This window comes from Salmo trutta, chromosome 12 (assembly GCF_901001165.1).
Source record: "Salmo trutta chromosome 12, fSalTru1.1, whole genome shotgun sequence".
Lineage (NCBI taxonomy): Eukaryota > Metazoa > Chordata > Actinopteri > Salmoniformes > Salmonidae > Salmo > Salmo trutta.
Genome location: NC_042968.1, coordinates 83557508 through 83700300, shown reverse-complemented (window position 1 = coordinate 83700300; position 142793 = coordinate 83557508). Strand labels below are relative to the sequence as shown.

General features: G+C 43.3%; 9 protein-coding genes, 1 non-coding gene and 1 pseudogene across 25 annotated transcripts in view; 5 read left to right on the top strand and 6 right to left on the bottom strand.

The window, feature by feature from the left end:
- si:dkey-22f5.9 (liver-expressed antimicrobial peptide 2) overlaps positions 1–244 on the top strand; it is a 1353-nt gene extending 1109 nt beyond the window's left edge. The window contains exon 3 of the mRNA XM_029770087.1: positions 1–244. This exon is cut by the window's left edge and continues 564 nt beyond it. The gene's annotated coding sequence lies outside the window, so the exon portion shown is untranslated.
- Positions 245–22064: 21820 nt separating this feature from the next.
- LOC115204475 (phosphatidylinositol-binding clathrin assembly protein-like) lies at positions 22065–43562 on the bottom strand. Of its 5 annotated transcripts, none has more exons than XM_029770081.1 (19): positions 42746–43562; positions 41043–41185; positions 40237–40312; positions 39927–40029; positions 39524–39617; positions 39305–39416; positions 37907–38013; positions 36902–36943; positions 34973–35058; positions 34337–34430; positions 33968–34083; positions 33637–33737; positions 29219–29356; positions 29073–29103; positions 28748–28886; positions 28236–28259; positions 28041–28097; positions 26045–26164; positions 22065–25179 (listed from the first exon to the last, which is right to left on the bottom strand). In XM_029770081.1, the coding sequence occupies exons 1-19, from the start codon at positions 42873–42875 to the stop codon at positions 25147–25149; spliced, it is 1746 nt and encodes a 581-aa protein (XP_029625941.1). In that variant the 5' UTR covers positions 42876–43562; the 3' UTR covers positions 22065–25146. The 5 variants fall into 5 exon arrangements, with proteins under 5 accessions (XP_029625941.1, XP_029625944.1, XP_029625942.1 ...); XM_029770084.1 differs by having other exon boundaries at positions 22065–25161; positions 42746–42875; XM_029770082.1 differs by having other exon boundaries at positions 29222–29356; positions 42746–42875.
- A 235-nt stretch (positions 43563–43797) lies between these two features.
- LOC115202641 (ras-related protein Rab-38-like) lies at positions 43798–50956 on the bottom strand (annotated as a pseudogene).
- A 5775-nt stretch (positions 50957–56731) lies between these two features.
- LOC115204474 (ras-related protein Rab-39B-like) lies at positions 56732–68933 on the top strand. Its single transcript, XM_029770080.1, has 3 exons — positions 56732–57067; positions 57838–58064; positions 66950–68933. The coding sequence occupies exons 2-3, from the start codon at positions 57850–57852 to the stop codon at positions 67374–67376; spliced, it is 642 nt and encodes a 213-aa protein (XP_029625940.1). The 5' UTR covers positions 56732–57067; positions 57838–57849; the 3' UTR covers positions 67377–68933.
- A 4843-nt stretch (positions 68934–73776) lies between these two features.
- LOC115204473 (cationic amino acid transporter 3) lies at positions 73777–87897 on the bottom strand. 5 transcript variants are annotated; one of them, XM_029770075.1, is made up of 12 exons: positions 87519–87897; positions 79703–80171; positions 79382–79543; positions 78953–79142; positions 78647–78765; positions 78067–78289; positions 77821–77960; positions 77126–77228; positions 76733–76950; positions 76446–76612; positions 76215–76323; positions 75922–76070 (listed from the first exon to the last, which is right to left on the bottom strand). In XM_029770075.1, the coding sequence occupies exons 2-12, from the start codon at positions 80067–80069 to the stop codon at positions 75922–75924; spliced, it is 1947 nt and encodes a 648-aa protein (XP_029625935.1). In that variant the 5' UTR covers positions 80070–80171; positions 87519–87897. The 5 variants fall into 5 exon arrangements, with proteins under 5 accessions (XP_029625938.1, XP_029625939.1, XP_029625935.1 ...); XM_029770076.1 differs by lacking the exon at positions 87519–87897 and adding an exon at positions 86538–86741; XM_029770077.1 differs by lacking the exon at positions 87519–87897 and adding an exon at positions 85818–85892.
- Positions 87898–90533: 2636 nt separating this feature from the next.
- Positions 90534–94124, bottom strand: LOC115204472 (sorting nexin-12). Of its 5 annotated transcripts, none has more exons than XM_029770071.1 (6): positions 93547–93911; positions 93123–93218; positions 92741–92865; positions 92381–92471; positions 92147–92153; positions 90534–91948 (listed from the first exon to the last, which is right to left on the bottom strand). In XM_029770071.1, exons 1-5 carry the CDS (start codon positions 93709–93711, stop codon positions 92148–92150), a joined length of 483 nt encoding a protein of 160 aa, XP_029625931.1. In that variant the 5' UTR covers positions 93712–93911; the 3' UTR covers positions 90534–91948; position 92147. The 5 variants fall into 5 exon arrangements, with proteins under 5 accessions (XP_029625931.1, XP_029625930.1, XP_029625933.1 ...); XM_029770070.1 differs by having other exon boundaries at positions 90534–91907; XM_029770073.1 differs by lacking the exon at positions 93123–93218 and having other exon boundaries at positions 90534–91907; positions 93547–93915.
- Positions 94125–102263: 8139 nt separating this feature from the next.
- LOC115204470 (cytokine receptor common subunit gamma) lies at positions 102264–108045 on the bottom strand. The gene is made up of 8 exons (XM_029770068.1): positions 107891–108045; positions 106857–106950; positions 104862–105028; positions 104563–104699; positions 104252–104423; positions 104054–104153; positions 103828–103897; positions 102264–103703 (listed from the first exon to the last, which is right to left on the bottom strand). The coding sequence occupies exons 1-8, from the start codon at positions 107988–107990 to the stop codon at positions 103482–103484; spliced, it is 1062 nt and encodes a 353-aa protein (XP_029625928.1). The 5' UTR covers positions 107991–108045; the 3' UTR covers positions 102264–103481.
- A 2541-nt stretch (positions 108046–110586) lies between these two features.
- Positions 110587–116516, top strand: LOC115204468 (uncharacterized). Of its 2 annotated transcripts, none has more exons than XM_029770063.1 (2): positions 110587–113559; positions 116046–116516. In XM_029770063.1, exon 1 carries the CDS (start codon positions 110805–110807, stop codon positions 112989–112991), a length of 2187 nt encoding a protein of 728 aa, XP_029625923.1. In that variant the 5' UTR covers positions 110587–110804; the 3' UTR covers positions 112992–113559; positions 116046–116516. The 2 variants fall into 2 exon arrangements, with proteins under 2 accessions (XP_029625923.1, XP_029625924.1); XM_029770064.1 differs by lacking the exon at positions 116046–116516 and adding an exon at positions 113715–113783.
- A 298-nt stretch (positions 116517–116814) lies between these two features.
- On the top strand, positions 116815–131593 carry hif1al2 (hypoxia inducible factor 1 subunit alpha, like 2). 3 transcript variants are annotated; one of them, XM_029770066.1, is made up of 13 exons: positions 116815–117587; positions 122709–122959; positions 123057–123196; positions 126587–126671; positions 126756–126853; positions 127315–127490; positions 127602–127708; positions 127808–127955; positions 128172–128332; positions 128429–128508; positions 128617–128876; positions 129345–129575; positions 129681–131593. In XM_029770066.1, exons 1-13 carry the CDS (start codon positions 117487–117489, stop codon positions 129913–129915), a joined length of 2073 nt encoding a protein of 690 aa, XP_029625926.1. In that variant the 5' UTR covers positions 116815–117486; the 3' UTR covers positions 129916–131593. The 3 variants fall into 3 exon arrangements, with proteins under 3 accessions (XP_029625926.1, XP_029625925.1, XP_029625927.1); XM_029770065.1 differs by having other exon boundaries at positions 129345–131593; XM_029770067.1 differs by lacking the exons at positions 116815–117587; positions 122709–122959 and adding an exon at positions 124254–124366 and having other exon boundaries at positions 123109–123196; positions 129345–131593.
- Positions 130707–130788, top strand: trnas-gcu (transfer RNA serine (anticodon GCU)). The gene has a single exon. It is a non-coding gene; the product is annotated as a tRNA-Ser (tRNA).
- Positions 131594–132308: 715 nt separating the features above from the next.
- On the bottom strand, positions 132309–135212 carry LOC115204467 (endosialin). The gene has a single exon (XM_029770062.1). It carries the CDS (start codon positions 135022–135024, stop codon positions 132940–132942), a length of 2085 nt encoding a protein of 694 aa, XP_029625922.1. The 5' UTR covers positions 135025–135212; the 3' UTR covers positions 132309–132939.
- Positions 135213–142793: the final 7581 nt, after the last annotated feature.

The following is a 142793-nucleotide window of genomic DNA, read 5'->3' as shown; positions in this document are numbered from 1 at the left end:
ACTCATGTCTAATGTCTTTGTAGTGATTTTTATAGAAATAGTATAATGAAGAGGCAAAATGTCAGATGTATTTGAAAAAAAGTAACACACCAAAGATTTGCGCACAAATGAATGCAATGGTGAAATATTTGCATAAGAGCGTACTGTAAAGGAATCAATGTACTGTGCCTGTCTACACGTACATTGTTTAACAAAAGAAGACACACTTAAAGTTGCAAAAAATAAAAGTACATTTCTGATTATTTTTATGTTCTTGTTTATTCATTGACTGCTCATATCTTACTGATGACACAGCACAGATATTTCAACGCTTTGTAGCCTTTTTGTTTATTTTTATGTATAACTTTATATTGAACTTTATTTTATTGTTTATGACAACTATTCGTTTGAAGATGCTGTAGTCAATTATACACTGGGGCTAGGCCTAATGCACACAGAAAATACGGACTAACTAGTCTGAGAAGCAGAGTAACAGACAGTGACCAGAATGCACATCCCTAAACCCTGACATTTACTTCCCTTTCATGTTCTCATCCGATGGTGCAACTATAACAAGCCGTAATAAGAATTGTTTTACTGTATCCATTACACAGACCTTAGTAATCAAACTGCTGCTTCCTATACTAGACTATGGTGATATCATCTATCAAAACAAAACACAACCAAGATCTCACTTTGCGATTTAGATGTAATTTATAACAAGCTGATTCAGACAACTACATTGGTTAAGGAAACTCACACTACTCCTTTCGACAACAGCAGCCATTACACATTCCAAAGGCACATCATGAGGTCAGAGTAACGTCTTTCAGATACAAAGGCTTGACTTTAATCATTTACCTATAGAAATCAGGGCATTAAAATGACACAGTGAATAAAAAAAAAGGCTTTTTCAAATGTTAAGATCAAACAGTTTTTGTTTTTAAACTAATAGACTAAAACATCATCATGTGAAGATATGTAAATCTGTAGGCCTATGTATATATTATAGGTACTAAGTTGTAGCAGTAGTTTTTGTTATATGTATTAGTAGTTGTATCAGTAGTTTATATTAGTTGTATTAGTAGTTGTAGCAGTAGTTTGTATTTGTTGTATTAGTAGTTTTAGCAGTGGTTTTTATTAGTTGTATTAGTAGTTGTAACAGTAGTTTGTATTAGATGTATTAGTAGTTGTAGCAGTGGTTTGTATTAGTTGTATTAGTAGTTGTAGCAGTAGTTTGTATTAGTTGTAGGCCTATTAGTAATTGTACACAACTTTTTATGCTGTTAATAATATAGGGTTTTATTTATGTATTATTATCATCATTGTTATTATTATTAGACAGTAGGTGCTATATTATTATTGTTACGCAGCATTGTTTTTTTTCTTCGTTTTTTTTCTTCATTTGGACACTTCTGAAAACGAGATGATGCATCTCAAGAGATTTCATCCTGCAAATGTTCAAATTTCAAATAAACAGAGAGAATGTCAGCGAGGTTTGAGGGCTGAAATTCACACAAAACCATCAACATCACGAGGAGCTGTAGAATCTCTGGGGCAGGGGTGTCAAACTCATTCCACTGAGGGCCTAGAGCAGGGCTGTCCAACCCTCTTCCTGGAGAGCTACCGTCCTGTGGGTTTTCAGTCCAACCCTCTTCCTGGAGAGCTACCGTCCTGTGGGTTTTCAGTCCAACCCTCTTCCTGGAGATCTGCTGTCCTGTGGGTTTTCAGTCCAACCCTCTTCCTGGAGATCTGCTGTCCTGTGGGTTTTCAGTCCAACCCTCTTCCTGGAGATCTGCTGTCCTGTGGGTTTTCAGTCCAACCCTCTTCCTGGAGATCTGCTGTCCTGTGGGTTTTCAGTCCAACCCTAATTTAACACACCTGATTCTACTAATTAGCTGCTCAACAAGACCTTAACTAGCTGAATCAGAACTGCTAAACTAGGGTTGGACTGAAAACCCACAGGACAGTAGATCTCCAGGAAGAGGGTTGGACAGCCCTGGCCTAGAGTCTGCAGGGTTTTTGTTTTTTCCTTTCAGTTAAGACCTAGACAACCATTTGTGGGGAGTTCCTTACTAACCAGTGACCTTAATTCATCAATCAAGTCCAAGGGTGGAACGAAAACCCGCAGTCACTCACTCTGCCCTCTGTGCTCTGGGGTGAAACTCACAATAACGCACAGATGGTTACGGAAACTATACTCCGTCAACTGGTGAGTGCACTGTGGGCCTATTCATGACAATAGGCTGGCTACCTTTGATGTGATGTGTATCCAATATCTAATGTACATTTATGATTAGTCTAGCCCTACTTAATACCAAAAACAATTACATTTTTTGGAAAGGCAAATATTGTTGATTCTTGTCTGATTTTTAAAGTGCACTGCTTATATGTTGGAATTTATATCCTCAATGCTAATATCAGCACCTCTCCTTCTGTCACATTTCTTGCATCAGTCAACATTTACATTGAAGTCATTTAGCAGACGCTCTTTTCCATGCGCGATATTGTGTGTAAACATGTACAGGTAACTGCCAAAATAAAGTAAGTAACGTGTCTTAATAGGGCGTTGGGGTCACCACGGGGCAGAACAGCTTCAAAGCACCTTGGCATAGATTCTACTAGTGTCCGGAACTCTACTGGAGGGATGCGGCACCATTCTTCCACAAGAAATTCCATCATTTGGTGTTTTGTTGATGGCGGTGGAAAGAGCTGCACTCCAGAATCTCCCATAATTGTTTAATTGGGTTGAGATCTGGTGACTGATATGGCCATGATATATGGTTTACATCGTTTTCATGCTCAAACCATTCAGTGACCACTCGTGCCCTGTGGATGTGGGCATGGTCATCCTATGGGGGCATAGCCATGGTAGACAAAATAATTGCCTGACCAGCATTGTTATGACCCTAGGCATGATGGGATGTTAATTGCTTAATTAAGATGGGTTTTGTCTGTTGACGTGTAACTTTTTGTATGCAGTTTTTCCACAATGGATTTTTTTTTTCTCGTTCAATATCCTGTCCAGCTGGTGGCTGCGGCGCGCCATTAACATTGGATGCCAACCGCTTTTAAACCCATCATAGAAGAAGAAAAATATTTCAGTGATGACATCACAGCTATCAATTCTTTACCAAGTGCAGCTTGCCACCTGCTGTGAACACAAATCTCAGTTTTTGGACATTATTCCGTTCTAATTAATTTATTCATCACTGTGTGTAAATACCAGAACTGTAAATACGGTATTTGTTTTATCCATATTTCACTGACATTTGTCAATACTTTAAGAATATTTGCATAATTATTAAAGCATTATGTATCTATTTTTTATGCTAGCTATCTAACATTAATAGCTACATTTTTGCCTGTCATTGTTTAACTGGCTAGTCTGATGTTGCTATCTACTTGTATTTTGGTTTCAGTCATTGGATTATTATAACAGACGAGGAGCTGTATATCTTGTTTTGTTATTGTTAAATGAATATGTGCCTTGTCTTAGTCTGCATGTCATTTTTATCATGTTTATTATTTCCACACCACATCTTGTATGGATAAATGGACAGCTAATTGGATAATCACAGCTGAGTGCAGGGCTGGTCCTGGCCTTTCTGCCACAATTTTCATCCCAGTAAGCAAAATGACGTCTAAAATACATGTTTTCCAGACGTTGAAGTTAGGTTCAATTTAGGTTCTGAATGAAAAGTGAAAAGACGTCATTGATAGATGTCTATGTTTAGACCAAATCAAGGCTGGCCCAGACCGGACAAAATCTGGACCAAAAAAAGATGTCCGGACAGGACCAAAGAAAATACAGCCTAAAGGCGTCAGCCTCAGTCCGTGCTTACAGTACTGGGGTACAGCCTACAGTACTGGGGTACAGCCTACAGTACAGCCTACAGTGTCGCCTGAAATGACATTTTAGGAATGCCCATCTACGTGATTGGACTACTGTTTCGTAAAACAAAAAAAGACGTTGGTGTTGGTCTGTGGTTACTGGGGTGTAGCCTACCATGTAGGCCTGCAATGGAATTTTATGAATGCCCATCCTTATGGTAGTCCCACCATTTGTAAAACATGCCGTTGCATTGGCAAGTCCTGATTTCTGTGACTAATCAAATTGGCTATTTAAGCTCTGAATTTCAGCTACCCAACTTTATCAGTTGGAGTTATCCTGAACCTATTTGCAATGTGTTAACACAGCGACAAATGCAGAAGTATTTTATTTTTTGCTATGATCAGCATGTAAAAAAAATGTATACAAACTTGAAACAACTGATCATAACAATTTAGCCTATGGGGTGAAACTCTTGGACAGCAGTTATGTGAGTAGCCTGATTGTCCATTCCATATTGTCCATTTTACTTTGACCTGTTTGTCCTGTTTTTAGGATATGTTGTTTGTTAACATGTCAGCGCATATTTTTATTTGATTGGTCGCCAAGTAGGTTAAGCTATTTGATCGGAGATACCTGTATAATGTAAAAAGTTCCCATCTCATTACATTGTCATACATTTTATCCCCAGCCTGTAGGCTACAGAAAAGGCCACATAGTCTTTCTACCATGTTATATCTGCTAAATGATTTATGTAAAAAAAATGGATGGCATGTTGATGGAGCGCCGCAGCAATGCGTCTCTCTAACAACCCTGGAGAGGTGCACTGGGAATGGACAAGATAAATATATTGCGTCTCTGCCTTTGACAAAATGGACACTGCTTATTACAAGACGGCATCAGCGTGCTCAACTAAAAAGCCCACAACACTGAGAGAAATTGTGATTGTTTTGGGGCAGAATTATGAGGTTTTATGTGTTGTTGGGGGTACGTCTTGGTCAGTTTAGCTCAGAAAATGCCGCCCTCGTCAATTTGCCACCACGGGCGGCTGCCTAATGAGCGGGCCGGCCATGGCTAAGTGACATGGCACAGAATTGCAAACCTTTTTTTCATCTCCAATCAACATTAAAGAACCATAAACTAAGGAACTCTCTCTAAATCTCCATAAATTCACCTACTCAATTGTTTAAACACCGCCCTCTACTTCAGCAATGTTGGCCTGCCTGTACGTCTACAGGAGGGAGCTGTTGAGCATGGATGGCTTATTGGTGAGAGTTACCTACTCCATTTGGGGGATATTTGCCATTGCTAAAGCAACTTGAGTAGTCCCAATTGTCCTGTTTGTATTATTTTTTTGCTGCGCCATTGTGGGATATTTAATGGTAAGGCGTTTGTATATTCCTCAAAGCCATTAAAGCAATGATTTTAGCCATGTATGGTTAATTAGGCACGTTTCAAAATGCAAATGGCGAAAGTCATTCACAATTGGTATTCATCAACACATCTTCTACCAGTGTGCATAGGATTGTTTGATAAATCACACTTTTTCTATGAGTACGAACAGTCTAAATTCGGTTCATAAGTAGTATTTTATATTTTCTATGCAATATTGATCAATGAGGCCCCGGGTGTTTCTTCCTTTTTCTCAGATTAACAAAGTGGAGACATTTAAATACAGCAAGTGCAAGTCTGACTGCATGAACTCCAAGTATAACTCCCAGACAACTGCTACAGTGGTGGGAGACGATGAGTAGGGTCACCTGCTGCCCGGTGGATGCCACCTCAATGTTCTTGCTCTTCCTGACCCAAATGACCGCATCAGGTACACATCCATACCCCACTGTATGCCCTCTCCTCCAGTATTGCTGCAACCTTAAACCTTCAAATGTGGCAGCCGCTCTGTTAATCCTGTCTGCTGTCATCGGCTGGCCTTCATATCGTCTACACTCGAGATGATACTCATTCAGGACGTCATGTTCTACATAAAAGCTGCATATAAAGTGGCAAGAAGTTCTCCTTTTGACCTGCTGTTGATGTTCAGTGCATTTGCTGAGCTCTGCGGGTTTTTATTAACAAGGGATGGTCAACTTTGATGGGGGTGGAGGCCACCAAAAAAGCGGAACTCATCATGAGGCCACAGTGGCTCATCGGTCTGCGTACCCCCCATCAGCTAAATGAAAGAAACAAATCCTGCAATTCTCCACATTTTACCATAGGGTGGGAAATGTTAGCAGTTTTTAATATGATAATATGATCAATGGGCTCCACCCTGGTTGGTAATTATTTACTACAAGTTTAGATAGCTGGTTGCTAGACTAAAAGTAGCTGACAAGGGCTAATTGAACAACCTAATTTCGAAATTGCATCTTATGTATTTTGTTATTATAACTCTCAACAGTAAGTTGAGACCCTGACTTAGTTCCAAAAAAATATATATTTAGTGAAATTGGTCCGCAGGCCTAAAAAAAGTTTCCCATCCCTGGTGTAGACGGTCTACATCTTTTTTCTAGACGTGTGAACCAGCAGTCCTTCAGTCCTTTCTCTGGATTTTGGGGGGAATGTGGGGACAAAACAAACCTGTGGGATTCCTGAGATCAACGTCAGCGCAACTGGCAAAACTAAGCGTTCTTTCACTCATGCAACTTTCAGAACGTGCACCCAGGGGGCCCTCTCTCCCCCCCTCCCCTCCCCCCCTCTCTCCCTCTCTATGGCCAGGGCGTTACAGTACCCCCCCCCCCTCTCTATGGCCAGGGCGTTACAGTACCCCCCCCCCCCAAAGGTGCGGACTCCGGCCGCAAAACCTGACTCTAAAGGGGAGGGTCCGGGTGGGCCTTCCTACAGCGGCGGCTCTGGTGCGGGACGTGGACCCCGCTCCACCCTCGGCTTAGCCCACTTCGGTGGCGCCCCTGGCTGCGCCGGAGGACTGGCAGGCGACCCTGGCTGCGCCCGGCTGGCGGGCGACTCTGGCGGCTCCGGACAGGCGGGCGGCTCTGGCCCAGACTTCACCAGGCTGGGGAGACATGCAGGAGGCCTGGCTCTGGGCGCAGGCACAGGACTCACCAGGCTGGGGAGACCCACAGGAGGCCTGGTCCGAGGAGGAGGCACAGGATGTACCAGGATGGGGAGACCCCCTGGAGGCCTGGTCCTGGGAGGAGGCACAGGATAGACCAGGCTGGAGAGACCCCCTGGAGGCCTGGTCCTGGGAGGAGGCACAGGATAGACCAGGCTGGAGAGACCCACTGGAGGCCTGGTCCGAGGAGGAGGCACAGGATAAACCGGGCTGTGGGGGAGCACTGGAGTTCTGGTGCGTAGGCTTGCCACCCATACTCCAGGCTGAATGCCCACTCTTGCCCAGCATGGGCGGAGCACAGGCATAGGACGAACTGAACCCTCCCAGCGCCCCGGAGACACAGTGCGCAGCGCCGGCGCAGGATAGCCTGGACCGAAACAGCGCACTGGAGACCAGACGCGCTGAGCTGGCACAATCCGTCCTGGCTCGATGCCCACACTCTCATGGCACTTGCGGGGGGCTGGTCTATAGCGCACCGGGCTCTGAGTGCGCACTGGAGACACCGTGCACTTCACAGCATAACACGGTGCCTGACCAGTACCACGCTGCTTCCGGTAAGCACGGGGAGTTGGCCCAGAATTCCATCCTGGCTCTGCCACACTCCCCGTGTGCCCCCCCCAAAAAATGTTTTGGGGCTGCCTCTCGTGCCTGTTGCGCTCCCTTGCCTCATACCAGCGCCTCTCAGCTTTCGCTGCCTCGATCTCCCACTGCGGGCGGCGATACTCCCCAGCTTGAGCCCATGGTCCCTTTCCGTCCAGTAATTCCTCCCACTGCCAAGAATCCTGAACCTTCTGCTCCTTCCTCCGCTGCTTGGTCCGTTGTTGGTGGGTGAATCTGTAACGGCCGTCGTCAGAATGAGACCAAGGTGCAGCGGAGGATGTGTTCATCTTAAATTATTTTAATGACCGAATGAACACTAGCAAAAGAAAACACGAAAATGACAGCCAAACAGTTCTGTCAGGAATAACAAAATACTAGACAGAAAACATTTACCCACAAACCCCAAAGGAAAAACAGGCTGCCTATGTATGACTCCCAATCAGCAACAACAATCTACACCTGTTCCTGATTGAGAGCCATACACGGCCGAAACAAAGAAAACCACCAACATAGAAAAAGAAACCTAGAAAGCCAACCCATGTCACACCCTGGCCAAACCAAAAATAGACAATAAAAAAACCCTCTCTATGGCCAGGGCGTTACAGGTAGTGTCACTCCTCAGGGGTAGAGCGAGGGAGTGAGTGTGTGTGTGTGTACATCAGGATTGGGGTCAATTCCATTCCAAGGATGGTTCTTGTTCAATTCCATTCCAGGGATGATTTTCTATACAATTCCAATTCAGACAGTCTAAATTCCAATTAAATTCATTTTTGTTTTTAAAGATTGTGGCAATTTTAATTCCAAGTAAATTCTTCAGACGCTGCAGCTATATTGAACACATTTAAATGGATACTAATATCCCGTTATCAGTGGTGGAAAAAGTACCCAATTGTCAAACTTGAGTAAAAGTAAAGATACTTAATAGAAAATGACTCAAGTAAAAGTGAAAGTCACCCAGTAAAATACTACTTGAGTAAAAGTTTTTGGTTTTAAATATACATAAGTATCAAAAGTAAAAGTATAAATCATTTCAAATTAGTTACTAAGCAAATCAGACGACAATGTTTTGTTGTTTGTTATCATAGCCAGGGGACACTAACACTGCCATCACATTTCTGCTTATCATTTCCGACATTTGGTAGGCCAATTGTTTGTCAACTATAGATAGATACGTGCAGCTTCTCTTCTGTCACAACTTTCTGCCCTAGAAGACTAAATAAAGTAGACAGAATAATGTCTTACATGGTAGAATGAAAGCATTAGTAATCTAGTTGACATCGGATAAGTCTGTTTAACTTCAGCTAGGCCCCCTCTCCCGTGTCAGTGTCCCAAATGTGTAATTCGCACTCCGACCTGTGAAGGGCAGCAATAAACCACAAATCGTCTAGTCTACCGGAAAGCTTCAAGAAGTTTTTATTTGTCTGGTATTTGTTCTTGTATTACGGTTAGTGACGACATTCGCCGCTCTTTGCTCTACAGTACTGGATTACAACGCTCATTACACTAGGAAAACTGTTGTAATGAACACATGAGAATGGTGGGCTGAGTTTTCTGGACTTTACTACCTTAAATAATACTTTTATAAGATTAATTGGATAAAACAATTCCTAAGAAGACCCACTTCTATGTGGAATTTTATTCCCCATCATGTCTTCTCTACTTTTGGTGGCCTTAACTTCATGTTGGTTTGCAATTATAATATTGACAAAGTTCCAGTGAAACTTTCTGCTTTTCATCGGCAGGTTTTCTGATCATGGTCCTTAATCTATAAGCATAATTTTTCTCCACGCAGATATTATATATAGAATAATCGGGACGTATTGTATAAAAGTACTTCTTTGTTTTTAGAATATTGGTTCTGAAATAATATCCTATTGGTGAGCCAACTGGTAAATGCAGAGGGTATTTTACTTAGTTATAAGGAATTCTTATCCCTTTTCAAGGTCCCTGTAACACCTAAAGATTTTGCAATTGTTTTAGATGCCCTCAGGTGTTGCTTTATTATTCAGGAACGTGTCAAGACCTGACCCTCAGAGCCTACCTTCTATTGACCCTGTTGACTCATCAGTAGGAAAGATTTGTTTCTCTTTTGGTCCATTTAACAACAGAAAGGAAAGGATTGATTGATAATGTAGCGACCCGCACAGACAGCTGTGTGTTATCTGTTAAGCTATTAGTTCGTTGTGTTGTACTTACAGTACCCAGTGATCGCGGGATCCAACATGCCAATCAACCGGCTATCTGCCAATCACGGGAATGCCTGGAATGTTCTGATGCAGGGCAGCCTGGTGGTTGGCGGAGTGGCGTGGAGGGGGGTTGGGCAGTGGGATGGAGCATTGGAAGATAAGACCGGGTTTAGCTATTTTTCTCTCTCTTACGTCGGGGCTTCACAAGAGAATGTCACGGTTGGTTTGTGGGGTATCCTTCATTTATTTGGCGTGGGCTACGGCCAAACAGTAGCCTGTGTAAAGTTGGGTTAATAAACCGTCAATTCGTAAACTCAATCCTCTGTCTGGACAATTGTTCCTTCATGATCTAGTCAGGTCATTACAATATATACTTTAGGTCTACCACCTGCCTGGGCAAAATACTTTATTTGCAACTAGTAAGAACGTTTCATTTTGTGAAAGCCCGGTTCATGTGAACGTATACAAGTTCAATATTCTTCATATAGTCATTGTGACAGTAGATGTCAATTATAGTTTTTTCTATGAATTCCAGGAGAATCCGTAATATTTTTAAAAGGAAATCTTTATTTTTCTATTGTAAGAGTGGCGACTTTTATTTCATTCAAGAAACTCATACCTGTTCCACCGATGCTGCGTTTTGGAAGTGGCAATGGGGGGATGATATTTGGCTTTAAGAGTAATGTACTGAGTCATGAAGCAGATAATACAGGGAGATTGATTATGCTATCGGTAGATGTCAAGTAACTATGTTATTTAGAGACATTGAGAGGAAAATAAGTAAAATGATGTCTAAATTTCCATTGGCCAAAGTAATATGAGGTGTAGATTTTAATACAGTATTACATGATCTAGATAGATGGCTTCCTAAGGAGAGCAATTCTGTTTGTGAGATAAGGAATATATGTCTAAGGTTAGGTGTTCCAGATATTTGTCGACATAAGAACCCAGATAAATCTTTGGTACTCTATGTAAACATAAATGTATCTACACAATCCCATACTGATTTCTGGCTGATATTTGAAGATATGGCTGACAAGGTTGATAGTCTCAATTAAACCATCGATTTTAACAGACCACAAAGGGATTCCAATAAAGATAAATGTGCATAGTTTGTCAACAAAAAAAGTTAACGGTTACTGTAAATTTGAATAAGACTTTACTAGAGAATGAAGTATTTAAGAAGTAGCAGGAATTGAGAACTTGTTCTCAACTAGCCTACCTGGTTAAATAAAGGTGAAATAAATAAAAAATGAAATGAAAAGTTCAACAAAACAAATGCACTAACACGTTTGTGTGAGTGAGGGGGGATTATTTAATTTTTTTTACTCAGTTCACGTTATTTTTGCACACATGTAGCCTTGTGCAGTTGATCGATGTCTACTATAGTGGCCACTATAATAGAGCCAAAATAGAATGTCTGTTTCATACTATTTCTACTTTAAGATGTTTTTTTCCCAAGTGCAATATTAGTGTGTGTGGTGACAAGCGTTCTATTATAAAGGCTGTCATGGCTAACTGCAATATTAGTGTATTTTCTTCCCCCGCAAGACTTGAGTGTCATTTGCAGTAAAGTCTAGGCAACAAATAACATTGGATTGCTTTATTTACATTTTTTAGCTGTGAGTTAGGTTCACAGTAACCACTTTTTATTTTACACACAGAGACTGATCATGTAGATCATATTCTTTTTTGTTTAATTAGTTAAAACCTGCATTTCCACCTAGCAGGGATTTTGCATGTTTCAGAGCAACAACAAAAAAGTGTCACCTTTTTGGGCCCTCACCAGTTTGCATCCCTGATTACTACAGGAGACTAAAACATTTTATAATCAAAGTTAACACACCTGGTGAGATGACGAACGTGGTAGAACCAGTTACATTGAACTGGACTAACCTTCTGCTCTGATTCTCTGCACCTTAGCACACATGCACTCACACATACAACACACACATACATTCATGAACATCTAATCAAGTGGCTTCCCAGACTATTTGAATTGCCCCAACCCCCTCTTTTACGCTGCTGCTCGCTGTTTATTATCTATGCATAGTCACTTAATAACTCTACATGTACATATTACCTCCATTACCCTGTGTCATAGTCAGTGTAAGTAGGTGGCAGGGAAGAGACGGACTGTTTAAAGAACAAGCATTTCTCAGCCTTGACATACAGGTCATGCTCCAACAGGCGACCAAGCACTTTGCGCACCAGGGACACATGCTCGGCGCGTGTAGCGGAGTAAATCAGAATGTCATCGATATACACCACTACACCCTGCCCGTGCAGGTCCCTGAAAATCTCATCGACAAAAGACTGGAAGACTGATGGAGCATTTTTTAACCCATACGGCATGACAAGGTACTCATAATGCCCTGAGGTGGTACTAAATGCCGTCTTCCAATCAGGAAAAGTGACAGACAAATATATGAGCAACAGAGGGCTCTGGATGAGAATGGTGCCTACTCACCTGGGGTGGCGCCAGAGCGCCCTGCCTGTTACCTCGATTCCCAGAAGAACCTACCCGGCACCGACCAGCAGTGTGTGCTCTGCGGTCACTGACGGTACGCGAGCGGGAACTCCCTCCGCACCCTCTCTCCTGGCTCCATGGTTATAGGAGAGGGGGTGCAGGAGGATGAAACCACCAGACCCTGATCTGGACGTCCACGAGCAGCCAGCCCGTTGTCCAACTGGATGGACAGATCCACCAGCTGGTCGAAGGTTAGGGTGGTGTCTCTACAGGCCAGCTCCCGACGGACGTCCTCCCGCAGACTGCAGCGATAATGATCTATCAGGGCCCCGTGATTCCATCCTGCACCGGCTGCCAGGGTCCTGAAGTCCAAGTCCTCAGATGGTAGAGGCGCTCACCCGCCGCTCTGCCCTCGGGTGGGTGGTCGAAGACTGCCCGGAAACGGCGGATGAACTCCTCATATCGGTCCAACGCCGTATCTCCTCCTTCAACCATAGCGCTGGCCCATTCCAGGGCTCTCCCGGTGAGGCACGAGACGAGGGCGAAAATCTTCTCTCGGTCTGATGGGACTGGGTGGACCGTGGCCAGAGAAAGTTCTAATTGGAGCAGGAAACCCCGGCAGTTGGCAGTACTTCCGTCGTAACCCAGAGGCATGGCTAGACGAATACCACCCGGTTCAGGTTGACAAGGGGTGTCTTGGATCGACCCCGGTTGGGCTGGTGGAGGCGCTGGCTGAATCTCCCGTCTCTCTAAGCGGTCCATCAGCTGAACAGCGCGACCCATAGCAGCGCATTGGATCGCGGAGCGCATTCTTCTGGATGCGAGCCTCCACCTCCCTGTCCGGGATCTCTTCTCCTGCTGACTTCAAAAAAATTGGTCGGTGATTCTGTCATAGTCCGTGTATGTAGGTGGCAGGGAAGTCAGGCGCAGGAGAAAACAGAGTGGTTAAAAATTGAATATTTATTTCCAAAAAACCAACGTAGAAAAATAATCCGTGTAAAACAATATCCCGTCGCACACCGATACAGAAACAACACGTACATAACAATCACCGACAGAGATATGAGGGGAATCAGAGGGTTAAATACACATATAATTACTGGGATATGAAACAGGTGTGTAAAGAGACCAGACAAAACCAATGGAAAATGAAAAACTGATCAATGGAGGCTAGAAGGCCGGTGACGTCGATCGCCGAACACCACCCGAACAAGGAGGGGCATCAACTTCAGTAGAAGTCGTGACACCCTGACTAACCTGTACCCCCGCACATTGACTCTGTACTGGTACCCCCTGTATATAGCCTCACTATTGTTATTTTACTGCTATTCTTTAATTATTTGTTACTTTTATTTTATTTTAAAAAAAATTAAAGTCTTTTAAACTGCATTGTTGGATAAGGACTTGTAAGCATTTCACTGTAAGGTCTACACCTGTTGTATTCAGCATTTCACTGTAAGGTCTACACCTGTTGTATTCAGCATTTCACTGTAAGGTCTACACCTGTTGTATTCAGCATTTCACTGTAAGGTCTACACCTGTTGTATTCAGCATTTCACTGTAAGGTCTACACCTGTTGTATTCAGCATTTCACTGTAAGGTCTACACCTGTTGTATTCAGCATTTCACTGTAAGGTCTACACCTGTTGTATTCAGCATTTCACTGTAAGGTCTACTACACCTGTTGTATTCAGCATTTCACTGTAAGGTCTACACCTGTTGTATTCAGCATTTCACTGTAAGGTCTACTACACCTGTTGTATTCAGCATTTCACTGTAAGCGTCATGATTTTACGGTGTTCCTCTTAGCACCCAGAGGGCTTTTCAATCGGCTGTAAATGTAGTCTCTCCATGCTACCGATTATTAACGCCAAATACGTGGTTTTATCATTCGGCATGTGACAAATACAATGTGATTTGATGCTACACATCACAACTGCTGCTACCAGGCTCTTATTATGGTAGATAAAATATTATTTATATTTGAACTTTGAACTTTCTTCAAACTACAAATCTACCATTCCAGTGTTTTTCTTGCTATACTTTATTTACTTTGCCACCATGGCATTTTTTGCTTTTACCTCCCTTATCTCACATCATTTGCTCACATTGTATATAGTCTTGTTTTTTTTTCTACTGTATTATTGACTGTATGTTGTTTACTCCATGTGTAACTCTGTGTTGTTGTATGTTGTCGAACTGCTTTGCTTTATCTTGGCCAGGTCGCAATTGTAAATGAGAACTTGTTCTCAACTTGCCTACCTGGTTAAATAAAGGTGAAATAAAAATAAATAAATAAAAAATAAATACTGCACAGTTTGAACACTTGCCCCCCAATTTCGCTTCCCCAAAACACATGTACATTTTGGACTTTAAATGTAGCCTTCCTGTGTTATAGCCATTTACTTTATGCTCGTATTCTTATATTTGTATTATTTCTTATTGTATTGTCGAAGGAACCTGCAAGTAAGCATTTCCTTTGACGGAGTATACCTTGTGTATCCTGTACATACAACTAATACAACTTAACTTGATTAATGGGGTGTGTCTGTGGCAGGGCTGTCCAAAAGACAATGCAGGTTATATCATTACCAACCTAGTTAGCTAAAGTCAATGTTTTATCTCATTTGAGATCACACACACACCCCATTCACAGGAAATACAAGTTATTAGGGGTTCAAGCAGCAAAGCTGGGTGAAATCCTATTGTATTTGTTGCCATTATACGTCATCTGTAACGTCACATTAAAATGATAATGGTGCAACCTTTCATGATGGCAAAGGGTCAAGGTTCACACCCTCTCATGCATTGCCATGCCAATTGGCCACATTTAGTAGCACTATAATAATTGATTTAAAAACCTCTTAGATTTAAAGTCCTCTGTTTAGGAGACCTGTGTGGCTCTGGTACCGGTTCCGACTGACATTTTCCTTATAAATCGATCTGTGGACACCGTAGATTGAAATGGCTTGCATTGACTGGTAGCCCTGCTTCTCAAGGCCACAGGAGTATATCTCTTCCGCCTGTGTGAAGTAGGATGTGAAATCTAACACCACTTGAAGCTGGGATGGCGCTCCTATCATGTCATTCGCTCTGCCGACTGTCCAACTCCTGGCTGAAGGAGTTGCTATTGACAAAGCACATGCCTGCAAACCTTACATTGTAGCACAGTAGGAGAGAGTGGTTTTGTCACTCTAGCACATTCAGAGATCGATTTATAGCCAACTTTATCAAAATCATCTAAAATAATAGATTTTTAATAAAAAACACTGTCATAGACGGACCTCATTTAATATGAGATGAAAGGAAAGTTCCTAACGAGTTCAGGAAGCGAAGCTAGAGAGCTCTGTGCTGTTCACAGCGGTCGCGGCAGACTTTGTGATCAAGAGAGACCTTTAAAAAAAATATGCACATTTTCTCTAACAATTAACATATATGTATTTTACAGTTATAAGGAAGGTGAAATCTTAGTCGTTTTTTAATTCGATTATACTATTTTTAGAAAGCATAGTCATTTCAAGCCTTATTCATACAGTTTTGTTGAATAGGAAATACATCAAAATATTTCATATTTTTTGTATATTTGTACTGTGTAGTTGAGCTTGTGTCATAAAAAATGACTACACTTGAGCAATTTATAACTCACCAGAAAGGTGAGATTTTACCTTTGTTGGAGTATGGACAATTGTGTACGGCCCTCATGATAAATAATTACTTTTGGGGATTACATAGATTACATTTTAAATTAATTTAGTTCCATTTAACTGGTTTTAATGCAAACATTGAAAGGTCAAGCCCCTCACCCTGTCACGGTTGTCGTCGGTGAAGGAGGACCAAAACGCAGCAGGTACGTGTATGCTCATCTTGATTTTTATTAACTTCCAAAAATGAACGTACAAAATAGCAAAACAAAACCGACAAAAACAGTCTGGCAAAGCTTAAGGCTCAACACAGAACAATCACCCACAAATCACAAACACACCCTACTATATGGGACTCTCAATCAAGGGCAGATAGACAACACCTGCCTTCAACTGAGAGTCCCAACCCCAATTAACCAAACATAGACATACACTTACTAGACTCCACATAGAAATACTTAAACATAAACCAAAACCCGGAATTACTAAATCAACCACCCTTTTAACAAAAACACACCACCCTGAACCACATAAAACAAATACCCTCTGTCACGCCCTGACCAAACTACAAAAACAATTAACCTTATACTGGCCAGGACGTGACACACCCCATGTGACTTAGTCATACAAATAGTTACTTTGAGATGACTACCACTATGAATACAGATCCTCCCAAAATTACTACTTTTAAAACTTGTTGAATACAGATCTCAGAAAGTAATTAAGATTAAGTAAGATCTGAGTAGTGACAACTTTTCAGAAACTACACTTGCCTGCACAATTATTAGGCAAATTGTATTCCTCAGGATTAATTTTATTGTTGAACAAACAAACATGAATGTTTAACAAAGGAAAAGTGAGTTTTGTCTTTCTCAGGGGAATATACACTGCTCAAAAAAATAAAGGGAACACTAAAATAACACATCCTAGATCTGAATGAATGAAATAATCTTATTAAATACTTTTTTCTTTACATAGTTGAATGTGCTGACAACAAAATCACACAAAAATAATCAATGGAAATCCAATTTATCACATTTAGTCACACTCAAAATTAAAGTGGAAAACCACACTACAGGCTGATCCAACTTTGATGTAATGTCCTTAAAACAAGTCAAAATGAGGCTCAGTAGTGTGTGTGGCCTCCACGTGCCTGTATGACCTCCCTACAACGCCTGGGCATGCTCCTGATGAGGTGGCGGATGGTCTCCTGAGGGATCTCCTCCCAGACCTGGACTTAAGCATCCGCCAACTCCTAGACAGTTTGTGGTGCAACGTGGCGTTGGTGGATGGAGCGAGACATGATGTCCCAGATGTGCTCAATTGGATTCAGGTCTGGGGAACGGGCGGGCCAGTCCATAGCATGGAAACGTCATCACTCAGAATAACGCCTGTCACGCAGTTAGTCTGCAGCATAGCATTAGTGCTCAGCGTCCTTAGGCTATTGGGTTTCAGTCAGAGTTATTTAATTGTATATTTAGTGAATGAGCAAGATAAGGGTGTTGCTATAAATCATGATATTGGGAAAACTGTTCATTTCTAGCGAGTGTATTTGATTTGGCTTTCGTTTCTTGGCTGACTAGCTGATTAGCTACTGGCTGGCTAGCTAGCTGATATTGAAGAGATGAGAACGTTTTTCTGACTGAAGCACATATCTTCTGACCGTGACACAGTGCCCCCCTGTGGACTGAAGCGGAACTTTACTACAACAACATATTTAACCCTGTTTGAAATGTGTAATGTTGAGGTGGTAGAACTGACGGTGTTGTGCCGAAAAGCTCCCCCCTGACAGAATTCTCCCCTTCCTTCACGTAAACGCGCACGCACTCAATTCTTCATTGCTGCGACTTGCCTGCTAGTTGAGATTTCTGATCAAGTTAGGCTGTGTTTCATTTTATTTTTTTATGTCGGTTTGATCGCGGAGGAGGCACTAGTAATGTCTGCAGTTTCCGGTTTGGCTATTTGTTTCAAGTGTATTAGCCTATCTATAAATCTCTGCCAAAATTCGTCATCTCTCCCATGTCATATTCGACTAGTAGTTGTTCTGAAATGTTCATTGCTTGCTTACATTTTACTCCCTCTTCTATGTTTAATATAACACACATACATTAATTATTCATTTCGTTTGCCAATCCTGACGTGAAGTTTGTTCTATAGAAAGTATTTGACTCTGATGTGTGCCACAGAAAGTATTTGACTCTAGCCACAAAATTAAGGAAATTAGAGGGGGGAGGATTTCGGCAAGACTATTTTCTTGCCTGCCGAAATTCTCAGCCCCTCCCCTTCCATTTTGGGACTGCAAGAAAATGGCCTGTCGAACCCCCCCCCCCTGCTAATTTCCTTAATTGCACTGTGTACCTACATGTACATTAAGTATACAAAACATTAAGAACACCTGCTCTTTCCATGACATAGACTGACCAGGTGAAAGCCATGATCCCTTGTTGATGTCACCTGTTAAATCCACTCCAATCCGTGTAGATGAAGGGGAGGAGACAGGTTTAAGATGGATTTTTAAGCCTTGAGACAATTGAGACATGTATTGTGTATGTGTGCCATTCAGAGGGTGAATGGGAAAGACAAAAAAATGAAAGTGCCTTTGAACGAGGTATGGTAGTAGGTGCCAGGAGCACCGGTTTGTGTCAAGAACTGCAACGCTACTGGGTTTTTCACGCTCAAAAGTTTCCTGTGTGTATCAAGATTGATCCACCACCCAAAGGACATCCAGCCAACTTAACACAACCGTGGGAAACATTGGAGTCAACATGGTCCAGCATCCCTGTGGAACGCTTTCAACACCTTGTAGAGTCCATGCCCTGACGAATTGAGGCTGTTCTGAGGGCAAAAAGGAAGCAACTCAATATTAGGTAGGTGTTCCTATTGTTTGGTATACTCCTCCATATTATCATGTGTATATGACAAATAAACAAAGTTGAACTTAGAAGGAAAGGAGGAGGTTAGCCAGAAAGGGAGGGGAAAAGATGGCCAGCTTTGTGGTGAGATTGTAGGTGAACACAACATTGAAAATACATAGGCACTTATGATGTGTCCTCAATTGTTATGTAATCTAAAAGTCTCATATTAGCTGGTAGAACTGATGAAATGGAACGAATTCTACCATTCTACAGGTAATTGGTTTTGGCTCATGTCTCTTTATATTCATGTATTTACAGTACCAGTCAAAAGTTTGGACACACCTTCTCATTCAAGGGGTTTTCTTTATTTTTTACTATTTTCTACATTGTATAATAATGGTGAAAACATCAAAACTATGAAATAACACATGGAATCATGTAGTAACCAAAAAAGTGTTAAACAAATCAAAATATATTTTATTGCATTTCAATTAACAGGTGTGCCATGTTAAAAGTTAATTTGAGGAATTTATTCCCTTCTTAATGCGTTTGAGCCAATTAGTCATGTTGTGACAAGGTAGGGGTGATATACAGAAGATACAGTAGCCCTATTTGGTGAAAGATCAAGTCCATATTATGGCAAGAGCAGCTCAAATAAGCAAAGCGAAATGACAGTCCATCATTACTTTAAGACATGAAGGTCAGCCAATGCGGAAAATCTCAAGAACTTTGAAAGTTTCTAGAAGTGCATGAGGACCGCCACAGGAACGGAAGACCCAGAGTTACCTCTGCTGCAGAGGATAAGTTCATTAGAGTTACCAGCCTCAGAAATTACAGCCCAAATAAATGCTTCACAGAGTTTAAGTAACAGACACATCTCAACATCAACTGTTCAAAGGAGACTACGTGAATCAGGCCTTCATGGTCAAATTTCTGTAAAGAAACAACTACTAAAGGACACCAATAATAAGAAGAGACTTGCTTGGGACAAGAAACACGAGCAATGGACATTAGACCGGTGGAAATCTGTCCTTTGGTCTGATAAGACCAAATTTGAGATTTTTGGTTCCAACCGCCGTGTTTTTGTGAGACGCAGAGTAGGTGAACGGATGATCTCCGCATGTGTGGTTCCCACCATGAAGCACGGAGGAGGTGTGATGGTGTGGGGGTGCTTTGCTGGTGACACTGTCTGTGATTTATTTAGAATTCAAGGCACACTTAACCAGCATGGCTACCACAGCATTCTGCAGCAATACGCCATTCCATTTGGTTTGCACTTAGTGGGACTATCATTTGTTTTTCAAAAGGAAAATGACCCAACACATCTCCAGGCTGCGTAAGGCCTATTTGACCAAGAAGGAGAGTGATGGAGTGCTGCATCAGATGACCTGGCCTCCGCAATCACCCGATCTCAACCCAATTGAGATGGTTTGGAATGAGTTAGACCGCAGAGTGTAGGAAAAGCAGCCAAGAAGTGCTCAGCATATGTGGGAACTCCTTCAAGACTGTTGGAAAAGCATTCCATGTGAAGCTGTTTGAGAGAATGCAGTGAGTGTGCAAAGCTGTCATCAAGGCAAAGGGTGGCTACTTTGAAGAATCTAAAATCTATTTTGATTTGTTTAACACTTTTTTGGTTACTACATGATTCCATATGTGTTATTTCATAGTTTTGATGTCTTCACTGTTATTCTACAATAAAGAAAAAAACCTTGAATGAGTAGGTGTCCAAACCTTTGACTGGTACTGTATATTATAAACTGGGTTTACAAAACATTAAAAACACCTGCTCTTTCAAATCAAATCAAATTGTATTGGTCACATACACATGGTTAGCAGATGTTATGTTTCTAGTTCCAACAGTGCAGCAGTATCTAACAGGTCATTTCTAACAATTCCACAACAAAACCTAATATCTAACAATTCCACAACAAAACCTAATATCTAACAAATTCCACAACAAAACCTAATACACACAATCGAGTAAATGAATGGGATGAGAATATATAAGTATAAAATATATGGATGAGCAGTGACAGAGCGGCTAAAATGGAATAGATAGTCTCAATCTTAATGATGAGTTTGGAGGGTACTATGGTGTTGAATGCTGAGCTGTAGTCAATGAACAGCATTCTTACATAGGTATTCCTCTTGTCCAGATGGGATAGGGCAGTGTGCAGTGTGATGGCGATTGCATCGTCTGTGGACCTCTTTCCATGACGTAGACTGACCAGGTGAATCCAGGTGAACGCTACGATCCCTTATTGATGTCACTTGTTAAATCCACCAATCATTGTAGATGAAGGGGAGGAGACAGGTTAAAGGACGGGCTCATTGTAATGGCTAGAATGGTATTAATGGAACGGTATCAAACATTATATATATGGAAACCACGTTTGACTCTGTTCCATTGATTCCATTCGAGCCATTACAATGAGCCGGTCTTCCTATCGCTCCTCCTCTGGTGGGCACCTACGTCCAGGACTTCCTTCCCAGCGGTGTCTGTGTCCTCCAATGAGCTTTCAGCGACACATACTATAGTAGGGATCAGACCCTGAGAAAGGGGTATTTTATTATAGTTATCCGACCTGTTCAGACCTGTTCCTCATGGATGTTAATTTATTTTGGTATATTACATATCCTAGGAAGACTGTGACTGCCATAGACAGGGAGACACTCCCTATGAGGGAGAACACATCACAAGATAACAGTATTCTGAATACCAACTTCCTCTGATATGGCAGATTGTTATGTAATGCACTGTTTCCCAATTCCAGTCCTTACGCACCCCCAACAGTACTCATTTTTATTGTAACCCTGGACAAATACACCTGATTCAACATGTCAGCAGGCCCTAAATTAGTTGAACGAGGTATGTTTGTTCCGGGCAACAACAAAAATGTGTTCTGTTGAGGGTACTGGAGGACTGGAGTTGGGAAACACTGCTATAATACATATAGCTAGGTTTCCAGGCTTGTTGTTGTTCACAGCAGGTAGATATTTGTTACTAAATAGATGGTAAACTGTGATTCTATGCCATAGTGAGCGATTGTTGCAATACTAGTGGTAGTGAAATTAGTTGTCTTTGCTGCTTTTGAAAAATTATAATTCTCCTATTGTGTTTTTGTGACAGGTCTTTGAAATGGATAGAGAATAGTGACAATCCTCATCTTGTACACGGTTGTTGTGAGTTACATATGGAGTGCTTCAAGGCTCTCTCATATCCAACTCATAAGATCCGATCCAACAAGTATTCATGAGTATGCATAATGCTTCAACCTGACGATGTTACCTGTCAAGGTGATTCACTGATACCGTATATCCTATAGAAACATCTACCAGCAAGCCATCTCTCCTCTTCCACTGGTGAAAGGTGAAGCGGCTACAATGGGCAGCAGGACTACTGCCAAGAACTACATAAAACCTGAGCAAAATATGACATTTTATTCTATTTTATTCCAAAAACAACAACCTCTGCATTTAAAATAAGAACCAATTGTTTATAACAATGTAACTTATCATTGACAATACAGTGTATTATGTATTATCAATCCATTTGATGTCCAAAATCAAAAGGTACGGGCCCTCACTCCTCAAACAGGACATCCTGGACAATGCTTTCATCACAGGAAAAATGACAGTTTCCAGACAGACAGTATGGTATACAGTAGGTAATACTGTTCTCACATTGTGAAATATGCATATATTATATATAACCAGAGAACGTCAGGCAAAAAGTGAAAACGCATGTTGTTGACATCTTTCAGTGGCCAAAAGATATGGGAGTGAGATTTTCCACTGCAAACACAAAGGACGCATATAGGCAAAGAATGATGTGGTCCAATGACAGGGGGACAAGACATCCTTAGAGATGTCCAAAACTGTTGTCAGAGTACTCAAAAAAGAGCAAGCATTCAACAAATGTATTGAAAATAGCAACGCTTTAATAAAGAGGAGTTTTGCAGACTAATGTCTAGCTAGCTAGGTGACGCATGTCATTCACATTCATGTTGTTTCACAAACGTGTGGTCTCATGACTGATTTGATAGAGCTTCCGAATTGCATTTCGAATGCAACACAGACGTCTTACGGCTATCTGGTGGGACACACATTTATGAATGCCAATGAATGCTTCTGTAAAGAGGTAAGTAAAATATTGGTTTTGCAAACACACGGTAAGTGCAATTTCACACATGATCATGCTTTTTACCGGGCAACAAGTCAATAAAAAGACAACACTAATCATGCATAAAGACTTGTCTCTGAAATCAAATTCCTTCAAATTGGATATCAGCAATGTGACCTTGAGAAAAGCTGCGCTTGATGACTTTGGTGCAAAATGTTCCTGTACGGACTGAGAGGACAGTGTCCACTGCCACAATGAAGACACTCTTGGTAGACAAGTTGTGATACTGTTGAACCCAACCCCCATCCCTCATCAAGATGTAGACAAACATTACAGACGTACACCCCATGACATCTCCAAACACAATAACCCCACCACAGACACAGCTAGAACAACCCATGTCTCTCCATGGGCCATCACTTACAGAGAACACGTCAAAAACACATGAGGTTATATACAGAGGACAGCAGAACGGTCAGAATTGGTCTATGGGAGTGCACAAACTTGCATGAAACCATTTAACTGACACAGAGGACATTGAGACTGAACTACAACGTTTCAAATAACATCTACACAATGTGGGCTGGTCACAGATCAGAATGCAGTAGTCCGACAGGCCAATGATCAGCAGAATGAGAGGCTCTATAGCAATCTAACAGACGACGGACATGTATTGAGACACGTTACGACACTTGACTACTCGTTGCTAAATACACGCTACCGGATTGCCTGGATGACTTCAGTGACCTCATTGACCTCGGAAGACCCAGAAGCTGGGAGGCCTCGTGGAGGATCACTACCCTGTTTATCTCACGGGGAAGGCATGGACATAGAGAAACACAATCAATAGAAAACAAAGCTTTCCCCAGCCCCTTCGACTGTACATCCCAGCAATGGTTTTAGTTTTGTGCAGTAGAACGCTCACCCCTCCAGGGTTTGTGCTATATATGCTGTCTGTCACCATTAGTCCCTTTGGGAGTTTGACAGACATGACCCTTGATCACATTTACAGATCCCTGTACTTCCTCCTCACTTGTCCCCTGCCTTCTGCTAAAGTTCCGGACAGCTAGGCTCTCTCTGGGGCTGGAGTTAGCAACAGTATGTCAGATAGTTGCTGATTTACTAGAGCGAGTGTCAGTTTCACTGTCTCAGGACGCCGTCTCAGAAAGAGCTCCTCAACAACATTCCCCAGTGGTTGGTAAGGAGCTACACTACAATAACTGCCACTCAGAAACACAACGACAGACGCAACAACTCAGTAGGCCTCAACCTGGAGCAGTACAGTTAGCTGGAGAAGAAAAACAAAGAACGCACTCTCCCAACGTTTACTCACAGACAGGGCAAGACTGGTAGGACCATTACAAGAACAGCACATCTATCTATAAAACGCAACCAGTTTCAAAGAGCAGAATCTGTTGTAGCAGCTCAAGAAACATGGATCATATAAAACAACCTCAAGCAGAGCGAACAATGGACGGGACAGCAGAGGCAGAATGTGTTATGACGTTACATATGAAATTATGAGGGGCCTTCTTCATTGCTTTCATAGGAGTAATACTTTCAGTTTGTGGATGTATGTAGACATGGAATGCTCCATTTCGAACTAGCACAGTGGCCAGTCAATGCCATGCAGACCACAGCTTTCACAGGAACCTATGAAAACAATACACAATAGCCTTTGTACATTTAGATGTCTGAGTGCTACCTAACCCTCAGACAGATACACAGTACAAACACACAACATGTGTCTCCAAGCCATTTATCCAAGGTCTTACTACAACTGGCTGTGGAATTTGCAGTTACAACAAAATGGAATGAATACTGATGGTGGTGTACATTGATTTAAATACACCAAAAAAAAAGGACACACTTATCCATGTCACAATGATGGCAACAAGAATTCTGACATGAACCTTGGAGAGAAAAGACGTAGCGGTACTGTAGTGGTTTGTATGAGATGCTAAGCGGACAATGTGCATGTAGACATTGATTAAAGTGTGTCCAAACTCTTAGAGAAAGAGAGAGACACTGGTGGATGGGGGCTGGTAGTTGTCTGGAATTCACTACAAAGGGCCAAGCTCCAAACTGGAATACCGCAGTCATCATACCATGGGTTCAGCAGACAGAACATGACCCATTCAAATGATCAAATCAAATACACAATGAATGTGAGCTGTGACTTTTCAAAAGACTTGGATGGGACTATCAGTCATGATACACAATGTAACAGAGATTCTATTCCACAGAGGCCACTGAAAGAGCACGGACACCAACACGTCTCCAGTCTGTCTCCACACCGATCTTCTGCTCCTCTATCTTGCATTGTATTTGGTTCTGGATTGGTTTGTTTTGTCTCTCTGCTTTGCTGTCATGGTAAAATACTCCTGGTCCTACATGAAGTGCATCTGCATAGGAAAATAAGCCTGTTACGGTTTAATAACAGATCATTCAGTGTAACAAACAAAACAGTACAGTAATACTACAAAAAGTAATATAGTAACAAGGTCTTACATTATTCCAGAACCTACTAACAAACCAACAGTAATTGGCATTGACAAATGAAGTATTAAACAGTAACTGATAAATTATAAAGGAGCAGAGACAGGATTAGAAGTATGATTATGACTAGCCTACTTAGGCCTCTTAACTGATGTCTCGAATCATGACTCACATGCCAGAAGTGGTTAGGGAGAGGACCATGAGGAGAGAGGACCGTGAGGAGAGGAGAGAGGACAGTGAGGAGTGGAGAGAGGACAGTGAGGAGAGAGGACCGTGAGGAGAGGAGAGAGGACAGTGAGGAGAGAGGACCGTGAGGAGAGAGGGCCGTGAGGAGAGAGGACCGTGAGGAGAGAGGAGAGAGGACAGTGAGGAGTGGAGAGAGGACAGTGAGGAGTGGAGAGAGGACAGTGATGAGTGGAGAGAGGACAGTGAGGAGTGGAGAGAGGACAGTGAGGAGTGGAGAGAGGACAGTGAGGAGTGGAGAGAGGACAGTGAGGAGTGGAGAGAGGACAGTGAGGAGTGGAGAGAGGACAGTGAGGAGTGGAGGGAGGACAGTGAGGAGTGGAGAGAGGACAGTGAGGAGTGGAGAGAGGACAGTGAGGAGTGGAGAGGAGTGGAGAGAGGACGATGAGGAGTGGAGAGAGGACAGTGAGGAGTGAGAGGAAGGTTGGGAGTGGACAGTGAAGAGAGGACGGTGAGGAAAATACAGTAAAGAGAGGACAGTGAGGAGAGGACAGTGGGAAGTGGACAGTAAAGAGAGGACAGTGAAGAGAGGACAGTGGGGATTACCTGGGCTCCTGGCATGGGGGCGAATGGATTGGTGTGTCGCAGGACAGGCTGGTTGTACATCATAGACTGTGGTGCCATCATAGGGACTCCACCCATCTGCCCCATCTGATGAGGAGGCATCTATGACGGAGGGAGGGAGACGAAATGTCACCTGAGGATCAGTGGTCTTGGTGTGCAGATCCCCCCTCATTGTTAGGCCTGGGTACTGTACCATGGTGCAGATCATTCCTTATTGTTAGGCCTGGGTACTGTACCATGGTGCAGATCCCCCCTCATTGTTAGGCCTGGGTACTGTACCATGGTGCAGATCCCCCCTCATTGTTAGGCCTGGGTACTGTACCATGGTGCAGATCCCCCCTCATTGTTAGGCCTGGGTACTGTACCATGATGCAGATCCCCCCTCATTGTTAGGCCTGGGTACTGTACCATGGTGCAGATCCCCCCTCATTGTTAGGCCTGGGTACTGTACCATGGTGCAGATCATTCCTTATTGTTAGGCCTGGTTACTGTACCATGGTGCAGATCATTCCTTATTGTTAGGCCTGGGTACTGTACCATGGTGCAGATCATTCCTTATTGTTAGGCCTGGGTACTGTACCATGGTGCAGATCATTCCTTATTGTTAGGCCTGGGTACTGTACCATGGTGCAGATCATTCCTTATTGTTAGGCCTGGGTACTGTACCGTGGTGCAGATCATTCCTTATTGTTAGGCCTGGGTACTGTACCGTGGTGCAGATCATTCCTTATTGTTAGGCCTGGGTACTGTACCGTGGTGCAGATCATTCCTCATTGTTAGGCCTGGGTACTGTACCATGGTGCAGATCATTCCTTATTGTTAGGTCTGGGTACTGTACCATGGTGCAGATCATTCCTTATTGTTAGGCCTGGGTACTGTACCGTGGTGCAGATCATTCCTTATTGTTAGGCCTGGGTACTGTACCGTGGTGCAGATCATTCCTCATTGTTAGGCCTGGGTACTGTACCGTGGTGCAGATCATTCCTCATTGTTAGGCCTGGGTACTGTACCGTGGTGCAGATCATTCCTTATTGTTAGGCCTGGGTACTGTACCGTGGTGCAGATCATTCCTTATTGTTAGGCCTGGGTACTGTACCGTGGTGCAGATCATTCCTCATTGTTAGGCCTGGGTACTGTACCGTGGTGCAGATCATTCCTCATTGTTAGGCCTGGGTACTGTACCGTGGTGCAGATCATTCCTCATTGTTAGGCCTGGGTACTGTACCGTGGTGCAGATCATTCCTTATTGTTAGGCCTGGGTACTGTACCGTGGTGCAGATCATTCCTTATTGTTAGGCCTGGGTACTGTACCGTGGTGCAGATCATTCCTTATTGTTAGGCCTGGGTACTGTACCGTGGTGCAGATCATTCCTTATTGTTAGGCCTGGGTACTGTACCGTGGTGCAGATCATTCCTTATTGTTAGGCCTGGGTACTGTACCGTGGTGCAGATCATTCCTTATTGTTAGGCCTGGGTACTGTACCGTGGTGCAGATCATTCCTTATTGTTAGGCCTGGGTACTGTACCGTGGTGCAGATCATTCCTTATTGTTAGGCCTGGGTACTGTACCGTGGTGCAGATCATTCCTCATTGTTAGGCCTGGGTACTGTACCGTGGTGCAGATCATTCGTCATTGTTAGGCCTGGGTACTGTACCGTGGTGCAGATCATTCCTTATTGTTAGGCCTGGGTACTGTACCATGGTGCAGATCATTCCTTATTGTTAGGCCTGGGTACTGTACCATGGTGCAGATCATTCCTTATTGTTAGGCCTGGGTACTGTACCATGGTGCAGATCATTCCTTATTGTTAGGCCTGGGTACTGTACCATGGTGCAGATCATTCCTTATTGTTAGGCCTGGGTACTGTACCATGGTGCAGATCATTCCTTATTGTTAGGCCTGGGTACTGTACCATGGTGCAGATCATTCCTTATTGTTTGGCCTGGGTACTGTACCATGGTGCAGATCATTCCTTACCATTCCATAAACAGGCAGTTGCTGTGTCGTCATGGGAAAAGCGACTGGCGCTGGAGCCTATGGAGAGAAAGGGTGAAATGGAACAATGCAAGACTAGAAGAACAGACTGAGGAATGCACTACAGGTAACTAGAGGTAACTACAGGTAACTACAGGTAACTACAGGTACTCCCTCTACAGATAGTCATCTACTTACATAGCCAGTATAGATCATTCCATTCTGCAGCATGAGGGTAAGGAGAGGAGCAATAGCAGGACATATGGATGGTGTGGTGGATAATTGAGTGGAAAATGTAAAGAGAAGATGGATGAAAAAATGAAATGAAAATAGGAAAGAGATAATTAGAGTGCAAACTTATTCAAATATGCAGAGGGAAAATGAGAATCGCCCGAGAAGAGCTGCAATAACCACTTCCATTTTGAAAGATGGGATTTGCAGCAGAATCCCAGTGTATAATGTGTGCTGTTAGATTCCATAAGGAAAGAGTAGATCTAATATATCTAATGTCAAAGCCACCTTTTGCATTGCTGGCTTGTCCTTAACATTATATTTGGTGAGAGTAAGCAGGAGACTCTTGCAACGCCAGGAACCCGAGTTCGATTCCCGCTGGGGCCACCCATACGGAAATGTATGCACATACATTATGACTACTGTCTCTTTGTATAAAAGCGTCTGCTAAATGGCATATATTACATACTGTCTCTCACCAGCTGTGGTATGGGCATAGCTTGAGGAGCCATGAGTGTGTGGTGGCTCCAGTTGGGGGTGGTGCATGTGGTTTTGGCCTGCCAGTGAGTCCCCCCTGTGGGCCTCTTCTCTACCAGGTGGGTCCACTGGAGCTCTGGCCTGAGGGGGGGGGGGGGTTATGTATCAGATCAGGATTCAGACATTCTTGAGGATGAATAACTAAATAGGGATCCAATATTATACTGTATTATACTGGATCCAATACTATACTGTATTATACTGGATCTAATATTATACTGTAGATACTTTGCTCATCGCTCCTTTTCTAAGAGTATTGACACTCACTTTTTGGCTGGTGTTTCTCCGAACTGCAAGTCTGGAAAATGAGCGATTAAGACGTGTTACATGCTCAGATGTTATTACAGACTATTTAATTCCTACTGAAAAAGAAAAGAAATGTGAAGCAACAAGTAAAAGAGAGAGAGACTCACTACCAACGAGGCTGGCTAAAGAGGAGTCCAGGTGACTGGGTATCATCTTGCCCCCAGAGTGCAGCGGTATCCCAGGGCTGTGGGAGTGGATGTGTGTGGGCTGAGCTGGCTTCAGAAGATCCCCTGGGAGCCCCAAACCTGAGGACAGGGACATACAGGGGGATAGAGTTTGTTCTCACAAGGAAAGAGTCCAAGAGGGAATGTTTATTTCCCTTTTGTTTATTATCTATTTAACTTGCTTTGGCAATGTAAACATGTTTCCAATAAAGCCATTTGAATTGAATTAAGTCAGGTCCCACAGAGACAGAGAGTCAGGCTACAGAGAGACAGGCTACAGAGAGACAGAAAGTCAGGCTACAGAGAGAGAGAGAGAGAGAGAGAAAGAGAGTCAGGCTACAGACAGAGAGAGAGAGAGAGAGGCAGGCTACAGGGAGAGAGAGAGTCAAGCTACAGGGAGAGAGAGAGAGGCAGGCTACAGGGAGAGAGAGAGTCAAGCTACAGGGAGAGAGAGAGAGTCAGGCTACAGGGAGAGAGAGAGTCAGGCTACAGAGAGACAGAGAGAGAGAGAGAGAGACAGGCTACAGGGAGAGAGAGATAGAGGCAGGCTACAGGGAGAGAGAGAGTCAAGCTACAGGGAGAGAGAGAGAGGCAGGCTACAGGGAGAGAGAGAGTCAAGCTACAGGGAGAGAGAGAGAGTCAGGCTACAGGGAGAGAGAGAGTCAGGCTACAGAGAGACAGAGAGAGAGAGAGAGAGACAGGCTACAGGGAGAGAGAGATAGAGGCAGGCTACAGGGAGAGAGAGAGAGAGAGAGAGAGAGAGAGAGAGAGAGAGAGAGAGAGAGAGAAAGAGAGTCAGGCTACAGACAGAGAGAGAGAGAGAGGCAGGCTACAGGGAGAGAGAGAGTCAAGCTACAGGGAGAGAGAGAGAGAGGCAGGCTACAGGGAGAGAGAGAGTCAAGCTACAGGGAGAGAGAGAGAGTCAGGCTACAGGGAGAGAGAGTCAAGCTACAGGGAGAGAGAGAGAGTCAGGCTACAGGGAGAGAGAGAGAGTCAGGCTACAGGGGGAGAGAGAGAGAGAGTCAAGCTACAGGGAGAGAGAGAGAGTCAGGCTACAGGGAGAGAGAGAGAGTCAGGCTACAGGGAGAGAGAGTCAGGCTACAGGGGGAGAGAGTCAAGCTACAGGGAGAGAGAAAGTCAGGCTACGGATAGAGAGAGAGAGAGAGAGAGAGAGAGAGAGAGAGGGGGGGAGAGGCAGGCTACAGGGGAGAGAGAGAGAGAGAGAGAGAGAGAGAGTCAGGCTACAGAGAGAGAGAGTCAAGCTACGGATAGAGAGAGAGAGAGAGAGAGAGAGGGAGAGGCAGGCTACAGGGAGAGAGAGAGAGAGGCAGGCTACAGGGAGAGAGAGAGAGAGGCAGGCTACAGGGGGAGAGAGAGAGAGAGAGAGAAAGAGAGAGAGAGAAAGAGAGAGAGAGAGAGAGAGTCAGGCTACAGGGAGAGAGAGAGAAAGAGAGAGTCAGGCTGCAGGCTACAGGTTAATAGCCCTAGCCTCAAGCATATTTTAAGGCTATTTCAGTCCTGTCATATTGTAAGGCTGTTTCAGTCCTGTCATATTCTAAGGCTATTTCAGTCCTGTCATATTGTAAGGCTGTTTCAGTCCTGTCATATTGTAAGGCTATTTCAGTCCTGTCATATTGTAAGGCTATTTCAGTCCTGTCATATTGTAAGGCTATTTCAGTCCAGTCATATTGTAAGGCTATTTCAGTCCAGTCATATTGTAAGGCTATTTCAGTCCTGTCATATTGTAAGGCTATTTCAGTCCTGTCATATTGTAAGGCTGTTTCAGTCCTGTCATATTCTAAGGCTATTTCAGTCCTGTCATATTGTAAGGCTATTTCAGTCCTGTCATATTGTAAGGCTATTTCAGTCCAGTCATATTGTAAGGCTATTTCAGTCCTGTCATATTGTAAGGCTATTTCAGTCCTGTCATATTGTAAGGCTATTTCAGTCCTGTCATATTGTAAGGCTATTTCAGTCCTGTCATATTGTAAGGCTATTTCAGTCCTGTCATATTGTAAGGCTGTTTCAGTCCTGTCATATTCTAAGGCTATTTCAGTCCTGTCATATTGTAAGGCTATTTCAGTCCAGTCATATTGTAAGGCTATTTCAGTCCTGTCAGCTGTCCAGTAGAAAGCTACAAGCCATGTTGACTCAGCGATCAGAGAGAGAGAGGGACCCAGCAGGGATAGTTATCATAGAGAGAGAGGGACCCAGCAGGGATAGTTATCATAGAGAGAGAGGGACCCAGCAGGGATAGTTATCATAGAGAGAGAGGGACCCAGCAGGGATAGTTATCATAGAGAGAGAGGGACCCAGCAGGGATAGTTATCATAGAGAGAGAGGGACCCAGCAGGGATAGTTATCATAGAGAGAGAGGGACCCAGCAGGGATAGTTATCATAGAGAGAGAGGGACCCAGCAGGGATAGTGATCATAGAGAGAGAGGGACTCAGCAGGGATAGTTATCATAGAGAGAGAGGGACCCAGCAGGGATAGTTATCATAGAGAGAGAGGGACCCAGCAGGGATAGTTATCATAGAGAGAGAGGGACCCAGCAGGGATAGTTATCATAGAGAGAGAGGGACCCAGCAGGGATAGTTATCATAGAGAGAGAGGGACCCAGCAGGGATAGTTATCATAGAGAGAGAGGGACCCAGCAGGGATAGTTATCATAGAGAGAGAGGGACCCAGCAGGGATAGTTATCATAGAGAGAGAGGGACCCAGCAGGGATAGTTATCATAGAGAGAGAGGGACTCAGCAGGGATAGTTATCATAGAGAGAGAGGGACCCAGCAGGGATAGTTATCATAGAGAGAGAGGGACCCAGCAGGGATAGTTATCATAGAGAGGAGGAAACTGCATTAGGGACACAACTGGACATTTCACTTCTTCTAACAAGGGTTGGGCTCAGTTCCACTTCAACTCAAATTAACATCAATTCAGGAGTATACAATTCACAACCTGTTAAAATGTGCTTGACTTGGTTAGCTTGAAATAATTTGTGGAAGACTTCAGGAGTATACAGTGTGTGTTTGTACTGTATGGATGTGTAGTCTGTGAGCCTCACCTCCCCAGGCGTTGCTGTTAGACGGTACAGTGTGTGTTTGTACTGTATGGATGTGTAGTCTGTGAGCCTCACCTCCCCAGGCGTTGCTGTTAGACGGTACAGTGTGTGTTTGTACTGTATGGATGTGTAGTCTGTGAGCCTCACCTCCCCAGGCGTTGCTGTTAGACGGTACAGTGTGTGTTTGTACTGTATGGATGTGTAGTCTGTGAGCCTCACCTCCCCAGGCGTTGCTGTTAGACGGTACAGTGTGTGTTTGTACTGTATGGATGTGTAGTCTGTGAGCCTCACCTCCCCAGGCGTTGCTGTTAGACGGTACAGTGTGTGTTTGTACTGTATGGATGTGTAGTCTGTGAGCCTCACCTCCCCAGGCGTTGCTGTTAGACGGTACAGTGTGTGTTTGTACTGTATGGATGTGTAGTCTGTGAGCCTCACCTCCCCAGGCGTTGCTGTTAGACGGTACAGTGTGTGTTTGTACTGTATGGATGTGTAGTCTGTGAGCCTCACCTCCCAGGCGTTGCTGTTAGACGGTACAGTGTGTGTTTGTACTGTATGGATGTGTAGTCTGTGAGCCTCACCTCCCCAGGCGTTGCTGTTAGACGGTACAGTGTGTGTTTGTACTGTATGGATGTGTAGTCTGTGAGCCTCACCTCCCCAGGCGTTGCTGTTAGACGGTACAGTGTGTGTTTGTACTGTATGGATGTGTAGTCTGTGAGCCTCACCTCCCCAGGCGTTGCTGTTAGACGGTACAGTGTGTGTTTGTACTGTATGGATGTGTAGTCTGTGAGCCTCACCTCCCCAGGCGTTGCTGTTAGACGGTACAGTGTGTGTTTGTACTGTATGGATGTGTAGTCTGTGAGCCTCACCTCCCCAGGCGTTGCTGTTAGACGGTACAGTGTGTGTTTGTACTGTATGGATGTGTAGTCTGTGAGCCTCACCTCCCCAGGCGTTGCTGTTAGACGGTACAGTGTGTGTTTGTACTGTATGGATGTGTAGTCTGTGAGCCTCACCTCCCCAGGCGTTGCTGTTAGACGGTACAGTGTGTGTTTGTACTGTATGGATGTGTAGTCTGTGAGCCTCACCTCCCCAGGCGTTGCTGTTAGACGGTACAGTGTGTGTTTGTACTGTATGGATGTGTAGTCTGTGAGCCTCACCTCCCCAGGCGTTGCTGTTAGACGGTACAGTGTGTGTTTGTACTGTATGGATGTGTAGTCTGTGAGCCTCACCTCCCCAGGCGTTGCTGTTAGACGGTACAGTGTGTGTTTGTACTGTATGGATGTGTAGTCTGTGAGCCTCACCTCCCCAGGCGTTGCTGTTAGACGGTACAGTGTGTGTTGTCTGGATGGTTGGGTTGTAGGCGGGCTGGACGTTGAATAGGTCGCTGGTGAGGTTTGGCACGCTGGGGAGACAGAGGAGAGATTCAGACAGCAGAGATAAAAAAGAGAGCAGAGCAGACCCCTTTGGGGGGGGTTCCTATTCACTAATAACCCAACTTATATACTATAAAGTGATTTAGCTGGCTCCCATCTTTAATAAGATACATAGTGTAGTTATACAGAGCAAACAAACTGAATGAAACATACCCATATGTCTTAAACACGACAATTATCAGACAGCGGGTCTGCTTACTTATTTGTACCGGATAGAACAGATGAGTTGGAGAAGAGTTCTGTGGCCCCACTGTTGCTGTTGGCACTGCCCACTGACTGGGCACTGGGAGAGCTGGTGGGCATGGCTCCCTCATGCTGCGGGACAGACACACAGGAGGGAATCCACATGAGACAAAAGAAAGTACAACAGGGCTGGGTTGTACATGTGTTTCCTAATTAGCCTATATAGGGGTACATTATGTGAAAGAACAATGTATAACAAGTGTTTATAATATGTAAATGATAAGCGTTATAATTTATTCTCACTTATATAAGTATTCATACAGTAATGCATTTACAATGTAATGGGCTATTGAAGAAAGTTGTTCTACAGTGGTAGCAGTCTGACCTGGAGGCTGTTCGGGTCCTCCTTCTGTTCCATGAGGCTGAGGGAGATTCCAGTACTGGACAGTGACGATACAGCACTGGTTAAGGTGCTGGCTCTAAAGAGACCACACAGCGCTTGTCAGGGAACACCACGCACACTAACTGTCACACATAGCACTCTGGGACTAACCACAGGGATCAGAAAAACACTAATAATGTGCCTGACTGTGTGCCGTAATTGTATTGTAAAAGACAGGTACTCTACAGCATACCACAACAGTAGTGTGACATTTTTATTGTCAAGACATGACATACTAACTAATGGTGGAGCAGTGACTGATAAATATGTTGACGTGCCTGCTTCAGTGACTGATAAATATGTTGACGTGCCTGCTTCAGTGACTGATAAATATGTTGACCTGCCAGCTTCAGTGACTGATAAATATGTTGACATGCCAGCTTCAGTGACTGATAAATATGGTGACATGCCAGCTTCAGTGACTGATAAATATGGTGACATGCCAGCTTCAGTGACTGATATGTTGACATGCCTGCTTCAGTGACTGATAAATATGTTGACATGCCAGCTTCAGTGACTGATAAATATGTTGACATGCCAGCTTCAGTGTAAATGCCTCCTTCAGACTCAAAGTGTTACCTGGTGTCTGTGGAGAGCTCCTTGGTTCTCCTCCCCTCCAGAGAGGCCAGATGCTGCTCCAGAGCTTCCAGGAGGCTGCTAGGGGCCTGATGGAGAAAGGGGGGAGGGTGAAGCAACAATACTTTACCAAGGGAGAACAGCATTGTGTAGAGAAATTGGGAAAACACACACACCCAAAAGCGTGCTGTCACACACACACACACTCACAGGCGCGGTGCGCACAAATTTTTGCACGCACAAGCACACAGACACACACGCGCACACACAGAGCCAAATAACACATTGTTCAGCATAGTCTCCATATTTGCAGCTATTTTTACATATCAATACATCTGGTATAATTAGGTTTGGCTTCACGCCACACATGCACAGATCAGTCATCTCTCTCATGCAATCAAGTAGACAGGCCTGGGAGGTCATTACAGTGTCTGGTCCTGAGGGGTTCAGAATACAGAAAAGAGCTTAGCCCATGCATCTATGCCCCCACACACACAAATCACAGTCCATTAACGGCCAGTTAACCAATGGATTCCGTTTTATATGCTAAGTTGAGTATCACTATTCATTCATGAATATTAATGTAATAAATTGTATTTTACAGGTTAGAGGAGACATAATATTAGTGGATGCTACAATTCTGTCATTAACTTAGTGTCCAATTCAAAAAGGGTTTGGGAGCCAAACGAGTTAACTGACAGAAAAGCCAAATATCTGATGAAAATTAGGTAAACACATTTGGCAAATGAATAGCATATTTTATAAAGATCTAAAAAAAGATGGTTTAATAAACCAAGGATGAGCAAATTAATTTTGCACATGTCATACCCATGTTTCAACCAGAGGCTTGCTTTTCATTACAGAACACAATCTTAACACATGCAGAAACTTGTATAATTATTTGGGGGAAACGTGAATAATTAGAATTCTGGATATCCTTCTTCAGATGCTAGAATATTCTAAAGGTCTAAAGTAAAGAAAAAACATCTACAGCTCAGTAAAGACATGGGTTACTATGTAGTTGAACAGGGATACATAAGGTCTTCATAAGCACTGCAAACATGACATAACAGTTGACAGAACCATTTGTTCATAAATGTTTTTCCCAATGTGGAGGGAAACACCATGAGTGTCATTGAAGAAAGCTTCAACAAGTGTTTGTAGCGTCACATCAGATGTTATGCACTGCTTAGGATGGCATTATGGACACTTTTCAAGAAATATTTGCAGAAACCAATTTGGTAGAAACCATTCGCTGCTCTCCCCACAGCTATTTTGATGGGATATCTTTTCAGGTAAAATATGTACAATAGTGTTCATTTTGAGGCAGTACAAAGTTAAACTGTATGAGAAATCATGAAGGGATGTCAAACTTTGATGTACAAAAGGCTTATATGGGCAAACACCATAGGCCCATATCTGCTAGGACAGAGGCTGAATTTGCCTGACTTTTCAGTGTCATTTCAAAATCAAACTAAATGTATTTTGTGATTCTGTGATTCAACTAGAAAAAAATACTAAAATCAAGGTAAAGCAACAACAACAAAAAAATCACCAGCACTTGACCCCCCCACTTCTAGATCCAACTCTACTGTTAGCTACGTTAATGAGGAAAAATGTCCTTTCTATGCCTGTGATATGTGGTTGTCCCAACTAGCTATCTTAAGATGAATGCACTAACTGTAAGTCGCTCTGGATAAGAGCGTCTGCTATATCACTAAAACGTATGTTTTGCACAATCTCCAAAATTAGGAAGGGTCACATATTTGGAACCCATTTTGAAAGTAGCCCCCTCTGTACCCCAGAGCTCAGAGAGAGGGGGGTTCATCAGAATGAGAGGAAGGGCTTGTGGAAGTCTGTAGGGTGAGTAGGGAATGAGAGCGTTTACAATGGAGCCACATGGGAGATATTGAGATGAAATGTACCACTGACCTGTGTGAGATCGGGGATGTCACCCTGATCAATTCCAACTTGCTGTGTCACAAAAAAGGAGGGGGGGGGGGGGGCAAAAACCAAACATAATTTAAAAAAAATAAAAATAAACAAACAGACAAATGAACAAACAACCACGGAATAAAGAGGGGGTAGGTGTGTGGAGGAGGGAAAAAGAAGAATCAAACCAAAGGATCCATTACTCCATGCACTGACTACAAACAAAACAATAAAAAGACAACAGGGGAATTGGCATGCCCACACGGACATACAGTACACACACACACACAGGATCTGAAGACTGGTTTGAAATGAATGTTTACACATTGAAATGCCATTGACAGGTGGGCCGGGTACATTGGGCTGTAATACTCATGTGACTGCAAGGTGAGAAACATCCAAAAGAAACACACAACTAATGTTGACTTTGAACGAAAAAAGGCAGGGGAACAAATGACAAACACATTGTTAGACGACTAAATGAATGGGCCCTTAAAGTCAACGTTAGCCCGTTTTTGGATAGAACCCCACCCCCATCACCCCAAACCTTCCTCCAAATAGTAACCAAATCAGTAAAGACAGCAAGAACGCCTTTTAATAAAAGAATGCAGGAGAAACTATAAAACTACAGAGAGACACTAATTATCTTCGCAATACGGCCTTCTGAATTACAAGTAGTACTTTACTTGGATAACAGCAGACATTCATCATTGCAAAAGAGAGAAAGGGAAGGAAAGAGTAAGAAAAAAACCTCTTGCTTAGACATGCAACGCAGGCATCAGAACAGGCAGCACATGGAGGGGCCTTCACTGTGAGATTTTTATGCCCACTAATAGGCTAACCTCTGCATTCATGACCTCAGCATGAGCCTCCACCACACGGCAACAGAGGGACAGAGAGAAAGAGACGGAGAGGAGCAGAGGTCTAGGAGAAGAGCCCTACCTTCCTGCTGGATCTATCTGAAACCTTCCTTTCCTCAACACAAGCGAAACAGGGAAACATTACCTCTGCAACTTTGAGAAACTCTGACAGCTTGGTCATTCTGTTGAGAAACGTCTTATAGATCTCCAGGGCGTCTTTGCATTGGTTCTTCTTCATGTCAAAATATTTCTCTTTAGGATAAAAAAAGAGGATATGTTAACTAAGCAAAGAACAAAACAAAAAGGGACAAAGGATTTTAGCTAGTTCTTTTCTAGATACATTTACAAACATCCTAGTAACACCATAGTGACATCCTAGTAACACCCTAGTGACACCCTAGTGACACCCTAGTGACACCATAGTGGCACCATAGTGACACCCTAGTAACACCCTAGTAACACCCTAGTGACATCCTAGTAACACCCTAGTGACACCCTAGTAACACCATAGTGACACCCTAGTAACACCCTAGTAACACAATAGTAACACCATAATGACATCCTAGTAACACCATAGTGACACCATAGTAACACCCTAGTAACACCCTAGTGACATCCTAGTGACATCCTAGTGACACCCTAGTGACACCATAGTGACACCCTAGTAACACCCTAGTGACATCCTAGTGACACCCTAGTGACACCCTAGTGACATCCTAGTGACACCCTAGTGACATCCTAGTAACACCCTAGAGACACCCTAGAGACACCCTAGTGACACCCTAGTGACACCCTAGTGACATCCTAGTGACACCATAGTGACACCATAGTGACACCATAGTGACACCATAGTAACACCATAGTGACACCATAGTGACATCCTAGTGACATCCTAGTGACACCATAGTGACATCCTAGTGACACCATAGTGACACCATAGTGACATCCTAGTAACACCATAGTGACACCCTAGTGACACCCTAGTGACACCCTAGTGACACCATAGTAACACCATAGTAACACCATAGTGACATCCTAGTGACATCCTAGTGACACCATAGTGACACCCTAGTGACACCATAGTGACACCATAGTAACATCCTAGTAACATCCTAGTAACACCATAGTGACATCCTAGTGACACCATAGTAACATCCTAGTAACACCATAGTGACATCCTAGTAACACCATAGTGACACCATAGTAACACCCTAGTAACACCATAGTAACACCATAGTGACATCCTAGTAACACCATAGTGACACCCTAGTAACACCATAGTAACACCATAGTGACACCATAGTAACACCATAGTGACATCCTAGTAACACCATAGTAACACCATAGTAGCACCCTAGTAGCACCCTAGTAGCACCCTAGTAGCACCCTAGTAGCACCCTAGTAACACCCTAGTAACACCATAGTAACACCATAGTAACACCATAGTGACATCCTAGTAACACCCTAGTAACACCCTAGTAACACCCTAGTAACACCATAGTGACATCCTAGTTATCTTCTAACTAACAGATAGTGTACTTACCCAGCATGTTGATAACTCCTTCATTGTAGGCAGCAAAGAGGCGGATGGAGTCTTTAAAGAGCAGCAAGAAGGCGCTGTTGATGACGCCATTGGTCAGTTCATTAGAGTTAGCCTGGGAAGAGAACAGATGCGACATTGAGATTTCATACTGACAGCTAGCTCACTGTCATCATGTAGCCCATATTAAGGACCGCTCAACACCACAACCATGCAGCCTACCTGAAAGTCCAGCAGAGCATCCAGCTGATTCTGAATGATAGGTAGAGTCTTGATCAGCTTGTCAACGGTCATGGTGCGCATCATACCATCAACCCTGTCAGCAAGAGACACGCAGCGCCACTTTAACAGGACAAGTGGTGACTGACTAACATGTCCATACAGCATGAATCAAACAACTCCCTGTCAATCATGTTGATACGTAATATAATCCACACATTATCCAAAGAGGCTGCTGAAATAAATGACTTGTTTAGCTGGATTACCTTCAATCTAATTAAAGGCTTGTCCCCAATTATTGCCACTGTTTCTCCCTCTTGAGGTGGGCCTGGCCACTGAGGTAAACTATGTATCCCAGGGTGACAATGTGGAGGTTTTCCACACTAGCCACTACAGGACATCTTACCCCCTCTTCATCTTGGTGAAGTCCACAGCCACCAGTCTGTAGGACAGGGCCTTTTCATTCAGATACCTGCTGTAGCGTCTGATGAACGTTGACATATCAGAACCTGGCAGAGAGGGAGCACTTACATTCATATTTAGAGTGCTGGCCTGGCAGCTTACAGAGCCACACCTCTGCAGCGCATTCAGAGTGACAGTTTGAATTGTTGTACTGCACACTGTTGTTCATGCATTGCACGATTCTAATGTTTTTTATGCATGTACAGTATGTCTCTGGTGCGAAATGGCTTGCGTTGAAACATTCCCTACAGTACCTTGTAATGCCCCCTTATCCAAGAAGTTGCTCAGGTTAAAAAGTGTGTTTCTAGACGCCAGGTACTGGATTAATCGCTGGTGATAAAATACAGAGAGAGTGGGATCAAAACCAGTAAGAATAAAGATTCAATCAAATGTTTGAATTCCAGAGTACAGTGCATAATAGTGCATAATATATTAATACATTATATGCCATTTAGCAGACACTTTTAACCAAAGCGACTTACAGTCATGCGTGCATACATTTCACAGACGGGTGGTCCCGGGAATTGAACCTACCATCCTGGCGTTGCAAGTGTCATGCTCTTCCAGTAACAATTGAGCTACAGTGAAGCCAGTCATTGCCGTACATCATTGGGCTCCCGAGTGGCGCAGCGGTCTAAGGCACTGCATCTCAGTACTTGAGGCGTCACTACAGACAACCTGGTTTGAATCCCGCTGTATCACAACCGGAGTCCCATAGGGCGGCGCACAATTGGCCCAGCGTCGTCTGGGTTTGGCCGGTGTAGGCCATCATTGTAAATAAGAATTTGTTCTTAACTGATTTGTCTAATTAAATAAAGGTTAAATAAAAAAATATAAAATAAAAATCGGACAAGTGGGGACATTTTGCCGGTCCCCACAAGGAAAAATCGGACAAGTGGGGACATTTTGCCGGTCCCCACAAGGAAAAATGCTATTTTAGGCTTAGAGGTTACGGTTAGGAGTTTTTATTTTATTTAGTTAGGGTTAGGTCTAGTTTTAGGCTTAGTGTTAAGGTTAGGCTTATGGTTAGGTTAAAACTGTGTGTGTGTTTGCTACGCACCTCGTTGCCGTACATCATGAGGTGGTGCGTGGTGATGAGGGATTTGAACACCACCACCCAGCTGTTGTTGGCCGTCCTCTCGAACAACGTGTCAGCCAGGTGGGGGACACTCACGTTCAGCTCGTTGGTGCAGTGGATCAGGTCTGCCAAAAAACACGGCATGTGGACAATTAAACATTGGACAGTGGTTTCTGTGCTTTACATATAGTCTACTTTACAGGTTGATCAACTCAGGTGAACATTCCTAGCAGTTGGATCTCTGGTCAGCACCTCCCACCCTTGAAAAAGATCTTGTTACTAGCGAATTAACTATCACTTATTATGCCTTAATTACAGTGACTAACCAGCGATTAACATTTCAAACTGGAAATCTGATTGTAAAGCAGACGGTGATCAAAAGAACTCAAATATAATTATGTATTCCTTCCAGACATTTGACTGTAGGAGGGATTTCCCTCCCAGGAGTTTAAGCTTATGCTAAACCATACAAGAGAATATAAAAGTACATTTCCTACATTCTTACCCACAGGATTTTTCCACTTTCCTCAAAGACTGAAATTTGAACTATGTGAGGCATCAGGATAATCCATAGCATTACAGACTCTTTAAATAACTACATTTGCAGTAGGCTACCACATTTTTAAGTCTTCGATTCCACTCAGAAATTACATTTTTTATTATTTTAGCGTATGTAATTGCACACAAAATGACTCTAACATGACTCAAATTTGCACAATTGATTACTTCCAATAAAGATTGGGTAAATAGAGAATTCTACAATGAAAAATTCCTTCCCAGAACATAACCAGAGCGGCAACACAAGATTTGTTCCATTGAACCAATAACCCTCTGGGTCTGTGTTGTTACAGGACAGGCCTGACTGAGCTTCATTGATTGACTGGACACAGTCATTATTGGGGCAGAAAGCCACCTAACCTAATCATCAGCAGTTAAATGTGGAGAAATGACTTGATATCAATACACACTCCAGTTCCCCACCACACAGATAAACATAGAAATGTTGAGATCAAGGTTGTCTATGATACTGTTGTCATTGCACTAATATGAATGGCCCATGGACACCAGCTCACCACAGACTAAAGTAGCTGAGAAACCTCAAAGGCTACATACAGCACAGTATACTGTGCCTTTAAGGCAGCAATAATATCTGAATAATACCATTGTTAATAAGTTATTAGTCTTAAATTAGACTTATTTTAGTCTAAAACTCAGTAGGAAATAGAGGAAATAATAGGTAGATGAACTCAAATTATGCCTCTAAAGCTAAACTGCCAGAAAATGTTAGCCTACATAGCCTGTCCTATTAAAAGGGGAAATGATTGCATTATTATTTCATACAATGATGAATAAGGTAATAGGCTATTTATGATCACAATGTGTGCATTTGCATGTATGACACTGAGTAATAACCTATTTGTCTCATTATGTTTAGGCTACAGTACGATAGCCTACTGTAGGATGATGACACTGTAATGATTGACTACATGAGCTGTTGAAGGCTATGATGCGCAATTATTCATAGCTTATTACCATAGAATGTCGAAAACCTTGCTATTAAAAATACACCAATGGCCAATCAAACATGATGAACATACAGGTCTTCTTGAATATTCAATGTTACCAATGCTTTTTGTTGCGAAATATGTAGCAACGGCGGGACACTGGTGGTCTACTTAACCTACAGTCAAGGTGTTTCTTCTTGGGTCCGCTGACTTCATGCGTCGTGGCCTTGCAGACGGCTTTGCTTATAGCGGATCCTGTCATGCTGTGCTGAGCCGCAGCGATCCGATCCGTGATAGACTGTCCAGACATGTTCCAAGAGCAAGTAATCGGGGAATTAGAAATCAAAATGTCTTTAGTGGTGATTGGGAGCGTGCCCTCTAAACAGATTGCCCGTCTGAAAACAAAAAACGTACACTGACTTGAATCCGATGGCAGAATTCATACGGCAGCCAAATAAAATAGACGGCTACATTCAGTAAACCATATATTTTATTGGCAATCCAATGGTCCAGACATACAAATTCAAACACCTTATCCAAAACGGACCACACCGAAATCAGCCGATAACGATTCGTTCGGATGGTCGTGAATGTATCCCCGTAAAAGCTTTCTAGGGGTGATGCCAGTTAGTGAACAGCCAGTACAGTATACTACATGAACAGCAGCAATCATTGATTAGGCAGCCTACCAATGCTCGGTTGGTGATCACTCAACCTTCACGCTGGTTAGATGATTGCTGCTAGACTGATTTTGAAGACGTAAAAAATAGCATGATTAGTTTATTTTCTCTCGAGCTTCCCGGTGTTCGTGTCGAGGTCTTGTAGCAGTGACACCGAGTTTTTCCATATCCTTTTATTGCCGTGCTCTATATGGTTTAATCTGAAGGCATTTACAAATGGTTCTTACATCTTACAAATGTTTTTTTGTTAGGTGGCTGATTATTCATTTTTTCAGTTAAACTTCATGTGTAAAATGGCAGTATCGCCTATGAATCAGGTGACTTAGAAAGGGGTTGATTGGCCAACACAGAAAGGGTCCGGGGAGGGCATCTTAAAGTGGAACACTGCAATTTAATTTTAGGAAGCTGGTTCAGGATTTCAAGTGGATGAAATCTGTCTAAAACTCAAACCGATTAGGCCTGCAGTAGGCATTCTGTCCAATCAGATTCAGACACATCTGAAGACAAACCCCTGGGCTAGTATGGTAATAATGTTATATCATTAGTATTTGGCTATAACAACAACCTTTCACAAAGCACTAGCTTCTCAGTCTCCTGGCTCTCTCTACAGTAGGGTTTACCAATGTTAGTGTTCTCCTACGCAATGAAACCAAAAATATACAAATTATGGACAGCTAGGAGACAGCTAGGAGACAAGCTAGGAGACAGCTAGGAGACAGCCAGGAGACAGCTAGGGGACAGCTAGGAGACAGCTAGGAGACAGCTAGGGGACAGCTAGGAGACAGCTAGGAGACAGCTAGGGGACAGCTAGGAGACAGCTAGGAGACAGCTAGGAGGCAGCTAGGAGACAGCTAGGAGACAGCTAGGAGGCAGCTAGGAGACAGCTAGGAGACAAGCTAGGAGACAGCTAGGAGACAGCTAGGAGACAGCTAGGGGACAGCTAGGAGACAGCTAGGAGACAAGCTAGGGGACAGCTAGGGGACAGCTAGGAGACAGCTAGGAGACAGCCAGGAGACAAGCTAGGAGACAGCTAGGAGACAAGCTAGGAGATAGCTAGGAGACAGCTAGGAGACAGCCAGGAGACAAGCTAGGAGACAGCTAGGAGACAGCTAGGAGACAAGCTAGGAGACAGCTAGGAGACAGCTTGGAGACAGCTAGGGGACAGCTAGGAGACAGCTAGGAGACAGCTAGGAGACAAACTAGGAGACAGCTTGGAGACAGCTAGGGGACAGCTAGGGGACAGCTAGGAGACAGCTAGGAGACAGCTAGGAGACAGCTAGGGGACAGCTAGGAGACAGCTAGGAGACAGCTAGGGGACAGCTAGGAGACAGCTAGGGGACAGCTAAGAGACAGCTAGGAGACAGCTAGGGGACAGCTAGGAGACAAGCTAGGAGATAGCTAGGAGACAGCCAGGAGACAAGATAGGAGACAGCTAGGAGACAGCCAGGAGACAAGCTAGGAGACAGCCAGGAGACAGCTAGGGGACAGCTAGGAGACAGCAAGGGGACAGCTAGGAGACAGCTAGGAGGCAGCTAGGAGACAGCTAGGAGACAGCTAGGAGACAAGCTAGGGGACAGCTAGGGGACAGCTAGGAGACAAGCTAGGAGATAGCTAGGAGACAGCCAGGAGACAAGCTAGGAGACAGCTAGGAGACAAGCTAGGAGACAAGCTAGGAGACAGCTAGGAGACAAGCTAGGAGACAGCTTGGAGACAGCTAGGGGACAGCTAGGAGACAAGCTAGGAGACAGCTAGGAGACAAACTAGGGGACAGCTTGGAGACAGCTAGGGGACAGCTAGGAGACAGCTAGGGGACAGCTAGGAGACAGCTAGGAGACAGCTAGGGGACAGCTAGGAGACAGCTAGGGGACAGCTAAGAGACAGCTAGGAGACAGCTAGGGGACAGCTAGGAGACAAGCTAGGAGATAGCTAGGAGACAGCCAGGAGACAAGCTAGGAGACAGCTAGGAGACAGCCAGGAGACAAGCTAGGAGACAGCTAGGAGACAGCTAGGGGACAGCTAGGAGACAGCTAGGAGGCAGCTAGGAGACAGCTAGGAGACAGCTAGGAGGCAGCTAGGAGACAGCTAGGAGACAGCTAGGAGACAAGCTAGGAGACAGCTAGGAGACAGCAAGGAGACAGCTAGGGGACAGCTAGGAGACAGCTAGGAGACAGCTAGGGGACAGCTAGGGGACAGCTAGGGGACAGCTAGGAGACAGCTAGGAGACAGGTAGGGGACAGCTAGGAGACAAGCTAGGAGATAGCTAGGAGACAGCCAGGAGACAAGCTAGGAGACAGCTAGGAGACAAGCTAGGAGATAGCTAGGAGACAGCTAGGAGACAGCCAGGAGACAAGCTAGGAGACAAGCTAGGAGACAGCTAGGAGACAACCTAGGAGACAGCTAGGAGACAAGCTAGGAGACAGCTTGGAGACAGCTAGGGGACAGCTAGGAGACAAGCTAGGAGACAGCTAGGGGACAGCTAGGAGACAAGCTAGGAGATAGCTAGGAGACAGCCAGGAGACAAGCTAGGAGACAGCTAGGAGACAGCCAGGAGACAAGCTAGGAGACAGCTAGGAGACAGCTAGGGGACAGCTAGGAGACAGCTAGGAGGCAGCTAGGAGACAGCTAGGAGACAGCTAGGAGGCAGCTAGGAGACAGCTAGGAGACAGCTAGGAGACAAGCTAGGAGACAGCTAGGAGACAGCAAGGAGACAGCTAGGGGACAGCTAGGAGACAGCTAGGAGACAGCTAGGGGACAGCTAGGGGACAGCTAGGGGACAGCTAGGAGACAGCTAGGAGACAGGTAGGGGACAGCTAGGAGACAAGCTAGGAGATAGCTAGGAGACAGCCAGGAGACAAGCTAGGAGACAGCTAGGAGACAAGCTAGGAGATAGCTAGGAGACAGCTAGGAGACAGCCAGGAGACAAGCTAGGAGACAAGCTAGGAGACAGCTAGGAGACAACCTAGGAGACAGCTAGGAGACAAGCTAGGAGACAGCTTGGAGACAGCTAGGGGACAGCTAGGAGACAAGCTAGGAGACAGCTAGGAGACAAACTAGGAGACAGCTTGGAGACAGCTAGGGGACAGCTAGGAGACAGCTAGGCGACAGCTAGGGGACAGCTAGGAGACAGCTAGGAGACAGCTAGGAGACAGCTAGGGGACAGCTAACAGACAGCTAGGAGACAGCTAGGGGACAGCTAGGAGACAAGCTAGGAGATAGCTAGGAGACAGCCAGGAGACAAGCTAGGAGACAGCTAGGAGACAGCCAGGAGACAAGCTAGGAGACAGCCAGGAGACAGCTAGGAGACAGCTAGGAGACAGCAAGGGGACAGCTAGGGGACAGCTAGGAGACAGCAAGGGGACAGCTAGGGGACAGCTAGGAGACAAGCTAGGAGACAAGCTAGGAGACAGCTAGGAGACAAGCTAGGAGACAGCTAGGGGACAGCTAGGAGACAGCTAGGAGACAAACTAGGAGACAGCTTGGAGGCAGCTAGGAGACAGCTAGGAGACAAACTAGGAGACAGCTAGGGGACAGCTAGGAGACAGCTAGGAGACAGCTAGGGGACAGCTAGGAGACAGCTAGGAGACAGCTAGGAGACAAACTAGGAGACAAGCTAGGAGACAGCTAGGAGACAAGCTAGGAGACAGCTTGGAGACAGCTAGGGGACAGCTAGGAGACAGCTAGGGGACAGCTAGGAGACAAGCTAGGAGATAGCTAGGAGACAGCCAGGAGACAAGCTAGGAGACAGCTAGGAGACAAGCTAGGAGATAGCTAGGAGACAGCTAGGAGACAGCCAGGAGACAAGCTAGGAGACAGCTAGGAGACAGCTAGGAGACAAGCTAGGAGACAGCTAGGAGACAAGCTAGGAGACAGCTTGGAGACAGCTAGGGGACAGCTAGGAGACAAGCTAGGAGACAGCTAGGAGACAGCTAGGCGACAGCTAGGGGACAGCTAGGAGACAGCTAGGAGACAGCTAGGGGACAGCTAGGAGACAGCTAGGGGACAGCTAAGAGACAGCTAGGAGACAGCTAGGGGACAGCTAGGAGACAAGCTAGGAGATAGCTAGGAGACAGCCAGGAGACAAGCTAGGAGACAGCTAGGAGACAGCCAGGAGACAAGCTAGGAGACAGCTAGGAGACAGCTAGGGGACAGCTAGGAGACAGCTAGGGGACAGCTAGGAGACAGCTAGGAGGCAGCTAGGAGACAGCTAGGAGACAGCTAGGAGGCAGCTAGGAGACAGCTAGGAGACAGCTAGGAGACAAGCTAGGAGACAGCTAGGAGACAGCTAGGAGATAGCTAGGGGACAGCTAGGAGACAGCTAGGAAACAGCTAGGGGACAGCGAGGGGACAGCTAGGGGACAGCTAGGAGACAGCTAGGAGACTGCTAGGGGACAGCTAGGAGACAAGCTAGGAGATAGCTAGGAGACAGCCAGGAGACAAGCTAGGAGACAGCTAGGAGACAAGCTAGGAGATAGCTAGGAGACAGCTAGGAGACAGCCAGGAGACAAGCTAGGAGACAAGCTAGGAGACAGCTAGGAGACAAGCTAGGAGACAGCTAGGAGACAAGCTAGGAGACAGCTTGGAGACAGCTAGGGGACAGCTAGGAGACAAGCTAGGAGACAGCTAGGAGACAAACTAGGAGACAGCTTGGAGACAGCTAGGGGACAGCTAGGAGACAGCTAGGCGACAGCTAGGGGACAGCTAGGAGACAGCTAGGAGACAGCTAGGAGACAGCTAGGAGACAGCTAGGGGACAGCTAGGAGACAGCTAGGGGACAGCTAAGAGACAGCTAGGGGACAGCTAGGGGACAGCTAGGAGACAAGCTAGGAGATAGCTAGGAGACAGCCAGGAGACAAGCTAGGAGACAGCTAGGAGACAGCCAGGAGACAAGCTAGGAGACAGCTAGGAGGCAGCTAGGAGAGAAGCTAGGAGATAGCTAGGAGACAGCCAGGAGACAAGCTAGGAGACAGCTAGGAGACAGCCAGGAGACAGCTAGGAGACAGCTAGGGGACAGCTAGGAGACAAGCTAGGAGACAGCTAGGAGACAGCTAGGAGACAGCTAGGGGACAGCTAGGAGGCAGCTAGGAGACAGCTAGGGGACAGCTAGGGGACAGCTAGGAGACAAGCTAGGAGACAAGCTAGGAGACAGCTAGGAGACAAGCTAGGAGACAGCTAGGGGACAGCTAGGAGACAGCTAGGAGACAAACTAGGAGACAGCTTGGAGGCAGCTAGGAGACAGCTAGGAGACAAACTAGGAGACAGCTAGGGGACAGCTAGGAGACAGCTAGGAGACAGCTAGGGGACAGCTAGGAGACAGCTAGGAGACAGCTAGGGGACAGCTAAGAGACAGCTAGGAGACAGCTAGGGGACAGCTAGGAGACAAACTAGGAGACAAGCTAGGAGACAGCTAGGAGACAAGCTAGGAGACAGCTTGGAGACAGCTAGGAGACAGCTAGGGGACAGCTAGGAGACAGCTAGGAGACAGCTAGGAGACAGCTAGGAGACAGCTAGGGGACAGCTAGGAGACAGCTAGGGGACAGCTAAGAGACAAGCTAGGAGACAGCTAGGAGACAGCTAGGAGACAAGCTAGGAGACAGCTAGGAGACAAGCTAGGAGACAGCTAGGGGACAGCTAGGAGACAAGCTAGGAGACAGCTAGGAGACAAACTAGGAGACAGCTTGGAGGCAGCTAGGAGACAGCTAGGAGGCAGCTAGGAGACAGCTAGCAGGCAGCTAGGAGACAACTAGGAGACAGCTAGGAGGCAGCTAGGAGGCAGCTAGGAGACAGCTAGGAGACAGCTAGGAGGCAGCTAGGGGACAGCTAGGAGACAGCTAGGAGACAGCTAGGGGACAGCTAGGAGACAGCTAGGAGACAGCTAGGAGACAGCTAGGAGACAGCTAGGAGGCAGCTAGGAGACAGCTAGGAGACAGCTAGGAGACAGAAGACAATAGATCTTAGATGGGGAGTAATCCCAGGTCAGATCTGCTCAGCATTTTAAATCCTTTTACATCAGACAGAAGGTTTCTTCTAATCTTTCATCATCTTTATCAATGTAAGCTATCAGCTGGGTTGGCCCCAGTGACATATTCACCCAATCAACCTTCACACTAAACTGAATAACTGGTTAGAGAGTAGCTGTGAGTGTTCCCTTTCTCTCAGGTTCAGTCTGTGAGGAGGGAACACTTATTACACAGCCTGCTGGACCATTTTACATGTTCCTGTTCACATTCCCCTTGGCTAACTAGCCTGTGTTCTTCTTAAATGCCCCACGGCATGCTAGCATTTCATTTCAATTGATCGCATATATTTGTGATTACATTCGAATGAGTTAAGTTAACCCAAGCTGACAATCAAATCCTGTTGTCAAATGTGTGTGTGTGTTTTTATAAGAAATAGAGACCATTGTAGAAAGTGATCTTCCAGCCAGGGAGCTCCCCAGCAGTCTGAAAAGTGTTTAGATTAGAATATTAATATACTGAGGCTAGTCTGTCTCACACACAGACACACACAGACACACACACCATTTAAGTGTATCTTAGCCATTGCAAAGATACCCTCTAGAGAAGCCCACAGATGGCCGTTGTGAGAGACTAGGAGATCTACAGTAAGCAAGCTGAAGCGTTTCCCTATCTGTGTCATTATCTTCCTCCCTTACCTTGGCTGAGGTCTCAAACCAGCCCACAAATCCTTTTGCCCACAGAATGTGTCCAGTTTGAGCTGCTGGGAGCAGACTTGGTCAGACTTGTTGGCCAGCACCATAGCTGGGACAGGTTTGCCATGACTGAGGGTGACCTTAGTGTCCAGGTCGTCCTTCTACTTGAGCACTGCATCAACTGTGGAGGCGTGAGTCACGTCAAACCCTCCCAGAGCTCCAACAGCCTCCCGGTAACACACACGGGTCATATTCCCATATCTTTCTTGTCCTGGGACAAACAAATACATGAACAGCACACATCAGGGTCAGATCGGCATACAGCACTGATCTAGCGTATACTGTAATTATATGTACTTATAATCTAATTATATTGCGTTATGATTTGGTACATCCCAAAAACAGCAGAAAAAGTCAGGTTTTCATAGTACAGACACACACACATACAGAGAGCGAGAGAGTAACTGTTGTGCTCATATGGCTCTAATGAGCATGAGACCAGGTGAACCCTGTCATTGTCTGTCAGTGTATCAGTGTTTTGTTACTTGTCATGTTTTTTTGTAGACCCCAGGAAGAATAGCTGCTGCCTCTGCTAAAGCTAATGGGGCCCCTAATAAACAAATAGACAAGACACATATTCCTCCACAGCACACATGAAATTCTGTAGGGAGAAATACTGTACACTGGTGATTATGATGATACATGCAACACAGGCTATCTATGGACAAGACAAAATATAATTATCAAAAGTGTGCTAATTCATTGATATTGAGTTGTTAAAAAAATAAACTTGAATAAAGTCTGATGTAGACTGATTGTCTGCAGTTTAGTCCAAACCACTTGTGTTACAATGAATTGATAATATATCAAGTAATATCAAAGTAAAATGAAGTGGATTTACATACTGGCAATGTCCCAAACCTGTAGTCTTATAACGGTGTCACTGTCCCAGTGCAGAACCTTCAGCGCAAAGTCAACATCAATAGTTGCGCGATAATGTTGAGAAAAGATCTGATGGACATAACTCTTGATGACTGACCTTTTTTCTGACTCCGCTATCATCCAGAAGGCGAGGTCAGTACAGTTGCATCAAAGCTGGGACCGAGAGACTGAAAAACAGCTTCTATCTCTAGGCCATCAGACTGTTAAACAGCCATCACTAACATTGAGTGGCTGCTGCCAACATACAGACTCAATCTCTAGCCACTTTAATAATTAATAATTGGATGTAATAAATGCATCACTAGTCACTTAAACAATGCCACTTTCTATAATGTTTACATACCCTACATTACTCATCTCATATGTATATACTGTACTCTATACCATCTACTGCATCTTGCATATGCCGTTCGGCCATCGCTCATTCATATATTTATATGTACATATTCTTAATCAATCCTTTACACTTGTATAAGGTAGTTGTTGTGAAATTGTTAGATTACTTGTTAGATATTACTGCACGGTCGGAACTAGAAGCACAAGCATTTCGATACACTCACATTAACATCTGCTAACCGTGTGTATGTGACCAATAACATTTGATTTGATGTGATTAGAATAATAGTGAAGACATCAAAACTATGAAATAACACATATGGAACTCTCTCTCCTCTGCTCTCATCCTTCTAGACCTATCTGCTGCCTTTAATACTGTGAACCATCAGATCCTCCTCTCCACCCTCTCCGAGTTGGGCATCTCCGGCGCGGCTCACTCTTGGATTGCGTCCTACCTGACAGGTCGCTCCTACCAGGTGGCGTGGCGAGAATCCGTCTCCGCACCACGTGCTCTCACCACTGGTGTCCCCCAGGGCTCAGTTCTAGGCCCTCTCCTATTCTCGCTATACACCAAGTCACTTGGCTCTGTCATATCCTCACATGGTCTCTCCTATCATTGCTACGCAGACGACACACAATTAATCTTCTCCTTTTCCCCTTCTGATAACCAGGTGGCGAATCGCATCTCTGCATGTCTGGCAGACATATCAGTGTGGATGACGGATCACCACCTCAAGCTGAACCTCGGCAAGACGGAGCTGCTCTTCCTCCCGGGGAAGGACTGCCCGTTCCATGATCTCGCCATCACGGTTGACAACTCCATTGTGTCCTCCTCCCAGAGTGCTAAGAGCCTTGGCGTGACCCTGGACAACACCCTGTCGTTCTCCACTAACATCAAGGCGGTGACCCGATCGTGTAGATTCATGCTCTACAACATTCACAGAGTACGACCCTGCCTCACACAGGAAGCGGCGCAGGTCCTAATCCAGGCACTTGTCATCTCCCGTCTGGATTACTGCAACTCGCTGTTGGCGGGGCTCCCTGCCTGTGACATTAAACCCCTACAACTCATCCAGAATGCCGCAGCCCGTCTGGTGTTCAACCTTCCCAAGTTCTCTCACGTCATCCCGCTCCTCCGCACACTCCACTGGCTTCCAGTTGAAGCTCGCATCTGGTACAAGACCATGGTGCTTGCCTACGGAGCTGTGAGGGGCACCTCCGTACCTTCAGGCTCTGATCAGTCCCTACACCCAAAGAAGGGCTCTGCGTTCATCCACCTCTGGCCTGCTCGGCTCCCTACCTCTGCGGAAGCACAGTTCCCGCTCAGCCCAGTCAAAACTGTTCGCTGCTCTGGTACCCCAATGGTGGAACAAGCTCCCACACGACACCAGGACAGCGGAGTCAATCACCACCTTCCGGAGACACCTGAAACTCCACCTCTTTAAGGAATACCTGGGATAGGATTACCCAGGTATTCCCCCCCTACCCTCCCCCCCAAAAAATATATAGATGTACTATTGTAAAGTGGTTGTTCCACTGGATATCATAAGGTGAATGCATCAATTTGTAAGTCGCTCTGGATAAGAGCGTCTGCTAAATTACATAAATGTAAATGTAAATGTAATGTAGTGACCAAAAAAGTGTTAAACCCTTTGCCTTGATGACAGCTTCTCTCAACCAGCTTCATGAGGTAGTCACCTGGAAGGCATTTCAATTAACAGGTGTGCCTTGTTAAAAGCTAATTTGTGGAATTCCTTAGCTTCTTAACGCGTTTGAGCAAATCAGTTGTGCTGTGACAAGGTAGGGGTGGTATATAGAAGATAGCCTTATTTGGTAAAAGTCCATATTATGGCAAGAACAGCTCAAATAAGCAAAGAGAAACAACAGTCCATCATTACTTTAAGACATGAAGGTCAGTCATTGCGGAATATTTCAAGAACTTTGAACGTTTCTTCAAGTGCAGTCGCAAAAACCACCAAGCACTATGATGAAACTGGCTCTCATGAGGACCGTCACAGGAAAGAAGACCCAGAGTTACCTCTGCTGCAGAGGATAAGTTCATTAGTGTTAACTGCACCTCAGATTGCAGCCCAAATAAATGCTTCACAGAGTTCAAGTAACAGACACATCTCAACATCAACTGTTCAGATGAGGCTGCGTGAATCAGACCTTCATGGTCGAATTTCTGCAAAGAAACCACTACTTAAGGACACCAATAAGAATAAGAGACTTGCTTGGGCCAAGAAACACAAGCAATGAACATTAGACCGGTGGAAATCTGTAATTTGGTCTGATGAGTCCAATTTGGAGATTTTTGGTTCCAACCGCTGTGTCTTTGTGAGATGCAGAGTAGGTAAACGGATGATCCTCCGCATGTGTGGTTCCCACCGTGAAACATGGAGGAGGTGTGATGGTATGGGGGTGCTTTGCTGGTGACACTGTCTGTGATTGATTTAGAATTCAAGGCACACTTAACCAGCATGGCTACCACAGCATTCTGCAGTGATACACCATCCCATCTCGTTTGCTCTTTTTCAACAGGACAATTACCCGAAAACACACCTCCAGGCTGTGTAAGGGCTATTTGACCAAGGAGAGTGCTGCATCAGATGACCTGGCCTCCACAATCACCCAACCTCAACCCAATTGAGGTGGTTTTGGATGAGTTTAACCGCAGAGTGAAGGAAAAACAGCCAACAAGTGCTCAGCATATGTGGGAACTCCTTCGAGACTGTTGGAAAAGCATTCCTCATGAAGCTGGTTGAGAAAATGCCAAGAGTGTTCAAAGCTGTCATCAAGGCAAAGGGTGGCTACTTTGAAGAATTTGTTTAGCACTTTTTTGGTTACTACATTACTCCAAATGTGTTATTTCATAGTTTTGATGTCTTCACTATTATTCTACAATGTAGAAAATAGTACAAATAAAGAATGAATAGGTGTGTCTTTGAATGAGTAGGTGTGTCCAAACTTTTGACTGGTACTGGATCTGGATATACACTGCTCAAAAAAATAAAGGGAACACTTAAACAACACAATGTAACTCCAAGTCAATCACACTTCTGTGAAATCAAACTGTCCACTTAGGAAGCAACACTGATTGACAATAAATTTCACATGCTGTTGTGCAAATGGAATAGACAACAGGTGGAAATTATAGGCAATTAGCAAGACACCCCCAATAAAGGAGTGGTTCTGCAGGTGGTGACCACAGACCACTTCTCAGTTCCTATGCTTCCTGGCTGATGTTTTGGTCACTTTTGAATGCTGGCGGTGCTTTCACTCTAGTGGTAGCATGAGATGGAGTCTACACAACCCACACAAGTAGCTCAGGTAGTGCAGCTCATCCAGGATGGCACATCAATGCGAGCTGTGGCAAGAAGGTTTGCTGTGTCTGTCAGCGTAGTGTCCAGAGCATGGAGGTGCTACCAGGAGACAGGCCAGTACATCAGGAGACGTGGAGGAGGCCGTAGGAAGGCAACAACCCAGCAGCAGGACCGCTACCTCCGCCTTTGTGCAAGGAGGAGCAGGAGGAGCACTGCCAGAGCCATGCAAAATGACCTCCAGCAGGCCACAAATGTGCATGTGTCGCCTCAAACGGTCAGAAACAGACTCCATGAGGGTGGTATGAGGGCCCGATGTCCACAGGTGGGCGTTGTGCTTACAGCCCAACACCGTGCAGGACGTTTGGCATTTGCCAGAGAACACCAAGATTGGCAAATTCGCCACTGGCGCCCTGTGCTCTTCACAGATGAAAGCAGGCTCACACTGAGCACATGTGACAGACGTGACAGAGTCTGGAGACGCCGTGGAGAACGTTCTGCTGCCTGCAACATCCTCCAGCATGACCGGTTTGGCGGTGGGTCAGTCATGGTGTGGGGTGGCATTTCTTTGGGGGGCCGCACAGCCCTCCATGTGCTCGCCAGAGGTAGCCTGACTGCCATTAGGTACCGAGATGAGATCCTCAGACCCCTTGTGAGACCATATGCTGGTGCGGTTGGCCCTGGGTTCCTCCTAATGCAAGACAATGCTAGACCTCATGTGGCTGGAGTGTGTCAGCAGTTCCTGCAAGAGGAAGGCATTGATGCTATGCACTGGCCTGCCCGTTCCCCAGACCTGAATCCAATTGAGCACATCTGGGACATCATGTCTCGCTCCATCCACCAACGCCACGTTGCACCACAGACTGTCCAGGAGTTGGCGGATGCTTTAGTCCAGGTCTGGGAGGAAATCCCTCAGGAGACCATTTGCCACCTCATCAGGAGCATGCCCAGGCGTTGTAGGGAGGTCATACAGGCACGTGGAGGCCACACACACTACTGAGCCTCATTTTGACTTGTTTTAAGGATATTACATCAAAGTTGGATCAGCCTGTAGTGTGGTTTTCCACTTTAATTTTGAGTGTGACTCCAAATCCAGACCTCCATGGGTTGATAAATTGGATTTCCATTTATTATTTTTGTGTGATTTTGTTGTCAACACATTCAACTATGTAAAGAAAAAAGTATTTAATAAGATGATTTAATTCATTCAGATCTAGGATGTGTTATTTTAATGTTCCCTTTATTTTTTGAGCAGTGTATATATATTTGTTATAGGTCTACTTGGTAGCTCTGCAACACCTCCACAATGAGTTTCTGGCCCTCCAGTCACCTCGAGACCAGTGTGCTTGCTACCCGATGTCATAATAAACAGGGTTTTTTTTTACTGCCAAGCCACACTCATTCTCTTATATCCTGCAGCCTACTGTAGGCCTAACTCAGAGCATGATTCACACCCTAGCTATTTTGATCGTTCAGGTGGTTACACAGTGTAACGTCTGCTTCAAACTCACACTCTCAAACACGTAGATCCCCTGAACGTAGCTCACTCTCCAGATTCCAATCACCTGAATTCTAATCACCTGTTCACACACCTGTATGTCATTATTACACACTATTTAGTTCAGTTCCCTGCACCCATCTTTGTGAGATATTGTTTGTGACACACTTCTATTTGGAGTGCTGGTTTTCCCCTGTAATTTAATCCTCCAATGTATGATAGTTTTGGCCTGCCTCACTAACAATGCCTTTTGCCTATTCCCTGCGTGTACTTTAGCCTATCGGATAACCTGTTATAAACCTATTGCCTGATCTCCCGGATGACGTTACTAGCCTTTTCCATGCTTGTACTGTTGCCTTTTTGGACCACCTGTGTATGACCTTCTGCCTGCCCCTGGACCCAGCTACCTGCCTCCTCCTGTGTATGACCTTCTGCCTGCCCCCCACCCAGCTACCTGCCTCCTCCTGTGGTCCTTTACCAATAAACACCTGCTGCACCCTGAGCTTGAAACCAGCTCTCCGTCTCCCCTCGTGTTCTTTACACACAGTTGTCATTTTTTTTCTCCCACAAAGACAATCCCTTAATGTCAGGTATGATAACCCGAATCTGATCTTTATAGGACTCCATTTAAATGCCCATTTGTAGCACCCAATGTAGTGCCCTCTGAGGCATAGAGATATTTCTGCGTTGATGTCTGGGTTCTTACGGTAATGGTGCTGATGAGGAATGAGTAATGCTATGTGATGCTGTTGTTACTGCGATTTCATCAGCGGATTTTCTCAAACATCTCCATCTTTAAACATAAAATTGCCATGAAATTAACCCGTCGACAAGTTGTAAGGACGGCCATTAGCCAATTTTACATCAAACTCGCCATCACAATAACAGTTCCCTGTGTAGAATAAAATAATACAAAAGGATACTAGGACAAGGCCTATTTGCGTATCACTGCTTGGGGTAAAACAGTGTTTGACTAGGCCTGCTGGGATCACTGTTTCAGAGAGCATCTTCGATATACGAGATTTCTCAAGATCATGGGGTTTGCTATTTCCAGCCGTTGATCGCTCATCTAACAAGGTAATTAATAGCACATAACTTATTACACGACCATGTTCTAAAATGTATTATGGATTAATATAACATTGCCAAATTAAATACCGTTGTAAGTCGATTTTAGATTAAGACTATTGTCTACGAAGACCAGAAAGAAGATAAGTTAAATGCGTTTTAAATGTTATAAGACTCGTTCAGATTTATGTAGCCCAGAACTAAGTTTTTTTTGGGCAATGGTGAAATTAGTATTCAATACGTAGCCTATTGTTCGTCCATAAAAATGTGCATAACTGCCCTTTTAATTGTGTTTTTAAGAAAAACGGTTTTTATGTCAACACATATTATTGCACTTGATCGGCTTTGCTATGCAACAACTGTGTATCCACATGTGAGCTGAATAGGCGAGTGTTATTTTTTAAGAGCTGTCTGTGTATTCACCAGGAAAGAAGAGAGGCACTTCCCTCATTATAATTATAATGCAGATAACAGTTTTTCAAGAAAAAGCAAATCAACCGTGCGCTGTGGACTTTTAAAGCAGGGCAAACAATCAAGTCGGTTTTCGATGTTTTGCGCGGTTTTGCGCACACATCCTCACTAATATCTTTAAAAAATATAGGCTGGCCTACCACACAGGACTACATTTGTGAAAAAAATAGCCCGATAAGGATATCACGGATAGGGGATTGGATAGCCTACCCTTGGGGTCAAAACAAGTGTTAAGTTATTTGATTAGCTGTAGACGGGCCATGCGCATGATTTACTAATCGTCAAATATATTATTTTTTTCCCCATAGATTCTATGAGAGATGGAAGCGATATGGCTGTACCAGTTTCGACTCATCGTCATTGGGGACTCGACAGTAGGAAAGTCGTGCCTGATCCGGCGATTCACAGAGGGACGCTTTGCGCATGTGTCCGACCCCACAGTCGGTGTAGACTTCTTCTCGCGCCTAGTGGAGATAGAGCCAGGAAAACGCATTAAACTTCAAATCTGGGACACAGCCGGACAAGAGCGATTCAGGTGACACTTTTTTGATTTTTTTTTAATCTTCCATTGTAAAGACCACATAACTTGCGTGAAATAAATTACACGTTTTTTTTTATAGTCACCTGTAATTATTATTACACTACTAGTCAAAAGTTTTAGAACACCTACTCATTCAAGGGTTTTTCTTTATTTTTACTATTTTGTACATTAACGCTTTTCCAACAGTCTTGAAGGACTTCCCACATATGCTGAGCACTTGTTGGCTACTTTTCCTTCACTCTGCTGTTCAACTCATCCCAAACCATCTCAATTTGGTTGAAGTCGGGGGATTGTGGAGGCCAGGTCATCTGATGCAGCATTCCATCACTCTCCTTCTTGGTCAAATCACCCTTACACAGCCTAGAGATGTGTTGGGTCATTTTCCTTTTGAAAAACAAATGATAGTCCTACTAAGCCCAAAACCAGATGGGATGGTGTATCGCTGCAGAATGCTGTGGTAGCCATGCTGGTTAAATGTGCCTTGAATTCTAAATAAATCACAGACAGTGTCACCAGCAAAGCACACACAGACCATAACACCTCCTCCTCTATGCTTTACAGTGGGAAATACAGTCCTTTAGTAGTGGTTTCTTTGCAGCAATTCGACCATGAAGGCCTGATTCACACAGTCTCCTCTGAACAGCTGATGTTGAGGTGTGTCTGTTACTTGAACTCTGTGAAACATTTATTTGGGCTGCAATTTCTGAGGCTGGTAACTAATGAACTTATCCTCTACAGCAGAGATAACTCTGGGTCTTCCATTCCTGTGGCGGTCCTCATGAGATCCAGTTTCATCATAGCGCTTGATGGTTTTTGCAACTGCACTTGAAGAAACTTTCAAAGTTCTTGAAATGTTCCGTATTGACTGACATTCATGTCTTAAAGTAATGATGGACTGTTGTTTCTCTTTGCTTATTTGAGCTGTTCTTGCCATAATATGGACTTGGTCTTTTACCAAAGAGGGCTTTCTTCTGTATACCCCCACCCACCTTGTCACAACACAACTGATTTGCTCAAACGCGTTAAGGATGAAATAAATTGCACCAATTAACTTTTAAGAAGGCACACCTGTTAATTGAAATACATTCCAAGTGACTACCTCATGAAGCTGGTTGAGCGAATGCCAAGAGTGTGCAAAGCTGTCAAGGCAAAGGGTGGCTATTTGAAGAATCTCAAATAGAAAATATATTTTGATTTGTTTAACACTTTTTTGGTTGCTACATGATTCCATATCTGTTATTTCATAGTTTTGATGTCTTCAAGATTATTCTTGTCACGCCCTGATCTGCTTCGCCTGTCCTTGTGCTTGTCTCCACCCCCCTCCAGGTGTCGCCTATCTTCCCAATCATCCCCTGTGTATTTATACCTGTGTTCTCTGTTTGTTGCCAGTTCGTCTTGTTCGTTCAAGCTTACCAGGGTTTTTCCTGTCAGCACCTATCGCTTCCCAGCCTCTCTTTGCTAGTCCTCCCGGTTTTGACATTTGCCTGTCCTGACCCTGTATCAGCCCGCCTGACCTCTCTACCTGAGCCTGCCTGCCGCCCTGTACCTTTGCTCCACCTCTGGATTACTGAACCCTGCTTGTCCCTGACCCTGAGCCTGCCTGCCGTCCTGTACCTTTGCCTTACCCAGGATTTTCGACCCCTGCCTGCCTTGACCTGTCTTTGCCTGCCCCTGTTGTTACATTAAATAGTGTTACTTTGACAGTCTGCATCTGGGTCTTATCTTGCTTCCTGATAATTCTAAAATGTAGAAAATAGTAAAAATAAAGAAAAACCCTTGAATGAGTAAGTGTTCAAAAACTTTTGACCGGTAGTGTATAACAATATAACATTTTATCTATAATTTGTCTCATCACACTATTTTGCAAAGAAGGTCTACAGTAGCCTCAACAGCACTCTGTAGGGTAGCACCATGGTGTAGCTGGAGGACAGCTAGCTTCCGTCCTCCTCTTGGTACATTGACTTCAATCCAAATCCAAGGAGGCTCATGTTTCTCACCCCCGTCCATAGACTTACACAGTAATTATGACAACTTCTGGAGTACATCCTCCAGCCTATCAAAACTCTTGCAGCATGAACTGACAGGTTGTCCACCCAATCGAAGGATCAAATAATGAATCTAGTACTGAAAGCATAAGCTACAGCTAGCTAGCACTGCAGTGTATAACATGTGGTGAGTAGTTGACTTAAAGAGAGGGAAAGACAATAGTTGAACAGTTTTTAACTAATTCATTTCTTACAAAATGAAAAAGCAATAGAGAAATAGAGTGAGAGAGAGTAATTTTTTCACTTTCAATCACATTTCAGGAAAACCCAGATGCAGACAGTGTCGAAGGAACAAACATTTATTTCTAATACAGGGACAAGGCAAATGACAGTTCAAAGGCAGGCAGGGGTCAATTATCCAGAGAGGGTGCAAAGGGTCCAGAACAGCAGGCAGTCTCAGGGTCAGGGCAGGCAGGGGTCAATAATCCAGTGAGGTGGGGCAAGATACAGAAGGGCAGGAAACAGGAGACAAGGGGCTGTGAGACATGGATTTAACTCTGGACACATGAAAGGGGGGATGTATAAGGAGGGTACGGGGCAACAGAAGACGAACAGCAGAGGGGCTAATCACCTTGGCGATGGGAAAAGGGACGATAAACCGGGGGGGTAGTTTGCGGGATTCCACTCGGAGGGGCAGATCCTGGGTGGACAGCCATACCTTCTGCACGAGATGATACCGTGGAGCCGGGGTCCGGTGGTGATTCGCTTGTCGTCAATACCTGGAGGTGGTCTTAAGGAAGGACCGACCGGGCTCTCCTTCAGGTACGATGACAGCAGCGGACAAACATCTTGGCCGAAGGTATGCTGACCTCTTCTTTCTGCTCAGGGAAGAGCGGGGGCTGATACCCCAGGGAACACTCGAAAAGTGATAGGCCCGTGGCAGAGCAGGGAAGGGTGTTGCAGGTGTATTCGACCCACACAAGCTGCTGGCTCCAGGTGGTGGGGTTGGCGGAGACCAGGCAGCGCAGAGTCGTCTCAAGGTCTGGGTTGGCTCGCGCTAACTGGCCGTTGGACTGGGAGTGGAACCCGGAGGACAGGCTGGCCGATGACCCAATGAGGGTGCTGAACGCCTTCCAGAACCAGGACGAGAACTGAGGACCCCGGTCGGAGACCATGTCAACTGGCAGTCCATTGATCCGGAAGACGTGCTGCACCATGAGCTGGGCCGTCTCTTTGGTAGAGGGTAGCTTGGGGAGAGGAATGAAGTGGGCGGCTTTGGAAAACCGATCACGGTCAGGATGGCAGTGTTGTCATCAGATGGGGGGAGACCCGTGACAAAGTCCAGGGAGATGTGAGACCAGGGACGGTGAGGGACAGGCAGAGTTTGGAGGAGACCAACCGGAGCTTGCCGAGGAGTCTTGTTCTGTGCACAGACCGTGCAAGCGGTGAAGAATGTGAGACGTCAGGAACCATGGTAGGCCACCTAAAGCGTTGTCTCACAAAAGCCAGGGTCCGACGGGAGCCCGGGTGGTAGGCAAGCATCGCGTCAGGCACAAACATCCGGTTATCTGGACACCCCCCCAGGGTTCGGCTGGGAACGCTACGCCTCCCGAACCTGCTTCTCTAACCAGCTGAGTGCCGTCGCCAGGCACGAGGTGGGAAGGATGGTCTCAGGTTCCGGGGTAGTAGTCGTGGGACTATAGCGGCGTGACAGCACAGCCGATAGGAGAGGGAGAAGTTGAACCGGGTGAACAGTAGGTCCCACCTAACCTGCCTGGAATTGAGGCGCTTGTCGGTGTGGAGATATTCCATGTTCTTGTGTTCGGTCCACACAATGAATGGATGTTCCAACGCCATCTTCACCGCGAGAAGCTCACGATTCCCCACATCGTAGTTCCTCTCCATGCCGTTGAGGCGGTCAGAGAATAAGGCGCAGGGATGTAACCTGAGGTCCAGGGCAGACCCCTGGGACAGGACAGCCCCCACTCCGACATCCAAAACATCGGCCTCCACCACGAACTGGCGGGACGGGTCAGGATGAACCAAGATGGGAGCTGTGGTGATGCGGTGTTTAAGTTCCCGGAACGCCCAGTCAGCAGCTGGGGACCAAGTGAACAGAACCTTGGGAGAGGTGAGTGTAGACGGGGGGAAGCCAGGATGCTGTAGCCCCGGATAAAGCGACGATAAAAGTTGGTGAATCCCAGGAAACGCTGCAACTGTACTCTGCACGTAGGTTGGGGCCAATCCACCACTGCTCACACCTTCCCGGGACCCATCTGTTTCACTTACTTAGCTAGTAATGCAGCTAACTAGTTTAGCCTACTGAATCACTCTGCTCAAACAGAGGGATGCTATGTTAGCTAGCTGGCTATGACTTTTCAACACAACACTGAAACTCTTCCAAGTCAAAGTAAGCTTTTGGTATTACTCATTTATTGCCACCGGGGCCCGCCGTGTAACTGCTAACTGACTGTACACTAACGTTACTGCATGACTGTAGCGGGTTTACTAACGCATTAGTTATAGTAGCTATGCTGACTAGGACATTACTTTAGCTAATATGGTGACAATGATGTAGGCTGTTTGTAGAGGTTTGTCTTGGAAAGGGTTTTTCGCCTGGTCACATACAGCTGATTTGTTGTGCATTGAAGTCCACAAGCGACAACGTGGCTGTTATGAGTGAACTCTGATCAGGGGTGTATTCATACTGCCGATTCTGTTGAAAAACGTTTCTTAAACAGAAGCAAATGGAATAAAACGGGTATAAACATACCTGTATTTGTCCAATAGAAACTACCATTTGCAACTGGTGGACTAATGATTACACCCTATATCAGCTAGATGCAGGCAAGAGTGTGCACGGCGGTATTGATTGTCATTCGCCTCAAATTTGTCTCTCAACCTGTGTGCACATACACTGTAAACTTTCATTCATAGGCTAGGTTGTAGGAACCTCATGATGGGTAAAGGGAAAATTTGAGTATCATGTTGTAGCCTAAACCTATCGGTGTTATATTGACTGGGTGAATGGAATATGAATGAGAGTGAGAGTAATCCAATATGCTGTAATAGAAATAAGGCCATGCTCATGAATTCTTAATTTAAAAAAAAATTAAACAGCACTGATCTCCACTGTTCTCCCTGTCACATCCTCTGTTTAAACAGCGCTGACCTCCACTGTTCTCCACTGTTCTCCCTGTCACATCCTCTGTTTAAACAGCACTGACCTCCACTGTTCTCCCTGTCACATCCTCTGTTTAAACAGCGCTGACCTCCACTGTTCTCCATGTCACATCCTCTGTATAAACAGCACTGAACTCCACTGTTCTCCATGTCACATCCTCTGTTTAAACAGCACTGACCTCCACTGTTCTCCATGTCACATCCTCTGTATAAACAGCACTGACCTCCACTGTTCTCCCTGTCACATCCTCTGTTTAAACAGCACTGACCTCCACTGTTCTCCCTGTCACATCCTCTGTTTAAACAGCACTGACCTCCACTGTTCTCCATGTCACACCCTCTGTTTAAACAGCGCTGACCTCCACTGTTCTCCATGTCACATCCTCTGTATAAATAGCACTGACCTCCACTGTTCTCCACTGTTCTCCCTGTCACATCCTCTGTATAAACAGCGCTGACCTCCACTGTTCTCCATGTCACATCCTCTGTTTAAACAGCACTGACCTCCACTGTTCTCCCTGTCACATCCTCTGTTTAAACAGCACTGACCTCCACTGTTCTCCCTGTCACATCCTCTGTTTAAACAGCACTGACCGCCACACTTATATACTGAACCAAAATATAAACGCAACATGCAACAATTTCAAAGATCAAAGATTTTATTGAGGAAATCGGTCAATTGAAATAAATTCATTAGGCCCTAATGTGTGGATTTCACATGACTGGGAGTACAGATATGTATTTGTTGGTTACAGATACCTTAAAAAAAAATGGGCCACACAATGGGCCTCAGGATCTCGTCACTGTATCTCTGTGCATTCAAATCGCCATTGATAAAATGCAATTGTGTTTGTTGTCCATAGCTTATGCCTGCCCATACCATAACTCCACCGCCACCATGGGGCACTCTGTTCACAATGTTGACATCAGCAAACCGCTCACCCACATGATGCCATACACATGGTCTGCGGTTGTGAGACTGGTTGGAAGAACAGCCAAATTCTCTAAAACAATGTTGGTGGCAACTTATGTTAGAGAAATGAACATTAAATTCTCTGGCAACATCTCTGGTGGAAATTCCTGCAGACAGCATGCCAATTGCACGCTCCCTCAAAACTTGAGACATCTGTGTGTCACGATTGTCTAGGACCAGTAGATATGTGAAATCAGGAGCAGGAGACAGAGGGCCGGAGCAACTGAGTTTTAATAATAAATACAAGACGCAATAGCCGTTGGGCACAGGGCGCGTGGCGAAGTCCGCCAGGAGAAAACACTTTTCTCAAAACAAATAAGCGCACTGGAAAACAAACAGCGCGCGGGGCGCAGCCCGGCAATATAATGTCTACTTAATCGGATACAATTACAACTGTCCTGAGTGAACAAATGAACAATCCCGCACGAGAACCCCAACTGAAAATACACACTAAATAACCCCCCACTAATGACAAACACAAAACAGGTGCGGGATAGACAGACAAAACCAAAAGACACAGAAACAACGATCGGTGGCAGCTAATAGGCCGGCGACGACGACCGGCGAGCGCCGCCCGACCGAGGAGGGGCGCCACCTTCGTTAGATACTGTGACACTGTGGCACTGTGTTGTGTGACAAAACTGCCCATTTTAGAGTGGCCTTTTATTGTCCCCAGCACAATGTGTAATGATCATGCTGTTTAATCAGCTTCTTGATTTGCTACACCTGTCAGCTGGATGGATTATCTTGGCAAAGGAGAAAAGCTCACTAACAGGGATGTAAACAAACTTGTTCACCAAATTTGAGATAAATAAGCTTTTTGTGAGTATGGAACATTTCTGGGATCTTGTATTTCAGCTCATGAAACATGGGACCAAGACTTTACATTGTCGTGTCTTTGGCATCATTAATTCTCTGTAATTATAATTACGTGATTAAACTAATCATGTAAATGTAATTAACCAGGAAGTCGGGGAATCAGGGAAATCTTCAGATTACAATTTTTCTAATATAACTCTTCAGATATTTTAATATCTGATCAATTAGTCTTCTTATTAATGAATTATTATTTACCTCACGTCAGTCTCATTCCAAATGTCGTAAATTGTTGGTCATCTGCACGAACCCAGCCTTTACTATAAATCGTCCATACACCAATTGGCTTAATCATTTATTTACTAACTAACTAAATAATCACAGAAATGCATAAACAATCAAAACAGTAGATATTGGTTACTAACACAGGATAGGAGAGGTTCCCTAGTGGGCTAAGGCGATGTGACGGCTTGGTGGACAAAGGGAAGTGGGTGTGGACTGAGAAGGGCTGCAGACTATTAATTAGTATCTAAGATTTGCTCTTATTCTGTCGGGATCGATAGTCTCAGAGTTTAACCATTTCCAGCCGTGTAGCCAATGCTCCATGTGGTATGGTTAGGAATTCAACCACTACAATCACAGCTCACGCTGTGGGTTTGCTTAGTCTAAACTATTCGCAATCACAGCTCACGCTGTGGGTTTGCTCAGTCTAAACTATTCGCAATCACAGCTCATGCTGTGGGTTTGCTCAGTCTAAACTATTCGCAATCACAGCTCACGCTGTGGGTTTGCTCAGTCTAAACTATTCGCAATCACATCTCACGCTGTGGGTTTGCTCAGTCTAAACTATTCGCAATCACAGCTCACGCTGTGGGTTTGCTTAGTCTAAACTATTCGCAATCACAGCTCACGCTGTGGGTTTGCTTAGTCTAAACTATTCGCAATCACAGCACACGCTGTGGGTTTGCTTAGTCTAAACTATTCGCAATCACAGCACACGCTGTGGTTTGTTCAGTCTAAACTATTCGCAATCACAGCTCACGCTGTGGGTTTGCTCAGTCTAAACTATTCGCAATCACAGCTCACGCTGTGGGTTTGCTCAGTCTAAACTATTCACAATCACAGCTCACACTGGGGGTTTGCTTAGCCTAAACTATTCGCAATCACAGCTCACGCTGTGGGTTTGCTCAGTCTAAACTATTCACAATCACAGCTCACGCTGTGGGTTTGCTCAATCTTGGTACTCAAACCTGTGCCACCTCAGCTGACACAGAGGTATGCGTGGTCTGAAGAGGATTTCCTCAGGAGGGGGTTTTATTCGTAACCATAGAAAAGGCGGTTATATGACACCAGATCATGTCTGTGCTCACGGGGGCGGGCCAATGACTTAGTTCAACTTTAAAGGGAATTACAATTCTCTCACATGAAAGGTTTAACATCACATTACATCATTTCACAAATAGTTTCATCTTTACTCATTCATTCTATACAATAATTTGATGCAAACCTCATAACGGAGGCACCTGTATAAACAGAGTTAGTGTAATGTGGCTGTATTGCCTTTCATGAGGTCACAAACATGAAACAAAACGGACCGGATCGTAGCTGGCTTCTCCACCGACCGTTTACACATTCTCCAAAACATGGATATTGTTCCAGTCTCAAATTCTGGATTGTAGTAGAATTTAGCAGGAGTTCCTTTGTTCTACTACTAAGTCTCTCTCTCCATACTGCATGAAAAGGGGGAGCGAGTCTCCGCCAGGAATTTACGACCTGAGATAACAGAACAGTAGGAGAGAGTGAGAAGCCATGATCTATACACAGAAAGGGCCACGTCATGACAACATGTTATATTTTTCAGTGTATTTACCATTTATCTAAATGCTGTCCCTCTTCTTTGCTTATCCTCTCACCCGCTCTAGGTCTATTACCAGGGCGTATTACCGTAACTCTGTTGGGGGGCTGCTGCTGTTCGACATCACCAACCGTCGCTCCTTCCAGAATGTGCATGAGTGGCTGGAGGAGGCCCGGAGTCACGTCCAGCCTCACAGCATTGTCTTTCTGTTGGTGGGCCACAAGTGCGACCTGGAGCCCCAGAGGCAGGTGAGCCAGCAAGAGGCTGAGAAGCTGGCAGGTACCTATGGTATGCGCTACGTGGAGACATCGGCTCGCGACGCCATCAACGTGGAAAAGGCCTTCACTGAGCTAACGCGGGACATCTTCGAGCTCGTGAAGAGCGGTGACATCAACATCCAGGAGGGCTGGGAGGGGGTGAAGAGTGGCTTGGTGCCCAACGTGGTGCACTCCTCAGAAGAGGTTACCAAGAGCGGCCGCCGGTGCCTCTGCTGATTAGCCTGTCTGTCTAGTTGGCTTCACTCCTCACAGCCCATGCAGTCTTGTAACATTAGGTCCCACTAGCTCCCAATCTTGTCACATATATAGTTCTCTCTCACTCCCATTCTGACTACTGGAAGGCCATTTCTGCTCTAGTCTACCACTGAATAAAACATGAATACAGCTACTTTCCACAGTAACCTTCCTGGTGTCTGTCTTACCTGTTACAGGCACTCGAAAGACAAGAAATGGCCTGTTTTATGATTTCATTGTCCTCCCTGTATTTATGCTTCATCTTGTGCCCCACAGAAGGAACACACCTCAAACTTTACACATCTGTTCTGGAGTCTGGAGAGCTCACACAACTTTCGGGGGGGGGGGGGGGGGGTGTTCAATACAAGGGAAACACCAAATCTATCACAGCTTATTCCACCTTGTCTATGGAAAGAACCAGTACACTGAGGAAAGCGTGTGTTGTATTACTGGCTGTGTGCAATGCCTCCTCTGCTTTTGGTGCGAGACTGATGGCACCACCAGACACATGAACAACCAAGAACACTATAGTGTATTGCCATCATCCTTTTCATCACAGATGGAACCAAAGCTTGCGTGGACTGAATCAGTTCTACATGAGTATCAACAGGGAATTTGTACAGTTGAGTGTTGGGTAGGCTGCACTGTGAGATGCCTAACATCAATGTTTTTCATTTGCCGTTTTCTTCATCGTTGCTCATATTAAATGCACAGTTGGGGACACAAGGTACTGTATAAGATATCACCTTGTTTAACTACCCTGGCCGTCCACCATAATCGTTAGAGAATGCGTCCCATGAGAAAGACGTTTTATCTACTCCGTTGGCTTTAACAGTAAGCCCACCCCTTCAACATTGACATCTACACAACGATAGCACCTCCTGATGTTGTGAACACCAAGCTTTAAATGGGGTCAGCTGTTCTAGAGTCGTTTTTTCTTTAGTTTATTAATACCTTCATACTGTAGGGTCATATGCTTGTAGTTTTAACATGATCCTAAGCAACATTCTGCACGTGTCCAATATTTCTTCCCAGACTATTGGACTCTAACCATTATCAAACCGTTATATCTTCCAACCACAACCTTTAGTACCTCTAAAATGTATTTTTTCTCAATGCCAGTTTCCACCCTCCCCATTGAACATTTTGGGTTAGCTATGATCCCATTTGCTGCCAGGCCCATGTCCATATACAACGTTAATGCAAGCAGACCATATCTGAGAGCAATTTAAAGAGCCTTCTAAGTTCAAAGTATCTATGCAGCAGGAAACTAACTATTTGCTCGAAAGGAAAGCTACAACATGTATTAATCGACCTGAATTTTACTCTCCAACAGGGTTGTTCAATACTGCACGTGTATAGTTGCATTTTATCCATTTGTAAATAGCCAGGGTGTTCTGGATGAATTCATTTCTAGAACATGAAATGTCATAATGGTGTGATAGAAATGGGAAATTCCATGACTTTCAATATTTGTAGGAGATACAGTGCATTTGGAAAGTATTCAGACCCCTTGACTTTTTCCACATTTTGTTACGTTTCAGCTTGTAGCGTCATACCCAAGAAGAATCAAGGCTGTAATCGCTGCCAAAGGTTATTCAACAAAGTACTTAGTAAAGGGTCTGAATACCAGTTTGGGCACATCTACTCATTCAAGGGTTTTTCTTTATTTTTACTATTTTCTACATTGTAGAATAATAATGAAGACATCAAAACTATGAAATAACACATGGAATGATGTAGTAACCAAAAAAAGTGTTAAACAAACATAAATATATTTTAGATTCTTCAAAGTAGCCACCCTTTGCCTTGATGACAGCTTTGCACACTCTTGGCATTCTCTCAACCAGCTTCACCTGGAATGCTTTTCCAACAGTCTCAAGAAGTTCCCACAGCACTTGTTGGCTGCTTTTCCTTCACTCTGTGGTCCAACTCATCCCAAACCATCTCAATTTGGTTGAGGTCGGGTGATTGTTGAGGCCAGATTGTTGATGCTGCATTCCATCACTCTCCTTCTTGGTCAAATAGCCCTTACACAGCCTGGAGGTGTGTTGGGTCATTGTCCTGTTGAAAAACAAATGATATTCCTACTAAGCCCAAAACCAGATGGGATGGCTTATTGCTGCAGAATGCTGTGGTAGCCATGCTGGTTAAGTGTGCCTTGAATTCTAAATAAATCACTGACAGTGTCACCAGCAGAGCACCAACACACCATCACACCTCCTCCTCCATGCTTCACGTTGGGAACCACACATGCGGAGATAATCCATTCACCTACCCTGCATCAGACCAAAGGACAGATTTCCACCGGTCTAATGTCCATTGCTTGTGTTTCTTGACCCAAACAAGCCTCTTCTTCTTATTGGTGTCCTTTAGTAGTGGTTTCTTAGCAGCAATTTGACCATGAAGGCCTGATTCACGCAGTGTCCTCTGAACAGTTGATGTTGAGATGTGTCTGTTGAACTCTGTGAAGCATTTATTTGGGCTGCTATTTCTGAGGCTGGTAACTCTAATGAACTTATCCTCTGCAGCAGAAGTAACTCTGGGTCTTCCTATCCTGTGGCGGTCCTCATGAGAGCCAGTTTCATCATTGCGCTTGATGGTTTTTGCGGCTGCACTTGAAGAAACTTTCAATGTTCTTGAAATGTTCCGCATTGACTGACCTTCATGTCTTAAAGTAATGATGGACTGTCGTTTCTCTTTGCTTATTTGAGCTGTTCTTGCCATAATATGGACTTGGTCTTTTACCAAATAGGGCTATCTTCTGTATTCCACCCCTACCTTGTAACCACTGATTGGCTCAAACACATTAAGGAAAGAATTTGCAAAATTTTCAAAAAACCTGTTTCTGCTTTGTCATTATGGGGTATTGTGTGTAGATTGATGAGGGAAAAAACCTATTGAATCCTTTTTAAAATAAGACTAACGTAACAACATGTAGAAAAAGTCAAGGGGTCTGAATACTTTCCGAATGCACTGTATCTTACAGCAACTGGAGTGTTGCTCTGTTCAGGATAATAAGATAGTTTGGTTTCCCCCTCTTTCACTGAAGTCACCCCCTCTGATTATGAAAGGAGAGAGATCCCTGGGGAAGTCCACAGCCTTTAGAAAGACATCCGTTACCTACATATTATACATGCGTATTGAGCCTCCATGTGCCAGACACATGTGAATACCCTCCCCACCACAGGTGGCTGGTGGCATCTTAATTGGGAAGGACGGGCTCATAGTCATGGCTGGAACGGAATAAATGGAATGGTATGGAACAAGTGAAACATGTTTTCCATATGGTTTATACCATTCCATTCATTTCATTTCAGCCATTATTATGAGCTGTCCTCCCCTCAGCAGCCTCCTGTACTCCCCACCTATGTCGTTGAATGGACTCTCCTGACTGTATTCTCTGCTAGGCCAGGTACCAGATCAGCTGCTGAATTCACAGCAGTGGCGCTAAACCAACTTTGTTTTTCATTCTAAACCATTGAACGACTGTGATATAGGAATGTAGAGAGAACAATCTTTTCATATTTCATGTTCTCTGCTATACCCCTGAGGCTCTGTGTGATGGTGCTTACCTGCACAATGTCATGCAGAGGTTTGAAATGGTTATGAATCATGTCTTGATAAATCTAGTCAGAGCTAAGATTAAATTGTGACTTGTAAATGTAATTTCTTTTTTTGAAACAAATGTAAAGCAGACCATGTTTCTTTAACGGTGTATAGGTTTGGAGTGCATAGCACAAGGGCAGGTTCCATGTCTCATATGCTTGTAAGGAATAAACATTTGATCTCAGCAAAGGCATGGTCAATATTCCAGTGCTCTATGATGCCCATCCAAAATACATGTGCTCAGTGTTAGCTGCCTTTGCATGCATACGCATACCCCAATTAATGAAAAAATATTCCCCAGCCTGGAAAAACACTGTTTATTCAACAAGCAGTTGAAAGAAATTGATATTCCAGAGGTTAAACTGGATGTACACTCTATATAAAAAGAAGTATGTAGACACCCCTTCAAATTAGTGGATTCGGCTATTTCAGCCACACCCGTTGCTGACAGGTGTAGAAAATCCAGCACAGCCATGCAATCTCCATAGACAAACATTGTCAGTAAAATGGCCTTACTGAAAAGCTCAGTGACTTTCAACGTGGCACCGTCATAGGATGCCACCTTTCCAACAAGTCAGTTTGTCACATTTCTGCCCTGCTAGAGCTGCCCCGGTCAACTGTAAGTGCTGTTGTTGTGAAGTGGAAACGTCTAGGAGCAACAATGGCTTAGCCCCGAAGTGGTAGGCCACACAAGCTCACAGAATGGGACTGCCGAGTGCTGAAGTGCGTTGCACATAAAAATTGTCTGTCCTCGGTTGCAACACTCACTACCGAGTTCCAAACTGCCTCTGGAAGCAACGTCAGCACAAGAACTGTTCGTCGGGAGCATCATCAAATGGTTTTCCATGGCTGAGGAGCCGCAGACAAGCCTAAGATCACCATGCGCAATGCCAAGTGTCGGCTGGAGTGGTGTAAAGCTCACTGACATTGGACTCTGTAGCAGTGGAAATGTGTTCTCTGGATTGATGAATCACGCTTTACCATCTGGCAGTCCGACAGACAAATCTGGGTTTGGCGGATGCCAGGAGAACGCTACCTGCCCCAATGCATAGTGCCAACTGTAAAGTTTGGGGGAGGAGGAATAATGGTCTGGGGCTGTTTTTCATGGTTTGGACCCCTTAGTTCCAGTGAAGGGAAATCTTAATGCTACAGCATACAATAACATTCTAGACGATTCTGTGCTTCCAACTTTGTGGCAACAGTTTGGGGAAGGCCCTTTCCTGTTTTAGCATGACAATGCCCCCGTGCACAAAGCGAGGTCTATACAGAAATGGTTAGTCGAGATTGATGTGGAAGAACTTGACTGGCCTGCACAGAGCCCTGACCTCAACCCCATCGAACACCTTCGGGATGAATTGGAATGCCGACTGCTAGCCAGGCCTAATCGCCCAACATCAGTGCCCGACCTCACTAATGCTCTTGTGGCTGAATGAAAGCAAGTCCCCGCAGCAATGTTCCAACATCTAGTGGAAAGCCTTCCCAGAAAAGTGGAGGCTGTTATAGCAGCAAAGGGGGGACCAACTCCATATTAATGCCCATGATTTTGAAATGAGATGGTCGACAAACTGGTGTCCACATACTTTTGGTCATGTAGTGTACATGCAGGTCAAAGCACTGGAAACTACATTCATGTAAAGTCAGTGATGTATCTATTTGTACTGCAAAGATACTATATACTCCCTATTAAATTGTGAACACTTGATGAGAAAATAACCAAAGATTTTTTTTAATTAACTAAAGTTAGACCACAACCTGTCATTTCCAATGGAAGCAAATTAATCATAGTGGGCGGAACAAGCAAGGAGGTGGGCAGAGCCAAGCCACGTTCGGGCATGTATTTGCATATTTCCGTTAGGAAACACCTACTCTTTGAAGTGCACATGTGCAATAACTCAAACAGAAAACTGTATTGAGATCAAATGTTTAATCGATGAGAATATTAGCAGAAGGTTGGCCAAAATACATCTCACTCCATCTTCCCCCACTGCCGGCCACTGGGCTTCCTCTCATCACCATATTTGGTAGAGTGGAAACGCCAACCGGATGCTTCACATTTATACATCTGGTGAAATATCAGTCTCATTGTTCTATCTGTGAAACAACTGTTTGAAGTCTCCATTAGTACAATGCCATATACAAACACAAGAGGGCAGCACACACTAAATAATTGACCTTGTGAATGGTTACAAGGCACACAATTAACTGTTTTATTTTATTTAACCTTTATTTAACTAGGCAAGTCAGTTAAGAACAAATTCTTATTTAAAAGTTCAAGAACATTAAAGTTCAAATATAGGGTGGCCATAAGGGATTCTATTATGAACTTAGAAACAATTCCTATTGATTGTGTATAATGTAATGTTAACTCCCCAATGGCCATCCACATAGCAAAACGGCACCACGTAGCCAGGTCCAGCTGCATCATGAGGTAGATGTTGACAAAGACATTGAACAGAGGCAGCCAAGGCAGCAGGGGCACCTAGAGGGAAGAGGGACAGGTTAGTCATACTTTTACTGCATATCAAGCTGGATTATAAACTGGTTGTAAGAGATGAATAAACACTGGACCTGTTTAAATTAAATAAATAGTCAGGAACTGACCTTGAAGGTGAGGGCTTCCATTTAAGTGTTGTGAATCTGTAGATGTGGAGGAAATGGATATGGATTTTGCCTCCCTTGGTTTGATAAGCTTATTCATTTTTATAAAAAATGTCATAAAAAAATTATACAAAAATAATTCCATCTACTGTTGAGAATCAACAAAGGCATAGAATGTCATTATCATAAACATTTATTTAGAAAAGACATTGAAAATACAGCTCATTTCTACGACAGGCATATATTCATAGTATATAAAACCAGACCAAAAATATAATTGATATTTATGTGACAGCATTTAGAGTAGTACTGATCAATCAGTACTATGGCCTGGTATGAGTCTTGGTTTACCAGCCCCTGGTATCTGAGGTGGGTGGTATTTTCAGGCACTGGTTTCTTTTTGAGATTCTTACAAGTTCTCAAGAAACAATAGGTTGTTAAAATGTATGTTAAGAAGCACAAGTATAAAACATCTCCTTTGAATTAGTGTCCATTTGTATAATATACAGAATTATACAAATATGATACAGCTATACACATACTGTACATTAGTTATTACTGTACCACAACAACTCACTTAAAAGGAAAACTCCACACAAAACCTATTTTGGTATTTGTTTCATTAGTCCATTGTTGATATTGGCCCAACATATTTTGCAAGTCAACAATCAAGTTTTCAAGATATAATTTTCTAAATACAGAAATACAGTTGGTATGATGCATCAGTTTTTGGATGGTATTCTCCTTTAAGAAACCATAGAACTCAATTAGCCTCATCAACTCCAGTATCTTTACAGCTGAGCACAAATATACTTCAGATTTAGAGAGCAAATGATGTCCTTGCCCTCGTGTCTCCAATGCACACTGCATTTTGCTCAAGCTGCACCACAACTAGTGATTAATAGCAAATGGAATCACGAGTTGAAGTCGCAATCATTTGGTGGTGCAAAAGTTTTGCTATATAAAGTAAATCATTAAAGGGGGTCATCAAGGGTACTTTAAAAACTGTACATGTAAGAACACAATAACATCTATAAAAGGACATTACTTGATTAACGTAATTTGAAAGGCATAAAAGAAAACTAAATTACATATATAAAACAATTCTACAGAATAGAATGTTTAGATAAAATGATGCAAACTCGACAGCTAAGCTTCCAATAACAAGTTTCAACGGAAACTTAAAAAAAACATTTGCTAACATGTTTTCACAAGAATCTACAACTAAAGTTACATCAGTGGTACTGCATGACCAGGACTAAAGTCAATGCCTTTAAGATTCAACACAGAGCCACTGAATAGACCCCCAGGGTACTGGTGTTTATTAAACAGTTAAACATCTGTAGAGACAGCTCAAGCATTCGAGGCAGGCAGAGATCTCAAACGCAAGTATGTCCATATAAAAAAAGGGTAGTTCTGATTTGTAAAGCCAAACTCCAGAGATAAACAGAGATACATGAAGGGTGGGGGTACAAGAGTACAGTACGGCCCAAAATATATCAAATGAAACTGACACAGCAGCCAGCTAAGTGTAGTGGTGCCAGAATGTCGTTTCATCAACTTTAATGTACAATATCTCCATGTATTCTTTGGATGAACCTAATATGCATATACTGCTTCAGTTACACAGTTACACAATAACTTACATCATTACTTTGACTATTTTACCATATGTTTAAAACCTTTTAAATGACAAAGACATCACTGGCAACAGATTGTTCATAAATGCCTTCAGGATATTTAGTTCCCAAGTCTCTGTGGTGATATTTCATCTTACAGAACAAGCTGACACCAACCATAAATACTCGTTTCTGCCACAAGGTGTACAAGGCCCTACTGTTAAATATGTTGCTCTGTGACAGGTGATGGAGGACAGTTTGTCTACGCCAGCGATCTCCAAAACACCTGCATCAGGCCTTGATCCACTAACCCTGTGCTGTTGACCCAAGTACACCGAGGCTCTGACCAAGATTGTAAACCTCATAGACACACTGGTACTCTGTTCACACATGGCCCTTACCAACACTCCTGGCCAGTTGTAGTTCATATTGCTGCTGGACACCAGGGGCTAACAATTAGAGGCACAGACACAATCAAACTTGGAAGAGACTAACTTCTAATAAATAAAATCACTAGTAATGTTAATAGCAATGTTTCAACTGTTAAAAATATCATTCCTCAACTGTCCAATAAAGCTTAAAACAGAGATATACCAAAAACGAAAGAAAAAAAAACAGATGAATTGTAGTGTCAGTCAGTTGAATTGTCTGCCTTCACTGCAGAGGTATAATGTGTGGGGTTTCCTTCAGCCCCTAGCCGTTCAGGGGCTCATCCCCTCCACCTCACTCTCGTCTCCCCCCAGGTAGATGGGCTTCTTCTTGGTCTGGAGGGCAGGCTCATATTTCCCAGGGGTGCTGCTGGTTGCCGCACTGCTGTGCCAGATCCCATAAAAGAAGTAGATTGCGAATCCTGAGGGAAGGAGTAAGAGGAATGGTTAGAGGAGTCCACACAAATTAAGTTAACATTCTGCTGCTCATAAAAACAGACTTAGCATGTGATTCTATTGTGACTTTAGATACATTTCCTATTGTGTATAATGTCACGTTAACTCACCAATGGCCATCCACACAGCGAAACGGCACCACGTAGCCAGGTCCAGCTGCATCATGAGGTAGATGTTGACAAAGACACTGAACAGAGGCAGCCAAGGCAGCAGGGGCACCTAGAGGGAAGAGGGACAGGTTAGTCATACTTTTACTGCATATCAAGCTGGATTATAAACTGGTTGTAAGAGATGAATAAACACTGGACCTGTTTAAATTAAATAAATAGTCAGGAACTGACCTTGAAGGTGAGGGCTTCCTTGCTCTCTGGTTGTCTCCAGATGATAATGACACAAAGGGCACAGAGCAAGGCCAGGACTACACACACTGTGACCCACACAGGCTGAACCTCCATCAACTCATCCAGCTTCCCTGCCAGCACCAGACACAGCACAGTGATGAGCACCGCTAGAAAGGATGAAGAGAGAGCGAGTTCAAATTTGCTTTCTCAAAAAAAGAGCTGCTTTGAAAACAACCAATGGTCAACCGCATAAGACGGTAAGTGTGGGTGAGAGAGGTGTCACTCACAGATGATGGCCGTGGTGGCATAGACGATGTTCCCGGAGGTCTTGGTGGGTAAGGCACCACTGGGAAAGAGGAGGAGGCAGGGAGTGAATTTGTCCCTGAGGGGGCAGTCCTTCAGATCGTACTCATCTCCACTGTCCCCCCGGGCCACCTTCTCCCCTCCAACCAGCTCCACCAGCTTTTCTGTCTGACTGGATGAGCTCAGGGTGCCGGGCTGGTACCTGGACAGACAGACAGGTCAGTCTCCTGGAACATGGGAGGTATTCACACTGAGCATGCCATGTAAAATACCAGAAGCAAATCCAGTATAGGAGGATAATCACCATTTCAATATCACAAATGCTAGGTTAGGTATTAATGTATGTTTAAAATAATGTGGTATAAGTCATCACCTACCTGAGGATAAGCACACAGATGGCCACTAGTGAGTAGGCCAGCAGTGTCCCTATGGACATGAGATCAACCAGGGCAGCCAGATCAAAGAGGAAGGCCATCAGAGCTACAGGAAGAGGTGACAAAAATCAGCATTACCATCATACTCACTACATAAAGACAATCTACTCCATGAAGTTGGTTCATTACCATCATACTCACTACATAAAGACAATCTACTCCATGAAGTTGGTTCATTACCATCATACTCACTACATAAAGACAATCTACTCCATGAAGTTGGTTCATTACCATCATACTCACTACATAAAGACAATCTACTCCATGAAGTTGGTTCATTACCATCATACTCACTACATAAAGACAATCTACTCCATGAAGTTGGTTCATTACCATCATACTCACTACATAAAGACAATCTACTCCATGAAGTTGGTTCATTACCATCATACTCACTACATAAAGACAATCTACTCCATGAAGTTGGTTATTTACACTAGTTATTCAAAAACAATGGAACAAAAAACAGCATTCCGTTGTTCAGAGAATATTTTTCTACGGTCTTCCCTCATGCTGCTGTACATTCCTAGTTTCATACATAAACACAGAGAACAGCAGGAAATGACTACAGTGGAACCCAGAGGTGGTAGAGCAGAACCAGATGAATGAACAGAGAGAGGGTGGAGGGCTGAACTCACATGCCACACAGCCAGAGACGATAGTGGCTATCAGGGGGGTCTTGGTGCGCGTGTTCATGCGGGACAGGCCACGGAACAGGAGCCCATCCTCTGCCATGGCGTAGATCACCCTCGGCATGGGGAACATGGACCCAAGCAGGCTGGGAAAACAACAAACATTGACTACATAGCAAAGACAGAGTGACTTAAGTACCGATGAGCGTAGTGGATAGGTTAAGGGAGCTATAGAACATCAGCCTAACTGACCTGGTGGAGAGAGCACAGAGGGAACCCACAGCCACGATGTAGCGAGCAGGATCCCAGCCCACGTAGTTAAAGGCCTCTGGCAGGGGGCTCTGGGTGTTCAGCATGTAGTAGGGCATCATGAGGGTGAGGGCTGCAGACACCCCGAAGTAGGCGAAGAAACAGATGAGCAGAGAGGCCACGATGCCTACGGGGATGGAACGCATGGGGTTCTTAGCCTCTTCGCCTGGGGGAAAATACAATGAGAGAGGACCACCAAAGAGAACTTAAACTATTTCAAATTGGCAACCATTTTAAAAGTGACATTTTGAATAACGGAATGTAAGTGACTCTTGAGAAGAAACGAGGACCTACCTAATGTTTATCGCTAGTGCAAAGTAAATAGCTCAAATAACTTGATAAAGTACGACTAGAACTTATGTATAAATGCCTTTACTATTTTAATTTTGGACAATCTCTTATACAATGGGTTAAAGTTATGTATAGTAATCCTAGGTGTAAAATAGTAAATAATGGATACTTCTCAAAAAAGTATTAAACTGTCAAGAGTTTGTTTAGCTCTGGAGCAAGGTAAGTAACTCACTGGTAGTGGCGATGCAGTCGAAACCGACGAATGCGTAGAAACAGGTAGCAGCACCGGACAGAATGCCACTGAGGCCAAAAGGAGCAAAACCACCTGAGCCAAACATCTTATCCACAACCCTGAGTGACAGAGAGGACACAGGGGGACAAAATCCAATTATATGGTTTTACTGTTATATTTCTGAAACCAAATGCAGAGATCAAACACAGCTAGTCACATACAAACATGATTTACTCCGTACGATTGGTCTATAATGGAATCTACAGCTAAATCTCAGCTGGTAGCCATATTAAATGAAGGACTCACTCCTGGGATATGCTGGTGGTGTTGTTGTAGTTGGGGTAGGTATTAACAAAGTCCTCCAGGGTGAGGTTCCAGTGGTCTGGGTCTCCCTTCACAAAGCCTGAGATGATGATGAAGCCCAGCACCACCAGGTTGACCCCAGTGAAAATCTTATTGATCAAGGCAGACTCACTTACCCCAAATGCCAGCAGCCCTGAAAGAAGCAACATGATGGCATGATTAACACAAATCTACATTTGTACATTGTCATTTGAGTCATTTATCCAGAGCGATGTACAGTTAGTGCTTTCATCTTCAAGGTAGCTAGGTGAGAAATCAAGTCATATTGCAATAGTGTACATCCAGCTTTTATGACGGGGTTATTAGTTATGTGCTGCCTCCTCGGGCCCCAACATTATCCATGTTGGTTGACAATGCTGGAGGAGTCCTCACCAGTTAATAAGAGCACGATGATGAGTGCAAACAGGTCAGGGTATTCAGCCAGCACGCCCCCCGGGACCTTCATGGCCATGGAAGACCTGAAGAAGAAAGAGATCTTCTCCTCCACCAGATTATCAAATGTAGAGCTCCAGGCTCGGGCCACACTGGCTGTACCTTAAGGACAGAGGACCAAGGAGAATAAGTTAACATGACGCAAAACATCAACCAAACTAAAGAGGATAAGCCATCCTAGAAACAAGCCTCCATCCATGAACATAGTAGCGCAATGCGAAGCCGTTGAATGCTTCACCGATTTCCAATCTACCAACTCACCGATGACATAGGAGAGGATGAGGTTCCATCCCGTGATGAAGGCCCAGATCTCACCAACCGTCACATAACTGTACAGGTACGCCGAACCTGTCTTGGGTACGCGGGCGCCAAACTCGGCGTAACAGAGTCCGGCCAGCATAGAGGAGAGTGCAGCGATGAGGAAGCAGAGAACGATGGCAGGTCCAGCCTTCTCCCTGGCCACTTCACCAGCCAGGACGTACACCCCTGCCCCCAGGGTGGAGCCCACCCCCAAGGCCACCAGGTCCAGTGTGGAGAGGCAGCGGGCAAAGCGGGTTCCTTCATCGGAGAAATCCAGCGCCCTGCGTCGCAGCAGGATCCGGCCGAAGGAGGCCATCTTTTCTACCATGGTTGTCTGTGGAGGGAGCTGGGGCCGAGGCAGTGAAGCTGAGGCAGTTGCTGATCAGAGCAGTGAAAATGCGTCACAAGCTGAGATGCAGCAGGAGAGATCCTAAGGTCAAACACAGTGGAGAAGCAGATTCATGAGTATATAAGAAAGTCTTTAGGCAAAATGTATGCTATTAGTTCTTGCTAATGACATGGTTTTATTTTTCTACTTTGTTTTGTGTGCAATCCTTGTTTGCAAACCAACTGTCTCTGGGATAACAAACTGATTAACTGATTAGTTCTCGTGTGAATGAGAGAGAGCGAACAACATGAACATTCAAGAAAAATTGCCCTGGCAAAGGAATAGCCTACTGCTAAAATGGCTAATATTTGGTCAAGTCGGGACATTACAATTCTGTTTGATGCCACACTAGTGGTTCCTCCTAATCTGGTAATTCCAGTAATTCTTTCATTTTGGGATTTGGTCCATGTTTTAAATTCCCCTCCTGCATGTTTCCAGACTACAGACAACCAAACCACACATTCTTCTAAGAAACAGCATGCTGGTACTATGGAACTTCCCAGAATTACATTTATTCACCTTAGGGATTTATGAAAATAAAAAACGAACTGACAGAGCTTTGATAAGAAGACATGGAAGCGAACACCAATATCTCTGTGCGTTGCAATCCACTTATAACCTTCCTGGAGGACTACTGAGTTAAAGACATGCTGACCAACTTTCAGTCATCAGAAACAATTGTTGTGTAGTCTATTATAAACTGGGTGGTTACAACCCTGAAGGCTGATTGGCTGACAGCCGTTGGTATATCAGACCACCTACCACTGGTATGAGAAAACATGTATTTTTACTGCTGTAATTACATTGGTAACCAGTTTATAATAGCAATAAGGTACTTCAGGGGTTTGTGGTTAATGGCCAATATACCACGGCTAAGGACTGTATCCAGGCACTCCGCGTTGCACATAAGAACAGTCCTTGGCCGTGGTATATTAGCCATATACCACATTTACATTGACATTTTAGTCATTTAGCAGACGCTCTTATCCAGAGCGACTTACATTTCATACATTTTTTTTCTGGCCTGGCTCCCCGTGGGAATCGAACCCACAACCCTGGCGTTGCAAACACCATGCTCTACCAACTGAGCTACAGGGAAGGCTAATTTCCCCTCGTGTCTTATTGCTTTATTATACTCTAGTACCTAATAGGCTATATTCTATCACATATTCAAGTCCATATCAAGTTTCCAAAATACAGATAGTAAAAATGTTTATCCTAATGAAGTGATACCACGTGGTAAGACAACCACTTTGGCATTTAGCCTACATAGATAAAAAAATAAATCATATTACCAAGTTCAACACTGTCACAACACTGACACTGATTTTGTTCATGTTTGAGCCCCATGGCAAAATGTGTAGAACAGCAGGAAATCATACTGAACAAAAACTATTTATGTCTGTACTAAAGCCCTTTTGTGGGTGGGCCTGGCTTCCCAGTGGGTGGGCCTATGACCTCCCAGGCCCACCCATGGCTGCTCCCCTGCTCAGTCATATGAAATCCATAGATTAGGGCCTAATTAATGAAGTTCAATTGACTAATTTCCTTATATGAAATGTAACTCAGTAAAATCTTTGTAATTGTTGCATGTTGCGTTTATATTTTTGTTCAGTATAGCTTTAAAACTGCATTTTTTTTGTTCAGCCCCATTACGAAATGGTGTAGAATAGCAGGAAACTAGCTTTAAAAGTATCTCTCCGCCAATGTCAAAATGTGTAGAATTGCAAGAAATTTGCTTTAAAACAGCTGAAGAAATCTAACATTTCCGTTTGGTGACTGTGCCATTGGCCACGCCCACTACCACACCCCTGTATACATTACGCATGTTGCACAGTACTTAAGGTCATTATGGCTACTGCTTATTCTACACATCTGAGACACTGGCTCTGCAGCAGCACACCACAAACACTCTACAAAGGCTGGAGACTTGTAGCTTAGCCTGTGACACTTAGGCCTATAATAATAATAATAAGTGTACAGGCCCATTCTACATGTTGTTATCCATAGAACACAGTGCACAATCACCGGAAGAGTGTTGAGAAAACTATTTGCAAACACAGAACAAAAAAGGAATGGCAGTATAAAATAAACATAGCCCCTGGACTCTGAAGGTACTGGGAAATTAAAACAATTGTTCAAAAATAACAACTTTCATGTAAAGGGCATTGCGTCTGACACAGTCACTGATACAAACTGTCTACAGGGGGAAACATGATCGGGCTAGCAGCCGTGATTGGACCAGGATGGTGCTGATATGGGGCCAAGTACAAAATAATTGCAGCCAACAATACTGTCTCCTTTACTTGGACAAGCACAATGGCTTCCCTCATTTAAGTCTGCATGGGCTTGGCATGTCCACCTTGTAACTTAAACCACTGTTCTAAAACACGGAAAGCATGACTGTGCTCTCCAGGGGTTGATTTAACAACTGAATAGTTATGCAAGACTGACATGCTGAAACAGATACCGAGTGTGCTCTGCTCACCGTGAAGAGTTAAACTAGCGATTAACCGCCTTGGGCCAGTAACCGAAAAGTTACTGGTTAGAATCCCCGAGCAGACTAGGTGAAATCTCTTGATGTGCATTTGAGCAAGGCACTTATCCCTCCCTGGATAAGAGCATCTGCTAAATTACTCAAAATGTAAATGTAGCCATTTTAGAGTTAGGCAGGCCGCATCTCTGGCCCTGGGAATGTGCCCTCTGGGAGTCTCCCTGCCAGCGATTCATGCGCAGCGCCTGAGAGGTTTAGTCTGTTTTGTTCTGCACACACAGTAAGCTCTCGAGATAGCCTCTTTGGTCTGGGTGACGCAGGGTGGCTGGCCTGTGTGTATGCGTGAGTGGATGTGTGAAACCAGGTTGTGAAGAAGCTAATGCTCAACTCTTCTAATGTAACGTCTGAAAGCTCAAATCAGACATGCTCGTTGGAGCCTCCAGGTTGAAAGGGTTTAGTGTCCATCTGCCCTTTTCTGTAATAGGTAGGCTGTAGTATACAATGGATAGGACTACTTCAGCAGACCCAAATTACTAGGCCTAGGCTAATTGGCCTAATAGCATTTGGATTGCATTTAGGCTTTTGCTGTGGTGCTTTTTACTAGCCCCCCACCTTCCCTCTGTAGTACAGTAGGTAGTGAATATTAGGTGCCTCACTGAGCTTTTGTAAACATGTCTAAAAGGATTATCCCAAGACTAACGAACCTGTTAATCTCATTAGGGACTGTTGCTCACTCTACACAAAGCATGTTATTGTTTTGACTCTCACTGTCAACAACGTCTGTTTACTTCTTGTCTAGCCCCTTCTCTGCCAGTATGATACGAGGTTATTATGATTAGCCTAGTTTTTTGTTATCATGGTGTCCTAAACTTGCTAGTGCTAAAAGTTAACACACGAAACAAACACACTGAAGACCAAATGATTTGCTTAGTTATTATAGTGTACAAGTAAATGGTAAGAGTGGATTCCCTTAGTGGTGATAGACAGTGTTCCTGCCCACTATTCTTCTTTTCATACCCACATGGCAGAAGTCATAGACACTGAAATACATAGATATTGTTTTCTAATATTAGTCAATTAGGCTTACACACAAAGTAGATGAGAAGACCCACAGAGATAATAATAAGGTGGAAGTAGTATGGTATGGGGGATTTATTGTCTCTCTCAGTCCCGGCGTGTGGGATAGAGAGGAGGGTTGGTCGACGGGTTGTTCTGCCGGTCACTTGCCCTCACCAGTCTCCAAAAGGGGGATTTGTAGAGAGATTGTGCAGCTTCATCAATATTGTACTACATTGTTGAGGAGAGTTATACAAGTAACTAAAAAACGTAGATTTTGCTCTACTCTTAAAAAAAACACATTTTAACTGAAACAAGCATACCCATTAATGGGTGCACTGTTCAACATGACTGGATCAGAAAATTGCGGCCCTGCATTTAATGTTCGACTAATGACTGCAGACTTCATGACCAGAAGAATCACGTGACAAACTGGGTCACCATGTGATGCGGGTAGAGTAGCGTTAAATGGGGAGTGGATACTTTTTAAGGGGTTTGTATAAATGCGGCGCTCTGTCAGTGTAGGGAATTCAAGAGTGTCCTTTCAGCATTCTAATCTCAGTGGGTAGCTCACCCTTGGAGCTACGTGATGGGCGGCTACATTTCATGTGTCATTGTCAATAGTTGTCCAGCTGTTTGAAGTTATGGAACAATCTGTTCTCTAGGCAAAGAAGGACATACTGCTGTGAGTGAACTGCGTAACCCCTCAAACCAATGGAACCAAGCCAACAGGGTCCCTCCCTCCTTCCTCAAGATCCAAAACGTTTCCCATGACAACTGACCAGTCTAGGAAATACACCAGGCTAGGGGAACATTTGCCCCCAAACATTTCGGAAAATGTCTCTGTAATTACCATGATGAAAGCATTTCTATTTCCATCGATCAGCTTAGAATACTAAGGTGAACAAATAAACACCTCCCAATGCAAAAAGCGACCCCTCGAAAGTGTCAGAAGGTGCAAAAAAATAACATAATTTGTCCTCTGCATAATGACCAACCTGAACATCAAACTCAGTGAGTGCAAATAAAAATGGAAACCTATTGCCAGCTAAACCATTCTAAAACAGGTGGGAAGAACAAGAATAGCTAGCTAGGCCTATTGAAAAAGAGAGTGATATCATCCTGTTTATAGAAGTGACACCATCCTGCCCATGCACAACTGACATGAGACTGAAGTCAAACACCACAACTGTCAACACATGGTCCTCAATTTGAAAATTACATTTTTTTTTTTTTTTGCTACTGTAGTGGCTAGCTACAACTGTAAAATGCAGCCATCAAGATAACGTAAGCTACCTGCCAGTAGCCCAAACTGATGCAACACATCACAAGGCGCTAGCTGCAGCTAACGGACAACAGTCATGCCAAGCCCAAGGACCTGTCTATTGGCTACTAAACTCAGGAAAAAAAGAAAACTTCCCCTTTTCAGGACCCTGTCTTTCAAAGATAATTCGTAAAAATCCAAATAACTTCACAGATCTTCATTGTAATGGGTTTAAACACTGTTTCCCATGCTTGTTCAATGAACCATAAACAATGAACATGTACCTGTGGAATGGTCGTTAAAGACACTAACAGCTTACACTGTAGGCAATTAAGGTCACATTTATGAAAACTTAGGACACTAAAGAGGCCTTTCTACTGACTTGAAAAACACCAAAAAGAAAGATGCCCAGGGTCCCTGCTCATCTGCGTGAACGTGCCTTAGGCATGCTGCAAGGAGGCATGAGGACTGCAGATGTGGCCAAGGCAATAAATTGCAATGTCCGTACTGTGAGACGCTTAAGACAGCGCTACAGGGAGACAGGATGGACAGCTGATCGTCCTCGCTGTGGCAGACCACGTGTAACAACACCTGCACAGGATCGGTACATCCGAACATCACACCTGCGGGACAGGTACAGGATGGCAACAACTGCCCGAGTTACACCAGGAACGCACAATCCCTCCATCAGTGCTCAGACTGTCCACAATAGGCTGAGAGAAGCTGGACTGAGGGCTTGTAGGCCTGTTGTAAGGCAGGTCCTCACCAGACATCACCGGCAACAACATCGCCTATGGGCACAAACCCACCGTTGCTGGATCAGACAGGACTGGCAAAAAGTGCTCTTCACTGACGAGTCGCGGTTTTGACTTACCAGGGGTGATTGTCAGATTCGCGGTTATCATCGAAGGAATGAGCGTTACACCGAGGCTTGTACTCTGGAGCGGGATCAATTTGGCGGTGGAGGATCCGTCATGGTCTGGGGTGGTGTGCCACAGCATCATCGGACTGAGCTTGTTGTCATTGCAGGCAATCTCAACGCTGTGCGTTACAGGGAAGACATCGTCCTCCCTCATGTGGTACCCTTCCTGCAGGCTCATCCTGACATGACCCTCCAGCATGACAATGCCACCAGCCATACTGCTCGTTCTGTGCGTGATTTCCTGCAAGACAGGAATGTCAGTGTTCTGCCAGGGCCAGCGAAGAGCCCGGATCTCAATCCCATTGAGCACGTCTGGGACATGTTGGATCGGAGGGTGAGGGCTAGGGCCATTCCCCCCAGAAATGTCCTGTAACTTGCTGGTGCCTTGGTGGAAGAGTGGGGTAACATCTCACATCTCACAGCAAGAACTGGCAAATCTGGTGCAGTCCATGAGGAGATGCACTGCAGTACTTAATGCACCTGGTGGCCACACAAGATACTGACTTACTTTTGATTTTGACCCCCCCCCCCCCTTTGTTCAGGGACACATTATTCAATTTCTGTTAGTCACATGTCTGTGGAACTTGTTCAGTTTATGTCTCAGTTGTTGAATCTTGTTATGTTCATACAAATATTTACACATGTTAAGTTTGGTGAGTTTATTTCACTAACCTGTGAAAGTTGTCTATGATCGGTTTGCTAGTTAGCTACCTTAGTGCGCGTTCGTAAATTCACTCTGGCTCTCTACTCCGATTTCAGAGCACTCTCGTCTGAACGTGCAGAGCGCAGAATCATTTATGACTAACGCTCAACACCAGTTGAATATGGGCGGTGCCAGTAAACGTCGACAAATAAAATCGTAATGAAATTGTTGCCAGCAGCATAGTTACAGTCACCAACGCTCTGGATAACATGAAGACAGACTAACCAGCTCTGCTAGGGCGAGAAAAATGGTCAGAGTGAGGTTGTTCTCTCATTTTTGTCTCGAAGTAGCTAACAAGCTAGCCAACTTTAGCTTGGGTGCCGCTGTGGACGCTCGGACCAACGCTACTCCTAGGCCAGAGCGTCCTGAACGCATCCATATTTATGCTACACACATCCACACAGTTCGTTGATGTGTAGTTTCCTAGCTAGCTAGTTAAATATATTCATTACATTGTTAACTAGTTAGATAACGTTTGCTAGTTGACTCAAGACTGTTTGTTTGCTAGCTAGCGCGAACTGACTAAACAATAATGAATTGACACTTTTTCGCACGGCAGACAGTTGCAGTAATGTACATTTAAACTGCACGTATTTAATGAAATTGATCATTACAATATTAGCAATATGTTAGTTAGCTATCGTCTAAAACAACCGCCTAGCGAGCAATGCTGCTAACGTTCGTTGTAAGATGTTAGGTTAGGTTACCATCTATTTGTTTCAAACAAATAAATACCACCGATCATTCTAATACCAAAACAATAACCATAAATGTATTGTTTCAAAAGCGAGTAACATGAGTACATCTGACAGCACACGAGAAATAATTGCGTCAGAGTAAAAGACTACGGAGGCTCGTGCAGTTCATGCAAACACATGGACCACGATATCAAAAGGTATAAAGCAGACATACTTTTCAGTAAAATGTGTGATGTTTGCTAGCTACTTTACCGTTGCTCTTCACTCTGAAGTGTTCGGAGGACCTAGCCACCGCACGACAAAATACTGCTGACTTCCATAGGCTGATGAAACATCCCGATTTCCTTGGTGAAATGTCCTTGTGGACGTTTTGATTTTCAGAGGGCGGAGCCAGTGACGTTTAAATAGTAGTATAAACAAGCCCTTCATTATGGGGTACTTTGGACCTCCACACCCTAAACCCCACCGTTACCTAACCATTTTACATTTCAACTTCAAAGGGGGGTATGGACGTCCCAAGGATTCTAGATAGACCCTTCTTGAGGGGTGGAGCAAGCCATTCATGAATTCCAGGGTGCTTCGCAATGTTCCAAAGTGGCTTCCTGTGTGTGTGTGTGTGTGTGTGTGTGTGTGTGTGTGTGTGTGTGTGTGAGAGAGTGAGAAAGATTACACAGACCCACAAATAATTCGAAAACAAATCACATTTTGATAAACTATCTTTTGGGTGAAATACCACAGTGTGCTATCACAACAGCAAAATGTGTGACCTATTGCCACAGGAAAAGGGCAACCAGTGAAGAACAAACACCATTGTAAATACAACCTATATTTATGTTTATTTATTTTCCTTTTCGTACTTTAACAATTTGCACATCATTACCACACTGTATATATACATAATATGACATTTGAAATGTCTTTAATCTTTTGGAACTTTTGTAAATGTAATGTTGTTTATTGTTAATTTTTATTGTTTATTTCACTTTTGTTTATTATCTATTTCACTTGCTTTGGTAATGTAAACATACGTTTCCCATGCCAATAAAGCCCTTTAAATTGAATTTAATTGAGAGAGGAGAACTCATCATATTCATGTCTCCCTCGCCCAGATACTAGTTCAGGCAGCAGCCTGCCATCCCCAAAAGAGGCTTACCCAAGTATGGAAAGAGAGGGTCATTCTCTTTTCAAGATCTTTCACTCCAGCCACTGTCCTGGTGCCAAGGACTTTTCACGATATCCGGTGTAGCTTTATCACCCAGAATAATAGAATAAAAAAGGTTATTCATCTCCACCCCCAATGCCCTTGTGTGGAGTGTTAGAGGTGCAATGACCATGTTAAAAATGAGGTCATACTAATGGTGTCACCAAATATCTTTAGAACTAAACCAAATGGAAACAAATTAGTCATGTGGGCAGAACAAGCAAGGAGGTGGGCAGAGCCAAGCATGAGTTTATGAGATCCAATTGGCGAATTTTAGTATATATTTGCATATTTACGTTAGGGAATGCCTACTCTGTGAAGTGCGCTGTTGCAATAACTCAATTCGCCTTTTCACTCCTTCGAAACAATAACATTTTTTAAACTTTAGCAAAGGGTAAAGTCTACATATCTTAGTCCACTCTGTTCGTAACAGATTCTAGTTTTGGGAACAGAAAACGGTATTGAGATCAAATGTTTCATCGATGAGAAAATGTGCAGAATGTCAGCCAAAATCCATCTCGTTCCAGCTTCTACCACTGCCGGACACATGGCTTCCATATTTGGTAGTGAGTGGAAACGCCAAGCGGATGCTTCACATTTTTACATCCGGTGAGATATCTGTCTCATTGTTCTGTGGTGTCACTATATGTATGACATATGGCCTCCCAAGTCCTCATATTTCATTGGGCATGCAAACTCTCCATAACAGACCATGATAAGAAAGAATAAAACAATAATTAAAATATGCATTGATTAATTATATCCCGACAATGCTTCAATTGGCTAGTCTTTCTATTTGACTATTTTCAGTTTAACTTTGGTTAATACCCAACCTATTGTCCTTGCTCAGTGAAGTCTGCCTCCCTCAAGGCAGGCATTGAGTTGCTCTTTCAATTAACTTCCGCTTTATCAAGCTAACAAAACTGCGTTTCCCTAAATAAAACAAGCGTCGTCACCACTAGCCTTACGGTCTGGGATGGTATCTCCATCTGCACCATTAACATAACACTGCTAATCTCACTACTGTCCCATACAGTTCAACAATTCTGCCCCCTTTCATTGCACAGGACAAGGCCTGTAGATCAAGAGAGGCTTGGTTCTTTTTTGCCATCAGTAGATATTCTCAGTCTCGATTGACATTAAACATAAACTATGCAGTTTTGGTAATGGATTCTCCAAAAACTCAACTCTTTACTTCACACATATTGTTTTTGTTTAGCACTATATTCTAAGAAATATGACATGGGACATTATCTAAAGCATGTTTAACTGAAAAAGTATGTAGTGTTTGTACTCAAGCAATCTTTTATAGCATGAACAGCCCATTGTGAATCATTTCGTCCATCCACATCTCATCCACTGCTATAGTAACTAACTGACCACACCTGCATACTGTATGTGGGGTGGCTACAAAGGAGCAGAAAATCCTATTAGTCTTAGTGCTACTTTCAATTAAATCTTAACAGATGGTTATTTGGGACAATTGTGTTGTATTAGTCAACTTTAATTAGATTTTTGAGCCATGAACCATACAGGTCAGGTATTTTTGGGAGAAGTTTAATCCCCTTGACTAAACTTTCCTCCCCCCTGTTAATCCCGCAAATTCCAAGAGTATGCTACTAAGAAATTAAAGTTAAAGTTTAACAGAGCAAGTAACCACATACATCCACCCAACTACAGCACTCAGTACTTTGGTTGTCCATGGAGTGTAATCTTCTAACCATGCTGACCTATTTTTGAAGTTATTAGTTATACCAAGAGTTTACATTTTAACACAGATTATGATTGCTGGAAAATGCTTATAAAGGGAAAATACCTGGTTTATTAGAAAATATGACTTACTTTCAACTAAGAACTAAGTTTCCATAAACTAATCTCTTGGAGCAACAGGGACTATTCTACTTCCGTAATCAGCTGGACACATACGAGGCGACCTAAGAAATGACATTCTAGTTAGAAATTGAATTCAGGAAATAAACAGTATGGTCCTGTACAAGATGCATTAGGAAACGCATATCCCGACATGAATTTGAAAAGAGCATTTAAGAGACAACTGGACATAGCCCTGCAGGCAGAGGGAATTTTATTTATGGTACAAACAAGGCAGCTCTTCTGAAAACGGAGATTAAATGTACATGATAATAATGAAGACAAAATACATACGACAAAAAAGGCATTCAAGAAATACTTTAGGTCAATAAACTTCATGCCAAAAGCTTCTTTATCAATAAAAATGTGTGGATTATTCATCAGCCCCTTGTTTTCACAGTGGTTTGATTACCTGACATTACATTCCCATAAACAGACTGAAGACGATGCAAAGACTGATAATGAACAATTCAAGGCAAACATAGTTAGAGAAAAAAAATCTGATAATAAAAAGTAATCATAATAGAAAAATCTAACTGCAAGAGCATTTGGAAAGCCACAAATTCTTATTTCAATGGAAAATGCAAAGAAACATGGAATGTCATGTTAGAGGAAAACTATGGGAAGATCTCCCTTTAAAAAAACGTTTGTTTTCCAATGATGCTACATTTTGCTTAACTTTGGAAGGTACCATTGTTTACTGACATCCATCAGAGATTTTAATCATACAATTGGAGAAACAATTTTGGTTACTGTGGGTACCAAGGGCCAGAGATACATTATGATTGAATACTTAAAGGTAAGAAATCAGACTATTACAAAAGTGAAACGTCTCCAGAAGGAATGACAGAAAGAGGTATTTTTTCTTTATTGATGTGTGAAGAAAAATAGGTATCCCATTAACTGGAATGACAGAACCATGAACACATAATACTTTAGGCTATGCTGGGCAGAGAGAGTATACCAATTTCCCCTCAAACAGCTATGTATTTTCTATTAGGTTATCATATATACTTTACACATAGACACAGCCAGTCTTCTATGGATGAAGATCATTAGAGAGACAGATTGTGATTTGTGGATTAAATCATTCAAGAAAATAATTTATTGAGGGAGGGACAAAGACAAGTGAAACAAAACTAATGTCGCTGGGAGGTTGGGCAGATTATGAGGCATAGCTGGAATTGATACATAGAGGTGGACTCAACTACAGTGCCAAATGCAATGTTTTTTTGGGGGGAAAATTCAGTCAGATAGAGATTTTTTTTTAAATGAATTTGTGATTATATGTAAATCTGCAACAATGTATTAACTTTCCTGTAACACACCCCATTTAGTGTGCTTGGCTACACACATTACAGGGCTGCAGAGGGCCGTGAACCGGTGTTGCTGGGGTATCTAGAAGAATATACATGTATATACAGTACAAGGCATTAGAGAGACAGAGGCAGCTGTCAGAGGTGGTTGCGGCTGCGACGTGGATAGGGCTCTGTATGCTTTATCGGGACGAGGTGATAAATCAGACGGGTTCTGGCCGGTGCTATGCACATCTCGCCTCTGGATCACTGGATCTGGATCCCAAACAATTGTGCCACATATGATCAGATGTCGTCTTTCCATTAGTGAAAGAGATGTTCCACACATTGTGTAAAGTCAAGTCAGATTAGTTTTTTTTTAAAATACTAATTAAGCAGCACAGATATAATAGCTGTGTGAACTGTCAGTAACATCACAAGATTTTGTGGCCATGCTATCATCTGACTTCCAAAATATTTTAGTGTTTAAAATGTAAATAAACAGTCAAACTTACTTCATACCTGTATAAAAAGAGAATAAATAGAATCAGTAAACACACCACTCAATTCACCATACACAGTAGTATATACACAACATATCAAATAAAACAAGTACTGCACTACTTCGAATGGCAAAGAGCTCAGTGGAAAAATAACAAATGAGAGGAGAGCAGAACAAGGAAGAAGAGCAGAAAGCAGTCATTTCCACACCCCATTGTCAAACCCAAGTCCAAACCCAACGGCCGTACCTTTCCGGGAATGTAGTTACGGTCAAGGCTCTCGTCCTGCAAAAACATGTGAAGACAGCGCTCGTTTTGAGCGAGAGGATGACCTGCAATTCTAGAAAAAAAGAGAAAGACATGAATTTATAGATAAAGATATGCATTTAAACATCTTCCCGACTGTGCATTTAAAAAATGGTGTCTAAAAATATGACTTTTAGTTCATCTACACCAGCAGAAGCCAATTCCAAATCTGCCACCACAACACTGTTTCAGCTTACTTCATATTATTACAAAAAAGTTGATCTTGGTTAGCTCAAAATGTGTTTTCTCCTGGCATTGGTTGTCTCAAGATGATCCTCTAATGTTTAGTAAGTTAAGACCCACCTGTTGATGAACTGCTCAAGACCCACACGTCGCTCTTCGATGAAAGCCTCTTCAAAAATGCCTTCATCCCCACGGAAAGGTAGCTGTCTCTTCAGTGCCTTCCCAGGCAAGGGCGGCACTACAATCTGGAATAAATCAATAGCAATGCATTTAGTCCATAGCCGTTAAAATAGCTGATTAACTTAACCATGACTAATTAATTACAAAATTATTTCTCTAACTAATGAAATTAGTAATGTAATAAGCAACGTATGTAGACGTCACCATTGAGGAAAAACTCTACTGTAATGATATGTAGATACAGTATATATTATAGTCCATCAATATAGGTCCTACCCAAAATACATTTTACCCAAAAACAAATAGCTAATCTTTCACTCGCCTTGCTGTCTCGCTCCAACTCATTCTTCAACCACTCAAAGTCACTGTATCTTCTTCGCGCAATGGAATCCTTCAACTTAAAAATCGGCAGGTTTGTCTGCATTTAATGAAAACAGAAACAAGAATATTCTCGTCAAGAGACAGCCGACAAGTATATAACTAAACGTTAGTTAACCCTGTTAGCCTAAAAGGGCTAGAAAGTTAACGTTACCTCAAAAGCTATTTGAATAACTTCCCTAGCTGACAATGCTAGGTTATCTAGCTAGTAGGCCCGTTCTTAATACCTCAGTGAGTAGGCCGGACTAAATCCCGGGCCTCGATTTTCATCCACCTAACGTTAGTAAGCTATAACTAATTAGCTAGCTGAAAATGTTTGTAGGTTTAGCTAGATATCTAACGACAGATATCCATCTTCAGCAACCTACCCGCATTCGGACTTCGTAAGTTGTGAAACGGTTCCGCCCGACTCCAACAGTTTGTGGGTCATAAACGTCAATTTCCAGAAAATTGCTGGGGGGACCATAAGCATCCGTCAGGTCCTGAGGCTTTGAATTTAACCGGCGAGTATCAGCCACTGTGGGATCTGACATTTTCCTTATCCGACAACCCAGTGAGTTCACGTCAGAACACTCAATACTGAGAAATAATTATTAGATCTCCCCTTTCATTAATTTGATGTGGTATGCAAATGTAAATGAATCTGCCCAGATTTAGAGGGCCACCCTGTGCCCTCTCTCGCTACACACACCCAGCCACACTGAGGGAGTTCGATTAAGTGCACCGTGACGTAAAAAGGGTAAAAGCGGTGTCGAGGAGCACCCTCTCAAATGGAACAGTAATCTGCGCCAGTCGGCCATGTGTTTTATCAACAAGGCAACAATATGTATCGTTCAAAAACAAACAATATCTCCTTTCCTTAAAATAGATGCTCAAATGTTCCAACTAGTTTTCATTGGGAAGGTAGATAAATACTTTAAAAAGAGCAATACATGTTGCATGTGAAAACACAGAATCCTACAAATTACTCCACGTGCTTAACCTTGGTTTTGAGCCGACTTTCGGTGTCGGCCTAAACGGGTTCTAAAACGAACGCAATCAACGCTAACCCGGTTTACCCCGGGAATGCCCAATAATGTTTGTACCATGTTTTGTGTTGCTACCATGCTGTGTTGTCACCATGCTGTGTTGTCATGTGTTTCTGCCATGCTATGTTGTTGTCGTCTTAGGTCTCTCTTCATGTAGTGTTGTGGTGTCTCTCTTGTTGTGATGTGTGTCTTGCACTATATTTTTATTTTGAATCCCCCGTCCCCGCAGGAGGCCATTTGCCTTTCGGTAGGCCGTCATTGTAAATAAGAATTTGTTCTTAATTAACTGACTTGCCTAGTTAAATAAAGGTTAAATAAAATAGAAATGTCACGGTAAATCAAATTTACATTTACATTTTAGTCATTTAGCAGCCGCTCTTATCCAGAGCGACTTACAGTAGTGAATGCATACATTTCAATTCATTTCATACGTTTTTTTTTCTCGTACTGGTCCCCCGTGGGAATCGAACCCACAACCCTGGCGTTGCAGACACCATTGCAAACACCATGCTCTACCAACTGAGACACAAATTGTATTTGTCACATGCGCCAAATACAACAGGTGTAGACCTTACAGTGAAATGCTTACTTACAAGCCCTTAACCAACAATGCTTTAAGAAGTTAAGAATAAAAAATAAAAAAGTGTTAATTAAAAAATGGATAAGTAAAAATAGAAAATAGAAAATGAAAGTAACAAATAATTAAACAGCAGCCGTAAAATACCAAGCAAGGCTATATACAGGGGGTACCGGTACAGAGTCAATGCCGGGGGGCATCGGTTAGTCGAGGTAATTGAGATAATATGTACATGTAGATAGAGTTAAAGTGACTACTTATAGATTATAAACAGAGAGTTGCAGCAGCGTAAAAGAGATGTCTGGGTATCCCTTTGATTAGCTGTTCAGGAGTATTATGGGTTGAGGGTAGAAGCTATTAAGAAGCCTTTTGGACCTCGACTTGGCTCTCCGGTACCGCTTGCCGTGCGGTAGCAGAGAGAACAGTCTATGACGAGGGTGGCTGGAGTGCCTTGTGGTCGGAGGCCAAGCAGTTGCCATACCAGGCAGTATGGCAACTGGCAGTATGGCAACCAGTCAGGATGCTCTCGATGGTGCAGCTGTAGAACCTTTTGAGGATCTCAGGACCCATGCCAAATCTTTTCAGTCTCCTGAGGGGGAATAGGCTTTGTCGTGCCCTCTTCAGGACTGTCTTAGTGTTTGGACCATGATAGTTTGTTGGTGGTGTAGACAACAAGGAACTTGAAGCTCTCAACCTGTTCCACTATAGCCCCGTCAATGAGAATGGGGGCGTACTCGATCCTCTTTTTCCTGTAGTCCACAATCATCTCCTTTGTCTTGATCACGTTGAGGGAGAGGTTGTTGTCCTGGCACCACACGACCAGGTCTCTGACCTCCTCCCTATAGGCTGTCTCATCGTTGTCGGTGATCAGGCCTACCACTGTTGTGTCATCGGCAAACTTGATGATGGTGTTGGGAGTCGTGCCTGGCCATGCAGTCATAAGTGAACAGGGTGTACAGGAGGGCAATGAGCACGCACCCCTGAGGGGCCCCCGTGTTGAGGATCAGCGTGGCGGATGTGTTGTTCCCTTCCCTTACCACCTGGGGGCGGCCCGTCAGGAAGTCCAGGATCGATTTGCAGAGGGTGGTGTTTAGTCCCAGGGTCCTTAGCTTAGTGATGTGCTTTGATGGCACTATGGTGTTGAATGCTGAGCTGTAGTCAATGAATAGCAATTTCACATAGGTGTTCCTTTTGTCCAGGTGGGAAAGGGCAGTGTTGAGTGCAATAGAGATTGCATCATCTGTGCATCTGTTGGGGTGGTATGCAAATTGGAGTGGGTCTAATGTTTCTGGGATAATGGTGTTGATGTAAGCCATGACCTGCCTTACAAAGCACTTCATGGCTACAGACGTGAGTGCTATGGGTTGGTAGTCATTTAGGCAGGTTACCTTAGTGTTCTTGAGCACAGGGACTATCGTGGTCTGCTTGAAACATGTTGATATTACAGACACAGTCAGTGAAAAGACTTGCCAGTTGGTCAGCGCATGCTCGGAGTACACATCCTGGTAATCCGTCTGGCCCAGCGGCCTTGTGAATGTCGACCTGTTTAAAGGTCTTACTCACATCGGCTACGAATAGCGTAATCACAGTCATCCGGAACAGCTGGTGCTCTCATGCATGTTTCAGTGTTACTTGCCTCGAAGCGAGCATAGAAGTAATTTAACTCGTCTGGTAGGTTTGTGTCACTAGGCAGCTTGTGGTTGTGCAAGCCCTGCCACATCCGACAAGCATCGGAGCAGGTGTAGTACGATTCAATCTTAGTCCTGTATTGATGCTTTGCCTGTTTGATGGTTCGTCGGAGGGCATGGTTCGTCGGATGGGATTTCTTATAAGCTTCCGGGTTAGAGTCCCGCTCCTTGAAAGCGGCAGCTCTAGCCTTTAACTCAGTGTGGATATTGCCTGTAATCCATGGCTTCTGGTTGGGGTATGTACGGACAGTCACTGTGGGGATGATGTCATCGATGCACTTATTGATGAAGCCAGTGACTGATGTGGTGTACTCCTCAATGCCATCGGAAGAATCCTGGAACATATTCCAGTCTGTGCTAGCAAAACAGTCCTGTAGTTTAGCATCTGCTTCATCTGACCACTTTCTTATTGACCGAGTCACTGGTGCTTCCTGCTTTAGTTTTTGCTTGTAAACAGGAATCAGGAGGATAGAATTATGGTCAGATTTGCCAAATGGAGGGCGAGGGAGAGCTTTGTACGCGTCTCTGTGTGTGGAGTAAAGCTGGTCTAGAGTTTTTTTCCCTCTGGTTGCACATTTAAGATGCTGATAGAAATGCTGTAAAGCAGGTCTACCTACACCTGTGGTATTCGGCGCATGTGACAAATAAAATTTGATTTGAATACATTCTTGAAAACAAATGAAGTTAGAAACAATATCAGATTCAATTTACAACATTATTTGATATACTGTATATGAAGTGTCAGCTGGCCAGTCAATTCCAATGGTAGGATTCAATGGCGATTTTAGCATGTAAATCTTGGTGGGGCTAACTAAAAGTATTATTATTTATTTAAGCTTTATTTAACTAGGCAAGTCAGTTAATAACAAATTCTTATTTACAATTATGGCCTACCCCAGTAAAACCCGGACGACGCTCGGCCAATTGTGTGCCGCATGCCAGCAAAGCCACTACACAACACTAAACAATACATTCATTTCACTATAATGGTGACAAATGGTGCCCACAAACAGTTAGGGGCTACATAAAGCTGTCCCAACAGATCTTTCTTTTCAGCACAATGTAGTGCATCCTTACCACTGCTACACCTGGCTATCAGCGGAGCCTTGAATGGCAGCGAAACAGTTAATTCACCCTCATTTACTGCCTTTAATTTTTTAAATAATAATAAACAACAATGGGGGGCATATGAGCAGACAATGAAAGCTTTTACAATAGTCGATGATTACATTTCTCTAAAACAGGCTATAGGCTACATGTGCACCACAAAGTCAGAACAGTAGGCTAAATTGTGAGGGGGAAAGGTATCAAATTATTAGGTTGAGGCACATGGGCTACTAACAGTTTACTACATAACTGTAACGGCTGTCGTCTGAAGAAGTGGACCAAGGCGCAGCAGGTATGTGAATACTCATTTTTTATTACCAAAACAAAAGGAGTAGAGCATCCACAGGAACAACACAAAAGGGTGACACCAGTGACAGTTCTGCAGGCTACAAAAGCAGTGCAAAAAACAACCACCCACAACCCCACAAGGCAAAGTAGGCACCTTATGTGTGACTCCCAATCAACCACAACCCTCTACAGCTGTGCTTGATTGGAAGTCACACGGCCAAAATCAATGAAACAATAACAAACACACACTCCCTTCTGCCACGTCCTGACCCAACTACCCCCTCTACTGGTCAGGACGTGACAGTACCCCCCCCTCAAGGTGCAGACGCCGGGATGCACCTAAAAAAAAGGAAAACAAGAAAATCCAACAAAATTTAACACCTAAACAATAAGGGAGGGAAGGGAGGGTGGCTGCCGTCACCGACGGCACTGTGCTACACCCTCCCTCCCCAACCCACCTATCCTGGAGGTGGCTCAGGTGCAGGACGTGGACCTCGCTCCACCTTCGGCGTCGCCCACTTTGTTGGCGCCGATAGCTGCGCCGGGCAGACGGGCCACTCGGGCTGACCCTGGCAGACGGACCACTCTGGCTGGGTCGGAAGACATGCGGGCCACTCGGGCTGGGCCGGAAGGCAGGAGGGCCACTCGGGCTGGGCCGGAGGGCCACTCGGGCTGGACCGGAGGGCAGGAGGGCCACTCGGGCTGGGCCGGAGGGCAGGAGGGCCACTCGGGCTGGGCCGGAGGGCAGGAGGGCCACTCGGGCTGGGCCGGAGGGCAGGAGGGCCACTCGGGCTGGGCCGGAGGGCAGGAGGGCCACTCGGGCTGGGCCGGAGGGCAGGAGGGCCACTCGGGCTGGACCGGAGGGCAGGAGGGCCACTCGGGCTGGACCGGAGGGCAGGAGGGCCACTCGGGCTGGACCGGAGGGCAGGAGGGCCACTCGGGCTGGACCGGAGGGCAGGAGGGCCACTCGGGCTGGACCGGAGGGCAGGAGGGCCACTCGGGCTGGACCGGAGGGCAGTCTGGCCACTCGGGCTGGACCGGAGGGCAGTCTGGCCACTCTGGCAGAACAGGGCAGTCTGGCCACTCTGGCAGAACAGGGCAGTCTGGCCACACTGGCAGAACAGGGCAGTCTGGCCACTCTGGCAGAACAGGGCAGTCTGGCCACTCTGGCAGAACAGGGCAGTCTGGCCACTCTGGCAGAACAGGGCAGTCTGGCCACTCTGGCCGATCCTGACAGGCCGGGCACCCTGGCAGATCAGGGCAGGCGGGCACCTCTGGCAGAACAGGGCAATCTGGCCACTCCGGCAGAACAGGGCAGTCTGGCCACTCCGGCAGTTCAGCGCAGTCTGGCCACTCCGGCAGTTCAGCGCAGTCTGGCCACTCCGGCAGTTCAGCGCAGTCTGGCCACTCCGGCAGTTCAGCGCAGTCTGGCCACTCCGGCAGTTCAGCGCAGTCTGGCCACTCCGGCAGTTCAGCGCAGTCTGACCTCTCTGGCGACTGTTGACTGGCGGGCAGCTCTGATGACTGTTGACTGGCGGGCAGCTCGGACGACTGTTGACTGGCGGGCAGCTCTGGTGACTGTTGACTGGCGGGCAGCTCTGGTGACTGTTGACTGGCGAGGCTGGGCTGACGCACTAGACTCCTGATGCGTGGGGCTGGTATTGGACTTTCCAGCCTGGAGACACGCACCTCCATGCTAGTGCGTCTAGCGGGAAACACCGGACCGAAAGGGCGCACTGGCGGTCTTGAGTGCAGGGTTGGCATCACCCCTTCCGGCTCGATGCTCCCCTTGCCCTGGCACCTGCGGGCCGCTGGTACTGGGCGAACTGGGCTGTGCGTCCGTATGGGCGAGATGGTGCGTACCACAGCGTAACATGGCGCCCTCCACCTCATACGCACCTCCCTGTAGTCACGGGTAGCTGGCTTACGGCTCTTCCCTGTCCTGGCCAAACTACCCGTGTGCCCCCCCCAAAAAAAATCTTGGGGCTGCCTCTCGGGTTTGAACGCTAGTCGTGTACCAGCAAAACATTCCCGTTGGTTCCTCTGTCCAGCTGCCTCCACTCTCCTGAGTGCCTCCACCTGTTCCCATGGGAGGCGATCCCTTCCGGCCAGGATCTCTTCCCAGGTGTAGGCTCCCTTGCCGTCCAGGACGTCCTCCCATGTCCATTCCTCCTTTTTTTCTCCTGTGGCTTCCTCCTCTTCTGCTGCTTGGTCCTGGTTTGGTGGGTGGTTCTGTAACGGCTGTCGTCTGAAGAAGTGGACCAAGGCGCAGCAGGTATGTGAATACTCATTTTTTATTACCAAAACAAAAGGAGTAGAGCATCCACAGGAACAACACAAAAGGGTGACACCAGTGACAGTTCTGCAGGCTACAAAAGCAGTGCAAAAAACAACCACCCACAACCCCACAAGGCAAAGTAGGCACCTTATGTGTGACTCCCAATCAACCACAACCCTCTACAGCTGTGCTTGATTGGAAGTCACACGGCCAAAATCAATGAAACAATAACAAACACACACTCCCTTCTGCCACGTCCTGACCCAACTACCCCCTCTACTGGTCAGGACGTGACAATAACACACACTTAGTATTACTTTTTTAGCTACAGTATACATATCTTCCTAGCATATTACATAATTTATGCAGCAGCATACAAGACATTTTTGGACTCACCTTGTTGTACTGTACTCACTTGAACAGGAAGGTGGGAAGGGGGTCCTTCATGGGCACATTTTGTCATCAAACTTTGTAATCAAAGTATGGCGTCTCTGGATTTATGGTGCTTTCAAGACAACTGGGAACTCAGGGAAAAAAGAAGGTTGAATCATGACATCAGTGATTTTCAGGACGGAGCTCTAGAAAGAGGCCCGAGTTCCCGACTTGGAATTCCGAGTTGGATGACTGTTCAAAACGTATTTTCCCAATCGGAGCTAGTTTTTTTCTAAGTTCCCAATTGACTTGAACTCACTGAAATCTGAGATTTCCCAGTTCCGAGTTTCTAGTTGTCTTGAACGTGGCAGAAATCATGCTGGATTGACAGCATGTCCAATGTTGAATGTTTATCCTTTTAAGCTTGGAAAGAGACCCTTAAACCCAGACTTGGACCACGCACCCACTCCACTCAATAGCAGGCTAGTGATCGCTTTGCAACGCTTGCAGTTAACCACTGATTCCTTTCAAACCACTCATTATTGAATTTGTGATTTCTAACTTGTTGTGTAATGTTTTTGTTCAATGGCTGATGAGCACCGATACTTTTGAGCTATAATTTCTATTCATAATTTTTCTTCATATGACAAGGCTTGAAAAGGATTTGCCAGCTTGCTAGCTAAGATTTTGAAAGTATGATGTTGACATAATCAGTCCAATCAAAGCTATGGTAGATTTAACGTCATTTATCCGTGGCCAATAATTATAATTATTTTTTATTTAACCTTTATTTAACTAGGCAAGTCAGGCCAATGACCTTGACCCTTCTTGGATGGGCACCTCTAATGTAACTCTATGGCAGCACCCAAGGGGCTAGAATTTTATAGCTCTACCTGTAGATTTTGTGGTGATGTAGTGTCCCCATGACTGACAGAACACTGAACCAATCACGGCGCAACTAGAGAACCTTAACAAACCCTACGCTCCACATTTTCCGCTGGCTGCCCCACCACCACAGAAAGCCCTGAGCTAGGCTGAAACACCTGCACTTTGGAGCTGCCTTACATGCTGACCAGACCGCTCGTGCGCATGCATGCACCATCGTGCACATGTTGATTTTGTCCACCCACACCAGACACAATCAGGACATGCAGGTTCAAATATCAAACAAACTCTGAACCAACTATATTCATTTGGGAACAGGTCAAAAAGCATTAAACATTTATGGCAATTTAGCTAGCTAGCTTGCTGTTGCTAGCTAATTTGTCCTGTGATATAAACATTGGGTTGTTATTTTACCTGAAATGCACAAGGTCCTCTACTCCGACAATTAATCCACAGATAAAAGGGTGAACCGAGTTCATTTCTAGTCATCTCTCCTCCTTCAGGGCTCTTCTTCTTCTTTGGACTTTATATTGCGCTTAGCAAGCAACTTTAAGGTGCATTGCCACCACCAACTGGACTGGAATGTGGACCTCAGTTCATCTTTCAATCACCCATGTGGGTATATGCTCCTAAAAACCAATGAGGAGATGGGAGAGGCGGGACTTGCAGCGCATCAAGTGTCACAAATAGAACCAAGTTCTATTTTATCGCCCGGCTACGCAGACACTCATTGACTCGCGCGAGCAGTGTGGGTTCAATGATTGAATAACATGTATGTGTAAAATTATTTTGCAAAGCTCGCGCACACGACAAGAGCGGTGTGGTCAGCATGTTACTCAAGAAAGCAAAAAAAGAGACCATGTTTGTCTGCAGCTTTATTATCTCAATGACTATGTTATTTTTTTTTTTACATTGTTTGCAAACTGATATGACTCAAAACAGGTGGGGCACCTGCACTGAATGACAGGTCGCCACTGGTAGGATTACAGGATATCATGCAACATTAGGAGGCAAAGTTTATCATATGTATTTCAGAGGAAATAGGCAAATAGCCTATAGTAATTTTTATAGCAGTAGCCCCCGCTTGGAAACAAAATTTAAAGAAAATACTATTACAATCAGATTTTAAAAAACAGATTAAAATATACCTTATGGAACAGCGGGGACTGTGAAGACATATACACAAAGGTACAGACACACGCATACAAGCGCTAGCACACGCTCTCTCCACACACGTACATTGTAATATTGTTGTATGGTGGTATTATACATTTTGTATTGTAGATATGCAGTGGTGTAATAATGTTGTATGATGTACTGTTTTATCTTTTGTACTACTTTATCTTTTGTTTTATATGTAATGTAAGTGCCTTAATGTGTTTGGACCCCAGGAAGAGCAGTGGGTATCCCTAATAAATGTAAATACAAGCTAGTATAAGATACCATTTTAATGAAAGTATAGGCTAATATTCAACATGTCAGATGCTCACTCTATTCCAACGAGATACAGTGTGCAATAGTACAATTTCAATTTCACAAGGGATTGTTCATAATATTAAAACTGTCAGCTGAACACAATCAATTCCAACCATGTTTAACCTTGTGCCCATCTTTTCAGCTGCTAAGATCATTTTTCATTAGCTTGTATATGCTATAGATATCTTTTTTTTTAAATGACATTATTAGAAACATTTTAGACATGCACGCTAAGTAGCCTAGCTCATAACGCTACTATATTGTATGTGGTCAGTTTGTGTAATTAACAGCTTTTTTTCTCGCAATAGAAGGAGGATATGTCATTATTGCAATGTTCAGTGCATTTTACGTTTTATTCTCTCTCAAAAATCGATGCATTTTAAAATCTTTCAAGTGGTTGAACATCAAACTAAAATGCTTGCATTTATTACAGATTGGGTGCCGTAATATTAACGATGTTCATATGTTAAAATTCGAAAACAAATATGATAGAAACTCCGTTTAGCCCTTGCATACACCAATCTAATACATATTATCAATGAGGGGGAGCATGCAAGTGCACACCTAGGGGAGAAGGGTAATTAGAATGCAGCCTTTGTAAGTCTCACTCAATACCAGCTTGTTCATTTTCACTTGTGACAGGAAAAGTGGAAGCTGAGGAGGAGCACGTGGACAGACAATCTGACTGGTCTGTTAGGATGGAGAAGTTGCTCTCAGATTCACTGACGCTGCCAGTTTGGGGAACCAGACTGTACTCACGAACAGGACAGGCAAGCTCAGTGAAGTTAGGCTGGAAGCACATGGCTTTGGAGATGGGAAGCCAGGCCTTTAAAGGTAAAGGTTACATGTAATATGTGAGATATAAGATGGGATTTACACTGTAGATAACAGTAATAGAGAAACAAAGATTATAATGAAGTGCAATGCATGGGACCAGGGATAAATATTACCTCTACATTGTCATCTAGGTTCTTGCCTGGATTAGGCACAATGGGGATGAGGATGAATCTCAGTCGTTCTCTACAAAGAGAGAGGTTCAGTTCAGAATCAGAGTATCACTTTTTTTCAGAGGAAGAATGGAGGAGACTTAGATTTTTTATAATGTAAACTATACCCCTTGATTTTAGTCTTTATTTGGGGCCTAAGTGTGGTGTTAACTTCTGTTGGCAAACCCACCTTTCCCTGTAGACCAGCATGCAGGCCAATATGAAGAGTGTCATGGTACCCACTAATGACAGCACTGGCTTCCACACAGACATTGAGCTGCCAGATATGTCTAGGCCAAAGAGAAAAGTTGACATGACAAAGTCCTGACAGAAGTCTGAGCACAACTTTATAACCATAAAGCAAAGCAGAGATTTTGTATGTATTTACCTGTGATGTTATTTCCCTTCATGGAATCCCATTGAATGGGCTGACTCCATTCACTCCAGAACTTGGACTCGCCACACATGTTGTTTACTCGTGCTCTCACTTGAAACTCATATCGACTGCTCTTTAAGGGGAAAGCCACAGCATACTTCTGTTCCTTGCTTGGAGTAGATGTCTGAAGAAAGGAACAAAGAGAGAGTGGAGGAGAGAGAGAGAGTTTTTTCAAACATTTGTTTAGTATTTTGTTGAAAAATGACCAGTAGGCTACAGTGTCCAAACAGTGGTCCAACTCCTGAGTCCTGACCCATGCCCACCTTCCACTTGTCGCTGTTTATTCTGTAGCGAACTTCACTCTCAATGCAGAGGGTGTTCTTGCTGTTGTTCCAGTACAGATTCAGCTCTGGGTCTTTGTTCATCTCAACTGACAGGTTGACAGGCGGGTAAAGCTTCACTAGAAAAAGCGTTAAGGAGGGTCAAATGTTAACGACACATCAAATGAAGATTGAAATAGGAAAAACACACGTTAAAAAGCCTAAAGTAAGATGACTATTGCTCTTCATGTTACATGCTGTTCTGTATGTAGGGTTCTGATTTGATTGGAAAAAAAACCTACCCATGCTTTTCAGGTTATGCTTCTGCACATAACTGTTGTTCTGATGGACCAGCTTGGTTGTCAGTGTTCTAAACCTGTCAGACTTGTCATAGGACAGTCTACATCCCACAGCATAACTCTTCTCCTGGAGATATGTTGTGCACTCCTCCATATTCCCTTTGATGAACCTAAACACATATGATGGATGAGAATTAGTACCAAAGTACGGATATTCAAGATTTGACATAGATACACTCCCCTCCATATGTATTCGGATAGTGAAGCAATTATAAATGTTTTGGGCTCTATACTCCAATATTTTGGATTTGAGATGTTTCCTATGAGGCAACAGTACAGAATGTCAATTTTTATTCAAGGGTATTTTCAAACATAATGTATGTATTTTACAGTTTAGAAATGAAAGCCTTTTATGTATCTAGTCCCCCCATTTGAAGAAGTCATAAGTATTTGGGTAAATTAACTTATGCATTATAGTAGTCAAAAGTGACTCTACAAACTTTTTGGTTGTTTTGAGTTATATTTTGCCTAATAGCAACTGAATGGTGAATGATGACTGGAGTAATTTTCTTTCTGTGATAAGATGTTTCTGAACACTTCTAAATGAATCCTGATAATGCCATGATTAAGAAAATAAATCATGAATAGTGATGAGTGAGAAGGTTATAGAAGCTACAACAAAACATACTAACCTCTCACCATTACCAATAACAGGGGAGGTAAGCATTTTTTAGGGGGTATGAGCTTTGTGCCTCTAACTTTCTCAATCATCATTATTCAGGATTCATGATTATCCATAATCATCATAGTATCCACATGAATGTAGAAGTGTTAGGAAACATCTTCTATTCTTAATTACAATAAAAAGTTACTCCAAAATGACATAATACATTATTCACCATTCAGTTCTTATTGGGCTAAATATAATACGAAATACAACCAAAACAAAATGCAAATGCATTCAACGAGTTTGTAGAGTCACAAGGTTGATGTGGTCATTGAGTGCTAGGAATATGAGACCAAATACTTAACTTCTGACTACTTTAATACACTCCAATTGAAGTTGTCCAAATTTCTTCAAATGGGGGGACTAGATACAGGTAACGACCAAAATAAAGGAAACCCCAACATAAAGTGTCTTAATAGGGCATTGGGCCATCACGAGCCAGAACAACTTTAATGCACCTCGGCATAGATTCTACAAGTATCTGGAACTCTATTGGAGGGATGTGGCAACATTCTTCCACGAGAAATTCCATCATTTGGTGTTTTGTTGATGGTGGTAGAAAACACTGTCTCATTCGCCACTTCAGAATCTCCTATAAGTGTTCAATTGGATTGAGTTCTGGTGACTGAGACGGCCATGAAATATGGTTTACGTTGTTTTCATGCTCATCAAACCATTCAGTGACGTTGTGCCCTGTGGATGAGGGTATTTTCATCATATTGGGGCATAACCATGGTAGCCAAAATAATGGTCAAAATAATGCCCTGCCCAGCATTTTATACATGATCCTAAGCATAATGGGATGTTAATTGCTTAATTTAAGTCAGGAACCACACCTGTGTGGAAGCACCTGCTTTCAATATACTTTGTATCCCTCATTTATTCAAGTGTTTTAATTATTTTGGCAGTTACCTGTACATAAAGTGTTCATTTGTAAATGGTAAAAAAAACATACAGTATGTACTGTATGAATATACCCTCAAATAAATTGTGTAATTCTGTACTGTCACCTCATATGAAACATTTGTTCTAAAATTAAACATGCTGGAGTTTAGAGCCACATTTAAAATGGTTGCTTCACTGTCCACAAATACAAATGGTAAGGAGTGTAATAACAATAATATATGAATTCATATAGAGTCTCAAAGTACCTTTCATTGTAAGGGGAAAACTCACTCACCTCAACCACCACCAATGTGTGGCACCACATCACAGTGATGCACGGCAAGCATTTTGGACAAAGACCTCAACACCCATCACATTGCACTAACCTGTTGCTGAAAAAGGTGAAGTTGACCTCTGGGATCCCCTGTTCACTCCAGATGCAGTTGACATAATCCAGATTAATGATCAGGCAGTTTACATCTGGAAAAAAAGGAACAGAAATTGAAAATGTGTTTCTAATATGACACCGAATCCTTTAAAGGGGAGCTGTGGTATATCAAGATGAGTTGCATAATTACATTGGGTGTTTACAGTTTTTTAAGAGACAAATCAGATAACATATGTTAAGGGTCTATACCTTCATGCATATCATGACTAGAGTACTTTTCCACCATCACATTGAATTAAATGAATTATTTCATCAGTATGTGAATGTATGAGACAAGATGGATGGCCATGTTACAGGAAACCACAAAGTAGTTGACGTCAATCTCAGACTAGCAGGGGACTTTTGGTGTCGCAGCAGCAATAGAAATGGCACATTGCGTTTCTAGGAAGTTATGTAATAGTTTGATCAAATAAATTGCTATAATACCTGGTATAAAGTGTAATTTGTTTATTATTTGATGACTCCCAAAGAAACAGAAGGGTAATTAAATTGGCATTATGTAATTACATTACATACCAGGTAAGTCGATGTACATCAATTCAATAAATATTGTTTTGGAATGTAACGGTTATATTTCCTGAACATAGAATACTATATGCCATAGTCTAAAACAATTATTAATATCTGGGAGAAAGAAAAAAAAAATATATATATATTTTGCTGACACACTTATGTGAACATTGAAGAATAATTCAAGACAAATGTCAACTGAGTGGAAACCATCCATCAACATGAGAGTACACGATCAAATTATCAGAAGACAATCTAAACCTCACTATCTTATTAACATGTAACATGTAAAAATGATCATAAATCCTCCAAAAATTCTCCAAGATTAAAAACAGTATCAAAAGTTGAGGGCACATTGGCCGGATGTGTTGCCGTAGCACAAGGTCTTAAACAAGTTGAATAAATGAACATTAAAATAAATGGCACAGGCGTAGCATCATTATTCCAACAAGACAATCTTACTGGGGGTGGAGGGAGCCTCATATCCTTGGAGAGAGATGAGGAGAAACAACCAGCTTCCAACCATCTTCATGTCAAAATGGATGACAGTGGGAATGAACATAACTAGCTATACGCTAATGTATTTGTGTATGGCTGCTCAGTGACTTCCTCTTTTATCCCTTTAGTTTCACTTTTTTTTAAAAACAGCCATGGTAGGTGTGTTACATTTCCTGTTCCACTGGCCACATCCTTACATTTATGAAAAACACAGAAAAACAAACTACAGAAAAGAACATTGCAAGGGGATTGTACAGACCATTAATAATCTACAAATATAAAGTAAATTAACTATGCACATTCATTAACAGCCAATAGGTAAGCGATAAACACAGAAGCTTTGTACATAATTAGATTATAAATAACACTTAATCCAATGTTTGTTAACAATCAAAAGTTAGTAAAAACAAACATTTAGTATAGTATATCCTTTTGAATTTAAAGTAGGCTGTCTATAAATATGCATTGTGGTGATACTTGCACATTCATCTTCTGCACATCTACCATTCCAGTGTTTAATTGCTGTATTGTAATTGCTTCGCCACCATGGCCTATTTATTGCCTTAATTTACCTAATTTGCACTCACTGTATATAGACTTTGTTTTCTTTTGTTCTACTGTATTATTGACTGTATGTTTTGTTCATTCCATGTGTAACTCTTGTGTAAGTGTTGTTACATAGATGCTGTGTTCACTATGCATGATTAATACATAATTCAAGGTTTATTTGATGTAGTAAATAAATGATTTATTGATGTATAGATAAGAATTTAAATGTGATGTAACAGTAAATTAACGTTAGGCCATTGTTTGTGTTTTTATGTTCCATCCCGGAACTAACGTTCTCTGTTGTGTTACTGCTACGGAATTTGTTAATTGACTGTGTGCGATCTAACTTAAGCAGATCTTAGTCTGAGTCATAATTGTTGCTGGCACAGGCTAAGAAAGACAGTAAAGGGACTTTCAAGGGACTTTAAGGATTCAAGAACCTCTTTTCAGGACAAGCAACCAACGAGGTATTTTGTTCAACCTATAGAACTTTGTTTATAGTCGCGCCAAGTTCCATTTGTATTGTCGCGCCAAGCGCCATTTGTATTGTTGCGCCGAGCGCCATTTGTATTGTTGCGCCGAGTGATTGGACTGTGTTGAAAGCGCAACTTTTCAGGCCAAAAGCACTCTACCACAACATTCAACTTAAGGTGGGATGAGAAGTGGTTCTACTTGGAAATTGCAACTAAGGACTCAGCTCTATGAATCGTACATACTGTGCTTAGCCTACATGTTTTGGGGATAAATCGAATGTGCTGGTGTTTGTGGTTGTTACGTGTTACGAGATTTAAAGGGAAACTTAACTCCATAAGCAAGTGAACACGTTTTGAGTAAAGATAAAAGGTAATCATACATTGAAATTAAGATTAGTGTTTTATGAAAAGTGGTGTTAGCCAAGCTTAAAGAGCAATTTAAGCAAAGTTTAAAAGGTACCTCCACTGATGTGAAATTCTTTTATTATGTAAAGTGATATGTGATTTAATGCATTATATGCATATTCATTCTGTGATTAAGGTTTATACTAAGTTTATTTGTACCAAAGTAATTTTCAATCTTATTTTGAAATTGAAGTCAACTTGAAGTCTAGCTAAGTTTAAATGCTGATAGTTATCTTGATGCAATACTGAAGTTTATATTTAGAAGTTAGGCTACCCACCTAGTCTTCACACAGTTAAGGAATTCATATAGTTATTAACCTTCCTGGCTAATCACATTTAGGCCTACTGTAGCCTACATTCACCCATAGCCTAATATAAATCCAATTCAAGCTCAATAGTTGAGACACACATACCACATCCATCTCAAAATGTCAGACACAAACACTGAGACATGCCGTGAAATTACCAAATCACCTGCTCAACCCGACGCGACAGACAGAGTCTGCAGAAGAAGTGAAAGAACCCGATCTCTAACAGAGAAAGGAAAAACTTCAAGAAGGAAACTTCAAGAAGAAAGGCTGAAGAGTGTACAACGTCGGTACAGGATCATCCATGAGAAGTGGAAGTATCATGCAAGAATAGGCAAGGAAATGTTGACTGATTCGGCCTCCGAGGACGAATTAAATGAGCTGATTGAGAACATGAGAAGCACCTGTTCTGATGTACAGGTCATTTATGAAGAGTTACGTAGAATGCAAACTCCTGAACCAAACCTGCGACGCAGAATTGACACGTGCATTTCGCTTTCAGGATTTATCATTCAAAAGGCAGAAAGGCAACTTAAAGGGCATACATCAGATGAGGAGGAAGAACCTTGGCCCGATGTTGGCTCGATCCTAGACTCAATAGGTTCTCTATCAAGGCCACCGTCTCGTCGATCAAAATGTGTTTCTATCCACTCTAGCATCCACTCAGTTAAAAGAAATGAGGCTGAAGCTGCCGCATCCAAGGAGATTTTGGCAGTGTTGGATGAACAAGAAAGGGAAGCGATAGAACTTCAAAGGCTAGAGGCTGAAGGAAAACAGCGGCTGACACAATTTGAATCTGAGAACCTAGCCAGACAACAAGCAATGCAAGACAAGCGTAGAAAGCTTGAACGTCTAGAGGAAGTGAAGAAGTTGAACGCTGCAAGAGCTCGAGTAAAGGTCTACGATCAAGTCAAAGACAATTTTGAGACCACTGACTTTTTGCATGATGTTGAACCAGCAGGAGAACTTCAAGTTCTTAACCTCACAGTTCCTCCAGACCGCCCTCAATCTCTACCAGTCACAACGCAAGCCCTATATGCCTCAAGTCCCTCATTCATTCCTCAACCTCTACCAGTTACAAGTCAAGCTCTTAGTTCCCAAAGTCCACAATTGGTACCTCAAGCTCCACCAACTTCAGTGTCCATGCATCAAGTGCAGAACAGCTCTGATCTGGTCAACATGCTAGCAGAAGCTATAAGTGCCAATCGTCTCCCAACACCAGAGCCTGCATTATTCACTGGAGATCCTTTGAAATTCAAAGACTGGCAGCTATCTTTCGAAACATTAATAGACAGGAAAAACATTCCAAAGAATGAAAAACTGTATTACCTAAGAAAGTACTTAGGTGGCGCCGCAAAGAAAGCTGTTGAAGGATTTTTCCTACTAGGCACTGAAGCAGCATACGACTCAGCCTGGCAGCTGTTGCAAAAACGTTTCAGAGACCCATTCATAATTGGGAAGTCCTTCAGAGACAAGCTGCATGGATGGCCAAAGATAAGCTCTAAGGATGGTTGTGAACTAAGAGACTTTGCAGACTTCCTCAAGAGCTGTGAGGCTGCAATGCCCCACATTAAGACATTGGAAGTTCTCAATAACTGCAATGAGAGTCAAAGGATTCTGCTGAAGTTGCCAGATTGGCTGGTATCCAGTTGGAACCGCAAAACGATGGAAGTCAGACAAGCAAACGCTGGGTACCCACCATTCAAGGTGTTTGTAGACGTTCTATCAAAGGAAGCAGATCTCGCTTGCAATCCTATATCCTCAATACAAGCGCTCAAGAGTGTGGAAAGCGAGAAACCAAAGCATCCACGAAGTCAAACTATTCAAGCAAAGACACTGTCCACAAACACAACACAGAGCAACATCCCATCATGCATTTTTTGCAAAAGAACAGGACATGTCCTCATCAAGTGCAGAAAGTTCAGTGAACAGACAGTTCAAGATCGTGTCAAGTTTGTGCAAGCAGAAAAGCTTTGCTTTGGATGTTTGAAGACCGGTCATCACTCAAGAACGTGTGATAACAAGAGTACGTGTGAAAGATGTCAGAAGAGACACCCGACATGTTTGCATGATGACAAGTTCAAGGAACATCAAAGGTTGACACCTCCAAAGGTAGACGACTACTCAAAGCACAGGGCAGACACCAAGGAAATAGCTGCAGCAGCAATTACCAACAGAGTCATACAAGAAGGCCTAAGCACACAAACATCCTCAATCATACCAGTCTGGGTCTCGTCCACAAAACAGCCAGATCAAGAAGTTCTCGTCTACGCTCTCTTAGACACGCAAAGCGATACGACTTTCATCCTAGATGAAGTAGCCCAAGACCTCAACACAAACAAAGAGAATGTCAGTTTGCGGCTGTCTACAAGGTCAACAGTCATACCCTGCCAGAAACTGACAAGTCTACAAGTGAGAGGGTACAACTTAAAGAAAAGGATCCCATTGCCACCACTTTTCACACGAGAATTCATTCCAGCAGACAGGTCGCACATTCCAACTGCTGAAACGGCTCTAAAATGGCCTCATCTGGAACAATTGGCAGACAAGATTCCACCACCACTGGATTGCGAAGTAGGCCTTCTGATCGGCTATAACTGTCAACAAGCCCTTCTTCCAAGGGAGATCCTGTCCGGTGAAGAAAATCATCCATATGCACAGCGAACTGATCTCGGCTGGAGCATTGTTGGCTGCTCAACTCAAGCAAGTGACTACGGTGATGCAATAGGAACCAGTCACAGAATCATAGTGCGACAAGTGACACCTGCCGTGCAGCCATCAGTTGAGCTGAAGAGAGAAGTACACTTTGTGTGCAAAACTCAAGTCAAAGAGATCAATCCAACAGACATAATCAAGGTCCTCGAATCTGATTTCGCAGATCACACTGCAGATGACAACCCAGTTTCTCAGGAAGACCTTCTCTTCTTGTTTAAAGTGAAAGAAAGTATAAGGCAGAAGGAAGACGGCCACTATGAACTCCCACTTCCTTTCAAGACGGACAAACCTAATCTCCCAGACAATAAACGAAGTGCAGTTCAGCTGAAAGAGTCTAACTGGCTGAAAGGACCCAACTTTCTTTGGCAGCGGAGTCTTCCACTTGAAGAGGAAATAGTGGGAGAAGTAGAAACAACCGACCCTGAGCTTTGCAAGGCCCATGTCCACGCAGTCAAGATGAAAGAATTAAATTCAATAGTGAATCGCTTCATTAAGTTTTCTGACTGGTCCAGAGCAGTGAGAGCCATCGCCAGGCTCCAGAAATTTGTCAGGGAATTCAAAGGACTCACCAAGAAACTAGTGGAAGCTTTCCAGGGTTGTAGAAGCTCATCCTAGTGCAGACGGCATGGTGTGAAAGCTGAAGCTACTAGTCAGTGACACTACACTTGGTAAAGAAAAACCACACACTAGATCAGTCCACTTTGAAAGGCCTATTCACAAGGTAGTTACCTTACTAGAGGCTAACTAAATCACATACGTTCATTCAGACTTAAAACATTTTATTAATTATTTTCATAATTTTGTTTAAAAGAAAATCCCACATTCCAAGTTAATGAGTGATTTGGTGGGAGTGTAGGTGTTGTTACATAGATGCTGTGTTCACTATGCATGATTAATACATAATTCAAGGTTTATTTGATGTAGTAAATAAATAAATGATTTATTGATGTATAGATAAGAATTTAAATGTGATGTAACAGGTAAATTAACGTTAGGCCATTGTTTGTGTTTTTATGTTCCATCCCGGAACTAACGTTCTCTGTTGTGTTACTGCTACGGAATTTGTTAATTGACTTAGTCTGAGTCATAATTGTTGCTGGCACAGGCTAAGAAAGACAGTAAAGGGACCTTCAAGGGACTTTAAGGATTCAAGAACCTCTTTTCAGGACAAGCAACCAACGAGGTATTTTGTTCAACCTATAGAACTTTGTTTATAGTCGCGCCAAGTTCCATTTGTATTGTCGCGCCATTTGTATTATTGCGCCGAGCGCCATTTGTATTTCTTTGTTTCAGTACTGTATAATTTATCAACGTTACTGTGTTCATTCAAACATATAGTTCTCACGGCGTGACGTGGATGCATCGGAGAAAAAGACGTGCAATGCAATAAACGCCCGTTTCAAGGAACCAACCTGTGTCTGTTGTCGTGAAGAGAGCTACATCTTGTATGTGTCGAATTGCTATGCTTCATCTTGGCCAGGTCGCAGTTGTAAATGAGAACTTGTTCTCAACTAGCCTACCTGGTTAAATAAAGGTGAAATAAATAAATACTGATTAACTTGAAGCAAATGAGAAGTTCCTGTGTAAAAAAACAAAATGTATGTAAAAAAATGTTAAGTTCCAGTTAGTGTCAGTTTCACTACTTAAGCTTCAATTAAGTTGGCAGAATTCAACAGCTACATCATCTGTCTTTTTTCTGCTGAAAAAGGGTACAGGCACCAGAAGGAAGTCTGTGGTAGGGCTTTGACACGGAAACATGCAGGTGTAGGATCTTAATGTGGTGACCCTGTTGTTGCAAGAACATTTCCTGCACTTCAGAAAAGGCTAACTTGTTGTGTATTCAAGGTTTAAAAAGGGTTATAAAGTTTGTAATTTCCACTTTAACATTTCAGACTTTATTTGCTCTAACAATAATGTATCAAACCCTACACAAATGTACATTTTTATAATCCACACAATAATTCAAATTTCCTGTTGCTGCAGGATTAAACTCCTCAAATTAAGATCCTACATATGTAGACCACAATTTAATCAGACCATACTATCTTGAGCTAGTGTGATAAAATGTCATGCAGAGACACAAAGCTGGTGAACTATAGTGTATACTGTAGTGTTGTTGCTTTTATGAAGATTGACATACAGTACATTATGTTCTTTGCAGCATTTTCCTGATAACTTTTCATCATTTGTTGTATTTTCCCAGTATCACATTGCAGACTACAACGCCTCCTTTCTTGATTCTATTTTCACAATGTAATAAAAACTCTCAAAAGAGCATCCATAAACAGGAAATGACCCAAAATCAACTCTTGAACCACACCTTGACCACCCAAGTCTCTGATCTACACTCTTAGAAAAAAAGGGTTCCAAAAGGGTTCTTCCAGCTGTCTCCATATGAGAACCCTTTCGGTTCCATGTAGAACCCTTTGTGGAAAGGATTTTTACATGGAACCCAAAAGGGCTCTTCGAAGGTGTATCCTATGGGGACAGCGGAAGAACCTTTTTAGGTTATAGATAGCACCTTTTTTTTCCTAAGAGTGCACCTCCAATTCTCCTCAGCTGGAATTTGATGCTCTCCTACTCCCTACCTCATTCATCCCACTCACTGGTACAGTTGACATCACGTCAGTATGGAGGACAACATGCCTTCAGGGTCTTCAAATATACTCTTCTCTTATTATAAAAAAGTATGTTATCCAACCTGTTTCTAATAAGTAAACACAGGTTTGCCTGCTCATGAAGTGGTCGTTCTTTTCTCTCTCTCACGATGACAGTAGGTATTTTTGTCATAGATGACTGCCTTTTCCATGGGTTACTTTCTGCCTAGGAACATTCCGTTGTGTTGCTTTGTGTTAGCTAGTTGTTGGATGCTGATAAGAGAGAACCGTGACTGGTAGCCCTCAGACTGGTCCCTAGGTGACTTGTTATAGAATCGAGGGTGGCACGATACCCATCCGTCATGCCGTTTCTGTGTTTATTCCGGGCCTGGGCGGTTATGGCGCCAGGCGATTTTGCAGTGTGGGGCATCACGTCCTCCCATCCTACAAACACTGCATCAGCTCCAGATGCCAATAACTTTACATGGCCAACCAGTGGATGACCCGAGCATGGTCTGTGACCAGTGCAATAGGTCAGTACCTGTTGTAATAGCTTTAGCACCTCAGGCCTATGAGCTGTAGAGCTGTTTTACCCCTCATCATTTATTCTGCTGCTCTCATTAGTTGAAGGCATATTGTTCAAGTGGTCCTACCAGCTTGATTGGCTTCCCTTGTCCCCAGGCTATTGACATATTTCTTACTCTTGTCTAAGACTCATGCCCTTGCATTCAGTGTATGGAATCACCTACAAGTATCAGGGGTCCAGTCTCAATAAAAGAGATCCAGCTTTATGGGTTGTGCACCACGTTGGACGGAAACTGAGGCATGCTAACCAAGCTGACAACAGGAAGACACTCTCCATTAATCACCACTACCTGACATCTTTTTGGAATGATAGAAAGCCGAGCTTCCCACTGCCTCTGCACACTGCCGCAGATTGACAGAGAAAGACAGCGACAGAAATGCAGTAGTTCTCTGGATGTGGAATAGAGATGGATGGAGACGTCTATGTTCTATATTTTATGTTCTATATTCTATGTTCTTTATATGACTACTTCACTTGTCCCTGCAGATTTCTGGATAACCAGGGTACACTCATAATGGACTCATCTGGACTTACATTGTACTTCACGGTACATCCCAAGGATAATGAACAGTTTCAAGACGTGATGAAATAAGCAGAAGAAAGGAACGAAAGAACAGATGGAGATGGCTTATTTAATCACTGCCTTTATCAAAACCTGTTGTACGGGATGAGACTGAAGTGCTCCTCCTTGATCATGAAGCATCCAGTGTGAGAAGAGACTCCATTCAGTGGACAACCAAAGAAAAAGAAAGTGGAAAGCAGTTTGTGTATGTATTACATCTGTCAAATTGAGTATTGATTTAAACAACTTAGAGATGACAGCCTTGTATAAATTGGCCACTTTTATGAAACCTTTTTGAGCCATTGTATCTACTAACAGGGCTGTAGTTTATCCCTTTGGAATAAATTCTGTTTTAACAAGTTGATTGTATATAAAGGAAAGACACTGTAACAGCCCTTGATGTCTAGTGGTCTGTGTTAATTATATAACTGTCTTTTTTATAGTATGCTTAAGCAATAAGGCACGAGGAAGTGTGGTATATGGCTAATATAACACGGCTAAGGACTGTTCTTACGCGCAACGTGGAGTGCCTGGATACAGCCCTCAGCCGTGCTATATTGGCCATTAACCACAAACACCCGAGATGCCTTATTGCTATTATAAAACGGGTTACCAACATAATTAGAGCAGTAAAAATAAATGTTTTGTCATATCTGTGGTATTCGGTCTGATATACCACTGCTGTCAGCCAATCAGCATTCATGGCTCGAACCACCCAGTTTATAATGTTTACTTAGTATGTGTTTACTTCACTTGCACAACCTTAGGCAGATAATGTGTATGTCTGTGCCCTTGTGTGTGGGGTGGGTGGAGGAAGTGTTTACAGCATAAGGCATGCAACTGGCGCCACAGTTTAGGACCAGGAATCCTGCCAGATATCCTGCTAAATGTTTTTAACACACAAAAATTAGGGTTGGTCAATGTCTGTGCCAACTTTACCCTACTCCATCACCTCATGGGTAAGACAACATTTAAAAGAAAATACAATTAAGCAAGTTAGTATTTAGTTTTAGATTTCACTTTAAGAAAGGATAAACATCTACTTCACGATACAATCCACTAATGTATTGATAAATGCTACCATGTTCATTTCTTCTACTCTAACACATTTGGTAAATGGTCATTAACTGATAGTTCTGTGCCCAAAGGAGATTGTTTGTAAACAAAGTGGATGAGAGACCCTCCCTGGTGGGAGGTGGCATGTCCAAAAGAGGAGGAGTCTCAGGAGAAAGATGAATGACTTGCCACTGGACATTGGTTCAGGAACCTGTTCTAGTTCAACCTCCAAAAGTACAAGTGGGACGAAATGCTTGTTGACCGCATGACTGGCATGTGTCTGTGATTACTAGCAAGTGTCCATTCATAATGTTTCCTCATTTAGGAAATTCTCTGGAAGATGCTTGTGATCAAAAGCTCCATAAAACAAAGAGACAGAAGGACAGAATTAATGGCCAGAAGAGAAGCAGGTGAGTTACTTCTCTAATGAATTACTCTAATAAACAAAAACAAACACCACTTTACTAAGGTTTTTATTTTAGACATGGGAAAGTCAGGAGTGGATTTAGCACTAACTGCTCACTAACTGACAAAACATAGTGTATTTGCATTAGAAATGTACAGGATTGTTTTGATCATATACTGTCAGGTCCATAATTATTGGCTCCCTTGATGGGGCTATTTTGCTTCTACTAGTCCTGTGGCCCTTGTTAAGGTCAACAGCATCATGAACATTACCAAGTACCTGGACATTTTATACCACAACCTGGTTGCCTCTGCCAGGAGGCTGACTATTGGCAGCAAGACAATAACCCCAAGCACACATCAAATTCACAAAGAAATGGTTAATTGACCACAAAATCAACATTTTGAAATGGCTACCTCAGTCTCCAGACTTGATTACTTGTTAAACAAAACCTCTTTCTCTGAGCAGCTTTATTAGTATAAAATAATATAATTCCCCCTTTTTTTGTTTCATACAATATAGCTCAGTATTTGTATTATTTAGTTATTTAATTTTATACTTTACTTTTTTCCCCTCATCTTTATCAAGGGTGCCAATAATTATGGACCTGACTGTATATTTTCAAACAATCCTGTACATTTCTAATGCACTTCAGGACATTTTGCAAGAGTAAACTATACCAGATATGCTACAGCGTAGTAGTTAGTTGCTGTATCTCTGGAAGCAGACAACCAAGACTGGTTGTGATAAGCTAGCATGACGTAGCTGTGATGTTGTTGCCTCCCATGGCTGAAAGTCGCCCTTTATCTCCTCAGGAGGTTCACACTCTTAGCTTCCCTCTGGCAAAGAGATATCAGTGATTTGGGCTTGATAACTATAGAATGTATGTCATGGAAACTGTAGTGTTATGTAAACATCCCCTCATTGTTTTTGTTTCTCCCTAGCAGGGGTTGGAAACAATTATTTTCCAATAATTTTGTTGTGAACAGAACCACTTTTTTATTTTGTTTCGTTCCACTGTTCCGACCAGCAAAATAAAGTTCTGAACCGGTTCGAACCCCAAAAATGTACCGTTTTATATTGTTCCTTTCTGAACCTGTGAAATCTACAGTTTTTACATTTAGCTCATTAAATGACTTCACCAATCAGTGCGGACAGAGCAGGCAACCTAGGTGTTTACATGCGTGATGGACAGACAAGTGTAGCCTAACTATTGGCGCAAGATGCGACTGAAATTTTGTGGGTAGGGAAAGAGCGTGAGAGGGTTGTTTGAGGAGGCTTGAAGCGCTGGGCATCTTACGTCATGCATTATCTGAATAACGTCCACAGAATTATACATAGGAGGAGCGGCTTCTGTGTAGGAACTTTTGTCCTTTGAACTAGCTAGATAACTAACAAGCGTGAGCTAGCTAGCTCATACATTTGTGTGAGTGCAGAGGGGCACCAAAATTAAAAACATGTCTTACCTTTTTCTAGTTAATAAATCCAAGGTGAAATGGGATAAATACTAGAGGTCGACCGATTATGATTTTTCAACGCCGATCCCGATACCGATTATTGGAGGGCCAAAAACCCGTCGATGCCGATTAATCGGCCGATTTTTTTTCCCCCCTGTATTTATTTGTAATAATGACAATTACAACAATATTGAATGAACACTTATTTTAACTTAATATAATACATCAATAAAATCAATTTAGCCTCAAATAAGTAAGGAAGCATGTTCAATTTGATTTAAATAATGCAAAAACAAAGTGTTGGAGAAGAAACTAAAAGTGCAATTTGTGCCATGTAAAAAAGCTAACGTTTAAGTTCCTTGCTCAGAACATGAGAACATATGAAAGCTGGTGGTTCCTTTTAACATGAGTCTTCAATATTCCCAGGTAAGATGCTTTAGGTTGTAGTTATTATAGGAATTATATTACTATTTCTTTCTATACGATTTGTATTTCATATACCTTTGACTATTGGATGTTCTTATAGGCACTTTAGTATTGCCAGTGTAACAGTATAGCTTCTGTCCCTCTCCTCGCTCCTACCTGGGCTCGAACCAGGAACACATCAACAACAGCCACCCTCAAAGCAGCGTTACCCATGCAGAGCAAGGGGAAACAACTACTCCAAGTCTCAGAGCGAGTGACGTTTGAAATGCTATTAGCGTGCACCCGGCTAACTAGCTAGCCATTTCACATCGGTTACACCAACCTCATCTTGGGAGTTGACAGGCTTGCAGTCATAAACAACGCAATGCATTGCGAAGGGCTGCTGGCAAAACGCACGAAAGTGCTGTTTGAATGAATGCTTACGAGCCTGCCCCTCCCCCCTTCATCTGCAGGAACCCCTCATATTGCTTCTATTCACCAATTTTTAAGTAGGACAGGCGGGAGGCGGAGCCGCTCCAGTACAGTAGGTGGTGTTAGTGCACAATAACGTTAGATGCCAGCCACTGATAAACCACACAGAAGAAGGGGCGGGGGCGACAACGGTAGCTAGCTAGCCATACACCGGTAAACAGTGTCCTTCGCCCCCACCTGTCGGGAATTGTTCTCGCACATTCTGTTAACGATGGCAGGTGTTCGGCAGGCGGGAGCAAAAGACACTGTCTGCTAGCTAGTCCTAAGGAGGACTCCGGTACACAGCAGGTGGGAGGCACACCGTTTCACTAACTATCAAGCTAGCTTGTCTCGAGGTATTGCTAGTCTCGAGGTATCGAGGTATTGCATCTATAATTTAGCCCAAACAACTACCTCTTCCCCTACTGTATTTATTTATTTAGCTCCTTTGCACCCCATTATTTATATTTCTACTTTGCACTTTCTTTCACTACAAATCTACCATTCCAGTGTTTTACTTGCTATGTTGTATTTACTTTGCCACCATTGCTTTTTTTGCCTTTACCTCCCTTATCTCACCTCATTTGCTCACATTGTATAAAGACGTATTTTTCTACTGTATTATTGACTGTATGTTTGTTTTACTCCATGTGTAACTCTGTTGTTGTTGTATGTGTCGAACTGCTTTGCTTTATCTTGGCCAGGTCGCAATTGTAAATGAGAACTTGTTCTCAACTTGCCTACCTGGTTAAATAAAGGTGAAATAAAAATAAATAAAAAATAAAACTTCTCATAAGAATCTATCTTCTTCAGGATTGCTCTGTCTTAGGCCAGCTTCTCCATGAAATCCTGGCAGGGGAGGTTGAAGTTTGTCTTCACAATAAGCATAGGAACAGTGAACCTATTTCTTGCTGCTGTCCATATATCATTCATTCCGTTTCTTGGAAAGAGCCATTGTACCTCTTCGGTCTGCTCTTCTTACTCTCTTAACTTTTTCTTCTGCTACAATCTTTCTCCTCTTTAACTTTCCACCTCACTCTTATACACTCTCCTCACTTCACTCTTTTTACTAATTTTTCCTTCTCCTTCCTCTCTAATATTTAATAATAAATAGTACACTATTAGATAAAATACTTTGGTTAACAGATTCCCATTGCTTGCCTCATTTTTGTGTTTTATCTAAAAAACATTGGTTGGAATAATAAATTGTCAGGCTCTCTCTCTTTCACTCTTCTGCCTATCCAGTCTTCCTCCTCTCCACTAACAGAAAACATTATGCTAATGTTATCCATGAAAATGTCAAAATATATTTTCACACTACATATTATAATGCCAAATCATTAAAATTGTAATCTACAAATAAATATTCTCATAATTAATTGTGCATTCATTTAATATAATCATATTTTCAAAATAGCCCGTCCACTGCATGTTTACATGTGAACTTTTTTTAACCTAGCTACCATTTACATTTTAGCAGACACTCTTATCCAGAGTGACTTACAGTAGTGAATGCATACATTTCATCCATTTTTTTTTTCTTTTTCCTGTGCTGGCCCCCCGTGGGAATCGAACCCACAACCCTGGTGTTGCAAACACCATGCTCTACCAACTGAGCTACAGTAGCTGGCTAACCTAGCTAGATAACTTAGTCGACATAGCTAATGTTAGCTAACATAACCTATTTAAAACCTTATAGATCAGATCATCTATCTATACTTGATACTGTCTAGCTTCTGGCCGAGTTTTCCACAGCAGTTTTCTCTAAAACTAGCGCGAGCAAGTAGTTAGTAAAATAAGAGTGAATGAAGCTGCTATAGCGAGCAGCCCCCTCTGCTGGACGAAACAAGCACAACGCGATTGAGAAGTCAACTGGTAGGCTCTGCTGCCCGGTCTTTCTTGCCACGTAAAATATTATTTCACTTTGCAGTCTGTTTTTAATACACTGTTAAAAACGGGGACATTTCCGGGGACAGGCCACCAAAAACGGGGACGTCTGGTCACCCTATCACCTAGAAGTACTATTGGTAATGTGTTAACAGCCAATGTGTATTATATGACTATTGCCTCCTGTTTAAGTTTATTGCAATGATGTTTGTTTTTTATTATAATTATTAGGTGGAGGTTGCTAGCTACGGTGGTATCTTTAACCTAGCCTAGATTTTAGCCAGCTGCTCTACAGTGCAAGCTAGCTTAACTTGCTATACATTTCGAGAAACAATTGAGGAAAAAGTAACTAAACAAAATCTGTTTCATTATTACCGGAAACAATCTATTTATCCTGTCTTGAATGAACAGATCATATTTTGCAATCTTCAACAACAAAAAAAGTGATCTCTGACAAGCTCTCCTCCAGCTTGAATTACAAACTACACTTTTCAGTCGCGGGGCAAGACTCCGTAAAGATTAAATATGTCACGTAAACAGGGCATAAGTTTCTGAGTGACAGAGTGAGGGCTTTGCATAGGAGTTTTGTTGCGTTTTGTTGTGGGACTAGAAAAAAATGCCTGGAATGTAAAAGAAAGCCATTAACCAGTTCCCATGCTTTTAAAAATAATGGTTCGGTTCCAGAACAGTATGGATCACTTTCATTCCAAGTTCTGTTTCTGTTCCTTGAAAAATGTATTTATATTCCAGTTTTCTGTTCTGTTCCCTGAACCTGTTCCAACCCCTGCTTCTTAGGCCCCTTCACTTCCCATCTCTCTCCATAGTTCTCTTTCCACATTCCTCTCAACTGCATAATATTTTCAGAAATGTTCTCTCTTAATGGTATGACACTGCTTGTACCACAGGGTGAGTACGGAGCGGCTGCGGGCCCAGTCCCGTGTTGCAGCTAAGAGCAGGAGGGAGAGAGAGAGCCGTTTGTTTGGGGAGCTGGCAGCATGGCTACCTCTGCCCTCTGGTCTGACTGGCCACATAGACAAGGCTTCTATCGTCAGACTCACACTGGACTACCTGCGTCTGAGAGCGCTGCTAGACCATCGAGACAATGTCACACCAGAGACCAGGGTCTGCTCTGACACAGTCCACTTCACCATGCACGGTAACAACATTCTGTTGGGCGTTTGGAATGACAAGGCTTTTAGAGTGTTCAAGGGTTTAGAAATATAGTAGAAGGCATTGTCCTCTGTGTTATTTAGGCCGATACCCAATGGCTGGGATTTTCTCTGTGGAGACAGTGCTGGAGTCTGCTGTTGGGGGTTTCATGCTCTTGGTGTCTCAGAACGGCCAGGTTATCTTCACTACAGAGGACATAAGGACACACACTGGCATCAACCAGGTACAGTCATATTATACTGAACAAAAATATAAACACAACATGCAACAATTTCAATGATTTTACAGAGTTACAATTCATATAAGGAAATCAGTCAATTTAAATAAATGAATTAGACCCTAATTTCACATGACTGGGCAGGGGTGTAGAAATGGGTGGGCCTGGGAGGGTATAGGCCCACCCAATCAGAATGAGTTTTTCCCCACAAAAGCGCTTTATTACAGACAGTGGCTTGCCCCCTTTGGCATTTTTCCTATTTTGTTGCCTTACAACCTGGAATTAAAATGTATTTTTGGGAGGTTTGTATCATTAGATTTACACAACATGCCTACCACTTTGAAGATGCTAAATATTTTTTGTGAAAAAAACAAGAAACAAGACAAAAAAACAGAAAACTTAAGCGTGCATAACTATTCACCCCGCCCCCAAAATCAATACTTTGTAGAGCAACCTTTTGCAGCAATACAACTGCAAGTCTCTTTGTTGCCTCTCTGATTAATGCCCTCCTTGCCTGGTCCGTGAGTTTTGGTGGGCAGCCCTCTCTTGGCAGGTTTGTTGTGGTGCCATATTCTTTCCATTTCTTTTAATAATGGATTTAATGGTGCTCTGTGGGATGTTCAAAGTTTCTGATATTTTTTTATTACCAACCCTGATCTGTACTTCTCCAACGTTGGCTCTGACCTGTTTGGAGAGCTCCTTGGTCTTCGTGGTGCTGCTTGCTTGGTGGTGCCTCTTGCTTAGTGGTGTTGCAGACTCTGGGGCCGTTCAGAACAGGTGTATATATAATGAGATCATGTGACAGATTATGTGACACTTAGCTTGCACACAGGTGGACTTTATTTAACTTATTATGTGACTTCTGAAGGTAATTGGTTGCACCAGATCTTATTTAGGGGCTTCATAGCAAAGGGGGTGAATACATATGCACGCACCACTTTCAGTTTAAAAAAAAAAAAAATTGGGGGGAACAAGTTCTTTTTAAAATTTCACTTCACCAATTTGGACTATTTTGTGTACGTCCATTACATGATATCCAAATAAAAATAAATTTAAATTACAGGTTGAAATGCAGCAAAATACGAAAAATGGCAAGGGGGATGAATACATTTGCAAGGCACTGTACTTCTCAGTTTCATCAGCTGTCCGGGTGGCTGGTCTCAGACGATCCCGCAGGTAAAAAAGCCGGATGTGGAGCTGGCGTCGTTACACGTGGTCTGCGGTTGTGAGGCCGGTTGGATGTACTGCCAAATTCTCTAAAACAGCTTATGGTAGAGTAATGAACATTAAATTCTCTGGCAACAGCTCTGGTGGACATTCCTGCAGGCAGCATTCCAATTGCACGCTCCTTCAAAATTGAGACATCTGTGGCATTGTGTTGTGTGACAAAACTGCACATTTTAGAGTGGCCTTTTATTGTCCCCATTACAAGGTGCACCTGTGTAATGATCATGCTGTTTAATCAGCTTCTTGATATGTCACACACGTCAGGTCAATGGATTATCTTGTCAAAGGAGAAATTCTCACTAACAGGGATGTAAACAAATTTCTGCACCAGATTTGAGAGAAATCCGTTTTTTTGACCATATGGAACATTTCTGGGATCTTTAATTTCAGTTTATGAAACATGGGACCAACACTTTACATGTTGCGTTTATATTTTTTGTTCAGTATATGAACATACAGTTGAAGTCGGAAGTTTACATACACTTAGGTTGGAGTCATTAAAACTCGTTTTTCAACCACTCCACAAATTTCTTGTTAACAAACTATAGTTTTGGCAAGTCGGTTAGGACATCTACTTTGTGCATGACACAAGTAATTTTTCCAACAATTGTTTACAGACAGATTATTTAACTTATAATTCACTGTATCACAATTCCAGTGGGTCAGAAGTTTACATACACTAAGTTGGCTGTGCCTTTAAACAGCGTGGAAAATTCCAGAAAATGATTTCATGGCTTTAGAAGCTTCTGATAGGCTAATTGACATAATTAGAGCCAATTGGAGGTGTACCTGTGGATGTATTTCAAGGCCTACTTTCAAACTCAGTGTCTCTTTGCTTGACATCATTGGAAAATCAAAAGAAATCAGCCAAGACCTCAGAAAAAAAAATTGTAGACCTCCACAAGTCTGGTTCATCCTTGGGAGCAATTTCCAAACGCCATGGTTCATCTGTACAAAAAATAGTACGCAAGTATAAACACCATGTAACCACGCAGCCGTCATACCACTCAGGAAGGAGGGAACTATCACCTAGAGATTAATGTACTTTGGTGCGAAAAGTGCAATTCAATCCCAGAACAACAGCAAAGGACCTTGTGAAGATGCTGGAGGAAACAGGTACAAAAGTATCTATATCCACAGTAAAACGAGTCCTATATCGACATAACCTGATAGGCCGCTCAGCAAGGAAGAAGCCACTGCTCCAAAATCGGCGTAGAAAAGCCAGACTATGGTTTGCAACTTCACATGGGGACAAAGATCGTACTTTTTGGAGAAATGTCCTCTGGTCTGATGAAACAAAAATAGAACTGTTTGGCCATAATGACCATCGTTATGTTTGGAGGCAAAAGGGGGAGGCTTGCAAGCTGAAGAACACCATCCCAACCGTGAAGCACGGGGGTGGCAGCATCATGTTGTGGGGGTACTTTGCTGCAGGAGGGACTGGTGCACTTCACAAAATGGATGGCATCATGAGGGTGGAAAATTATGTGGATATATTGAAGCAACATCTCAAGACATCAGTCAGGAAGTTAAAGCTTGGTTGCAAATAGGTCTTCCAAATGGACAATGACCCCAAGCATACTTCCAAAGTTGTGGCAAAATGACTTAAGGACAACAAAGTCAAGGTATTGGAGTGGCCATCACAAAGCCCTGACCTCCATCCTATAGAACATTTGTGGGCAGAACTGAAAAAGTGTGTGCGAGCAAGGAGGCCTACAAACCTGACTCCGTTACACCAGCTCTGTCAGGGGGGAATGGGCCAAAATTCACCCAACTTATTGTGGGAAGGTTGTGGAAGGCTACCCAAAACGTTTGACCCAAGTTAAACAATTTTAAAAGCAATGCTACCAAATACTAATTGAGTGTATGTAAACTTCTGACCCCTGGGAATGTGATGAAAGAAATAAAAGCTGAAATAAGTTATTCTCTCTACTATTATTCTGACATTTCACATTCTTAAAATAAAGTGGTGATCCTAAAACAATTTTTACTAGGATTAAATGTCAGGAATTGTGAAAAACAGAGTTTAAATGTATTTGGCTAAGGTGTATGTAAACTTCTGACTTCAACTGTATGTTGAGTGTTCATAATGTACTGGAACTGAAGGCAAAATGGATGGATGACAAAAAATAATTTTCTAAACAACACATGATTTTATTTCACATGTAGATGGATCTGATTGGTAGGAGTCTGTTTGACTTCATGCACCACTGTGACCAGAGGGAAGTCAGAGATATCCTCTCAAAAATGATAGGTAAAGGGGACTTCACATATTTTAAACAAGATATTAGTTAGCAGAGGCATATTGTTTATCTTCTGTATCATGTCTTTCTATCAGCTACTGAGAGACAACAGCAGTGTGACTTCCTCCTTCGTGTGAAGAGCACTCTGACCTCTCAGGGTCGAGCTGTCAACCAAAGACACACACGTTGGAAGGTCAGTACTTCATGCTAGTTTAAAGCAGAGTGTTAACATGCTGAAGGTCAGTACTTCATGCTAGTTTAAAGCAGAGTGTTAACATGTTGAAGGTCAGTACTTCATGCTAGTTTAAAGCAGAGTGTTAACATGTTGAAGGTCAGTACTTCATGCTAGTTTAAAGCAGAGTGTTAACATGCTGAAGGTCAGTACTTCATGCTAGTTTAAAGCAGAGTGTTAACATGTTGAAGATCAGTACTTCATGCTAGTTTAAAGCAGAGTGTTAACATGCTGAAGGTCAGTACTTCATGCTAGTTTAAAGCAGAGTGTTAACATGTTGAAGGTCAGTACTTCATGCTAGTTAAAGCAGAGTGTTAACATGTTGAGTTTTATTCTTCTCTGTTGTAGAAATGCACACTTCACTTTCTCTTTTCTCTCTGTCCCTCACACACACACACACACACACACACACACACACACAGGTGATTCATTGCGTTGGGATTAAGAAACAATCTCACCTTCCAGAGTCAGCCTGTCTTGTCCTATTGTGCCGACCCTTACCCATCTCACAATGCATCATCAGGGATGCCAGCTTGAATCACAAGACCTTCCTGAGCGGACATCGCCCGGACATGAGGTTCACCTACTGCCATTCAGGGTACAGTCACTAACTCAACACTCATCTGGTGACGCTAATGAAACGAGACGAGTAATACAAGCATATTACATAATACTTTTCATACTGTTTTTCATCTGATTTTGTTTCTAGTGTCAAGGAGCTGACTGGATATACAGAAACAGAACTTCTGGGCCAGTCTGTGTATCAGTATTACCACACATCTGACTGCCAGCACATTCACAAAGCACACCAGAGCTGTGAGTTACCTCGAATCATCAGGTGTATATAAATATTGTTAATATCACTAGTATGTTATGGCCATGTTAAATTGATATGTGATCATGTGTCTGGGACAGTGCTCTCTAAGGGACAGGCTACCATAGGCAGGTACCGTCTGCTGCTGAAAGGTGGTGGTTATGTGTGGGCAGAGACAGATGCATCGGTGGTGTACAACAACCAGACTGGGCAGCCCCAGAGTGTTGTCTGCATCAACTACATTCTAAGGTGAGAAGTGATGTCGGGGTCCAATGAAAGCATCTAATGAATGACAACTCTTACCAAGACTGTGTGGATAAGAAGTTGGTTAGACTAGATTCTATTCAGCTGTTTACAAGTAAAATCCCTTGTTCCTTGTGCTACCAAGTTGTATGTACCGTATCTGGTGTAAAGCTATCTTCTCTGTCCTTTTTCCGTTTGCCCTATCTCGTTGTCTCACCACAGTGAGGTGGAGCTATCAGAGATAGTGTTCTCACTGCAGCAAACAGAACCGCTACTGAGGCCCTGTTACTCTGAACTTGAGGTGGGGCCCACCCTGCAGAATGAGGCCTATCCAGCAGCAGAGACAGCTGTTCATCTACGCAACACAAAAATACCAACTCCAGGTCTATCCCTTTAGCTGACGATTATTTGCATCTAACCGAAGAGGTGTTAAGAGACTTGTGGCATTGAATTGTTACATTCCTCCCAATCTGATCTAGAACACAACAATGAGATCCAAACCTATGAGGGATATGCAGAGCTCAACCTAGAGGATCAAATGAACATGAACTCACTCTCTGTAAGTTGGCATTTCTCTTTGCTCACGGGTAAAACCTGGGCTGAAATTGGTAGCATCAATGGTGGACTTTTTCAATCCCTTTTTTAATTGCATATTTCCTCCCTGCAGGAACTATGTGACCTGGACCTGGACTCGTTGGCTCCATACATACCCATGGATGGAGAAGACTTCCTCCTCACTCCAGTTTTACATGGGATCTTGGCCATGATGGAAGGTCCTGTTCTTCCTCTTGGTTTGGAGGGCCATTGTTCCTTGGGGAAGTTCCCTATATCTGCTGGTTCTTTCACCACACATCAAATAAAAACCTTGCAGATAGAGCCCCCTTGTGACTCAGGGGGGTCACATACAGTCAAAGAGTCAGAGTTCGGGTAAGCACCATTGTGTGTGGGCACAAGCTTCTAGTCTCAGTCAATAGGTATAAGCATGTTAAAGGAATAGGTATAAGCAAGTCCTGGTATCGATATTAGCATTTTTGACACATCATGTTAAAATCATCTATAAGTGACTTTGTTGAGCTTCACAATCAATTTGAGATACTTTTGGACACGATGCCTGAAAAATGCTAATATCGATACCAGTACTTGGATGGGATTTTTGCCACAAATGCTCAAACTCTGGAAACAGTGCCAGGGAAACTAAACCAAATCATGGATTGCTGTTAAGGTGAAGAAACCATTTTGTAATTTGGGTGAACTGTTCCTTTAACCGTTCATCAGTGGCATAATTGTTGCTGATTGTTTTCTTTGGATATAGGGACTCATACCATCATATCCTTGTCTCATTGTTTGCCATTTCAGATGTTTCTTGGTCCTATATAACATCTGCTTTTTCTCCAGGGACCATATGAAGTTAGTCTATAGAGGAGGCAGTGCTGTATTCAAGGAGGGCCCAGACCATGCCGGATTGGAGGGCCTTGTCCCGAACGAACAGTGGAGTGAGAAACACATGTCCTGTAGACATCCACAGGCACTCATGGCTGCTGCTGCTAGGCTGCCTTACCGGACCGTGGAATATTTCCCCATTCACCCAGAAGATGGATCCACTTGCTTGTGTGGATCACCATCAAGGCAAGTGTTGTGGAAATACACACAGCAGCCCAAAATCCCAAGCACAGGCCTTCAGCCACCTACCAATCATATAGACGAAATGTCAACATGCCATGTTCCTTTCAGCTTGCCAGTACTGAGCAGGCTGGACTGTGAGGTCACTCTGGGGCCAACCAGCTGTCTGCTTCAGGGGTCAGAGATCACCTCCGTCCTGGACCAGGCCCCCTCCAGATTCTTACACATGACAACATGGGGCATAAATCAGCTCTCCACCCAATATGCCCATCCTTGTTTCGCACCCAGATCAGCTATTGAAGTCAGCTCTGGAACATCGACATCGTATGCTGACTGGATAACATGAACTTGATTCTCCCACGAATTGTGCCAATCTCTCCTGAACTAGGCCTATATTGTGACTTTTACTGGCAATTTAACTAACAAACGTGGATGCATAACCTAGTTATTAAATACAGCACTTTATTACAATGATCAATATTAAAACTGTTGTCTTTGTTTTGTTAACTGTACAGTGCCCATACAAGTTACTATCTATTTGAGTTTTTCTTATCCACGCGGATTCTGCAGGCAAAAACTGCCATATATAGCTAGCTCTGTTATGCAAAGATTCTCTGCTGTTTTAGGCCTATTGCACATCATCCTACCTGGCCTACCAGCTACCATCGACAACAACCTTCAAGATAGGTATTTTTAAGTGAATCTCAGGTCACGAGCTAACATATTTGTGTTAAAAATATATATATATCAAAACAAGTTAACATTTGAATTTACTGAACTTCTTTACAACATTGGTTCAGCTAATGTGAGCTAGCCTTTCAGTCAAAGGTTTTCGCTAGCGGACTAAACCCCACTCCATGGTGAAAGTTTCGGTAAAGGAAGTTTATGATGAAACTTTTTTCACCATGGAGTGGAGTTTAGTCCGCTACGATCGCACCTGTCTGGGAGATGGGGACTAATCCCACCTCATGTTGTATAAATCCAAAGCAACTAAACGTAGTTTTGGAATAGTACATTCACTACAGTAGTAAACTGGTGCAAATAAATCGAAAAGCTAAGCAATGATAGCTAATTATTAACGCACATTAAATTATTTTCTACGGATAAAGATAGATATTTTCCGCAGAGATTCCAACCGACGAGGTGGCCGAGTGGTTAAGGCGATGGACTGCTAATCCATTGTGCTCTGCACGCGTGGGTTCGAATCCCATCCTCGTCGACAAACACCTTTTTCTCCATTAGGCTTACTTTTGCAAGTGTTGCGATTTATCTATTAGTCTTTACAAGAATAACGGTGAATTATGAATAATAAGAGTATTTGTATTATAAAGCAAGACAAGTGAAGGCTTTATACAACCTGTTCATATAGTACTCTAAATGCGTGCACACTGTAACCTAAATGTCCATTTAATGCAGATATCCGTATAACACGGTATTCATAGGAAGTGTTACCAAAATTAGGAAAAATAAGAATATGGATATGATAACCTATTATAGCACTATTATGTATAGGCTGAGTAAAAGTCCTGATGATTGTGTTTGTTTAATCTTAAATGGTTAGAAGAGACACCCACATTTTTTTGTTAGTGAAAGTGATACAGTTTTTAATCTGTATGTCACAGTAGAAAACATGGAAATATTCATATTTTACAAATGTAGGCCTAGGCCCTAACTGCGTGGGGGCGCTATTACCCAATAAAAGGCAAACAGAGGCAGATTAAACTATTTCTCTTGGTGTTTGGTATAGAGAAATTGTAAAGGACTCTTTTTGTAGCCGCTAAAACACGCTGACCAGACCTCACGCGCGCGTGCGTCCGCGTGTGCCATCGCGCTTATGTTGATTTTGGCCCCCCACACCAGACCAACTATATTGATTTGGGGACAGGTCGAAAAGCATTCAACATTTATGGCAATTTAGCTAGCTAGCTTGTTGTTGCTAGGTACTTTGTCATGGAATATAAACATTTGGTTGTTATTTTACCTAAAATGCACAAGACAATAAATCCACAGATAAAAGTGTAAAAGCTTGTTTTCTAGTAATCTCTCCTTCTTCAGGCTTCTTCTTCTTTGGACTTCATATGGCGGTTGGAAACCAAGTTAAGGTTCATTACCACTATAGACTGGAGTGTGGAGTTTAGTTCATCTTTCAATCACCCATATGGGTATGCTCCTAAAAACCAATGAGATGGGAGAGGCGGGACTTGCATCGCATAATGCGTCACAAATAGAACCAAGTTCTATTTTAGAGCCTGGCTACTCAGATGCTCGTTGACTCGGCAAGCAGTGTGGGTGCAATGATTGAATAACATGTATGTGTACATTTCGTTCGTTGGACAAAACCTATGGAGAAATTAATGGCGTTTTTGGATAAACGCTGAAAATAAGGTCGGTGGTAAACACAGACTTAGGAGATCTTATTATAAATTTTGTTCCATGTCATCATTTTCATCAGCCAACTTCACTTTTTATGAATGTTGAAGCATTTATGTTATAAAGAAAAGCACATAAAGGCTTCATAATTCATAAAGGACATTTTAACTGACGGATATTATCTCATAGAACAAAAAAAAGTATAAGCTCTCCTAAGTCTAGACCTTATATTTGATGTTTGTCTTCTTTCCCCATTCATTTTCCCCATAGAAATGGCTGAACAAACCAGAGGTTTTTAGGACTACAAGCTGGCTTGCTCTATTCATCATCGTTTTCACGGCATGAGGTGTATCAGTCAAACAAAACAGAAATGGTTTATTGATTTTATTCAAATCCAATGCATACTCAGTGCAACGAATCTAGAAGGACATAATTCAATTTAGGCCTAAACTAACAAAAGTGGGTACACATTACAAACGGCAACATATCCAAATATTCTGCAATTGGAGCATTTTGCTTGCACAGTGTTTCCTCTCAATAAATGTTATGGGCTTGTTTCTCATCTAGGTTTCTTAAATTAATACTCTGAAGTTCATTCTGTTTATTATGAGTAACCTCAATAACGAGGTCTACAATACACTTTAGCACCTGCTAAATGAATAATTGTTTAAGACATTTTTCTGATGGTGGCGAAATAAGCACTAGCAGTGAAATATGAACCCCTTCCTCTCCCCTGTCTTCAGAAGCATTTATCAGATCTTTACAACACCTAAAACAAACAGCACTTCATTTATGTTGTCATAATTAATAAGCACTATTTGTAGATGGACTTCAGACAGAGACACTAGAATGTTCCGCAGGAGTATGCAGGGGTTCAGTTTCACTGTGATAGCAGCAGAGGCCATCAGATGGGTGGTCTGGATCCTGTCCTTTATTTAACCCTTTATTCATCCCCCCTATTCAGAACTGTTCATTAAAAAGTCAGTATGCCCTCTATTGGTCAAGCAGGAGATTTCGCCTTGTTCTTGTCCTCTGATTTGGAGGTGATGATCCAGCGGTAACAGTCAGTGATTCTCTTGTTTTGTTCTACAGCACAGCTAGTGCAGTACACAATGCCCAGAGCCAGCATCACCACAATGAAAACACACAGGGGCACCAGGAGTGCTACGAGAAGCCAGCTCTTGTCCTGCTTCCTTTTGCCCTTACTGTCAGGCCGCTCTGCCCCTAATGCAGATGCTGTTGTTTGGGCTGGAAGTGGGACTCTGAGTGTGATGGTGGGGGTGGTGGCGGCCTTAACCACAGTGTTACTGTCTGGGGTTTCTACCACTCTCCCAGCCCCCCTGTCATTCTGGACTGCTGGGTGGTGGCTGTCACTAACGCTGGACACCACTGAGGGATCACCTGCTTGGCTTTGAGTGACATCCTCTTCCTGGGAGGATGAGCTGGGCGAGGGTGTGACAGTGTTCTGAGCGGGCTTTCTCCGTGTGAGAACATCCCAGTGTGAGTTATGGTCATTCGACGGCCTGTGTGGAACCGGCATAGAGGCTGTCTTCTCAGTAGGAAGCCTCTCAAGGCTGGTCTGCTCTGTCAGCCACTCCAAAGCTGTGGTGTCGGTAACCCAGTCTGGGAATTCGGGGACCCAGGAGAAAGAGGTTTGGTAGGATGAGGTAGCTGTGGATGAATACTCATGTTCACCCTCTGGAATGGCCATACAGGAATACTGGTCTGACTGCAGCTCGTACCCTGCCTCACAATAGCACTCAAACCCACCCACATAGTTGAGACACTTCTGGTGGCAGCTTGTGGAGATCTGACAATCATCGATGTCCTGGCATAAGCCTGGCTCATCGGGCAGCTCAGTGAAGCCTTGGCGGCAGTGGCAGGCATAGGAACCAGGGGTGTTCTCACATCTGTGTGCACAGCTGCTGGAATCTTTGCATTCATCGACATCCACACATTCTCCGTCTTCATCAGGCTCGTAGCCCTCATTGCAGCGACACTCAAATGTCCCAGGAGCATTTACACAGATATGAGGGCAGGGCGCCTGCAGACACTCATCAACATCCAGGCAGTTGCGTCCACCAGGTGCCAACAGGTAGCCATTTGAACATTTGCAGCGGAATCCCTTAGTAGTCTCTTCACAGTCAAACTCACAGTTGGCCGTGGCACAGGAATGGTTCGGCTGGCAGGTCTGGCCGTCCTCTGTCAGTGTGAAGCCTTCAGAACACTCACAGTAATAGTGTGTGTCAGCATTCTGACAGAAATGCTCACAGCCACCATTTTCCTCTTCACACCAGTCCTGGGGGCCATCAGAGCAGAGGGGGGCATCCTTTGACCAGCCCACACTCCCATCCTCCCTCAGAATGCAAAGAACAGACTGGTCTCCTACATTGTCCTCATGGTCTTGGCAGGGCAAGGTGGCTACTGAACCAAAGGGGATGTGAGTGAGGATGGTGCTGAGCAGGCTGAAAGGGGTGGTATACAGTGCAGGTCCCCCTCCCTCACTCTTCAGAGAAGGGCACATCCCCCGGTAGCTGTAGTGACACATGAATCCATCCACAGCCAGTGAGCAGGAGCCATCCAGCCACTTGAAGTTGTCGTGCTGCTCCCGGGTGTCAGCAGCAGTGTTGACGCTTATGACGACACAGCGGGGCGCGGCACAGGTACTAGGTGAGTCCGCTCTCAGCCAGTTTCTGTACTGGGTGTCCTGTTCACCTGTGATCCATTGGAATCCCCTGAGTGGGCGTGTGGCAGAGCACTGCCTGGGCTGGCGATGGAGCCCAATCCACAGTCTGACCCTGGCCCGAGGGCCGCGCTGCTCCACCGACGACAGGAGCTCATGGACCACAGCCGCTTCCTCAGAACTCTTCAGGGTTGCCAGGGAACCACGTTTGTCCTTGCAGAACCTTGCAGATTCCCGAAAGGTCTTACGTTGGAAATAGACGGCGTAGCAGCCATCTGCAGTGCAGAGGGCATCTTGTTCCTTCAGCTCTTGTCCCAGAGTCCAGGGAGGCCAGCAGGCACACAAGACTGCCAGAAGAGCACAGGAGCGCAAGGCACAGCTCATCTTCCCCATCTGTACCATTGTCTTTTCTCACCCAACTACACCTCTCTCTAAGTAATACTTTTTTTCTTTCTGCTTTTAAAAAAAAATCCACAACTTTTCCCCAAACAAAACTCTTCTCTTACATTTAGTCAGAGGCCTTTCTCCTGAGCTCCCTGCTTGTCTACCTCTGCCTTGGTAGCAGCATTCTAACTGATCTGCAGGAGAAAGAAAAGAGATGGGAGGGAGGGGAGAAAGAAAGAAGGAGGGTACATAAAGGAAAAAGGATTGTATGTTTTTGGAAGAGGGGCTGGGTAATGACTGACTGTGTGGAGGGGGGGGGGGCTGCTGTGCTGGACGATGGTTTTCTCTTGTGCCGTATGGTTTTCATAACTTTAAGAGAATGACTCGCAACCCTGCCACCAACCACCCCCACCACAACAACTATTTCAGCTCCAGCCACAATAATGGAAACTGATTCATTTTCCCAGTTTCTCAGACGGATGAAGAGTGGAGACTGTCAAAACAAATAATTGTTTTTGTTCTAAGGACTGATCTTTCCTACAGTCTAGTCGTTTCCATTCTCTTTCTGATGTATATTCAACTGTGAAAACAAACCATCTCAGGTACTCAATTCCATGTCCAGATTCTCGTAAAAAATCGTCTCTCTTTTTCAAACGTCTGTTGGCTGTTACATTTAGAGAGTTTACGTGTGGCTGGATTTATTCCCCCCCCCCCAAAAAACAACAAATATGATGAATAGATGTTCATTCTTGACACACTCATGATGCCTCGAGATGTGAAACATTTGTACAGTGTTGGATGATTGGGCCAAGATGTGTGACTACGCAGGTTTACATAATCTGTGGGAAATGGAAAAGTATGCAGACAAATCGTTTGTGTGCAGAGCTTTTTAGGGTCAGGATGAAACGGAGCAAGGAAGTTCACTGTGGCGTTACCAATACAATAGCCACTGTACCAGTTTACAGGTTATCCAACAGTCAAAGAGTTCAAGCAATGGCTGTTTTTGTTCTCTTTGTCTATTTTCCAACAGTCTCTAAATGAAGTCCACCTTTGGTTTCCAATACTGTGGGACTCAACACTGCATCACTGTCACAGCAGGTAGCTTAGCTTGATATTTTTGACCATCCCTGGGGCAAAATACAGTATGTTTCAAACAGTCTGAAATCGTACTGGTCTTTTCCAAGTCAAACAATTCTGGTTCAGGACAATATCCTTCCAGATGGCTACCAGATTGTGTTTTCCATAATGCTAGTAGGCTAGATACAGTACCGTGCCAAGGGCTTAGTATAATACACATAGAAGAATATGTCTTTCCTGCTGTTGACATCTGGGTGAATTTGTATTGTGGGTTATTTCAGGCACATGACCTTCTGAGACGCCACAGATGTCAAAACACACTTCACAGATCAGTATCAAAACACTGTTCGAATATCCGTTTTTTTTGGTCATAATTTCATCTTCATTTTGGAATGACCAACGTGAAGGTCAGGTTAGCCCTTGTCTGTTGACATAGTGATAGGAAACGGATCAATACAGTGTCTGCTCCTCCAATCACTGAGTGTTTAGGCCTCTGCCTACACACTCAGTGAGGTCATCTGGGGCATCAGCTCAGTGACTTCCAGATGTCTATCAGATTGACCTGCTCTGCTGGCTTGACTTTCAGTGCAAACAAATAGGAAACTTGAGCCTTATGAGGTCACTTCCTGCTCCAGGTCAACTCTGCAGAGCTTATCGAGCATGCATTCCTTTTAATCGCATTGTTTTTTGTTTTTTTACAAGTTCTCTTCTTGATTGTTTTATAAATGAATACATCCATTCTGCAGTTTGAGCTGCCCACACCTGGTGTTGATGAACACATGACCAAAAAAACAAATAACTTACTCATAATAAGTTAATAATAACTAAATAAATAATGTTTGTTAGCTTGACTATCACTGATTTGGCAACCCTGAATAATTTATCTTTACATAGTTTGAAACTGTGAGTGCAGCTCTAATTGAAGTTATCCTAACACTGGCTGTCAGAGGAAGGTCCTGTTGTCAAAGACTCCAGCCACCCTAGTCATAGACTGTTCTGTCTGCTACCGCACGGCAAGCGGTATCGGAGCGCCAAGTCTAGGTCCAAGAGGCTTCTAAACAGCATCTACCCCCAAGCCATAAGACCCCTGAACATCTAATCAAATGGCTACCCAGACTATTTGCATTACCCCCCCCCCCCGTCCCCTCTTTTACGCCGCTGCTACTCTCTGTTATTATCTATGCACAGTCACTTTAATAACTCTACCTACATGTACATATTACCTCAATTACCTCGACTAACCGGTGCCCCCGCACATTGACTCTGTACCGTTACCCCCTGTATATAGTCTCGCTATTGTTATTTTACTGCTGCTCTTTAATTAATTGTTACTTTTATTTCTTACTTTTTGGGGGTATTTTTCTTAAAACTGCATTGTTAAAAATAAAATGTGATTAGATTATTCTGTTCTTTGGGATTTGTTTAGCTTGGCTGACATGGCACACATCATTTACAAGGTCAGCAGCATGTATTCCTGTTATGTAATACCAGTGATCCAGAACCAGCTATGTTTGAACTGTTGAACACAGAGCCAAGTAACAGAAGTAACAGGACTCAAATGCGCTATGGTTTGTGTGAATAAAACCCAACACAGTGGTTGATTTTTTAAAATTTATTCTGTATTTTGTAAACTTGTGTGAACAGTGTGTGAAGAGAACGTTTTGTCCTTTTTTAGTCACAAGAAAGACTTGTTTCTCACCAAACTAAGACTTGGATCAATCTATGAATTAGCTAGCCAACCAATAGGAATGGTAAAACAATGAAACCACTGAGAGCAGACCTCTGCCCAAGTACACACCAGACTAGACTATTTATCTATACCCCTCTGGGACACTGACCAAAAATGAAGGGGTGTTCAGCTCCACATCTCTCCTCCTGACCTTACCGTTGCAGTAGCAGCAGGGAGGACACCAGGACTTTATAAATCTGACCAGCTCTCAGACAGAGCCCAGAGACCCACGGGGACCTCTCTGGCGTAGCTCTCAGACAGGAAAGAAAGATTGTCTGTGGCAGGAAGAGAGTCGTGGTAGGGATTGCTCTTTCTTCCTCTCTTTCTCACACTATTTCTCGCCCTCTTATTCTCTCTCTTTCTCCTTCTCTTTCTCCCTCTCTTTCTCCTTCTCTTTCTCCCTCTCTTTTCCCCTATCTTTCTCCCTTTCCTTTTCCCTCTCTTTCTCCCTCTAATTCTCCCTCTTTTTGCTACTCTTTCATCTTCTCTTTCTCCCTCTCTTTCTCCCTCTCTTTTTCCCTCTCTTTCTCCCTCTCTTTCTCCCTCTCTTTCTCACTTTCTTTCTCCCTCTCTTTCTCCCTCTCTTTCTCCATTTCTTACTCTGCCTGGCTTTCCAATTAGTCTGCATGAGTCTCAGATATGTTAGCCCCTCCTGCTTCCAAAGAGCCATAATCCAGCCTTCGCCATTTTCAGTGAGGAGTTCTGGAGTTGCATTCTGGATTTACAATAGATAGAACAGACATGGTTCTATATATTCCATTGTATATATTCCACTTCTATGTGAATATGCTGAGACCTAGCATCCTATTGAAAATGTCCCAGGTGTAGTATAAACTGCCACGACCTCTCTTATACCCTCTCCTCCTCTTTCTGTCCTCACCATTAATGCATGTAGCATGTGTTGCTCTTATTGCTGCTTATGTGGAAATCATATGTTGCCTCTGTCTCTATAGACCTGGCAGCCAGTTTACACATACCTCAGACCTTCTCTGATCTGCAGTGCAGTGCTAAGGCACAATAGATTAAAACGTTGCCTTTTAATGTGATTGATGGCTTGCTTTTGTCCAACTATCCCTACTGTATGTATGAACCCTGGAGATATTAAAGTAGTTCAGGTTCTCAGACTGGCTCCACCTGTTTTTAGTTACTCAGTAGACCTCTGAGTCTCAGTATTCTCAGCTGATCTTTCTAGTTGGTATTTTTTTTTTAATCATGTCATTTTTGTCATCTTTTATTCATAATTTCATATTTGGATATTCTAATTTATAGGTGTCTTGTTCCTTGACTTTTCTGACAAAAGGGCAAAGTTCAGGCTCAAAATCAGCCGTCTTGTATAGATGTAAACCTGTTTGCTTGTGTTGGTCAGACCGCCCATGTCCTTCATGTTGGCTTCCAGGCACCATGCATCAGCCGCCCGAGGACTCCCATTAGACATACTGAAACAATTAACTACAGCCATGTGGTCAACTAATGGTAGGGAACAAATTCCCATTGATTTTGTTATGGGGTAAAGGAAAAAGAAGAGAATTATATCCACGTCTTATACTACACTGTCTCAAACCGTTTGCAATTCATAAGCAAATGTTTTCAGGCTACCTCTCTTTCAACAAATACATTGAGCTCCAAAAGTATTGGGACAGTGACAATGTTGTTGTTTTGTCTCTATACTCTATACTGACTATGAGGTTAAAGTGCTGACCTTATTTCAAATCCAAAATGCTGCAGTACAGAGCCAAAACAACATAAAAACAACTTTTGGAGCTCACTGTACTTACACATTCAGATGCATTAAAGGTCCAATGCAGCCATTTTTATCTCAATATGAAATAATTTCTGGGTAACAATTAAGTACATTACTGTGATTGCTTTAAATTAAAATGGTAAAAAAAATAAACCAAATTAGCTTCTCACCAAAGAGCAATTTCTCAAGCAATAATTTTTCTAGGACTGTCTGGGAGTGGTCTGAGTGGGGAGGGGAAAACTGAAAACTAGCTGTTATCGGCAGAGGTTTGGAACTCTCTTTCTTATTGGTCTATTAACTCATTTACCACCTGGTGATGTCACCAGGCAGGCAAAACTCCATCCCACCAAAGCAGGCTGAAATTTCAGTCGGTCTTTTCAAACAGCTCTTACACTAAAAGGAAATTAAGTTAACTTTTACAATTTCACAGTATTATTCCAACTTCACAGTGTGGAAATATATATAAAACGTTTTTGACTGCAACGGACCTTTACTAAAAAAGAGACCAAGCAGTCATTCAACTCTGAAATCTTGACCGTGAAGAGAAGTTTCAGAGAGTTAATGTATACATTGTGTAATTCCCTGTTTATTCCACCGGTCCTATAGGTCCCATCAGGGTGGGAGTGACAAGATAATAGAGTCATAATGACCTCCATAAAATAGGACCCTAATGTCCACACCATAGAATGACATATAAATGATAGGATCTCTATGGTCCACACAGCTAGCTGAGGCTGCTGATATAGTGAGTGTACAAATACATGTAGCCCCCTGGACTTCTGGTAGGACATATGAGTAGAGGGTACTAGCTATATCTGCCTATTTTTTACCTGTTTTTTTTATTTAACTAGGAAAGTCAGTTAAGAACAAATTTGTATTTACAATGACGGCCTATAAAAGATGACCATATTATAGTGTAATGAGATGTGTTTATGTTTTGAGTGCTGAGATGAAAGCCACCAGAAATGCAGACACTACCCCCAGTCTTAACCCTGTCTCAATTCTTGCAGAACGAGAGGAAAATGAAGAACCTCTACTTGCAGTGCTCGATACTTCCCAGATAGTTTGAGTGCTTTTTTTTTTTTTTTTACCAGACTCAGATTCCTGGCCAACACTGAAATCTCTATCCGACACAGTGTGGTATATCTGTTTCCATCATCAACATTTTTAGCTGTCAAGACTTGTCTTTGGTGGAAAATTAGGTAATGCTTTATGTTTGTGAGGGTTGCTGAGATTTATAAAGATTGTACTACTTGAGCAGTATACTGATTTGTTCTGTCTTTCAACCGTGAAGAGGTCATTTAAATGTCTGATTACAACAATTACAACAATATCATCACAACCTCTTTTCAACACAAGATTTTGTCAACGCATTTGAGATGGGCTCTTGCTGAAATGTTGATGTCATCTTTATAGTTCTGTACATGGTCTACTCACAGTTGGACATGTTTTATTTCACAACACTGCAGTATGGGATGCAGTGTTTAATGTTTTGTGTACTGGATAGATTTCAGAGGTTTATCATTTCAGTGAGTTACAGTAAGCCTGTTAGCCCTATGCTGTACCAGTAATACAGATTCATGAGACACCACACCCCATCTCAGCTAACTCTGGAGATCCCTTCCATCTTCACTGAGTTAAGGAAATATCCATTAGTTTTTTTGCACGTTACTAATCGAATAATCTTCAAAGCCTCTAGGGAAATTCAGATCGCTGATTGTGGACCTTTTTACTGACAAATGTGTTTGTTTTCTATGATTGTGTTATGCTTTTCGTGTATTGACATGTATAGAGATGTGTGTAGGGATGTGTATAGTGTATATTAATGTGTATAGTGTATATTGATGTGTATAGTGTATATTAATGTGTATAGTGTATATTGATGTGTATAGTGTATATTAATGTGTATAGTGTATATTAATGTGTATAGTGTATATTGATGTGTATAGTGTATATTGATGTGTATAGTGTATACTGAAGTGTATAGTGTACAGTACTGTGCAAAAGTTTTAGGCAGGTGTGAGAAAATGCTGTAAAGTAAGAATGGTTTCAAAAATTGACGTGTTAATAGATTAGATTTATCAATTAACTAAATGTAAAGTGAGTGAACAGAAGAAAAATCTAAATCAAATCTATATTTGATGTGATCAGCCTTTGCCTTCAAAACAGCATCAATTCTTCTAGGTACACTTGCACAAAGTCAGGGATTTTGTAGGCATATAGTCAGGTGCATGATTAAACATTATACCATACAGGTGCTAATGATCATCAATTCAATATGTAGGTTGAAAAATAATCATTAACTGAAACAGAAACAGCTGTGTAGGAGGAATAATACTGGGTGAGGAACAATCTGTCACGCTCTGACCTAGGAGAGCTGTTTTTTCTCTGTTTAGTTAGGTCAGGGTGTGATAGGGGGTTCTAGGTTTTTGTTTTCTATGTTTTGGCCGGGTATGGTTTCCAATCAGAGGCAGCTGTCTATCGTTGTCTCTGATTGGAAGCCATACTTAGGCAGCCTTTTTCCCTTGGTTTGTGTGGGTAGTTGTTTTCTGTTTTGTTAGAGTAACCCGACAGATTTGTCGGCTGTCATTTTTGTTTATTTGTATTCAGTGTTCCTTTTCATAAAAATGTACGATGAGCACTCAACACGCTGCGCCTTGGTCCCCTTCATATGATGCCCGTTACACAGCCAAACTCAGCTAGCAAGGTCAGCCATAATATTACAACAAATATTCTGGCTGAACTCAAATGTGCTGGTTGATAAAATACCTGTATTTATGGGAAAGATGTTTGAAAAGGGTATTTTGTTCTTAAATTATATTGTAAATTGAAATGGTAGAGTTATGCATTTCATGGAGTTATCAGAATTGTACGGGAAGGTCTGCTCAATCCAAGAGTACAACCAATTGATTACAGCATTACCCCAAAAATGGAGGAGGCGGGTGGCAGTGGGAGGAGGTAGAAAACTGGTCTGTCTGCCCATTATAAAGGATCAAAACTGGCAGAGGAATAAAAATAGCACAAATAGGAAAGTAAACCAGTTTAATTTGATGACCAGTATGTTGACATCTGTGCCATACAGATTGCAAAATAGTTGGGAAGAGATTTTTGATGTACCGATTCCATGGTACAGGGTGTATGAGTTGATATACACTGCTCAAAAAAATTAAGGGAACACTAAAATAACACATCCTAGATCTGAATGAATTAAATAATCTTATTAAATACTTTTTTCTTTAC

Coding starts and splice junctions, on each gene's coding strand:
- LOC115204475 (XM_029770081.1), bottom strand. CDS start 42,875: ATGTCTGGACAGTCTATCACGGATCGGATCGCTGCGGCTCAGCACAGC. Junction 36,944..37,906: donor AGTTTCTCAAAGTTGCAGAG/GTAATGTTTCCC, acceptor TTTGTGACACAG/CAAGTTGGAATTGATCAGGG. Junction 34,431..34,972: donor GAGCTCTCCACAGACACCAG/GTAACACTTTGA, acceptor TGGTCTCTTTAG/AGCCAGCACCTTAACCAGTG.
- LOC115204474 (XM_029770080.1), top strand. CDS start 57,850: ATGGAAGCGATATGGCTGTACCAGTTTCGACTCATCGTCATTGGGGAC. Junction 58,065..66,949: donor GCCGGACAAGAGCGATTCAG/GTGACACTTTTT, acceptor CACCCGCTCTAG/GTCTATTACCAGGGCGTATT.
- LOC115204473 (XM_029770075.1), bottom strand. CDS start 80,069: ATGGTAGAAAAGATGGCCTCCTTCGGCCGGATCCTGCTGCGACGCAGG. Junction 78,290..78,646: donor CGACTGCATCGCCACTACCA/GTGAGTTACTTA, acceptor ATTTTCCCCCAG/GCGAAGAGGCTAAGAACCCC. Junction 76,613..76,732: donor TGCCACCACGGCCATCATCT/GTGAGTGACACC, acceptor CATCCTTTCTAG/CGGTGCTCATCACTGTGCTG.
- LOC115204472 (XM_029770069.1), bottom strand. CDS start 93,711: ATGTCAGATCCCACAGTGGCTGATACTCGCCGGTTAAATTCAAAGCCT. Junction 92,866..93,122: donor AGTTGGAGCGAGACAGCAAG/GCGAGTGAAAGA, acceptor GATTTATTCCAG/ATTGTAGTGCCGCCCTTGCC. Junction 92,472..92,740: donor CTTGAGCAGTTCATCAACAG/GTGGGTCTTAAC, acceptor CTTTTTTTCTAG/AATTGCAGGTCATCCTCTCG.
- LOC115204470 (XM_029770068.1), bottom strand. CDS start 107,990: ATGTTCATTCCCACTGTCATCCATTTTGACATGAAGATGGTTGGAAGC. Junction 104,154..104,251: donor GAAGGGAAATAACATCACAG/GTAAATACATAC, acceptor TCTTTGGCCTAG/ACATATCTGGCAGCTCAATG. Junction 103,898..104,053: donor ATGCTGGTCTACAGGGAAAG/GTGGGTTTGCCA, acceptor CTCTCTTTGTAG/AGAACGACTGAGATTCATCC.
- LOC115204468 (XM_029770063.1), top strand. CDS start 110,805: ATGCATCAAGTGCAGAACAGCTCTGATCTGGTCAACATGCTAGCAGAA.
- hif1al2 (XM_029770065.1), top strand. CDS start 117,487: ATGTTTCCTCATTTAGGAAATTCTCTGGAAGATGCTTGTGATCAAAAG. Junction 126,672..126,755: donor TATCCTCTCAAAAATGATAG/GTAAAGGGGACT, acceptor TCTTTCTATCAG/CTACTGAGAGACAACAGCAG. Junction 127,956..128,171: donor TGCATCAACTACATTCTAAG/GTGAGAAGTGAT, acceptor GTCTCACCACAG/TGAGGTGGAGCTATCAGAGA.
- LOC115204467 (XM_029770062.1), bottom strand. CDS start 135,024: ATGGTACAGATGGGGAAGATGAGCTGTGCCTTGCGCTCCTGTGCTCTT.